A 144,179-nucleotide genomic window follows, 5' to 3' on the forward strand; every position below is an offset into this window, starting at 1 on the left:
CTTTGTGACAATTGTAATAGCCCATATTTGAATTCATATTCAAGTTTACAAAATTATATTTTTATGTAATTTACTCATTACTCTCATTTACTCTTCCCAAATTGGACATGGAAAAGAATTTTACAGGTGAGGATACGGAAGCTTGAAATGTCACGTAACTTGCACGGGATCAAAGCATGTTTAAGTAATAGCAGAAATGGCTCCCCAGTTCTAACTGTGATCTCTTTGTCTAGAATGCTCTCTCTCTTTTGTTTACTCGACAAATTCCTACATGTCTATCTTTGACCTAGCTTAAAAGTTGTGATATTAAAATTCAAACACGTAACTGATGACAATTGCTGTAAATCTAAGTAAGCAAAGAAAATAGATAAGAAGAAATATGGTTGGTGGGGAGACAGGAGGCCTCTTCCTGCACACCTTAGAGAGGGGAAGGGACTAAAATTATCTGACAGATGGGAGGGGAAATGCCAAAATGCACTACAGATGGGGAAAAGTATTTAGAGATCTTATCTTAAAATTCAGAGAGAAGCCAAAATAAGAACTTTTAACTGGAACTTGAATAGAGACTCTAAGGAAGGTGTTTGCTGACTTGCTAGACCCTATAGTATCAGAGGTAACAATGAGAGATTGATCACTGCCATTTGGACAGGAGGAGCCAAAGGTAAGTGTGTGCCTGAGGGAATGTCTAGGTAAGGGGCTGCTGAGGAGAGAGAGTGTGTCCATTCAGGGTCCTCCTGAGAAAACCGCTCTGTTGATCTCAGCTGCCAGGAGAACTATGATGCTTTATAGTGGGGAAAATTAGATTTTCCAGTCCCATCAATTTTGCCTGGTACATATGGGTCAACCAAGGCAAGAGTCAAAAGGAGAGAGAAAGAGCACTTTCAGGGGTGACGGTGGGGTGAAGAGGAGGTGGGGTGACTGAGGAGGAGGATGAAAGCTGACCTGGGATGGAGAGAAGTTGCAGGAGAGATTAGCAGGTTGTTGAGCCAGGTGCAAAGGAAAGAGTCATGGGGCACAGACACGGAAAGGCAGGCAGGAAATGAAGTATAACCTGGGATTCTGGGGCTCTGAAAGCTGCGGTGGGCTTCCCGACAATGCAGCCCTCCCCTCTGTTTTCTCAAGAAAGAAACAAAGGTTCACAGAAATACTGGGACCTGCCAGAGCCCTGGCTGGTGGAAGTCTGCTGGGACTGAAATGCAGGTGTCCTCACTTCCAGGACTGAGACAGAGCTGGAAGGGACGGGAACAAGCACTGATGGAGACTAGACTGTGCCAGGCTCTATACCCAGGGCACTATATGAGCAATGCTCACCGCAGTCCTGTGAGGGACACAGACTTTTCTCCATGATGATGCAACCCAGGATCAAAGAGATGAAGTCCTTACTCAATGTGCAGAGGTGGGAAGCTGAAGATCTGGGATGAAATCCAGGCTGGCCCCCAAATCAACCCCAAAACCATCAATGTGAACACTGGGGCCTGCTGCCTGTCCTTCCATGAGGAAGCAATTAGCTGCCTTTGGTCAATTGACCAATTCCTTTGGTCAATTCCAGTGACCAAAGGGTATGTCAAAGCCAAATCAAGACAAAGTTACATATAATAGCTATTCCCTTTTCACATCCCCCTTCCCCTTTTGGAATATATATAATATACTTTTATATATAAATATAAAAGTGTATATAATATACTTTAATCTGAAAGGAAAGAACACAATAAACAAATAACATCAGAATTTTAAGACAAGGAAAACTGGAAACACCTAGAGACAAAAACTTTTACAAAATTCCATAGTGTTTCCAAAATAAATAGAAGGAATTACTCCTGAATTTCATAAGATTTTCATCATGAATTTCATTTCACATGAATTTCATTAGTTAAGATTTTGATCAAGAAACCAACTTGATTAATTGATTATTTTGTTAATAAGGATAAGAGAAAGGAATTAGACACTGAAAATCTTCAACTCTAAAGTATAAAAAATATATTGCAAGTAGACTGGCAGCTTTATTCACCCTCTGGATGATGTATAATGCCTTATCGTGTGTAATTAGAAAGTCCGTGGCCAACTGCTTGTATATCCATCCATCCTAAAAGAAACAGTGATGCCTGTTAAAGAGGGAAGATCAATGCCACAGCGTCTCCTAGAAACAGGTCTAAAGGAGACTGTCGGGGAAATTAAATAAAGAGTTTTGTTTAGACTTCAGAGACAAAGCAGAGCAGGCCTCTGACCTTGCTTCTGACATTCCTGGACACTGCCCTGACTGTGGCTGTGGGTGCCAGCCACACCTGCTGTGAGTGAGGAAAGTGAAAGTGAAGTCGTCCAGTCATGGCCGACTCTTTGTGACCCCATGGACTGTAGTCTACCACGCTCCTCCATCCATGGGATTTTCCAGGCAAGAGTACTGGAGTGGGTTGCCATATCCTTCTCCAGGGGATCTTCCTGACCCAGGGATCGAACCCAGGTCTCCCACATTGTAGGCAGATGCTTTACCATCTGAGCCACCAGGGAAGTCAGAGAAACACAAGAGAGATAGGGAGGGAGCTTGGAATTTGTTGAGTCCCGGGAGGAGATCTGGCCAACCACTCCCTGATTTAGCAACATTCCAAGATTTGTAGAACTAAGCAAACAGCATTTAAAAAATTAACATAACATCAGAGCTGTAGTTCTGCTCACAGATTGATGATGATAGCAATTTGCATTCTGGGATTACAAACCAGAACCCCAGACTGCAATCTTTGAGGTCTCACCCACGGAGCCAACATGCTGCCTGGGACCTTTTCCCAACTGGGACTCCAGATGTTCTGTGACATGGAACTTCCCAGTGATGTTTGAGTCTGGATGTTGGTCAAAACCCAATTTGGTGATGTATCCTCTGCTCTTTCTATTTCTCTTTTCTTTTAATGTTAGTATATTGAAAGTAAGCTAGATAATTCTCCAATAAATATTTGTATTATTTATTTGTGTATAATGAGTGGTTTATTTTGTTAACAAATCCTTTGAACCTGAAACGAAAATGAGGCACTGGACAAGACAAAACAGAGGCACTGGACAAAACAAAAGGAAGGGATTTTCTTTTTTTGATTTTTAGTTTGTTTAAGCAAAGAAAGCAAATGAGATGGCATGGAAGTTGAGTGACTAGAGTTGTGTTCTAACATTGCTCCTAACTGTAACTGTTGGCTCAAGAATGACTAAGTTCAAATCAGAGATGAAAATGAACTTTGCAGGCTTCTGAAAAGATTAAAATCACAAGAGGTGTACAATCCAGGCCACTGCAGGTGTTGACAACAGATTACCCTGATAAGAAGGAGTTCTGGTTTCTTCCAGGGTGCACAATGGCGTTTGAACAGTGGGGAATAAAGAGGCATGAACTGATTCTCAGACTGTACAGACAGGTCTCGCTCACTGACATCTAGGCTTTCAAGGGCATCCCCTGTAAGAATTTCTCACCTGCCCAAATCATCCCATTCTCCCCCTTGAAGTTTCGTTTTTAGAATCTCATCATTTCTTCAGTGTGGCAGTTCTAGGAGGAGAACATATATTGATACTTCAGAAGGTAATTATAAATGGATGCTAAATTATTAGACATCAGATGCTGTTTTGCATCCACTGAGGACATCACATAATATATCCTTTGAATTTGTCAACGTGGTAAATTATATTGATTGATTTTCAGGCAACCTCTCATACCTGGCATAAATACAACTTGGTCACAATGCTTTTCTCTTTTTATGTATTTTTGGAATTAGTTTGCTAATGTTTTTTTAGTGGAGAGTTTATGTTCATAAATGAGATTGGCCTGATATTTTAGTTTCTCATAATGTCCTTGCCAAGTTTTGATATCAAGGTTACACACATATACTATTTTTCTGTTTCTGCCATAACAAATCACCACAAATCTAGTGGCTTAGACAGCACATATCTCTTATCCTTCTATTCTGAGGTCAAAAACCTGACACAGATCTCACTGGGCTAAAGTAAAATCAAGGAGTCAGGGCTCCACTCCTTTTTGAAGGAAGAGTCTGGTTCCTACTCATTCAGGCTGCTTGCAGAATGTAATTCCTTTAGATCGTAGATTCCTGTTTTCTTTCTGGCTGTACACACACTGTGTCATTCCCAGCTTCTAGAGGCTTCTGTATATTTGCCTGAAAACCCTTATCCTACGTTTTCAAAGCCAGAGCCCTGTTTTGTCATACCTCTCTGATCCTTCTTCCTGATCACATCTTGCCCTGTCCAGGAGAAACAGAGCCTCTGTTTCAGCCAAGAAAGCTTCCTCACTTTTAAAGTCACTTAGAATAATCTAAAGTCATTTAGGATAGTCAAGATTTAGGATAATCTTTCTCCAGGACCATAACCTAATCACATCTGCAAAGTCCCTTTTGTCATGCATGTGACATATTCCCAAATACTAAGGATTAGATCATGGACATCCTTGGGGAGCCATCATCCTGCCCACTACAACCAGTAAACCAGAGAGTTTATTCTCTTCTCCTAGTCTCTGAAACTGCTAACATTAAACTGAAAGTTTTTGCTTCCTTCAATGTTTGCTAAAACTTTCAGCAAAGCCACAGGAGTCTAGAATTTCCTTATGATACTGTATTTTTATGATTAGTAATATTATTCATGGTAAGATAGGCTCTTCTATAGTAATAAGTACATCCAAAGCATCAGTAGTGTGGGGGACCAAAGACTTGTTTTTCCCTCATTTCACACTTAAATACCAGTTGGGCAGATCTTTTTGATGGCTACCCTCCAAGCTGCCACTTGGTGATGCAGGCTTCTTTCAAAAAGTGAAAAAAACAAAATATGCATCAATAGTAGAATGGATATTTTGGTATATTCATACTTGGGAATAATATATAGCAATGAAAATGAATAAATTAGAATATTCAGCAGCTTGATGAATCTTACAAACAATGTTATATGCAATAAGCAAGAAATAAAGAAGTCATGTAGAATTACTCCAATTATATTAAGGTCAAAATCATTTAAGAATACTCTATTTTTTAGAAATGCATAAATAAGAGGTAAAAGTTAAGCAAAAAAAAATTATATAAAGTAAAGACACTGGTTATCTTCAAGTTAAAAAAAAAAAACTTTGGAGGTTCCAAATCTTTTTGGCACCACGAGAACTGTGAAAATTCTTTGTGAAAGACAATTTTTATACAGACCCAGGGGAGGGGGGTTGATCTCAGAATAATTCAAGTGTATTACATTTGTTGTGAACTTTATTTCTATTATTATTACATCAGCTTCACCTCAGATCATCAGGCATTAGATCCCAGAGGTTGGGGACCCCTGCTCTAAAGTATCCCAAAGTCATACAAGACATAAAGTGTTAGTTGCTCAGTTGTGTCTGACTCTTTGTGACCCCATAGACTGTAGCCCTCGGTCCATGGAATTCTCCAGGAAAGAATACATTCCTTTCTGCAGGGGATCTTCCCAACCCAGGGATCAAACCCAGATCTCCCACATTGCAGGCAGATTCTTTACCATCTAAGCCACCAGGGAAGCCATCAGAGTACTTTAAATTCTATTAATAAAGCCCTCTGTCATGGAAACTTGGAAGCTAAGATACTATCTTAAATTGTGATAAACAATCAGAAGCTTCTCCTTACCTTAATAATAGAGTGCATCTTAAAGATATCAATAGATATCAAACACAAGGATATGAGAAAATATCTATTAAATTATTTTAAACAGCAGTGCATGCCAGAAAGGGGTTTTTCACACAGAAAAGAGTTTTGAAATGGGAAGAGGCAAAGAGAAAATGCTTTCTCTCAGCCCTCACCTGTCAGGGTAAGAAGTTATATTTCTGTTTCAGCCCCTACTCTGGTCAAACATGTTCATTCTCATCACTTTTATTTCCTAATTCCTTGTGTGTATGTGCACACATGTGTGAACTGATGCATACCTGCACATATGTGACTTACTCTAGGGAGTGTCTTTCACAATGAATACAGTATGAATTGTTCCCCTGAGAAATCATGCCTGTGTGTGTGTGTGTTCATGTAAATTGCCTTGTGTACTATAGCCATTTATAGGTTTTCCATTATAGGACTCGAGTTTCAGTACACATCCTTTAATAATTACACTCAAAATAACCACAGTTTAAAACCACCAAACAACAGACTGAAAATGGGGCAGTCACATTTTACAGTCAATGGAGCCAAATTTGGGCGTCTGTTACTGGTTGGCTGTGCTCATACACAGATTTAGATTGTGTTCTCTTCAGTTCTCTTAAAGTCTTCAGTTTTCAAACTGCTTTCCTGGGAACCCCAGTAATCTCTTAAGATATAATTATATGTTTTATGAACAAAAAACAAAAGTGTCTTTGCTTCAAAGTTGTTGGGAGAAAAGGATTAAGCAAATGATGTTAAACTGTTCCTTTGACCATTTGTAGTCTCAAATGCATCATACATCTCCAAGTAAGGACACAGGAGCAGCGTTTGCAGATTGATTTTTGGTTTAGGTTTGGAAATGCTACTCTGGACTAGCGATTCTCAAATAATATTGACAGTAACACATATCAACAGAGCCAAAAATAATAAAGAAAAAATACCTTGATGGCTTACTCTACTTCAGTCAGTTCAGTTCATTTCAGTTCAGTCACTCAATTGTGCCTGACTCTTTGTGACCCCATGGACTGCAGCACACGAGGCTTTCCTCTCCTTCACCAACTCCTGGAGCTTGCTCAGATTCATGTGCATCAAGTCAGCTATGCCATTCAACCATCTCATCCTCTGTCGTCCCCTTCTCTCCTGCCTTACTATACTTATCCATTCCCAATTGACATTGAAAAGAAAAAATATCAGTGGAATTGTATGCTGATGTGAGAGTTGGACTGTGAAGAAAGCTGAGCACCGAAGAATTGATGCTTTTGAAATGTGGTGTTGGAGAAGACTCTTGAGAGTCCCTTGGACTGCAAGGAGATCCAACCAGTCCATTATGAAGGAGATCAGCCCTGGGATTTCTTTGGGAGGAATGATGCTAAAGCTGAAACTCCAGTACTTTGGCCACCTCATGCGAAGAGTTGACTCATTGGAAAAGACTCTGATGCTGGGAGGGATTGGGGGCAGGAGGAGAAGGGGACAACAGAGGATGAGATGGCTGGATGGCATCACTGACTCGAAGGACGTGAGTTTGAGTGAACTCCGGGAGTTGGTGATGGACAGGGAGGCCTGGCGTGCTGCGATTCATGGGGTTGCAAAGAGTTGGACACGACTGAGCAACTGAACTGAACTTATACATTGAAAGCACAATAATATTTTGATTCATTTTATAGTCTATCAGCAGACTTTCATAGCCTATGACAGACATACTTGAGGAACATGGCCCTGGAGCGTATAGCTCTTTTGTGAATATTTAACTGGCTAGAATTTAATGGAATTGATTGCAAAGATATAAACTTAGTCTTAAGTGTTGATTATGTCAACCTAAATGCAATAAATTATTTCCAGAAACATGGTGGGGGGAAAGATATTTTCTGTCTTTAATAACTGTAGTTTACTGCACTAACTCTTGACTTATAAGAATAGGGTTTCCCAGGTGGCGTTAGTGGTAAAGAACCTGCTTGCTAATGTAGTAAACATAAGAGACACGGGTTCAATCCCTGGGTAGGGAAGATTCCCTGGAGAAGGAAATGGCAACCCACTCCAGTATTCTTGCCTAGAGAATCCCACGGACAGAGGAGTCAGACAGGCTATAGTCCATGGAGTTGCAGAGTGACTTTCAAGAATAGTATTCCATAATCATCTACAAAGTAAAAAATGTCAACTATTTTGCAAGTATGCCACATGACCCCCAAAGTTCCATCCCATTAAAGAATTAAATTTCTCATAAGCTACTTAATGAAGTATGATGGGACTTTTTTTTTTTACCCCATGGTTGAGTTAGTTGCCTTCAGGATAACTGAACTCAATAACCCTATAGAGTGTCAAAGTGGGGGAAGAATTTCTACTTGTTAAATAGTTCCCTTCTAAGGAACATGGCACAAACAACCAGGGGGCATCTAGAAGGAGGGCTACTGAAACCACATGTTAGTCATCTATAACAACAGCCAGAAAACCACATTTGTATTACAAGACTAGTGAGAAAAGACTTGCAATATAGCAGATGTGGGCTCCAGAAATGTTTTCATGATTGTGTGCAATCCTTGTTCCTAATCTTCTTAGATTCATCTGGGCTGTTCTAGAAGAGGAACAGAGGCATTAGTCTCACGAAAGGCTAAATAGGGCCACAACTTACTTATTAACAGCCCCAAGCAGATGTGTCTCTGAACTACTGAAATCTTTTCTCTACAATTGATTTAAGCCAATTTCTCTTTTCTTCCATCCTCTCCCTCCAAACACACACTCTGCATATTTGTTCTCTGAGAATCACCTGTTCAGTACATACTTACTGCATAGCCATTTGGTCTCCAGACAGGAACAAGCTGCTCCTATTGAAGTATGTTTTAACTTCAGAAATATATATATGAATTGCTGGGCAATTTGCTTAGCCTAAGAGCAAACAGGCTTGCAATAATTAACTGGAGATGGTCCTTTTAATTTTTCATAGGTTTATTCTTGGAATAGTAGGAACTCTCTTACTATTAATTTTTGGAGATAATGCTTTCTATTAGTAAATGCATCACTGATGTTTATTATGAAAACCCCTGTGAAGTATGTGACCTTACTGTGTCTGTCAAAACAAAATATAGAGATATTCTAACTAAGAATACAAAATTGAAGTTAAACCTGCTTCCTGATATCTGAATTTGTTTATTCTTCCTAGAAAGAAGAGGGAACAAGTGACAAGGAAATCATATTTTTCATAGTTGAAAATGTTTTGTTTAGTGGATTCATTAATTCCTCAAATATATATTGAAGATTCTCTATGTGCCAGACACAATGCTAGGTTGAGGGGAATAACCAAAAACACCTCCAAACTTCCTCACTGTTTTTCCTATTTCATACTACCTTTAGCTTAATGCTTATTAAGTGAAGGTCATGAGTCTTCCTAGTCCTCATCAGTGTAGTATCTAACATGAAGTCTTGTAATAAAAACAATGATGAAGACAATTGCTGACACTCACTAGGCATTTACTTGAATGTGCTGTATTTACATAATTCACTCATTTAAGTGGGTGCCTTTGCAATCTACATTTCTCAGATAAAACACAGAGATACACATGTATCAGGGTATTGGAATCTGGTGATCTGATACCGAAGAACACACTCTTGATTCTGTTTCACAAATCAATTAATGATAAACTAGGGAGAACAAATTTGAACTTTCTTTTGAAAGACAAAAGAAGCTCACTGAGCTGTCATAGAGAGGACAGATATCACTAGAAGAGGAAATGACACATACTAAGGAAGAAACTTGCATTACAATCATGCAAGACAATAGTCACCACCACCTGTAGCTATTGAGTATATGAAATGTGGCCACTATAAATTGACACATGCTGTTAAAGCACTTAATGACTTTCAAAGACTAGTATGAAAACAAATGAAAAAATAATTCATTAGAACAAGGGAACTACAAACTAGCAGAAAGAAATTAATAAGATGGAATTAGTAAATCCTCAACTATCACTAATTACTCTAAATATAAATGGATTTAAATTTTCCAATCAAAATGCACAGGATAGCTGAGTGGATTAAAAAACAGGACCCAAGTCTATGCTCACTACAAGAGTGTCACTTTAGCTCTAAGGACATACATAGGCTCAAAGTGAAGTGATATAAAAATACATCTCATGCAAGTGGAAATCAAGAGGACAGGAGTAGCTACACTTATATAAGACAAAATGCACTTTAAATCCAAAACTGTAACAAGAGACAAAGAAAGTCATTATACAGTAATAAAGAGGTAATTTACCAAGAAGACATAGTAATCATAAATATACACTCACTCAACATTGAACCACTTAAATATATTAAGTAATACTAATAGATCTAAAGAGAAAAATAAATAACAATACAATAATTATAGGAAACTAAAATACCTCCCTTCCAACAATGGATAAAACATCCAGACAGAAAATCAGTGAGAAAACTTTGGATTTGGACTATACTTTAAATCAAATGGATCTAACAGACATATACATGGAAAACAGCAGAGTATACATTCTTCTCAAGAGCAAATAGAACATTCGGGAACAAGTGCATATGATCTTTTGGATAGATCATATGATAGGATGCAAAACAAATCTTAGCAAATTTAAGAAGATTGAAGTTAGACCGATTATCTTTTCTGACCAATTGGTGTAAAAATAGAAATCAATAAGAGGAGGGAAACTGGAAAACACACAAGTGTGTAGAATTTAAACAGCACATTTCTTAACAAATGGGCCAAAGAAGATAAAAGAAATAAAAAATATTTTGAAATAAATGAAAATTGAAACAATACAATAAAACTTATAGGATGCAGCAAAAGCATCATAACTTACATTTTGAGGAACTAGAAAAAGAAAAGCAAATTAAATCCAAAGTTAGAAAAGGAAGGAAATAACAAAGAGCAGAGAAGAAGTAAATAGATAGAGACTAGGAAGATAAAAAATCAATGAAACTAAGAGCTAGTTTTATGAAAAGACAAGCAAAATTGGCAAACCATTTGCTAGACTAACTGAAAAAAAGAGAAGAATTAAATAAATAAAATGAAAGCTGAGACATTATAATTGATGCCACAAAGATACAAAGGATCATAAGAGACTGCTATGTACAAGTATATGGCAACAAATTTGGTAATCTAGAGAGAATGGATATATTCTTAAGAACATACAATGTATCAAACTGAATCATAAATAAACAGAAAATCTCAACAGACCAATAGTGAATAAGGAGACTGATTCAGTGATCAAAAACTTTCCAACAAAGAAAAAATCAGGGCCAGATAACCTCCTGATAAATTCTACCAAGCCTTTAAAAAAGATTAATATCAATCTTTCCCAAGCTATTACAAAAATCGAAGAGGAGGAAATACATCCAAACTAATTTTACAAGGCTAGAATAACCCTGATTTCAAAGCCAAGTAAGAATATTATAAGAAAAGTAAATTACAAGCCAGTATTCCTGATGAACATATACAAAAATCCTTTACAAATTATTAGCAAACTGAAATCAGTGATACATTAAAATGATCTCACACCATGATCAAGTAGGATTTATTCCTGGGTTGCAAGGATGGCACAACATACACAAATTAATACATTTGATACACCACATAAACAACAAGAAGGATAATAGTATCTCAATAGATGCAGAAAAACACTTTGACAAATTCAACATCCTTTCACGATAAAAGCTCTCAACAAATTGGGTATAGATGAAAATTACCTCAGCATAATAAAGGCCATGTATGACAAGCTCACAGCTAGTATCCTACTCAATTAGGAAAAAATTTCAGCTTTTTTTCCCCCTAAGACCAGGAACAAGACAAACATATACTCTCTACTCTGACCATTTTTATTCAACATGATACCAATAATCCTAGCCAGAGCAGTTGGACAAGAAAAAAATAAATAAATGGGTCTAAATAAGAAAGAAAAAATAAAATTGTCTTTGTAAGTGACATGATAAATAACCCAGTTTTGTTTTTTTTTTTTAATGAGCAAAGGAACTGAATAGACATTTTTCCAAAGAAGACATACAAATGACCAACAGGTAGATGAAAAGGTGCTCAATATCACTATCACCAAGGAAATGCAAATCAAAACCACAATGAAATATTACTTCACAATTGTGAGGATGTCTACTCTCAGAAAGATAGGAGAAAAGAAATGTTGAGCTTGTGGAGACAGGGAAACCCTTGTATAATTTACATAGAAATGTAAATTGGTACAGTTACCTTAGAAAATAGTACTGAAGGCAAGGGCTTAGGTGAAGGGAGTTGATTTAGGAAGGTGAACAAATAAATGTGAGACTGTTCAATAAGGGAAATGTCACTGCAGGAAGGTGGGCTCAATCTCCCCAGCAACACTGAGGGGAACCTAGTAAGATGCTCATAGAATTGTCCCAGCAGAGAGCAAGGAAGTGGAATATCCAAGACTCTTATCCTCATTGGAAGCTTGCCCCAGGGGCATCAGCTCCATCAAGACTAGACCTTGCCTGTGCAGCGGAGCATGCTGCCTGGTGCCAGAAGAAAGCCCTCATCCTTCCTGGGAACAAAGACTAGATGCCTAAGATGGGAAGTTGGACACAGGAAGCTCACCTGCAGGTAAATGTAGGCTGACCAGGGCCATCTGAGTCTGAGCATCAGTTCTACTACCCATCATCACCCTTATTTGACCAGAGTTAAAAAACAGAAGCACAGAGTACTAAACTTCCTCAAGATCCAGTAGTTAAAAAGTGGCCGAGTGTTACAGGATTTTAGAGTTTTTTACAGCTTAGGAGTCCTACTCAGCATCTGAGCCTCAACATCCACATTCTTAAGTAGGATGCTATTTTGCCTTTCAGATAAGGATGATCAAAGATGCTAAAGAAATGTCCATTACACAGTTAATGCAATTCATACATGATATATTTTTGTTTGAAACCAGACTTGACTGACCTAAAATCCTGCACTCTTTGCAATGTAACATACTATCTCTCAAGTTCTAAAAAATAACTATCAATTTGGTAACTCCCCTTGCCCAGAGTAGCTTTCTCTGAAAACCCATGAGTTCCAGTGAAATTCCCTTTAATAATGGACTATAGCCCACATTTAACTCTGTAGTGCATGCCCTCTCACTGTGCTTTTTATGATCTGGGAACTCTAATATCTGAAACACAACACCATCTACTTACAGTAAACACACAACCCTTCTTTATTATTGACAATCTCTGCTATTGACTTTCTCTTTGAGTGGTCACCTTAATAAACAAGCAATTACTGGGAAATGAATGGATCAACAATGTGTTTCTTTGTGGGGCTAATAAATCTTTGGATCCACTTTATCAACTTCTTCTTCTACTTTATTTTTCCCATTGGCCTGAGTCCACACAACCATGCAAGGGAAATAATGAATTTATTGATCAATTAGAGAATCAGAGGCCCTGATTTAACATTCTACATTAAACAGGAACTAATTGCCCTAGATCCAGATGCTTTTAAAAACATATCTCAGCAATCAATAGGTCAGTGACTATGTTTTAGCTAGAAGAGCAGCAGCTGGGTCAGAGGACCCAAGATGCTTTACAAACTGTATCCAAAAGTCATGGAAGCTCTGGGTTCCTCCTGCCTTGTCATGGGGATGTTTGTTTCCTTCATAAACATTTTCTGAGATAATCACTCCCCCAGTCAACATCTCTTACGGATCCCTGAATACCTGGGGCAGAGAAGCATAAGAAGGCTTATAGAATCAGTAAGAAAGAAACAGAAGAGCAAAGAGACATCCAGGGCTTTTTGCACTTGAGCAAAGACTGAAAACAAAAAAACGTGCACCAAGATTGGGGGATTTTCTCCACCCAAGTGAAAGCAGCAATTGATAAAAGATGATGTTTTCATGGAACATGATAAAACAAGAATGCTTAGGAGAGCCTCCAACGCACACACACAATGGCCTATAGCCTCCACCGGCCCCATTTCTCTCCCTTCATCATCTGACCCTGAAGTCACCCTGCTCTAATGTCATCCTCCTCATTTTCTAAAGAAGTTAATGTGGGTTCACCCTGCCTGAAGATCCATCGGGTATACCTACCAAAGATAAGGAGTCTACATAGGCAGAAGGTCTCAGGTTTCAGCCCACTCCCAGTGTTCTACATAAACCCCATACAAACTGAGGGTTTAGTCTATTCATTACCAAGACTTCCAGTATCTCCCCAGACAGTGTACCCAACTCCCTGCTTGCCCCTAATCTCTGTAGATGTGATGAAAAGGAAAATAGGCAGCTTATTTCAAACTCAAAGAAAAGGATGGCAGCATCTTGCCCTGCTAAACTGCCTAGGAAAGAAGAAGAGATGGGATTTCCCTACAAGGAGTCATATTTGTGGTTCAAAGGAGGCTGAGTGGGAGTGGCTAAATGCTTTAGTGACTAAATGAGTTGGTGACTAAATGCTCTCATCTTTTAAAACCCAAATGCTTATTTCCATGCAGGTGTTCTGGGGGGAAAGCCTGAATAAGCAATTGAAATAAAGTGTGATCTGTAAGCAGATTTACCATTGTAAACAGAACCTTGTAAACAGAACCTTCAATATCTCTCATAAAACACATCCCATGAAAGCATTTTCCCTAAGGAAAAACAAGAAGAGTGGGACTGAATGACATCTCTTGTTCTGAAGCCTCTTTGTCCTATGATTTATTTGAAGAGGTCTAGAGAGCCACTTTTTGCTACAAAGGGAGACAATATCTCAGCTCCTCAGAGAAACAACTTGTTTTCGTTAGTATCAGAAAGTCTCCCCTTCCCAAAGTCTTCTTTAAACACCATAGCCAGCCTAGCCCAGCATCTGGGCTGGTGGCTTTTACAGTTTTGCACAGGGTGCTTTCTATCTGGAGACACTACAGAAGAAAATTCATTTGCACCACGGGAGCAGGTCTCAACCAGACACAATACATCCAATACTATCATTTATTGGCAAGAGCTACCAGAATAGTCCTATACATGTTACCCTAATTAACCATCCCAACAATCTTCTAGTATCAACTTGATATGATAGATGATAAAGCTAAGGTGAAGAGAGATTAAACAAAGTTCTTGGAGTTACACAGGCAGGAAGTGGGAAGTAAAATGTCTAGCCCAAGTGGGAGTAACTCCAAACTCCATGACTAGGACCATTCAGTTGCTCTGCTTCCAGCACTAAGGGTCCCAAACAGAAAGCCCAAATGAAGATGTAGTATAAGGACACTGATTTCAGCACCCAACACGGCCACCACATCCAGAAGACCATCTCTAGGAGACAGTCCCTGCCATGAGACTGTCAAGTGAAAAGTCTGTTTCTTCCTTATTTGAAGATGTGCTTAGATTCACCACACACGTTTTCCTCAGAAGTCTCATCTGGAAATGGGTCTGGCTGCACACACTGTTGACACATTTTCTTTCTAGCTCCTTGTTCTGAGGCTGACTTTCAGCACTTCCTGGCAGGTTGAAGGCTCTGGCTCTTCCCTTCCAGGGTCAGAGGTCTGTATTGCTAATGATGAGCGTTAGCTCATATGCCTCCTCAGCCTTCTTCAAAACATATTCATTTAATAAACACCCTCCTAATGAAAATTCTGTTTGTTTCATGAAGCATATCAATGACTCCACTGGAAAATGTCCTCTTTTTAACATGAATCTAAGAGCTGGGAGACAAGGCGCATCCTTTCCGAGGCTTACCAAAATAAAAAAGGGGGCTTCCCTCATAGCTAAGTTGGTAAAGAATCCACCTGCCATGCAGGAGACCCTGGTTCGATCCCTGGGTCAGAAAGATCCGCTGGAGAAGGGATAGGCTACCCACTTCAGTATTCTTGGGCTTCCCTTGTGGCTCAGCTGGTAAAGAATCTGCCTGCAATGTGGGAGACCTGGGTTCCATCCCTGGGCTGGGAAGATGCCCTGGAAAAGGGAAAAGCTACCCACTCCAGTATTCTGGCCTGGAGAATTCTATGGACTATACAGTCCATGGGGTCACAAAGAGTCAGACACGACTGAGTGACTTTCACTTCACTGACTAAGTCAGTGGGGGGTTAATTCAAGAATATCTTTGGATTTCAAGCCCACAGATTGGAAAACGAAAAGGTAGAAAAGTAACAGCAAGTATTTATTGAGGTCTGACATTGTTCATCGTGAGACTACAAAAGTCTAAAACTTTATAATCTAGTTGCAAAATCAAGATGGGCAAAGTTTACATATTAATAAACAATACAAAATGATATCTAATTAAGAATGGTGTACTGTTGACTGTAAATGCATTTAGTAAGACCAATGAGAACAGAAAAATGCAAAAATTTCAAAGGATAGAAATTTAATTCATCGGCACATTGTCAAGAAAAAAATCAAGAAATAACTTCTGTATACACATATCACAACCCTAAGAAGGAGGCATTATCATCCCCATTCTTGACAGAATATACACAAAACATCAAGTATGAAAACACTAGAATGCAAATACTACTCATACAAAGGGCATACCTGTAAATATTGCTTTAAACCTCTCCTTGACTTACTTAATTTTCTTTCAAGTTGAAAATAAAGAGATAGTAGTAGGAATTACAACTGAACTATTTTTGACAATAATAAAAGTGACAAAAATCATGATTGCAAAAAGTTAGTTATGTGGATAATATTTCACTGTATGAACATGAACATTTATTTCCAGACCCAGACTCAACACTCTTTTAAAGGAACCTGATCTGAATGCAGCACATGGCTGACTCAGACTTATTCACTAAGCAGGAAAAATTATAGAGAGAAAAATTACACATTTCATTTAAACTTCATATAAGTAGGAACCTGAATGCTTCAGAAGCCTGGGGTATTATTTTTCAATTAAGCTGAATAATAAATATAAAGACCTAGGGCAATTTGTAAAGGGAAACGTGATCTTTGAGTTGAAAGGACCTTTTAGGTAAAGTAACCAGCTTTACAAAGGGAGAAATAGAAATGGACAAACAAATCTGAAGGTACTACTGGATCATTCAACTGATGACTAACCCTGGAGGCTGAAGGATTCTTATTTTCCCTTTTGGATGAAGACTGGAGCTCCTCTAGGTGAAGTACAAAGATTAAAAACTTGTGTGTGTGTATGTGCTAACGCAAATTGCAAGTTAAAAAATATAGCATTTGTTAGCTCTTTTGCCCTCAATTCTAATCCTCAATTTAACCTAAATTACTTATTCCCAGCTACCCAAGTTGCTAGGTGGATAAAGAATCCACTGCAATACAGGAAACACAGGAAAACATCAGGTAGATCCCTGGGTTGGAAAGATCCCCTGGAGGAGGGCATGTCAAACCCCTACAGTATTCTTACCTGGAAAATCCCATGTACAGAGGAACCTGACGGGCTACAATCCACACAGATGCAAAGAGTCAGACACAACTGAAGCAACTGAGCACGCACACACTTATTCCATATTTTCTGCACTCTTTCTCAACTCATCAGGGGAGCTGCAGTCAAACATGACTTAGGCTTTGGGCATCTGAAGACTCCACTGGGTTGGATTTCTGAGATGCCACAGCACATGGTGGCAGGGGTGACAGGGAGCTCAGCAGGGATGTCCCCTGGAATATCTACATGTGTCTTCCTGTATATGGAAATCACAAGGCAGTCGGACTTTCTACATGTACTTTCCACTGAACAAGGCAACCAGGTAGAAGTCACACAGCCTAAATCTGGGTGTCAGGTAGCATCATGTCTACCACGTTTTGTTGGTTTCAGTAAAGTCATATGGCCAGGCAAGCAAGATTCAAGGGAGAGGAAATAGATGCCACTTTTTGGTAAGTCATAGGCAAGACCACATTGTAGAAGAGAGTAAAAGATGGAAGATATCATTGTGACCATCTTTGGAACATACAATCTGCCCCCTGAAGGTCACATGGGCAGAGTTATAAAGGTAAGTGGCTCTATACTTTATGAAATCACTGCCAAGGCAGGAATTCTGTTGTGTAGAATCTAAAGCTCCTTAGGCACATCTGGTACACCTCCTTTAGGAGATTCTCTGACCTCCCTGGGAGCACTGCTAGGGAAAAAAACCACCCCTGGAAACACAGACCATTAATGCCCTTCTCCTTGGGATATATTTCTCCCTTCTCTCAAGAGAACTCAGCATAGCCTGTATTATGAGTTGAGATTTTTAAAAAACAAAAATCAGCAAAAAGGTTTCTTCATGAAACTTCTCTCCCTTCTCTGTAACCCCCTGAGACATGGGAACACTAAGTTCTGGCTTCTTGAGGTTGAGAAGAAGGGTTGGGAAGAATCAAAGAGAGTATAGTCAAGGACAAGCTCCTCAGAGGGGAAGGAGATGAGAAAAGCAAGATGGTGCCTGTCATGGAAAGTGGTCCTATGGGGCAGCCCCAATTGGTTCAAATTGTATTCCAGATCAAGGAAAAGTTCAAGGAATATTGTACATTTTTCTGAAAGATATAAAGTACCACAATATACTTTATCCCTCAGATGAAAAAGTACAAAGCCGAAGGAGATGGAGCCTCTCCACTCTTGCCCAGAGCACTGTGGCTTCCACTCTTGCCCAGAGCACTGTGGCTTCCACACTTAATGTCCCAGAGACCTCAGCCTCACCTGGATATTTAGAGGGCTCCCTGGATGAGGGAGCGGCAGTGGCCCAGCTCAGTGGGGAGGTGCTACTGGTGTGAGTGAGTAGAGGCCAGGAATGCTGCTAAACATCCTACAGTGCTCGCCTGGATCAGCCCACAACAACAAAGAAAATGTTGACCCAAAATGTAAACAGCCACAAGGTTGGAAACCTACCATAAATCCATTCAGAAACATTTTTAGAAATTTCTCCCAAGTGTCAGAGGTAACTGTATGCAAGGGAAATCTCTTCATAGTTTTCTAGAAAGGACATGGGAGACCATAAGACAAGCTCTTAGTTAGATTCCCAGCCTTCCTGGGACTCAGCTGTGTGTTATGACTCTTGAAACTTTGAAAAATTATTTCTTAATTCAACTCTAGCCAAGCCATCATCTCTTTTCTTTCCCCCTTTCCAATTTTTTATGACACTAATTTCCTCACCACCCTCCTTTCTGAAATCCAGTTGTCAGGTGTTGGTTGCTGTTTGTCTAAGCTATTTGCTACCTGGTGAACACATGATGCCAAATTCAGTTGGGTATTTCTAAAACAGAGAGGATCTTTTATTTTTTGTCTGGCTATTGATTGTGAAAAATTATAAACATCTTTTACTATTGTGATTATGTAACTATTACTCACTTAATATCATTGTATCATGATTGATTAACAGAAAAATTATAGAACTCTGTATCACCAAAACTAAGATCTAATAGAAGAACCTATAATCATTTTTTAAAATTCAGATGCATATCAGAATTATCTTGAAATTTTTTGAAAAATACAAATGATCAGGTATTGTTTCTAATCTCCAGAGCTCCAGATATGTTTCTAATGAGAAGTCACGTTTAAAAACAACTGGACTATATGATGATCTTTTCCTTTTATCTTGTTTGTTTCACTTTTTCTATTTCATATTTGGTGCTCCCATTTCATTTAGTTTATGTTCTCCAGTTTCTCCATCTCTTTATTTTTTTGATGTTCTCTCTCAAGTCTTTATCAAGTATAGTAGAAAAGCTTTTGTATACATATATATAATATGCATATATATTTTGGAAAACTTATGAATTTTTGTCTAAATAAAAAATTTATGACATTTTGAGTCCACTTGTTTGACTTAATATGAATAGAATGCTAGATTTCTAATTAAAAACTAGATATGAAACAAGCAACAAAGGTTTACTGTAGCACGTAGGGAACCATAGTCAATATCTTGTAATAACCTATGATGGAAAATAATTTCAAAATTAATATATGGGTATTTGTATACTTGAATCACCTTGCTGGGCATCTGAAACATTGTAAGTCAACTATACTTCAGTAAAATTTATATATTAAAAAAAAAAAAGAGAGGAGCTGAACTACTATAGGTAACTGTTATCATCTAATTTCCCCTCCTTCAACAGTACTTCCTGCCTTGACCAGGGAGCCCATTCCTGTCTTGTTGCTCCTCCACAGGTCTTGGGCCCACCTCCTCCTCCATCTCAGCTTGTTTCATATGATACACTTCTGAAACAGTCTTGCTTTCATTTAATACCAGACAACTTTAACACAAGGCAGATTAGTCCAAGTGTGACAACACAGTAACACTCAAAAGATAATGTGAGAATTGGTGGGAAGAGATGAATGCCAACTAGTGCACCCTTAGCCTACTAGAGAATAAAAAAAAAAACAACTGTGTTGGAGAACTGCAATAACTATTTAATACTATCACAATTTGTTTTAGTATATTATCCTTCCAAATAGTCCCCTAATGGCCTGAAAATTTTGAAACACTTCCAAAGCATTAAGAGTTTTCTGTATTCAGTCACTGGGCAGTCTGGACTTCAGGCCTCAGTTTGGCCAGAAGCCAGAGAGTACCAACTGAGAGCGACTTAAATTTGCAAACTCTGTATTAACCCAAACAGCTTAGCCTCAGAGGTCAAGATGTGGGTTCTGTCAACACCATAAATTTGGATCTCTTGTGCACACTTAGCAAAAGTACTGCACGTATATGGGAAATTTTTCATATGTCCCTTCTTGTCACACATTTTTTGGTTTCTTGTGTTTTTCTAGATCCATTTTCAGTTTAACAAGGTGATGCCATCACCTTCTCTCAGCAAGATAGGTGTTGAGAATTATAAATGGCTCCCACTTGTAAAGAAGTGATGTAGCAAACACCCTGTCTGTATAATGTCAGAACAGTGGAGCAATCTTTCTAAATATTAATCTGTGTTTCAACCTCATTCTGTGCCCACCAAACTCTTTTAATTTTATCCTGAGGAATTCTTTCCTCCCTGTAACTGAACAGATGTGAATCATCCATTGGGAAAACACAAACAACGATCAGAATTAATATGAGAGACAGAAAGAGTCCAGGATTCATTTTTTACTCATAAGGACTATAGAAAATTCATAGATGATAAAGGAGATAAGGGGAGTGGGCAGGGCATCAAAAACAGGGAAGATAAAATGAAGAAACTTGAATTCTTAGGGAAATAATCTTCTGGAGCATAGCAGGGAGCCAAGTGGAAGTGTACTCAGTCCTGAATGGACCCTCTTACACCTGTGCATGCAGGGCCCCCAGTCTGTCCCTGGTGAGGGTCCACATGGAAGTGAAGACTGTCTGGGCCTTTAGAAACCCTGTCCAGGTTTTCACCTTCCAGAGTAGAGATCACAGGGGTGATGGCAACTTGAAGGGGAGATTTGCTATAAGGAAGTAATTTGAAGACTGACCTGAGACCAAGAGGAAGCACACATTCTTTTTTTTAGTATTATACTCCATTTATAGTTCTTATAAAATGCTGGCTATATTTTCAGTTGTGAAGTATATTCTTGTAACTTATTTTATACATAAGAGTTTGTACCTCTTACTCTCCCATTCTTGTATTGCCCCTCCCCCTTCCTTCCCCCTAATGGTAAACACTAGTTTGTTCTCTATATCTACAAGTCTGTTTCTTTTATATTAGATTAACGAGTTTGCTATATTTTTTAGATTCCACAGATAAGTGATATCATACAGTATTTGTATTCCTCTGTCTGACTTATTTAATTAAAAATAGCCTCAAGGACATCCATTTTCCTGCAAATGGCAAATTTTCATTTTTCGTGGCTGAGTTCAGTTCAGTCACTCAATCATGTCCAGCTCTTTGCAACCCCATGGACTGCAGCAGGCCAGGCTTCCCTGTCCATCACCAACTCCCGGAGCTTGCTCAAACTCATGTCTATTGAGTAGGTGATCCAACCATCTCATCCTCTGTCATTCCCTTCTCCTCCCACCTTCAGTCTTTCCCAGCATCAAGGTCTTTTCCAATGAGTCAGTTCTTCACATCAGGTAGTCAAAGTATTGAAGTTTCAGCTTCAGCATCAGTTCTTCCAGTGAATGTTCAGGACTGATTTCCTTTAGGATTGACTGGTTGGATCTCCTTGCAGTCCAAGAGACTCTCAAGAGTCTTCTCCAATACCACAGTTCAAAAGCATCAATTCTTCTGTGCTCAGCTTTCTTTATAGTCTAACTCTTGCATCCATACATGACTACTGGAAAAACCATAGCTTTGACTAGATGGACCTTTGTTGGCAAAGTAATGTCTCTGCTTTTTAATATGCTGTCTAAGTTGGTCATAGCTTTTCTTCCAAGGAGCAAGCGTCTTTTAATTTCATGGCTGAGTAGTATTTCATTATTTATATTTTCATTATTTATATACCTATATATATATTCCAATCTTCTTTATCCATTCATCTGCCAATGGATGCTTAGGTTGCTTCTATATCTTGGCAAATGTAAATAATGCTACTATTGAACTGGGGTGCGTGTATCTTTTCAAATCAGTATTTTTGTTTATTTTTCAGATATATACCTAGGAGTGCAGGAGGAGAAGGGGATGACAGAGGATAAGATGGTTGGGTGGCATCACTGACTTGATGGACAACTTTTATGAATTTGAGCAAACCCTGGAAGCCTAGCATGCTGTAGTCCATGGGATCGCAAAGAGTTGGACACCACTGAGCAACTGAACTGAACTGAAATTACTGAGTCATATGGTAGTCCTAGTTTTAGGTTTTTAAGAAACCTTTATACTGTTTCCCACAGTTTCTGCATCAATTTACTTTCCCACCAACAAGATAGTAGTGTTTACTTTTCCTCCTATCCCCACCAACATATGTTATTTCTGTTCTTTTTGATGGTAGTCACTCTGACCAGTGTGAAGTGATATCTCACTGTGATTTTGATTTGCATTTCCATGATGATTAGCAACTGTGAACATGTTTTCATGTGCCTGATGGCCATCTGTATTTCCTCTTTGGAAAAATGTCTATTTAGGTTTTTGGCCCATTTTTTAAATCAGATTGTCTGTTAGGTTTTTTTTTGTTTTTTGTTTTTTTTGATGTTGAGTTGTATGAGTTATTTATGTATGTTTGATATTAAGCCCTTATCTATCATCTCATTTGAAAATATTTTCTTACATTGAGTGGGTTGTCTTTTCATTTTGTCAGCAGTTTCCTTTGATGTGCAAAAGCTTTTAAGTTTAATTAGGTCCCATTTGTTTATTTTTATTTTTATTGCCTTTACTGAGGCTTCCCTGGTGGCTCAATTGGTAAAGAATCTGCCTGCAATGTAGGAGACCTGGGTTTGATCCCTGGGTTGGGAAGATCTCCTGGAGAAGGAAATGGCAACCCACTCCAGTATTTTTGCCTGGAGAAGCCCATGGACAGAGGAGTCTGGCAGGCTATGGTCCATGGGGTTGCAAAGAGTCAGACACAATTGAGCAGATAGCAGTTTCACTTTCACTTTTGCTTTAGGAGAGGGATCCCAAAAATATTGCTACAATTAACATTAAAGAGTATTCTACCTATGTTTTCCTCTAGTAGTTTTATGATTTTCAGTCTCAACATTTAGGTCCTTAATCAATTTTGAGTTAAATTTTTTGTATGGTGTTAGAGAATGTTTTAGAACATTTCTTTTCTTTTACTTGTAGTTGTCCGGTTTTCCTAGCACCACTTATTGAAAAGACTGTTTTTTCTTCATTGTATATTCTTGTCTCCTTTGTTGTAGATTAACTGAACATAAATGCACAGGTTTATTTCTCAGCTTTCTATTCTGTTCTGTTGATCTATGTGTCTTTTTTTGTGTGCCAATACCATACTGTTTTCATTACTGTAGATTTGTTTTATAGTCTGAATTCAGGGAGTGTGATTCCTTCAGCTCTGTTCTTTCTCCAAATTGTTTCAGTCATTTGAGGTCTTTTGTGTTTCTGCACAAATTTTAAAATTACTTGTTCTAGTTCCATTGATATTTTGATAAGAAATGTACTGAATCTGCAGATTGCTTTGGTAGTATGGTCCATTTTAACAATATCAATTCTTCCAATCCAAGAACATGATGTATCTTTTCATCTATTTGTGTTGATCTTCATTTCTTTCATTAGTGTCTCATAGTTTTCCAAGTATAGGTCTTTTATCTCCTTAGATATATTCTTTTTGATGAGATGGTAAGTGGAATTGTTTCTTTAATTTCTCTTTCTGGTAGCTCATTGTTAGCGTGTAGAAATGCAACAGATTTTTGTATATTAATTTTGTATCCTGCAACTTCACTGAATTTGCTGATGAGCTAGTAGTTTTCTGGAGCTGTCTTTAGAATTTTCTATGTATAGTTTCATGCCATCTGCAAACAACTTGGATTCCTTTTATTTCTTTTTCTTTTCTGATTGCTGTGACTAGGAGTTCCAATACTATGTTGAATAAAAGTAGCAAAAAGTGGGCATTCTTGTCTTGTTCCTGATCTCGGAGGAAATGTTTCCAGTTTTTCATCATTGAGTATGTTAGCTGTGGGTTTGTCATATATGACGTTTATTATGTTGAGGTATGCTCCCTTGGTCCCCCCTTTCTGGAGAATTTTTATCAGAAATGGATGTCAGATTTTGTTAAAAACTTTTCTACATCTATTGAGATGATCATATGGTTTTTATTCTTCAGTTTGTTAATGTGGAGCATCACACTGATTGATTTGCTGATATTCACATTAAGAAACTCACAAAAGGTTACATATTTAACGTTGGCTGTTCAGGGGAAAGTGATAGCTTATTATTAACTTTTTTTTTTTAATGATTTTCTCCTCTCTTTTCCCTCCTTTTTCTCCTGTCCTCTTCTTTTTTCTCTTCTCTTCCCTTCACCTTCTCTTAACATGGTGCAAGAAAGGAGAGGAAGGAGACTTCTGTGGCTTTCTTCTGAGTTGTTCACTTGACAATCAGTTGTTTCTGTCCTTCATCATGCTACCTCCAACCCCATGGCTGGTCAGTTCCCAGGATGCCTCAGCACAGACAACAATGAAGGGTTGGATGAGAGGCAAGACACACCCACCTTCACTGTTCTGGCCCTCTTTTCTGCACCACTATCTTACAGAAGGCATTACTGAAGAATCAAAATAACAAGGGAATTACAGAACAAGGGAGGAAATTATCTGTATCCTGAGAAGTGAAAGTGAAAGTCACTCAGTTGTACCTGACTCTGCGACCCTGTGGATTATACAGTCCATGGAATTCTCCAGGCCAGAATACTGGAGTGGGTAGCTTTTCCCTTCTCCAGAGGTAGCCTTTCCCTTCTCCAGAGGATCTTCCCAACCCAGGGATCAAACCCAGGTCTCCCTCATTGCAGGCAGATTCTTTACAGGCTGAGCCACAAGGGAAGCCCAAGAATACTGGAGTGTGTAGCATACCCCTTCTCCAGCAGATCTTCCAGACCCAGGAATCAAACCCAGGGTCAAACCAACTGAGCTATCAGGGAAGCCTAATTAAGGCTTTTCTATTGGTCCTATCCACAAAGAGCCTCCGTGGATATTCTAGCTTCCTAACTTTGCTATTATGTACCTTTTAACAAAAGTACCTTCTTCTAATCTTCATGTGAATTTCCATCAACATTATAAAAAGAACCTCACCCACTACCCAAAGCAACTACTTTTTCCAGTGTCCTCACAGTGCTTCATTTTGTCAATGCTCACATATTTATCAATATATTAGCATAAGCTAGGAGAATTCCTACTTCTACTTCTGTTTTATTGACTATGCCAAAGCCTTTGACTGTGTGAATCACAACAAACTGTGGAAAATTCTTCAAGACATGGGAATACCAGACCACCTTACCTGTCTCCTGGGAAATTTGTATGCAGGTCAAGAAGCAACAGTTAGAACTGGCTATGGAACAATAAACTGGTTCCAAATCAGGAAAGGAGTACATCAAGGCTGTATATTGTCACCTTGCTTATTTAACTTATATACAGAGTACATCACGTGAAATGCTAGGCTGGATGAAGCACAAGTTGGAATCAAGATTGCCGGGAGAAATATCAGTAACCTCAGATATGCAGATGACACCAACCTTGTGGCAGAAGGTGATGAGGAACTAAAGAGCTTCTTGATGAAAGTGAAAGAGGAGAGTGAAAAAGTTGGCTTAAAAACATTGGCTGGCATCATTGACTCAATGGACATGAGTTTGAGTAGGCTCCGGGAGTTGGTGATGGACAGGGAAGCCTGGCACGCTGTAGTCCATGGAGTTGCAAAGAGTCAGACACAACTGAATGACTGAACCAAACTGAACTGAGGGGGATTCCAGCAGAATAGAGATCAAATGTATATTCAGTATTTGGTAAGTAGACTTACCCGAAGCCCCATGTTCTTCAAAGTCTTTCCACCAGTGTGAACTGCAGCCTTGCTTCTCTGTTCTTCTGATTGCCCAAGAAGTAATTGTTAAGTCAGTCAAACAGATGAAAACACACACATGCACACACACACATATATCTATTCCCAAAAGCAAATATTAGTTTTTAGTGACAATCAAAGATTAAACCTACCAGAAAGAACAAAACATTGTTCTACTGTGCCATGATTTGTAATGTCGGTTCTGTCACTACAGAGTTTCCTCTTCGTTTTACTATTCCTAAGACTTTGATTTGCTTTGGACCCTCTCTGCATCACACATACACAGTACACATTTTCAGACATGCCAGTGCTAAAAACAGCTTATCACTGAGAGAGACATTTCACAATTGTCTTTTCCTTAGCTGACCAAAGATGCTGCTAAAATTTTGAAATTCCTTTTTGGAGGAACATAATCACATTCTTAGGCAAGAGCCATCTTCCAGTCTGGGGAAGAAGACAGGAGCAGAAGTCACGTTTGTTCTTTCACTTACATTATCAATATCTTAGCCCATTGTAGCATTTCCTCATCCTTGCTACTGAAAGTATAAGACAAGATAAAAGGAAATTTTCTCTTCTGTATTGAAGAAACCTCTTTTAGTTGCTGGAGTTCTCCCCAACCATCTGAATTCAAAGGATTTGGGGGAGAAAATCAACCAGCTCCAGGAGAAAAATGTTTGAGATTTGAAGCCTACTAGTCTCAGCTTTGTCCTCTTTTCTCACAAAATCAAATTGGGAGACTGGTCCCTTCTTCCCATCACTAGATGGGAAAAGATGGGCCAGACGTCCCCTCCTATCCCACTTACAACTCTTCATGACACTGTATATCTCCTCAAGACTCATATAACTCTTTTTTCAAGGGTTTCCTATGCAAGAAAAGGTAACAGTAGCCACAGAACCTAGTGATGCCCAAAATTACAGAGAAAGTTATGTTGAAAAGAAACTTTCTTCTAGGGACAATATGAAACATTGGGAACAAAGCTAGTGGAGGTGATGGAATTCCAGTTGAGCTATTCCAAATCCTAAAAGATGATGCTGTGAAAGTGCTGCACTCAATATGCCAGCAAATTTGGAAAACTCAGCAGTGGCCACAGGACTGGAAAAGGTCGATTTTCATTCCAATCCCAAAGAAAGGCAATGCCAAAAAATGCTCAAACTACTGCACAATTGCACTCATCTCATATGCTAGTAAAGTAATGCTCAAAAGTTTCCAAGCCAGGCTTCAGCAATACGTGAACTGTGAACTTCCTGATATTCAAGCTGGTTTTAGAAAAGGCAGATGAACCAGATATCAAATTGCCAACATCCGCTGGATCATGGAAAAAGCAAGAGAGTTCCAGAAGAACATCTATTTCTGCTTTATTGACTATGCCAAAGCCTTTGACTGTGTGGATCACAATAAACTGTGGAAAATTCTGAAAGAGATGGGAATACCAGACCACCTGATCTGCCTCTTGAGAAATCTGTATGCGGGTCAGGAAGCAACAGTTAGAACTGGACATGGAACAACAGACTGGTTCCAAAGAGGAAAAGGAGTACATCAAGGCTGTATATTGTCACCCTGCTTATTTAACTTATATGCAGAATACATCATGAGAAACACTGGACTGGAAGAAGCACAAGCTAGAATCAAGATTGCTGGGAGAAATATCAATAACCTCAGATATGCAGATGACACCACCCTTATAGCAGAAAGTGAAGAGGAACTAAAAAGTCTCCTGATGAAAGTGAAAGTGGAGAGTGAAAAAGTTGGCTTAAAGCTCAACATTCAGAAAACGAAGATCATGGTATCCGGTCCCATCACTTCATGGCAAATAGATGGGGAAACAGTGGAAACAGTGTCAGACTTTATTTTGGGGGGCTCCAAAATCACTGCAGATGGTGACTGCAGCCATGAAATTAAAAGACGCTTACTCCTTGGAAGGAAAGTTATGACCAACCTAGATAGCATATTCAAAAACAGAGACATTACTTTGCCAACAAAGGTTCATCTAGTCAAGGCTATGGTTTTTCCAGTGGTCATGTATGGATGTGAGAGTTGGACTGTGAAGAAGGCTGAGCGCCAAAGAATTGATGCTTTGGAACTGTGGTGTTGGAGAAGACTCTTGAGAGTCCCTTGGACTGCAAGGAGATCCAACCAGTCCATTCTGAAGGAGATCAGCCCTGGGATTTCTTTGGAAGGAATGATGCTAAAGCTGAAACTCCAGTACTTTGGCCACCTCATGCGAAGAGTTGACTCATTGGAAAAGACTCTGATGCTGGGAGGGATTGGGGGCAGGAGGAGAAGGGGACGACAGAGGATGAGATGGCTGGATGGCATCACCGACTCAATGGATATGAGTTTGAGTGAACTCTGGGAGATGGTGATGGACAGGGAGGCCTGGCGTGCTGCGATTCATCAGGTCGCAAAAAGTCGGACATGACTGAGTGACTGAACTGAACTAAACTGAAATCAAAGAGATTTGGAGTTAAATCCCAATTACACAGGATATAACCTTAGATTAGGCTCATTTTATAATGTTTGAAAACAGGAATAATAATACATATCTCAAAAGGTGGGTCATAAGTGACTTTGCATCTGTAAAGAATTCCAATCTGTGCGCATAGCAGTCGAACAGACATCAACCCACTTCGTAACACTTAGTTGCAAGAAATGTCATAGTTGTAAGAAATGTCACTGATTTGTCAAAATCAATAAATCAGATCACCTCTCATCAGGGGTTGAGAAATTCAATCTCAGGTTCTATTAGAAACAGCATTTGGACTGAGTTAAATCATCTATTGCCATAATAGAAAACTAATATATAATGTCTAAAATAATGAAAGTTAGCTTACAGTGCCACATCTATAAAATAGTGTACTATATGGAAACACTGGTATAAATTGCAGAATAAATAGAAGACAAGTGCTTCCATTAGGGGAAAAAAATGACATGATGGTAATCGAGTAAGTCAGGGAACTGTTTTTATTGTTATAAATTATGTGTATAAATCTGAACACCCACGTATTAGTTTGCCTATGTACAGAGGTTTCTTTATGTCTATTTTCTCAACTCAGAGTAAAAAAATCCTAATAGTTTGAAAGCCCCTAAATGTTTCTTTGTTCAAAACATTTTGCAGTTAGGCAAATATACAGAAACAAATAATGCCATGACAAAAACATTGTCCATGATTTCACTATACTAAAATATTTTCTTAAGTGTTGCCTGAACAATATTCATACTCTTTGCTAAAGTCTATCATTAACCCAGTCTGGGTCATTAGACCAGTTGCTTCATCTCTGTGAGCCGTGTGTGTGTGTGTGTGTGTGTGTGTGTGCACACTTAGTGGCTCAGTCATATACAATTCTTTGTGACCCCATGGGCTGTAGTCCATCAGGTTGCTCTGTCCATGGAATTTTCCAGGCCAGAATATTGGAGTGGATTGCCATTGCCTCCTCCAGGGGATCTTCCTGACCCAGGGATTGAACCCAAAACATCTCTTGCATCTCCTGCATTGGCAGTCTTGACCACTGTGCCACCTGGGAAGCCCATGAGCCTGAGTATCCTTATCTATAAAGCTAAATAGTTTTCAAAGTTTCCTTCCAAAATCTGACAGTATTTCCATTTTTGTCACTGGCTATCAAAATGGAGATTTAATGACTTCTGAAGAGCTGTTCAGATTAAAAGGGCTGAGAGCTGAGAAGAGTCAGCTCAGAATAGAGTTTGTGTTTGCATCCCTTTTGCAATAGCTGTTCTTCTTGTATGCAGTTCCATGACCTTCTGTTCTCATCTTCTAGATTCCTATAATACAAAACAGACCCTATTTCAGGACCTGTTGAAGTCCTCTCCTGCGTCCTTCCCAAAGCTCAAGAAAAGAAAGAAACAACACGTACCCTGTGGGACCTGCAGAAGCTCATAGGACATAAATGGAGCTCCTAAGAGAGAAACAAGTGGTGGACATAAAGATAACACTTGAGATTGGATGTTTTCAGATTTTTTGAGAAAAACTAAGAACCACATTTAAGGCTGAACTTCATACTCGTATTTCTTTATTGAGATCATATTCAGTTCAGTTCAGTTCAGTCGCTCAGTCATGTTTGACTCTTTGTGACCCCATGGACTGCAGCAGCCTACCAGGCTCCTCTGTCCATGGGGATTCTCCAGGCAAGAAAACTGCAGTGGGCTCCAGGTGATCTTCCCAACCCTGGATCGAACCCAGGTCTCCCGCATTGCAGGTGGATTCTTTACCATCTGAGCCACCAGGGAAGCCCAAGAATACTGGAGAGGATAGCCTATCCCTTCTTCAGGGGATATTCCCAACCCAGGAATCGAACTGGGGTCTCCTCCTCTCCTCTGCAGGTGGATTCTTTACCAACTGAGCTACCAGGGAAGTCCAATATAGGTCCGTGGCTATGATTAAGTGCCTGAATTTTAATTAATGTGTATGGATTAAAAGCACAAATGTATGGGTCAAGGAGGGGGAGCAAATGAACATTTCATTATTTTCAAATTGTATCATAGTGATTAAAGCCAGAAAAGGAAAGTGAAATTCTCTTCTCCCTCTGTGTTCCACCCCTCTGTCTCTACCTGTGTGTTGGGCACTCCCCCTCCCCATTTTCTTGAACATCAGTTTTATTATCTGTAAAATGAGAAATTTCCATTTAGGCAGTGACTCTTAGATCCTCATGTATTCCTTTCATAATTTCACCAAACTGATAGATAAATCTTCTCAATCACATGGAACTGGACAACAATTTCCCCTCTCACATTCTCAATTTCCCCTCTCACATTCTCAATTTCCCCTCTCACATTGCCAGAATCATTCATGGGAACTTCTCTTACAGAGCTCAGGGCTTTTTTGCTATGATTCAAGCACCTCATGAAGGAAAATGCTAACATTCAGATAAGATTTTACCACCTGGAAAGATGACAAGTTGAACAAAAGAAAAGTCAGCCAGTATAATTTTGTGAGAAAGACCACTATCTCTGCCAATTCAATACTGAAATATTCAACTTTTGCTTGAAGTTGAAAGTTATGACCAACCTAGATAGCATATTCAAAAGCAGAGACATTACTTTGCCAAGAAAGGTCTGTCTAGTCAAGGCTATGGTTTTTCCTGTGGTCATGTATGGATGTGAGAGTTGGACTGTGAAGAAGGCTGAGCGCCGAAGAATTGCTGCTTTTGAACTGTGGTGTTGGAGAAGACTCTTGAGAGTCCCTTGGACTGCAAGGAGATCCAACCAGTCCATTCTGAAGGAGATCAGCCCTGGGATTTCTTTGGAGGGGATGATGCTGAAGCTGAAACTCCAGTACTTTGGACACTTCATGCAAAGAGTAGACTCCTTGGAAAAGACTCTGATGCTGGGAGGGACTGGGGGCAGGAGGAGAAGGGGACAACAGAGGATGAGATGGCTGGATGGCATCACTGACTCGATGGACATGAGTCTGAGTGAACTCCGGGAGTTGGTGATGGACAGGGAGGCCTGGCGTGCTGCGACTCGTGGGGTCGCAAAGAGTCAGACACTACTGAGGGACTGAACTGAACTGAACTGAATAATCTCTATGCACCCTTATCATGTGTAAGAATTTCTGTGGGAGAAGCTCACTTAAACCCAGTGCATATTCTTCCGCGGCTTTGTTCAGCAACTGTTTCAGGCTCTCAGGAAGTATAGGAGAGCCCTGAGTTCTGTCCCCCATCTCATTATTGTATGTTCCTCACCTGTGTTTTTCAAAAGTACACGTAGGAGGCAAAATCTCAGGCCCAAAATGCAGGGGTAGAAGAAATACTATTTGTTATATTTTTCTCTATGTGTTAATCATTCAGTCATATCCAACTCTTTGTGATTCCTTGGTCTGTCCGTGGAAATCTCCAGGCAAAAATATTGGAGTAGGTTGCCATTCTCTAAGTTTAATTTCTACTCTGAGTTCCCACGGGGCTGTATGATGGAAGTGTAATCAAATTCATTTCACAGTTAGTTCTGACCCTACCCCTGTGGATGCAGATACAGCCTGAAAGGATGTGAGAATGATGGAACATGTTGCATGGCTGGACCAGATGTGGTCTATCTGCACTGGCATATGTTGAGCTGAGATATTGCAGCCACTCTGTCTCTCACTTCCAGCTTCTGGTCCACCCCAGGTCTGAATGCCCCTCAGCTGAATCCTGGGGCCTTTGAATTCCACAACTGGTTTGTGTCTGCTCCCACTCTTTCCAGGGAGTCTGAACTACCTGCCTCTGGCCCTTCTTATCTAGATGTGCCAGACAGCCATTTCTACTCTGTAACTCTCTCAGTTTAAGAAAACGTATCCACAGCTTGAAAATAAGACAAAAATGTGGTTGGGAGTTCTTTAATTGTGGTGTATCATCGAACAAACTTTAAGGGATTATCTGAGGTTCTATGGCAACATTTCTCAACTGTTTTTTTTTTTTTTTTCCCCTCATTTCCCCCCAAGGAGAAAACTCTAATTATATTCTGATTTAATTTTAGTTAATTAACTTGAGCTACATAATTTAATTAATAATCAATTGGTTTCATTAATTGCTCTGATTTACCCCTAAGAAAAAGGAAATAAATTACATCTTGCTTAACTTTAAAAGTCATTGCTACCTGACTTTTTGGAGGTCATTCACAGATTTTTGAAGAGACTCCAGGTAGGATACTTGACAGAGGGATGAATCTTGGGAGACTCAGAGCTGTCCCCATCTCATGCAGTAAGTCAGCATGTCAGTTCCTCTGGTAACTCTTTTTCTAACCTATGTTAGCCGAACACTGGAGGCAATGGAGAAGGCAATGGCAAGCCACTCCAGTACTCTTGCCTAGAAAATCCCATGGATGGAGGAGCCTGGTAGGCTGCAGACCATGGGGTCGCAAAGAGTCGGACACGACAGAGCGACTTCACTTTCACTTTTCACTTTCACACAATGGAGAAGGCAATGGCAACCCACTCCAGTGTTCTTGCCTGGAGAATCCCAGGGACGGGGGAGCCTGGTGGGCTGCCGTCTATGGGGTCGCACAGAGTCGAACACGACTGAAGCGACTTAGCAGCAGTAGCAGCAGGAGGCAGAGAATACACTACACTTTTTCTCTCAATTTTTGCTCAGTTGCCTCTTTGAGTTTATTCACCAGAAATGGGTGAACAACGGAAAGGATTGTTTGTCAAACATTTCTACTCTTTTCTTTATCAACCAGAAAACAAACTTTAGGGAGCCATTTGTGACTCTTCAAAACTTATCTTTGTTAAGAATCACATCATTTCCTCTATTCTATGCCTTTTCTCTTTCTACCACCTCCCTAAAATAGCTTCAGCTCAACTTCAACCTTTTCCACAGAAATTACCCTCATAAAAATATCTGGGATTACTTACACCCCAATGAGGCTCCAATTCAACGTGTTACCTTCTCCAACATTTTTAAGTCCTGACTCTAACTATGGAAGCTTTTACAACCAGCGTAGAGTACTCCAAGCCTCAGTGATTGGGTGAGGATATTAAGGTGGGAGATGGTGGACCAAAGAGAGCTGATTCTATGGCTCCACAATAATATGGTCAACAGAAGTAATGGGGCAATGAAGCTGACAAGTGATCTCAGATCCCCCAAGAGATGTGCTAATTTTGCCAAGTTACTTTGCTTTGCCAGCACTTTCAAGTCTCATTCACAGTTCTAACAGAAATACAAATTCTGTCAATTGCTCTGGTATTATGAAGGAAAAGCATTACAAATATAAAGGGGGTGGTAGGCTCTTTTGGTGTGTGTGTATTAATGAGTTCTTACATTGCTCTTAATATGTGTGACTGTCTCTCTCCCTCTGCCATGAGCAGGGAAATGCTACAGATCCTCATAAACATACAAATGAAGTATCAAAATTAAATGGGTTTATAAAAAGATAATTTTATTTTTATTTTTTTATTTAATTTTATTTTATTTTTTAACTTTACAATGTTGTATTGGTTTTGCCATATATCAAAATGAATCCACCCCAGGTATACATGTGTTCCCCATCCTGAACCCTCCTCCAACCTCCCTCCCCATACCATCCCTCTGGGTCGTCCCAGTGCACCAGCCCCAAGCATCAAGTATCATGCATCAAACCTGGACTGGCGACTCATTTCATATATGATATTATACATGTTTCAATGCCATTCTCCCAAATCATCCCACCCTCTCCCTCTCCCACAGAGTCCAAAAGACTGTTTTTTTACATCAGTGTCTCTTTTGCTGTCTCATATACAGGGTTATTGTTACCATCTTTCTAAATTCCATATATATGTGTTAGTATACTGTATTGGTGTTTTTCTTTCTGGCTTACTTCACTCTGTATAATAAGCTTCAGTTTCATCCACCTCATTAGAACTGACTCAAATGCATTCTTTTTAATGGCTGAGTAATACTCCATTGTGTATATGTACCACAGCTTTCTTAGCCATTCATCTGATGATGGATATCTAGGTTGTTTCTATGTCCTGGCTGCAAAAACAGTGCTGCAATGAACATTGGGTTGCACATGTCTCTTTCAATTCTGGTTTCCTCAGTGTGTATGCCCAACAGTGGGATTGCTGGATCATAAGGCAATTCTACTCCCAGTTTTTTAAGGAATCTCCACACTGTTCTCCATAGTGGCTGTACTAGTTTGCATTCCCACCAACAGTGTAAGAGGGTTCCCTTTTCTCCACACCCTCTCCAGCATTTGTTGCTTGTAGACTTTTGGATCGCAGCCATTCTGACTGGCGTGAAATGGTACCTCATAATGGTTTTGATTTGCATTTCTCTGATAATGAGTGATGTTGAGCATCTTTTCATGTGTTTGTTAGCCATCTGTATGTCTTCTTTGGAGAAATGTCTATTTAGATCTTTGGCCCATTTTTTGATTGGGTCATTTATTTTTCTGGAATTGAGCTGTAGGAGTTGCTTGTATATTTTTGAGATTGGTTGTTTGTCAGTTGCTTCATTTGCTATTATTTTCTCCCATTCTGAAGGCTGCCTTTTCACCTTGCTTAGAGTTTCCTTTGTTGTGCAGAAGCTTTTAAGTTTAATTAGGTCCCATTTGTTTATTTTTGCTTTTATTTCCAATATTCTGGGAGGTGGGTCATAGAGGATCCTGCTGTGATGTATGTCGGACAGTGTTTTGCCTATGTTCTCCTCTAGGAGTTTTATAGTTTCTGGTCTTACGTTTAGATCTTTAATCCATTTTGAGTTTATTTTTGTGTATGATGTTAGAAAGTGTTCTAGTTTCATTCTTTTGCAAGTGGTTGACCAGTTTTCCCAGCACCACTTGTTAAAGAGATTGTCTTTAATCCATTGTATATTCCTGCCTCCTTTGTCAAAGATAAGGTGTCCATATGTGCATGGATTTATCTCTGGGCTTTCTATTTTGTTCCATTGATCTATATTTCTGTCTTTGCGCCAGTACCATACTGTCTTGATGACTGTGGCTTTGTAGTAGACCCTGAAGTCAAGCAGGTTGATTCCTCCAGTTCCATTTTTCTTTCTCAAGATCACTTTGGCTATTTGAGGTTTTTTGTATTTCCATACAAATTATGAAATTATTTGTTCTAGCTCTGTGAAGAATACCATTGGTAGCTTGATAAGGATTGCATTGAATCTATAAATTGCTTTGGGTAGTATACTCATTTTCACTATATTGATTCTTCCAATCCATGAACATGGTATATTTCTCCATCTATTAGTGTCCTCTTTGATTTCTTTCACCAGTGTTTTATAGTTTTCTATATATAGGTCTTTAGTTTCTTTAGGTAGATATATTCCTAAGTATTTTATTCTTTTTGTTGCAATGGTGAATGGAATTGTTTCCTTAATTTCTCTGTCTGTTTTCTCATTATTAGTGTATAGGAATGCAATGGATTTCTGTGTGTTGATTTTATATCCTGCAACTTTACTATAATCATTGATTAGTTCTAGTAATTTTCTGGTGGAGTCTTTAGGGTTTTCTATATAGAGGATCATGTCATCTGCAAACAGTGAGAGTTTTACTTCTTCTTTTCCAATTTGGATTCCTTTTATTTCTTTTTCTGCTCTGATTGCTGTGGCCAAAACTTCCAAAACTATGTTGAATAGTAATGGTGAAAGTGGGCACCCTTGTCTTGTTTCTGACTTTAGAGGAAATGCTTTCAATTTTTCACCATTGAGGATAATGTTTGCTGTGGGTTTGTCATACATAGCTTTTATTATGTTGAGGTATTTTCCTTCTATTCCTGCTTTCTGGACAGTTTTTATCATAAATGGATGTTGAATTTTGTCAAAGGATTTCTCTGCATCTATTGAGATAATCATATGGTTTTTATTTTTTAATTTGTTAATGTGGTGTATTACATTGATTGATTTGTGAATATTGAAGAATCCTTGCATTCCTGGGATAAAGCCCACTTGGTCATGGTGTATGATCTTTTTAATGTGTTGTTGGATTCTGATTGCTAAAATTTTGTTAAGGATTTTTACATCTATGTTCATCAGTGATATTGGCCTGTAGTTTTCTTTTTTTTTTTTTTTTTTGTGGCATCTTTGTCAGGTTTTGGTATTAGGGTGATGGTGGCCTCATAGAATGAGTTTGGAAGCTTACCTTCCTCTGCAATTTTCTGGAAGAGTTTGAGTAGGATAGGTTGTTAGCTCTTCTCTAAATTTTTGGTAGAATTCAGCTGTGAAGCCATCTGGACCTGGGCTTTTGTTTGCTGGAAGATTTCTGATTACAGTTTCAATTTCCATGCTTGTGATGGGTCTGTTAAGATTTTCTATTCCTTCCTGGTCCAGTTTTGGAAAGTTGTACTTTTCTAAGAATTTGTCCATTTCTTCCACGTTGTCCATATTATTGGCATATAATTGCTGATAGTAGTCTCTTATGATCCTTTGTATTTCTGTGTTGTCTGTTGTGATCTCTCCATTTTCATTTCTAATTTTATTGATTTGATTTTTCTCCCTTTGCTTCTTGATGAGTCTGGCTAAGAATTCAGCACCACCAAACCAGCTCTCCAACAAATACTAAAGGATATTCTCTAGACAGGAAACACAAAAAGGGTGTGTAAATTCAAACCCAAAACAATAAAGTAAATGGCAACAGGATCATACTTATCAATAATTACGTTAAATGTAAATGGGTTGAATGCCCCAACCAAAAGACAAAGACTGGCTGAATGGATACAAAAACAAGACCCCTACATATGTTGTCTATAAGAGACCCACCTCAAAACAGGGGACACATACAGACTGAAAGTGAAGGGCTGGAAAAAGATTTTCCATGCAAACAGGGACCAAAAGAAAGCAGGAGTAGCAATACTCATATCAGATAAAATAGACTTTAAAACAAAGGCTGTGAAGAGAGACAAAGAAGGTCACTACATAATGATCAAAGGATCAATCCAAGAAGAAGATATAACAATTATAAATATATGTGCACCCAACATAGGAGCACCACAATATGTAAGACAAATGCTAATAAGTATGAAAGGAGAAATTAACAATAACACAATAATAGTGGGAGACTTTAATACCCCACTCACACCTACGGATAGATCAACTAAACAGAAAATTAACAAGGAAACACAAACTTTAAATGATACAATAGACCAGTTAGACCTAATTGATATCTATAGGACATTTCATCCCAAAACAATGAATTTCACCTTTTTCTCAAGCGCACATGGAACCTTCTCCAGGATAGATCACATCCTGGGCCATAAATCTAGCCTTGGTAAATTCAAAAAAATAGAAATCATTCCAAGCATCTTTTCTGACCACAATGCAGTAAGATTAGATCTCAATTACAGGAGAAAAACTATGAAAAATTCCAACATATGGAGGCTGAACAACACGCTGCTGAATAACCAACAAATCACAGAAGAAATCAAAAAAGAAATCAAAATTTGCATAGAAATGAATGAAAATGAAAACACAACAACCCAAAACCTATGGGACACTGTAAAAGCAGTCCTAAGGGGAAAGTTCATAGCAATACAGGCATACCTCAAGAAACAAGAAAAAAGTCAAATAAATAACCTAACTCTACACCTAAAGCAAGAAAAGAAAGAAAAGGAAGAGATGAAGAACCCCAGGATTAGTAGAAGGAAAGAAATCTTAAAAATTAGGGCAGAAATAAATGCAAAAGAAACAAAAGAGATCATAGCAAAAATCAACAAAGCCAAAAGCTGGTTCTTTGAAAGGATAAATAAAATTGATAATTTTATTTTTAAAATAAAAAGAAAGTGATTCCTGGATCCAACCATGACAGAATTATAGGTATCAGACTTACCCTCTCAGGGTAACAACATGGAGAAATTGCTTTGGACTCTAAATGTCAAAGCTTCAAAGATGTGAAATGCATGAGGTAAATTCCTCATTCTCTGTAGCTTTTGATTTGGAAACAGTTTCCAAATTATAGCACAAAGACAAGACCAAATAAAGAACAGAAGTCTCACCAGGCATAGGAAACAAAATTTCACAATTGCTTAGGTAGCTGGGATTTGTAGAGGCAAAGTACCAGAGAAGAGGGATTTAACAAGAGAAGGGACTCCCCAACATCTGTAAGATTCTCCTTGAGTCTTTGACTGAATATTAAACTGCAGAAGTTCAGGCCAGTCTTCATGTATCCTGGTAGAAAATAGCTATGGAGGGAAGAGGTGCCTGGAGCTAACAGTGATTCTATATTAGACAGGTCTTAGATGTGGAACTCTGGCCAGGTAGAATGGATAAACCTCACAAACCACCATGAATGGTGGTTGAGATCTGAGAATAGCAATTCTTTAGAAGGAAAACTACATTAACCTTAGATTAAGGACAACACTAGACCTATCCTAACAAAGGCTAAGACAAAACTGGACAAGGTCTAACTGATGTGCAAATAAATTAACTGCAAGGCAGGTAAAAGTTCAATAGTCTTTAGAGGAGAAAAATAAAATCAAAGCTCTCAGCAATGTGACATCTACAATGATCAGCATACAATAAAAATTATAACACATTAATAGAAATATATGTGAGCTATAATCAAAAATAATTAATAAAATGGACCTAGAGATGATACTAGGAAATTTGGAAAACTCATCAGTGGCCACAGGACTGGAAAAAGTCAGTTTCCATTCCACTCCCAAAGAAAGGCAATGCCAAAGACTGCTCAGACTACCACACAATTGCACTCATCTCACACACTAGTAAAGTAATGCTCAAAATTCTCCAAGCCAGGCTTCAGCAATACGTGAACCGTGAGCTTCCAGATGTTCAAGCTGGATTTAGAAAAGACAGAGGAACCAGAGATCAAATTGCCAACATCCACTGGATCATTTAAAAAGCAAGACATCTTGCTTTGTTTTTAAAAGCAAAAACATCTACTTCTGCTTTATTGACTATGCCAAGGCCTTTGACTGTGTGGATATAACAAACTGTGGAAAATTCTTCAAGAGATGGAAATACCAGACCACCTGACATGTCTCCTAAGAAACCTGTATGCAGATCAGAAAGCAGCAGTTAGAACTAAACATGGAACAATAGACTGGTTCCAAATTGGGAAAGGAATGAGTCAAGGCTGTATATTGTCACCCTGCTTATTTAACTTATATGCAGAGTACAACATGAGAAACACCAGACTGGATGAAGCACAAGTTGGAATCAAGATTGCTAGGAGAAATATCAATAACCTCAGATATGCAGATGACACCACCCTTATGGCAGAAAGTGAAGAAGAACTAAAGAGCCTCTTGATGAAAGTGAAAAAAGAGAGTGAAAAAGTTGGCTTAAAGTTCAACATTCAGAAAATGAAGATCATGGCATCTGGTCCCATCACTTCATGGCAAATAGATGGGGAAACAATGGAAACAGTGGCAGACTACTTTTCTGGGCTCCAAACTCACTGCAGATGGTGACTGCAGCCATGAAATTAAAAGACCCTTACTCCTTCGAAGAAAAGTTATCACCAACCTAGACAGCATATTAAAAAGCAGAGACATTACTTTGCCGACAAAGGTCCATCTAGTCAAAGCTATGGTTTCTCCAGTAGTCATGTATGGATGTGAGAGTTAGACTATAAAAAAAGCTGAGCACCAGAAGAATTGATGCTTTTGAACCGTGGTGTTGGAGAAGATTCTTGAGAGTCCCTTGGACTGCAAGGAGATCAAACAAGTCCATCCTAAAGGAAACCAGTCCTGAATATTCATTGGAAGGACTGATGCTGAAGCTGAAACCCCAAAACTTCGGCCACCTGATGCAAAGAGCTGACTCATTGGAAAAGACCCTGATGCTGGGAGCGATTGAAGGCAAGAGGAGAAGGGGACAATGGAGGATGAGATGGTTGGATGGTATCACTGACTCAATGGACATGGTTTTGGGTAAACTCCGGGAGCTGGTGATGGACAGGGAAGCCTAGCGTGCTACAATCCATGGGGTCGCAATCAGTCAGACACGACTGAGCACCTGAACTGAACTGAGAGATGATATGGGGCTTCCCCAGTGTTTCAGTGGTAAAGAATCCACCTGCAATGCAGGAATTGTAGGAGATGCAGTTTAGACCCCCTGGGTCAGAAAGATCCCCTGGAGCAGGGCATGGCAACCCACTTCAGTATGCATGCAGAGATGTTAAAGTTATCATAAAAAGACTTAATAACAGTTATTAGAAATATGTTCATTGATTCAAAGGAAAAGATGGACCTAATGATCAAAGAGATGAAGAAAGCTCAGCAGAGAAAAAGAAACCATAAAATAATTTCAGGTAAAATCAAGAACTGCAAAATACAGTAGCTGAAATGAAAATTTTACTGGGTAAACTTAACAAAAGAGCATATACTGCAAAAGAAGATATCAGTGAATATTAGTACAAGCCAGAAGACAATGACAAGAAATCTTTAAAATACTAGAAGGAAAAGGAGAGACTGTTGACCTAGAATTCTGTATCAACTGAAAATATCCTCTAAAAATAATAGGAAAAAAAGAATGACAAAAACAATTGCCAAGAGAATTTTCCCCTGCAGAAAGAAATATAACAGAAAGATTTTTTTGCTGAAGGGAAATGATATCAGATAGAAACAGAAACCAAAATGAAGGGTTATAGCATGTCAGGAAGCATGTATATGCAAGTAAATAGAAAGTATTGTTCTCATTTTTTAATATAATTTACTATTCAAAGTGGATAAAAATGTACCGTAGGGTTTATAAAATGCAGAGGTAAAATGAAAGACAACAATAGCACTAAAAATGGGACAAATCAATTAAAACATGCCATAGTAAGTTTTTTATATTATACTTAAAGAAATATCATGCTAATTCAAGGTAGACTATGGTGATATAAGGATGTATATTGTAATCCCCATGGCAATCACTAAAATAGCTAAGAATCAGCAAGTAAGTTAAGATAGAATGTTGTTTTAAATACTTCATTAATTAAAGAATATAGAAATGATGAAAAGAGGAACAGAAAACAAAAAAGGCAATGGTGATCTTAAATTCAAACATAATAACTATTTCAACTGTGAGTGGACTACAACTACAATTAAAAGGTAAAGATCATCAAACTAGACAAGTAAAGATATACCCATTTGAACACAAGAGTTGCAAAGAAAAGCAAGGAGAGATAAGAAAGCCTTCCTTAGCGATCAGTGAAAAGAAATAGAGGAAAACAATGGAATGGGAAAGACGAGAGATCTCTTCAAGAAAATTAGAGATACCAAGGGAGTATTTCATACAAAGATAAACACAATAAAGGGCAGAAATGGTATGGACCTAATAGAAGCAAAAGATTTTAACCAAGAGATGGCAAGAATGCACAGAAGAACTGTACAAGAAAGATATTCATGACCAAGATAATCTCAATGGTGTGATAACTTACCTAGAGCCAGACAACCTGGAATGTGAAGTCAAGTGGGCCTTAGGAAGCCTCACTACAAACAGAGCTAGTGGAGGTGATGGGATTCCAGTTGAGCTATTTCAAATCCTAAAAGTTGATGCTGTGAAAGTGCTGCACTCAATATGCCAGCAAATTTGGAAAACTCAGCAGTGGCCACAGGACTGGAAAAGGTCAGTTTTCATTCCAATCCCAAAGAAAGGCAATGTCAAAGAATGTTCAAACTACTGCACAATTGTACTCATCTCACAGGCTAGTAAAGTAATGCTCAAAATTCTCCAAGCCAGGCTTCAGCAATACGTGAACTGTGAACTTCCTGACGTTCAAGCTGGATTTAGAAAAGATGGAGGTACCAGAGATCAAATTGCCAAGATATGCTGGATCATCAAAAAAGCAAGAGAGCTCCAGAAAACCATCTATTTCTGCTTTATTGACTATGCCAAAGCCTTTGACTATGTGGCTCACAATAAACTGTGGAAAATTCTGAAAGAGATGGGAATACCAGACCACTTGACCTTCCTCTTGTGCTGTATGTAGGTCAGGAAGCAACAGTTAGAACTGGACATGGAGCAACAGACTGGTTCCAAATAGGAAAAGGAGTACATCAAGGATGTATATTGTCACCCTACTGATTTAATTTATATGCAGAGTACATCATGAGAAACAGTGGGCTGGATGAAGCACAAGCTGAAATCAAGATTGCTAGGAGAAATATCAATAACCTCAGATATGCAGATGACACCACCCTTATGGCAGAAAGTGAAGAGGAACTAAAGAGCCTCCTGATGAAAGTGAAAGAGGAGAGTAAAAAAGTTGGCTTAAAGTTCAACATTCAGAAAACTAAGATTATAGCATCTGGTCCCATCACTTTATGGCAAATAGATGGGGAAACAGTGGAAACAGTGACAGACTTTATTTTTAGGCTCCAAACTCACTGCAGATGGTGATTGCAGCCATGAAATTAAAAGACGCTTACTCCTTGGAAGGAAAGTTGTGACCAACCTAGATGGCATATTAAAAGGGGAGACATTACTTTGCCAACAAAGGTGCATCTAGTCAAGGCTATGGTTTCTCCAGTAGTCATGTATGGATGTGAGAGTTGGACCATAAAGAAAGCTGAGTGCAGAAGAATTGGTGCTTTTTAACTGTGGTGTTGGAGAAGACTCTTGAGAGTCCCTTGGACTGCAAGGAGATCCAACCAGTCCATCCTAAAGGAGATCAGTCTTGGGTGTTCATTGGAAGAACTGATGTTGAAGCTGAAACTCCAATACTTTGGCCATGTGATGCGAAGGGCTGATTCATTGGAAAAGACCCTGATGCTGGGAAAGACTGAGGGCAGAAAGAGAAAGGGACGAAAGAGGGTGAGATGGTTGGACGGCATCACTGACTTCAATGGACATGAGTTTGGGTAAACTCCAGGAGTTGCTGATGGACAGGGAGGCCTGGCATGCTGTGGTTCATGGGGTCACGAAGAGTCAGACACAACTGAGCAACTGAACTGAACTGAACTGAAGAAGTATACATTAATATGTTATTTTCAAGAAATGGACTTCAAGCATAGACACATGTTAAAAAAAAAAAATAAAAGACTGGAAAATTATACCGTGCAAATAACTAATTAGAAGAATGCTAGTGGGGCTACACAAGAAGTAGAATTCATAATAAGAAGTAATATCAGCAATAAGGGCTTCCCAGATGACGCTAGTGGTAAAGAACCCACCTGCCAATGCAGGAGATATAAGAGATGTGGGTTCGATCCCTGGGTTGGGAAGATCTCCTGGAGGAGAGCATAGCAATACATGCCAGTATTCTTGCCTGGAGAATTTCATGGACAGAAGAGCCTGTTGGCTACAGTCCATGGGGTCACAAAGAGTTGGACATAACTGAAGTGACTTAGCACATAGCAGAGTAAAGATAGGCATTTCATAATGATGCAGTAATAATTTATTAAGAAAAAATAAGAGCCCTAAATGTGTTTTCATCTAATACAAAGCTTCAATATGCTCAGTGCAAAAAACTGACAGAGCTAATCTAGAAAGAGACAAATTCTAATTAAAAATGGAGATTTTAACTTTTCTATTCCAGTACTTGATTAAAACAAATGTATTTTAAAATGCTTTCCAATAAGAGCCCAGCAGAACGGCTCCCTCAAAGAAAGGTGGCAAGAGGAAGGGCTGGTTCGCCATCAGCGAAGTGGTGACCAGAGAATACACTATCACCATTCACAACCACATCTATGGAATGAGTTTCAACAAGTGTTCCCCTCAGGCACTCAAAGAAATCTGGAAATTTGCCATGAAGGAGATGGGAGCTCCAGATGTACACACTGACACCAGACTTAATAAAGCTATCTGGGCCAAGGGAATAAGGAATGTCCCATCTCATGTTGGTGTGTGATTGTCCATAAAATGTAATGAAGATGAAGATTCACCAAACAAGCTCTATATGTTGATTGCCTACGTACCTGTCATCACTTTAAAAAAACTACAGGCAGTGAATATGGATGAGAATCAACTGTTATTGTCAAATAAGGTTGTAGAATCACAAAAATTAATAAATAAAGACTTGAATAAGATTATTAGCCAATTTAACTTTACTGATATTTATAGAATACTACACATACCAATTGTGGAATTCACATATTTTCCAAGCATATGTGGAATATTTATGAAATAGATCAGCTGCTGGGCCATGAAAGATCTCAGTCCACTTCAAAGAACTGGATTCATACAAAGCATGCTGTTGCTGCTTAATCACTTCAGACGAGTCCAACCCTCTGCGACCCCATGGACCATGGCCCGTCAGGCTCCTCTGTCCATGGGATTCTCCAGGCAAGAATACTGGAGCAGGTTGCCGTTTCCTTCTCCAATGATAAAGTAAGAAGTGAGTGAAGTGGAGTCGCTCAGCCATGTCCAGCTCTTTGCGACCCCATGGACTGTAGCCTACCAGGCTCCTCCATCCATGGGATTTTCCAGGCAAGAGGACTGGAGTGGGTTGCCATTTCCTTCTCTGCATACAAAGCATATTCTCTAAAAACAATAAAAGTATGATCTTTGATACAAGAAGTCAATAGCAAAAAGATATCCTTAAACATTTGGAAGCTAAGCAACAAAGTTCTAAATAACTCATGAATCAAAAAAGAAATCCCCAAGGAAATTAGAAAATATTTTGAACTGAATGACAATGGAAGCAAAATACAACAAGATTTATAGGAATGCAGCTAAAGCAATGCTTAAAAGGAAATACCTAGAAAGGACAAAAGATTTAAAAGCAATGATCTGAGCTTTCATCTTAAGGAGCTAGTAAAAGAAGAGGAAATTAAAGTAAAAGGAACAAAACAATAAAATAAAAGCAAAGTAGAAATCAATTAAGTAGAAAATAGACACAGAAGTGAGAAGAGGTCTCTTGAAAAGATTAATGAAACACAAACCTCTATCTGCCGCTGCTGCTGCTAAGTCACTTCAGTCATGTCCAACTCTGTGCAACCCCATAGACGGCAGCCCACCAGGCTCCCCCGTCCCTGGGATTCTCCAGGCAAGAACACTGGAATGGGTTGCCATTTCCTTCTCCAATGCATGAAAGTGAAAAGTGAAAGTGAAGTCGCTCAGTTGTGTCTGACTCTTAGCAACCCCATGGATTGCAGCCTACCAGGCTCCTCCATCCATGGGATTCTCCAGGCAAGAGTACTGGAGTGGGTTGCCAGTGCCTTCTCCGAATTTCTATCTAGATGTATCAATAAAAAAGAAAGAAAACACGAATTACCAAATTTCACTTGTGAAAGAAAGAGAGGACATCATTCCAGATTCCACATACATTTTAAAAAACAATAAAAACAATTAGGAACAACTTTATGCCAATAAATTTGACAAGCTAGTTAAATGAACAAACTCCTTGAAAGACACAATTTACTAAAATTAAATAACAAATTAGAAATCAAAGATACAATATCACTTACACTAGGACAAAGAAATGAAATAGACATAAATCTAGCAAAATGTTTTAAGATTCTATGTTCAGATAGTTATAGAACAATGAGAAAAGAAATTTTAAAAGCTATAAATAAATGGAAAGATATCCTATGTTCATGGATTAGAAGCCTACATTGTTAAAATTCAATTTTTTCCAAATTAACTATAATTCAACATAATTCCAATCAAATCTATGTAAGTTATTTTGTAAATACTGAGAAACTGGTTCTAAAGTTTGTATGGAAAGGCCAAAGGCCTGGAATAAACAACATAATACTGAAAAAGAAAAAAAAAAGACTGGAGGACTGATACTACCTGATATCGAGTCTTACTATAAAGGTACAGCAATCAAGATAGCATTCTATTGTCAAAATAATAGACACATAGATCAATACAACAAGATGAAGAGTCTGGAAATAGACTGACATAAATACAATCAGCTGACCTTTGACAAAGCAAAAACAATTCTTTGGAAATCAGATAATCTTCTTAACAAATGGTGCTAGAAAAATTAGATGTCCATGTGCTAAAACTGTGAACTTAGACTTTATACATTTCTCACAAAAAAATTACTCAAGGTAGATCATAGATCTAACTGTAAAATGCAAAACAATAAAAATTCTAGAAGATGGGAAAATATGTATGACTTTTTAAATATACAACATCAAAACCACAACCCAAAAAAGAAAAAAAGTGATAAATAAATTTTATTAAAATTCAAAACTCCATGCGTGACACTATTGAGATAATGAAAGAACAAACCACAGATTGTGAAAAATTATTTGCAAACACATGTCTTATAAGAACACATAATAATCATAGAACTCATAAATCTCAACAATAAGAGAACAAAAAATACAATTCAAAATGGGCAAAAGATCTGAACAGACACCTCACCAAAGAAGATATACACATGGTAAATAAAGCATGTGAAAAATTGTTCAACATCATTTGTAATTAGGAATTGAAACTTAAAACAACTATAGGATACAACTACACATCCATTAAAGAGTTTAATTTTTTATTAACAAAAGTATAATATGAATTGCTGGAAAGGATGCAGAGCAATAGAAACTCACCTTCATTGCTGGCAGGAATTCAAAATAGCTACTTTACAAAACAGCTTGGCAGTTTCTTTCAAAGATAAACATAATCCAATTATAAATTCCAACAATCACAAGGAGATAAATTATATTTTATCTCATTGTTTATATAATTTATCTCATTGATTTGAAAACTTGAAGTCACATAAAAACCAGCATGTGATTGCTTGTAGCAGATTTATTCATACTTTACAAAAATTGGGAACAACCAAGATGCCTAAACAAGTTGTTATGTCCATACAATGGACTACTATTTAGCAATAAAAAGGAATAAGTTATCAAGCTATGCAAAGACATAGATGAATTTTAAATACATTTTGCTAAGTAAAAGGAAATAGTCTGAAAAGACTACCTAGTATATGATTCAATTTCTAGAACATTCTGGAAAAGACAAAACTACAGAGAGAGTAAATAGATAAGTGGTTGCAGGTTTCCTGGAGGGGAGGGGGCAAAAGATGATTGAATACATAAAATACAAGAAAATGTTTAGGCTGGTGAAACTATTCCACATGATACTGCAATGATAGATACATGACTCTGAATTTGTAAAAATCCATAGAGTTTTATATAAAGAGGGAGTCTGGGGCTTCCCCAGTGGCTCAGTGGTGAAGAGTCTGCCTGCCTGTGCAAGAGACATGACAGGAAGGATCCCACACGCCGGGGAGCAACTAAGCCCTCAACTATTGATCCTGTGCTCTAGAGCCTGGGAGCTGCAGCTACTGAGCCCACGTGTTGCAACTACGGAAGCCTAAGCAACCTAGAGCCTGTGCTCCACAACAAGACAAGCCACTGCAATGAGAAGCCCCTGGACCACAACTGGAGAGAGCTCCCCACACAACCCAACGAACACAATGAAGACCCAGCACAACCCAAAAATAAATAAATAAAATTATTTTTTTATATAACAGTAAGCCTTAATGTATGAATACATATATATATATAATCAGGTTGTCAGAGGATACCAGGATGGAATACTGAATGTGACAAAATGATCTGTGATAAAAATGTATGAAACAATCTCACCAAAGGGAATGGGGAGAAAATGCTGACCTAAGTCACTTTAGAAATGCGTAGTGTCTTTTTTTTAAAATAATATTTATTTAAAATATTTAGAGTAACATGATAGAACTTATCCAGCTTTATTTTTTTTTAATTTTTATTATTATTATTATTTTTTTTAATTTACAATATTGTATTGGTTTTGCCATACATCAACAGAAAAGCATAGTGTCTTTAAGACTGAAGGCAAAAAAGAACTGTACATCAGCACTGTGCTCTAGTAGATAAAGTTGTTTCCCATGGAGGTATGGGTTAACAATCCCAAAAGTACTACATGTGTGTACTGGATTGAGCAATGTAAGTAATTGACTGGAAGATGGTGGCAGCCAGATTTCTCTCCCTGTTAGAATGGGAAGCTTTACACAAACAAGAGAAGAAGAACAGATTGATCCATGTGGCAGTCAGTTAAGGTTGATGACACCATTAGGAACTCATGTTTAGTTTAGAATAGAGACATATGCCTACATTAGAAATATTGCAGATATATACATGAGCATATATACACACATACATTGCCATACTCTGCCAGCTGAGAGGTCCTAGAATCAACAATATCAAGCACTTAGGAGCAGTGAGCACCCTTCCTGTCCCCCGACTTCCACCACTTTATCTATTCACTTAATCCTTCAAGACACACAATAAAGTGCCCACCCCTTTGATCTCTAAGTATCCTGTGTACCCCCATTTTCTCCCTTCCTATGTTCTGAGATGATCTGCTAACAGTTTTATTTCTTTCACCTACTCGACATGAAGTTGCTCAGTTTTGCATCATCTCTGTACATGGTTGCTAACATTGTATTCATGGTAGGAGAGGCTGTGTTCAATTCCTAATTCCTATTATCTTTCAAAATTCTCAGTCTCAATCTGAGCGGTTAACCACGTTTCTCTCCTATAAACCACATGGACTTGCTTTTCTTCTTATGAAATAAGAACAAAATCAAAAGAAACAATGCCAACAAAAATCAAAAGAAATAATACCAACAAAAATCAAAAGAAACAGTGCCAACAAAACTGCCACTTAAATGAAGAGATATATTGTCTTTAATGATAAAATTACTCCTTCCAACAAGAATACTATGCATCATCAAAGCTGGGTCCCAGTATCTGGTAGCTTTGGCAGGTTCAAAGCCAATTCAAGCTCCTGATGCTTATTGCTTTTTCTGTACTATCTTTGAAAGCCCAGGACTGATCCAGCAGTGTTAGTGTTAGTCGACTCTTTACGACTCCATGGACTGTAGCCTGCCAGGCTCCTCCATCCATGGGATTTTTCAGGCAAGAACACTGGAGTGGATTGCTATTTCCTTCTCCGGGGGATTTTCCCAACCCAGGGATCAAAACCAAGTCTCCCACATTGCAGGCAGACTCTTTACTGTCTGAGGCACCACGGACCAGAAGAGCACAACCAAGAGGGAATCTCAAGATGTTGTGCTGAGATGGGGAGGGGAGCAAACTCACCCTTGATCTTGACTGCAACCATTCCTTTGAATTACGTTTTTGTAGTTTTAGAAGAACTGGAAGGTTGCCATTCCAAAGACACCTGGGCTCTTATTTATTAATCTGCATGAACCTGTGATAAACTGTTCTTTCAATTCTTAGAAATCAAGAGGGGAGTAAAAGTTAAAAGTTAACTTCCACTATCCCAAAACATAGAAAAATCTAGAAGAATAATACTTCTCTGCTCTTGTTCTTCTATTAAAATAGCACCCCTATATCTCTTGGAGAAGGACACAGCAACCCACTCCAGTATTCTTGCCTAGAGGATCCTGTGGACAGAGGAGCCTAGTGGGCTGCCATCTATGGGGTGGCACAGAGCTGGACACAACTGAAGCGACTTAGCAGCAGCAGCAGCCTATATATCTGAGTTAAGAATAACAGCCACATTCCTGCCTACAGTTGGCAGACTAACATCCTAAGCAATTAGAAGGATAAGTGTGAAGTGCATAGAGCATTTGAAATCACCTTCAGAGACAACGATGAACACAGAGGGAACTTGATCTAAATAGCTGATTAATGAAAAAATGAATTAACTTTTTTTGACTAATAGTTTAACAAGGAGAAGCCTGGCCAGACAAGGGTTAAGAATGCATTTTAGGTCAGAATGAGAAAAAACACTGGAGAAGAAAAAACATATTAATTGACTTAAGAGAGATAGTAAGTAGATGAAGTGAATTTTTGTAGGAAAAATATACACAGACTCTCTGAAACTAGAACAGCACATCAGGAGGCAGTATTTCTTCCAAAAGAGTTGTAAGACCTTTAGAGTAGGAAGGTGGCCCTGAAATTCAGAATGATTTAGCCACAGGGTAAAGCTACTACATCAAACCATGCTTTGATATAGTGAACTGAAATTCTAATAGCATTTGACATATTATGATCCAAAAGTGTTCTAAAAGAACAAAAAAATCCCTTCTTTTATGGATCAAATGTTATCACTCTTAGCTACACCTTAGAATCCCATTAAGTCTTTTGAAGCACAAGCTGGAATCAAGATTGCTGGGAGAAATATCAATAACCTCAGATATGCAGATGACACCACCCTTACGGCAGAAAGCGAATAAGAACTAAAGAGCCTCTAGATGAAAGTGAAAGAAAAGAGTGGAAAAGTTGGCTTAAAACTCAATATTCAGAAAACTAAGATCATGACATCCGGTCCCATCACTTCCTGGCAAATAGATGGGGAAACAATGGAAATAGTGGCAGACTTTATTTTGGGGGGATCCAAAACTACTGCAGATGGTGACTGGGGCCATGAAATCAAAAGATGCTTGCTCCTTGGAGGGAAAGTTATGACCAACCGAGATAGCATATTAAAAAGCAGAGACATTACTTTGCCAACAAAGGTCCATCTAGTCAAAGCTATGGTTTTTCCAGTAATCATGTATGGATGTGAAAGTTGGACTATAAAGAAAGCTGAGCTCTGAAGAACTGATGCTTTTGAACTGTGGTGTTGGAGAAGACTCTTGAGCATCCCTTGGACGGCAAGGAGATCTAACCAGTCCATCCTAGAGGAGATCAGTCCTGGGTGTTCATTGGAAGGACTGATGCTCAATCTGAATCTCCAATACTTTGGCCACCAGATGCAAAGAACTGACTCATTTGAAAAGACCCTGATGCTGGGAGGGATTGGGGACAGGAGGAGAAGGGGATGACAGAGGATGAGATGGTCAGATGGCATCACCAACACAATGGACATGAGTTTGAGTAAGCTCCAGAAGTTGGTGATGGACAGGGAAGCCTGCTGTGTTGCAGTCCGTAGGGTCACAAAGAGTCGGACTTGGCTAAGCAACTGAACTGAACTGAACACAAACTCTACCCATGCTACTTGTATTTAAGTGTTCTGGATTGTTGCCCAGCCAACAGTAATTTTTATAAGTGTCCCCAAGTAATTCTTATTTGCAGTCAGGGTAGAGAAGTGCTAATCTATAAATTGCAGATGTAAAGAATGATACATCTTCCCCAGGAGCACAGCACCAGTGAGACAAACCACAGCCAGATCTTTCCCTGACTCAATTTATTTTCAATCTTTTACAGTTTATAGTTTCATGTTCCCAATGCAAGTACACAGGCATTTGGTGGCTGGGCTGTCATTTGCACTCTAGCCTGGGACCCCACAAACATTAGGGATGGCCCAAACCTCAGTCACATGCTAGAGCTAACTGTGTACCTCCTTGAACCTCAGAAGGTTCATTTGCAGTCAAAACCACTTTCAGAAGAACAAAGGGAGACATCTTGGGGTGAATCTAGAGGTAGAATGCCAGGCAATTCAACTCAGGTCTGGACCTTCTGCAACCTCATCCAAGACCTTTACTAAGACTCTTTTCTCTGGGCTTCCTGGAAAGACAAACTCCAGCCGCTTTCAGAGAGAGAAGCTGAGATTAATGAAGAGGAAGAATGTTAGTCAATCCAGGTGCAACAGACAGTCCGGGCCACCCCACGTACCCTGACTGGGGCTCAGAATCCCTAAGGAGTCCTGTTCATCCCTATTGACCGGGTTAGTATGTGCCATTTTTCTGGGCCTTAATTTTCTTGTGTGTGAAAGGAGACAGTCCCATCACCTTCCCAAGGCACTCAAGGATGGACAAGTGTTCCGGGGTCCATTTTTGCAGCCTAACTAAGAACCTTTCTGTGTAGGGGTAAAAAATGAGTGGGAGAGTGGTTCTGACCCTGTGTGCACAGAGGTCATGTGGCCATGGAATCCATGAGTCCTGAACATGCCAAGTGATCATTTTGGTCCTCACTGGAGCATTAAGGCTACACAGCTGATGTGCTGTAATAGGGAAGAACAACTCTGACTCCATATTGGATCTGTTTATTTTACTTTGAGCATCATATTTTATTGCTTCTGCTACAAGTTAAGAATGTTGCCTATAGCCTGAAATATACAGGATATCCCATTATCAAGGCTCTGACCTGTAAAGGTATAACACTTTTCCATTCATATGGAGATTAAAAGTTGCAAAACAAAGAGTGTTTGTTTTGTTGGAGGTCTACAGGACACCATGAGCTAACCAACATGGAAAATTGCAAGAACAAATGATTCCAACACCAAGGAATTTGTCACAACCAGCCACATCCCTTCCTCCCTTTCTAGTATAAAAGAAACCTGACTTTAAACTTAGGTAAGGTGGTTCTTTGCGACACTAGTCCATCATCTTCTCAGTCTGCTGGCTTTCCAATTAAAGTCACTGTTGTTTGCCCCAGCAACTTATCTGTCAATTTATTGGCCTGTCATGTGGCGAGGAGTATGAACTTGAACTTGATAACAGTGGGAGGCCCACAGAAAGACTGAATTTGAGAGAAAGACTTCCCTTTTTTGTGACCCCAGTACTCTCTCATCTTGCTGTTCTCTCTCACCCTCAACAGTCCTAATTGCCCTCACCCACATTTTTAGGTCTGTATTCAGTACAAGGGTGCCATCCATATCCTTTCCTTATCCACTGATGGTTCTACTCTGGAGACAATACAGAATATGAGAGGAAATGGGCTGGCAAGGCTCTGGGAAGTGAGACATAAACCTTCCCCCACCTGCAAGTGCTCCCTCCTCCACAGCTTCTCAACACCCCACCCAACAGAGCTTGAATTTTCACATAATTTATATTGGATTGTCATCAAATTAGAATGTGTTTTAAAACCCTGGCTACTTATACATGTTTATTTCACTTCAATTTTTTTTCAAAGTAAATTTCCTCTTTCTGAAAATATTCATAGACTTTGAAAAAATTCAGATTTAAATAACCTCTCTTGAGCATCTTTAAATTTCTTTTAAGTTCAAGTTTCAGAATAAAAAAGAAAACCATGTGATGGCAACTAAAGCCACTGAGGAAAACAAAACAGATAACTCATTCAAATGTAAACAGAAGGTAATTTAAACCATATTTCACAGATAATAGATACCATAAATCCTTATCTGACCCACTCACAAATAATTTTCCAGATAACAAACAGCTGACTTTTATCGATAAAATCCCCGTCTCCATTTTATTCTTATAGTTTACATAGATTGAACAAGGGTAACTGCCTGATAATGCTGTGGAATTTTCCTTAATTTCTGTGCACTTTCATTTCTAGTCCTGACACTGAAAGAAACCAGGGAAGGCTCTTTGACTCTGGAGCGGATTAACAGACCACTTTCTCTCTATTTTTCTTCCATTACATTTCCCTTTACCCTATCTTGGTCAATAAATAGGAAGTCACCTTCAGAATATCTTACTTGAGGTTCCATAGCTTAGTTGCAGTTTATACCATTAACTAGCCTGCCTTCACAAACAATTCATATCTGAGGTCCAGTTTATATCCAGAAAATGCTGGAGCAGGACACAGCCATTTTAATGAGCAAAATAGATCTCACCACAGGCTATTCACCCATGTTGATTTATAGCAGTAATGATAATGACTGAAATGTTCAAATTTCCTAAGGCTGCTTATACATAAACCAAGCCCTCTCTCTTGCTAGCTCTCTCTGTGCATGTGTGTATAATTTACTTGCCGCCTTTTGCCACAGATTGGCTTAAGACAAAAATTTACCAATTGACACAACACTTCTTGTGGAAAGATCCCACATTCAGCAAACTTAATTAGGATATCAAGACCAAGACTGAACGCTAAGCCAGTTAAGCCATAGTCATTGAGTTCTGGAATCCGGGAAATCTCTCTTGGGAATTTAAGCACTTCAGTTTCAGGAGAAGAGTTTGAAGGCAAAATGGGCTGTATATTTCCATTTAGTCACTCTGCGGTGAGCTTGATCACTTTAATGTGGCCCACTAAGGGTCACTCAGAGTGAGTAATGAGATGTGCTCAAACAACATAAGCTTAAATATACATCCGACCACAACGTTTCCTCGGATCTCAGGGTCAGTTTTCTCCCCTTTGTGGCCATATTGGCTTTTGAGTTATGGTTATAAAGTGTCTATTTTAAACAGTAAATAAGTGATAATGCTGAACAGCTGCAGGGCACAGCCTAGAAAAATGATTGACGGCACAGCTGTCAGCTCTGCTTTCTATCACTGCACTGCTCTGAAATCCACTGTGCCTGCTTAAATGGGGCACATTAGCAGTTTTACGGTGACTAATAGGATCGCCACACAGTAATTCAGAACCCGTGGCACATCTCTGCAGGGGAGAGATCAGATTTCAACAGACAAAAGTCATTAGGAAGGCAGTGATAGCCTGGGCATTCCTTTACATAGCGAAGTTCTCCTATCTGAAATTTTAAAATGCATAGCTAAATAAAAACTCCACTTTAGCCCCTTTCAAACCTTAGTCCCCCGGTCTACTAATAAGCAAGCATATCTGATGTTCTCCAAGGAAATATCAGAATGAATATGATGTATCTTTACACTATTGAAAAGCACAGAAAAAGAGTCCCCTTGAATCAGATTAATTTTTTGTTTGGGAAAGTCACCAAAATGGAATCTTTTAATTATATTAATGCAATGTAAGTTTCACTCAGAAGTTTGAGACACGTCTGTAACTGGACTTTTTTGGCTTGTGATGGAAACTTGAGACTCTTAATAAGCAAATGAGGTATTGTAGTGTCTCTTTCTTCATCCTTGGGATATGATGAAAAAGGGATAGAAATATTTGCTTAAGAGTCATGGACTCTTAAAACTAAATTTACCTGGTTTCAGTGCATCCATTACTGAAACATCCCCTGTCCCAGACTCACTGGTAATAATCTACCAATGTCCTAATCTAATTAGAGCAACTTATTTTGGGTATTTTCTGGCTTTTGGGATAGAGTTGTGGTTAGCAAACTGTGCTTAGGGGATGGCTATCAATTTTTAAGTTTGCTCAGTTGTCTCCGACTCTTTGCGACCACATGGACTGTAGCCTACCAGGCTTCTCCGTCCATGGGATTCTCCAGGCAAGACTTATCTGGAGTGGGTTACCATTTCCTTCTCCAGGGGATCTTCCCAACCCAGGGATCGAACCTGGGTCTCCTGCACTGGAGGCAGATGCTTTAACCTATGAGCCACCAGGGAAGCCCAAGGCAAAATACCCATTCGTTTGTTGTTGTTGTTGTTCACTCAGTCATGTCCTGCTCTTTGCAACCCCATGGACTGCAGCATGCCAGTCCTCCCTGTCCTCCACCATCTCCAAGAGTTTGCTCAAACTCATGTCCATTAAGTTAGTGATGCCATCCAACCATTCACTTACATACCATTTATGGTGGCTTTTGTACTACAATATCTGAGTTGATCGGCTGCCATAAAAATCACATGGCACCACATGGCTGAAGTATTTGCTATCTGGTTCTTTAAGAAAAAATTTGTTGTGTTCGGTGAGAAAAAGAAAATTGCACTGTGTTAATAGCTACATAACTATAGTTAAAAGATGCACTGATTGATTGTATTAGAAGATCCCATCCAGAACAGAAGCTGTAATCATCTATTCTTTCTTTCTTTTTTTTCAACATCTGCAAATCAGTGTGACACACCACATCAATAAATTGATGAGTAAAAACCATATTATCATCTCAATAGATGCAGAAAAAGCCTTTGACAAAATTCAACACCTATTCATACAAAAAAAAAAAAAAAAAAACCTCTCCAGAAAATGGGCATAGAGGGAACGTAGCTCAACATAATAAAACCCATATACAACAAACCTACAGCTAACATCATACTCAATGGTGAAAAGCTGAAAGCATTTCCTCTAAGATCAAGAATGTAAGTGGTGAGAGGACATCCACTCTCACCACTTATATTCAACATAGTTTTGGAAGTCTTAGCCACAGCAATCCTAGAAGAAAAAGAAATAAAATGAATCCAAATTGGAAAAGAAGTAAAACTGTCACTGTTTGCAGATGACATGTTGCTGCTGCTAAGTCACTTCAGTCATGTCCGACTCTGTGCAACCCCAGAGATGGCAGCCCACCAGGCTCCCCCGTCCCTGGGATTCTCCAGGCAAGAACACTGGAGTGGGTTGCCATTTCCTTCTCCAATGCATGAAAGTGGAAAGTGAAAGTGAAGTCGCTCAGTCGTGTCTGACTCTTATTGACCCCATGGACTGCGGCCTACTAGGCTCCTCCATCCATGGGATTTTCCAGGCAAGAGTACTGGAGTGGGGTGCCATTGCCTTCAAACCCTAAAGTTACAAGCATCTATTCTTAATCAAACAAACCATCTTAGCAGAAGCCAAATTAGTTAGTCTGGGTGTGTAACAGGATTACCATCCTTGTATGTTTCAGGTTTTTAATGATGCCTTTAACGCTGATTTCCCCTAGTGGTAGTGTATTGGTTTACTATTTAGACAGAGAGAGGGAGTTCTAAGAATTTCCATCCCGCTCTTTTAATCAAAAGGGCCACTGCTCTAGGATGAAAGGCCATTATAGGGATTCTGCCAACAGACGTGTGTATTACAGATAAAACCGGGGACATAACCATACAGTGTGTTCAAGGTCTCAAGGACTCTACAATGGGGAAGTACTCAGACAGAAGCTCTCCTTAATTTTCAACCCCCTGAAGCCCTATGCTGACCATGGTTTTATGGGTCTCCAGGAATAAGCATTGGCTTTGTCCAGTGTCCAATAACCCCAAAAATGGGTATTTTCATTTCCACAGTCCATTTGCACTGATACATATCCGCCAGTGCCTTTAGTGAAGTCTAGGAGGAAGCGTGACACTGCCCACTCTAGTGGGTCCTTCCTCCAGGGCAGCTGACCTCTCTTTACTAAGCATCGTCTCTGTGCACAGACTCTCAAGTCTGAAAACTGGACAAGGAGATTACAGTCATCATTTTGTTTTGTTTTGTTTTTTAATTTTCTGTACCTTCTGATGTTTCAAGAGCTTAAAAAATCTTGCTGACCTGGAAAGACTGCCCTTTCCAGATATTGTTAGTTGTTAGAAATAGCAAAGGTCTCAACCTAGAGTAGTCTTTCAGATGCAAAAAAATAAATCCCTCTGTGTCTATATCTCTTCCTAACCCTTTAAATCTCACAAAGACAACCAACATTTCTCCTACCTTAAGTTACCTTGACCAATCCATGGCTGTTTACCAGACAACTAGAGACCACCCCTGCAACCCAGGGCCTGATTGACATTATTCAGACTGGTTAAGTCTAAACTGTTTATGCTGCCTGCCTTGTTCTTCTCTCAGAAACCCCAGTAAAGGCCATGGTCTGGGCTTTCCTCTCACTCTAGTTTCTGCCTCCTGATCAATATCCTATAATAAGCCATAGTGGAAAAACCATAAACGTGTGTGTGTCTGTGTGTAACTGTATCATCAGAAACTAACACATTGTAAATCAACTATACTTCAGTTTAAAAAATTAAAACAGAAAACTGCCTCATGCTTCTCCCATGGCTGTGTGTGGCATACCCTTCTCTCAGGAAATGTAAATGATGAAGATCTCTCAAGGCCCCTGGCTTCTCTGTGCCATCATTCAGCTTTATAAGACCCAGGAAGAGAACAGGATTATGCCTCTGTTCCAGTAGGTCAAATCAAGCCATTTTCAACAGGTTACTGTTTTATCGGTTCTATAAATCAAATTCTATTTTAATGGACTGCTGATTCACTTCTACCCTACAGCCCCAAGATCAATTAGCTATCATCAAAAATTCCTGGGGATTTCTGGTTCCGAGACCATGTCTATTGTCTAATGTGGTACCTTCAGACCACTTTTTGGTTTCCACATTTAAAGCAGAGGACACGTTTACACATCATCTTGTTCTAAATCCTCAACCTATAAGGAATAGACTTATGGGGGAGGGGGGTTCAGGATGGGGAGTAAGTATTTTATTAAAGATTTATTTTTTTAAAAAAAAGAACAGACACTAAAGTACTTAAATTGTTGGTGCTTTTTCTACCAATATATTTATCAACAGGACATAGCTAGCAGATTTTGCAGATTGTACATGATAAGTCCACTCCAACATCCTCACCTTCCAAGAGTTGGGATTTCTTCTTCTACATAATACCAGGGAATTTCGGCACCTCAACTTCATTTAACTTGGCCACCACTTAATCCAGAGTACAGATGCTAAAACAAGCCACCAGTTAAAACCAATTCCTACCACCTGAGCTAGCACATTAAATCCAGAATACTTTCCCAGAGAGCGCATATTAATAAATTTAATGTTATATTCTTTCTCCCTTTATATAGCTACCTACAATGGCAGCCCACTCCAGTACTCTTGCCTGGAAAATCCCATGGATGGAGGAGCCTGGTAGGCTGCAGTCCATAGGGTTGCTAAGAGTCAGACACGACTGAGTGACTTCACTTTCACTTTTTCACTTTCATGCATTGGAGAAGGAAATGGCAACCCACTCCAGTGTTCTTGCCTGGAGAATCCCAGGGACGGGGGAGCCTGGCGGGCTTCCGTCTATGGGGTCACACAGAGTCGGACACAACTGAAGTGACTTAGCAGCAGCAGCAGCAGCAGAACTGCACTTCTACATTTTCAGACTTCAGAAGATCTGTAACTTGGCAAAGTTTTTCAGTGTTTTCTCCAGATATCATATGATTTACAACTGTTTTGCAACTATGTGTCATTAGCTGCAAGAGTCCAGGCCTCAATACTCATTTGGGTTTTCACAGTCTTCAACCCCAACCAGAGCATACAAAACATTCCAGACTCCTCCATTTCCTTGAAAGTCAGTTGCTTGCAACCATTCCTGTTACCAGTTTAGGTATCATTCAGGGTTCTCATGGGAAAGCAACAGTATCAACCTTGAATGATATAGGTAGAAATGAAAATTATTAAAAGATATTGCACTTCTCGTAGGATTTTTAGGAAGGCTGACAAACAACCTTTAGGGATATATGATCAGAAACATGCCTGACATCATGTTGTAGAACTGCTGATGGGGATGCCTCAGCCATGGTGACTAAATCAGAGGCTAAATCGTGCCCCACACAGACCTCCAGCATGGATCCTTGATGCCACCCTGAGCACCACCACTTCTGCTGCTCCACTGCTTCTTCCTGAAATCATTACTCCCCTCAAGGAGAACCCTCACAACCTTTGCAAGTTCAACAGATGCCTCAAATTTGTAGATCCCCATGACTTAGTTAGAAGAAAGTCTGAAAAACTTAAAAGTAGATTTCGTAAAAAGAAGTGAGATCTACCTCTCCCACAGGCTTACAAAGTGAAGGAATCCCCCAAAACTTGCTACAGCTTTCACCTGTAACACAGAACAAATATAATTCCTCTTTACAAATCATCACTTCCAATATAAGAAAACAGCTTAAATTTCCTTTCCTCTTCACCAAGCTTTTTACCTTTTTCACACTGTTCATGGGGTTCTCAAGGCAAAAATAATGAAGTTATTTGCCATTCCCTTCTTGATGAGAAGAAGTGACGCACTGGAAAAGGTCCTGATCCTGGGAAAGATTGACGGCAGGAGGGAAAGATTGACAGCAGGAGGAAAAGGGGACAATGGAGGATGAGATGGTTGGATGGCATCACCGCCCTGATGGACATGAGTTTGCGCAAACTCCGGGAGTTGGTCATGGACAGGGAAGCCTGGCATGCTGCAGTCCATGGGGTCGCAAAGACTAGGACACGACTGAGCGACTGAACCAAACTGAACTCACCAGTCTTAATACCTCTGCCTCCCTTTAACCCTTTAGGTGACAAGATTCCAAACTTCAGCCTTTGCTGGTCATCCTCTGTGGAATCCCACCAGATTGTCAGTACCTCATAAATTGTTTAATACTAAAAACTATTTTTAATATAGTCATCTCCATTTTTCATGGGACTTTGGTCAATGCTGAATTCTTACTGCACTAAAAGCACTGGAATATTTGTGGTATTTTTTTTTATTGAAGTATAGTTAATTTACAATGTTGTGATAGTTTCGAGTGTACACCAATGTGATTCAGTTATATATATATATATTTTCAGATTATTTTCCATTATGTTTTATTATAAGACATTGAGTACAGTTCCCAGTGCATACGGTAGATCCTTGTTATCTATTTTATATATATTATGTATATATGTTAATCCCCAGATAATAATTTATCTCCCCCCACTTAGTGAAAGTTAGGCCTTCACTATCCCCTTTGGTAACCAGAAGTTTTTTCTATGTCTGTGAGCCTATTTCTATTTTGCAAATAAGTTCATTTGTACCATTTTTTTAGATTCAGCATATAAGTGAAAATATAAGTGTAAATATCATATGATATTTATCTACCTCTGTCTGATTTACTTCACTTAGTATAATCATTTCTAGGTCCATTCATGTTGCTATGAATGGCATTATTTCATTTGTTTTTGTGGCTAAGTAGTATTCCATTGCATATATTTATCTATATGTTTATCTATTAATCTATCGATGGACATTTAAGTTACTTCCATGTTTTGTCTATTGTAAATAGTGCCGCTATGAACACTGGGGTGCATGTATCTTTTCAAATTAGCATTTTCTCCAGATACATGGTCAAGAATGGGATGTGTTATGTTTTAAGATGAAATAAGGGACTCACTCCTGGACACACCTTGGCCTCTCCAGGGGATTTTTGCTTAGTTGTTTGTTTGGTGTCTTACCATAAGCTTCTGGAATGGTGACTTTTTGAGGAAGTCAAGTCCCATATTTCTTTTCCTAAGGTAATCTCATAGCTTGAGAGCTCAGTAAGGAGCCTCATGGGAAACATTTGTAATAGCTTCTTGGTCAACATCTGCAACACGCTAGGCATTTAACACACCAAATGGAGTAAATACAGAAAGAAAAAAAAAAACTATAATTTTGTAAATGGAAAGCACTAAGAGAAGAAGTCATTAGTTTGTTTTCGTTTCATGATGGTGGGTTTTGTTATTTGGGTTTTTTTTTAGTTCTCCATTTGCAAAGTTAAGAGGCAAATTTAGAGAAACATGATGAAATTTTAATGTCTGTTAATTTGCTAAAGTGAGAGAAGAAATATGAGTAGCAATTGGAAGAGAAGATAAGCTTTATTATAATAAAGTTTTTATACTTTATAATTGACTTCACTGAATCTATACTTAGAAAAGATTTAACTCCTCTAGAAGACAAATATATCAGAAACGAGCAAATCTCTTCAAGGAATCAGAAGTTAATTACCAACATAAATAGGACATTGAAATTCTTTCTCTGATGTTTACCTTTTTAGCTTCCAGGTAAAGAGACATTTGTGCTTCATTTATGAACATTGATTTTGCTCAAAAACTTATGTACAGTGACTAAAAGTCAGCCTCTAAAATTTCTGAATTAAACATGCAAAACTTTACTTTGGCTTATGAAATATATAGCAAACACATAGTATTTATCATGGGCTGAATACCACACACACACACACTTTTTAATCTGAGGCAATTTAATTTAATCTGCGGCATGGAGAAGTAAAGTAACTTGCCCAAAGTTTCAGATCTAGTGACAAGTGAAGCTGGAATCTGAACCCCAGCTGGCTGACTCAAGTCCATGCTTTTACCCATTATGCTCATGCAGCAAAACAAATCAGTATATTTCAGTCAGTTATAAAGAAGAAATAGTATACTGATCAAAGAGAAAACTGACTTGAAGCACGTCTTAAAAAATAATAAGGCAAGGATTTTTACAATGCTGTGTGAATTGTGTATGGCAATTTCCTTTGCCACACCAAATATCAAGGAGAGCAAAGTAAAGTTGCATGTTATGAAGAGTACAGGCTCTCTTGGGGCTTAGAACTTACCTTTACAGTTTTCAGGTTGCCAGTTAATGACTTCAGGTTTTTCAGACTTGAGACATATGTCACTCCAGAGCACCTCACTTGGCCATAAAAACTAATGATAGTTCATGTTGAAAGTTAAAGAACAATTTATCAATCCATAGGACAAATTTAAGATGACATTCAGAGATAAAGCCACATAGATATGCCCTGATTTGTCCCAACAGCCAGACCAAAAGGATACCATATTGCCGTCACAAAACATATTTTATTTTCCTACCTATACTGCAATCTACAACCTGGCTCCGGTGTGATAACCCAGAAAGCAACATGCTCTGATTGTCATCATATATGCCAAAGGGACCCAGGGAAAAAGCAGTAGGAGTCAAATTCAATCTGAAAAAAGATGGAAGAAATAAAGAGTGGGCTTCTGAAGGTTATTTATGGGCTTCTTTTGCCCATAAGGATTATTTTATAATAAGACACAGAGCTTGAAGTTTAAGCCAACTAAATATCTTGCATTACCACTTTTGTTGGATTTCAGAAGAGGGACCAGAGAGATACTGATTCCGCTGCAGGCATTTTGGTGTGTATCACTAGCTTGTTCACATGCTAATACAGCAAACTCAGTGCCACACCTCTGCTCCTGCTATCTCACCTTATTGTTTTACTAACATCACACTGCTCATCTCCACTGTGTCCCCAACTTCCCTTTTGTATAATGTGAGAAACTAAAAGAATCTTCTTCAACAGGCTTATGATTTTATAAGCAATTAGTTGATACTTGATCCCTACCATTTCTTTCTCTACCGTATTTTGTTTTAGCTTCAGACCCGATCCTGAGCACACAGCACACACATGGGCATAAGATTTATTTTAAGTAAGTTTGATAGCTCTTTTCTGGATATCCCTGTGCCAGGACCTGATCAATTTATATATAATAAAGCCTTTAGATTTTTACAAATTGTTTCATACTTCTCGTTGATGCTATTGAATTAACACATTGACTCAACACACTGACTCTATCAATACACCTTTCAGTAAACGCCAGAACAGCTGACAATCTTAAACATATTAATCTAGAATGCTTTCCCATTAAAGTATTAGAAGTGGTTGGCATTATGTGATAATCTAATTAAAAACAAGCTATGTTTCTGTAGATGTTGTAGTTAGACTGAAAAGGAAAAAAAATGTAAGTCCTTGTCTAAAATCTTCAATTACATTTTTGGCACTAGAAGAGAAACTTAATTACCTTTTGCCTTCAAGAAGTTTAATTTTTGTCAGCCCCTGGTGAGTTCCGAAGTGCTTAGGGGAAGAAACTGATACAGAACAATAAAGGAAGAAATCTTTCTTGAAAATTCTCAGTAGAATTGACTGACTATAAAACAAGGGGTTCGGAAGCTTCAAGGAGAGGAAATGTCAGCTTGGAAGCAAATGATTCACCTTGCCAATTTAAAAAGACTTTAACCATTTGCCTGCTATGCCAGATACTGTGCAGATACCTGTGGATGGTGAGCAAAAAGAAATCACCAGTCACTCTTTCCTTTGAAAGTTAGTGTCACCTCATTGAGGCCTGGAGAGAAGAAATGTCAGAGCTTTTAGGATACTTTTCCAGACCTTTCTCTCTACCACTTTGGCTTGGGGGCCAGTGGATAAGCTTAATATGCAGGCAACATCTCTGACCCCCAGGAGACAATGCTCTGTTCCAGGGGGACGTCTACTCATCAATAACAAGAGCACAAGATATCTTTAAAGGTTGCCTTGAGTATTAAATAGACAAGGTCTGTAAAATGCTCATCCATTAGTTCTGGTTTCTGGTTCTGCATGTAGGGAAAATGGAAGTCACCCCTCCATACCAACAAGTGAAAAGCTAGACAGACTGAAAAAATCAGCAACTCCTCTTAGATCTGTAAAGAAGTGAGGTTACAAGGCAACCTGCTACCCCCAAAATTGAAGGGACCACCAGGTGAATACAGAGAATCACAATTCTTTGTAGCAATAACTCAAGAGATGAAATATCTTTGGGACCAGCGCCAAGTAAGAAAATTAGAATTGTAAATGATGAATTGCTCAAGCTTCAGTGAGGACAAGTTGCAGGTAAAAAAATTTAGTGTTACCTGTTGAAGCTCCAGAAGGTTTCCATGTAAATATCAAAGAAATATTCTCTTGTGCTTCTGGCAGGAGAGACGAAATCATTTCAAACATACCAGAGCACTCTATTCTCCTTAGCAATGAGAAACTATTTAACTAAAACTTAACCTGGTGAGATTTTTTATCAGAGCCTAACTAACCTGGTGGAGGAGGGGGAAGAAAACCTTAAATCCTGCGAATTCTACTCAGTCTATCTAATGGTGAGAAAATACTGAGAAGCACTTATGTAGTTCACAATTTAGAGGCACATGCTCACTAAAGATCTGAGACCTACTCCCATTGTTACCACACACACAAATCCCCTGCACACCTTACTACTAACGTCCTTTTTACAGAACTTCCTTTTACCCAGTACATTATCTCCAGGTATCAAGGGAAAAATTGCAAGGCATAAAGACAAAAACATACAGTTTGAAGAGACAGAACAAACATTGGAACTGGACATGCCAGGGATATTGGAATTATCAGACCAGGAATTTCAAACAATTACTGTGAATATGCTAAGGACTCTAGTAGGTAAAGTAGACAATATGCAAGAAAACACAGACAATGCAGCCAGAGAGATGGAGATCCTAAGAGAGAACCCACAAGAAATAGGAACAAGAAATATGCTCTTGATGGACACAGCTGAGGAAAGAATCTCTGAACTTTAAGATGTCAATAAATCCTCCAAAACTGAAAACAGAACAAAACTCAAAAAGAAAAAACAGGCTATCTAAGAACTGTGGGAGGACCGCAAATGGTGCAAAATACGTGTAATGGAAATACCAGAAGGACATGAGAGAAGAAAACAGAAGAAATATTTGAAGCAATAATGACTGAGAATTTCCTTAAATTAAAGTCAGACACAAAACCACAGATCCAGGAAGCTCGGAGAACACCATGTAGGATAAATACCAAGAAAAGAACTAAACTAGGTATCACACATTCACATCACAGAAAATCAAAGATTAAGAAAAAAATTCTGAAAGAAATCAGAGGGGAAAAGGCAACTCATCTATGGAGGAACAAGGATAGGAATTATACCTGGCTTCTCAGAAACCATACAAGCAAGAAGAGAGTCGAATATTTAAAGTGTTGAGAGTAAAACAACCCACCAACCTAGAATTCAGTGCCCTCTGAAATAATCTTTCCTTCCAAGGTGAGAAGAAATAAAGACCTTCTTGGGCAAACAAAACTTCAGAGAATTTGTAGCCAGTAAACCTTCCTTGCAAGAAATGTCAAAAGAAGTTCTTTAAAGAGAAAGGAATTAATATAGGTCAGAAACTCGGGTCCACATAAAGAAGAAACAAACATTAAAGAAGGAACAAGTGAAGGTAAAGCACCAGCTCTTCATTTGTTATCCTTAATTGATCTAACTGGTAAAAATTTGTGCAAAATACTAATGGAAACAGTGTATTCAATTATGTATGCTTACATATACATAACACTAAGGGTATAACCATTATTGAAAGTGAACTTGAATTAGTTGTAAATATATGTTGCAAGGAGCTTCCAAGGTGGCCTCAGTGGTAAAGAACCCACCTGCCAATGCAGATTAAGAAACAAGGGTTCAATCCCTGGGTCAGGAAGATCCCCTGAAGGCTGGCATGGCAACCCACTCCAGTATTCTTGCATAGAGAATCCCCATGGACAGAGAAGCCTGGCCAGCTGCAATCCATAGGATCTCAAAGAGTTGGACAAGACTGAAGCAAATTAGTACACACACACATTTATTGCAAACTCCAGGGAATGCTAAAAACTTTTTTTAAAAGTAAGCTTAACTGATATGCTTACAAAGGAGAGAAAATGGAGTCACATAAAATCTCAGTTAAAGCCACCAAAGGTGGGGGGCAGTGGGGTGGCGGGGGGCGGTGGGTGAGGGGAGAGACTAGAAGGAACAAAGAACAAGGGCACAAATAGAAAACAATAATATATATTAGATATAATCCAATTATATCAATAACTTCTCTGAATGTCAATGATCTAAATGCACTGGTCTAAAGACAGAGGTTGTCAAAGTGGTTCAAAAAACAAGATCCAACTGTATGTTGTTTACAAAGAAACTCATTTAAATAGAAAACATCATAAATTACAAGCTCACAGAGGGAGAAAGATATGCTTTGCAAACACCAATATCAGATTGATTATATTCTTTGCAGCCAAAGATGGAGAAGTTCTACACAGTCAGCAGAAACAAGACCGGGAGATGACTGGCTCAGATCATGAACTCCTTATTGCCAAATTCAGACTTAAATTGAACAAAGTAGGGAAAACCACTAGACCATTCAGGTATGACCTAAATCAAATCCCTTATGATTATACAGTGGAAGTCAGAAACAGATTTAAGGACTACATCAGATAGATAGACTGCCTGATGAGCTATGGAATGAGGTTCGTGACATTGTACAGGAGACAGGGATCAAGACCATCCCCATGGAAAAGAAATGCAAAAAAGCAAAATGGCTGTCTGGGGAGGCCTTACAAATAGCTGTGAAAAGAAGAGAAGTGAAAAGCAAAGGAGAAAAGGAAAGATATAAACATCTGAATGCAAAGTTCCAACGAATAGCAAGGAGAGATAAGAAAGCCTTCCTCAACAATCAATGCAAAGAAATAGAGGAAAACAACAGAATAGGAAAGACTAGAGATCTCGTCAAGAAAATTAGAGATACCAAGGGAACATTTCATGCAAAGATGGGCTCGATAAAGGAGGGCAAGGGTATGGACCTAACAGAAGCAGAAGATATTAAGAAGAGGTGGCAAGAATACACAGTAAAACTACAAAAAGAGCTTCACGACCCAGATAATCATGATGGTGTGATCACTCACCTAGAGCCAGAGCCAGACATCCTGGAATGTGAAGTCAAGTGGGCCTTAGGAAACATCTCTACGAACAAAGCGAGTGGAGGTGATGGAATTCCAGTTGAGCTATTCCAAATACTGAAAGATGATGCTGTGAAAGTGCTGCACTCAATATGCCAGCAAATTTGGAAAACTCAGCAGTGGCCACAGGACTGGAAAAGGTCAGTTTTCATTCCGATCCCAAAAAAAGGCATTGCAAAGAATACTCAAACTACAGCACAATTGCACTCATCTCACACACTGGCAAAGTAATGCCCAAAATTCTCCAAGCCAGGCTTCAGCAGTACATAAACCATAAACTTCCAGATGTTCAAGCTGGATTTAGAAAAGGCAGAGGAACCAGAGACAAATTGCCAGCATCCGCTGGATCATGGAAAAAGCAAGAAAGTTCCAGAAAAACATCGATTACCGCTTTATTGACTATGCCAAAGGCTTTGACTGTGTGGATCACAATAAACTGTGGAAAATTCTGAAAGAGATGGGAATACCAGACCACCTGACCTGCCTCTTGAGAAACCTGTATGCGGGTCAAGAAGCAACAGTTAGAACTGGACATAGAACAACAGACTGGTTCCAAAGAGGAAAAGGAGTACGTCAAGGCTGTATATTGTCACCCTGCTTATTTAACTTATATGCAGAGTACATCATGAGAAATGCTGGACTGGAAGAAGCACAAGCTGGAATCAAGATTGCTGGGAGAAATATCAATAACCTCAGATATGCAGATGACACCACCCTTATGGCAGAAAGTAAAGAGGAAATAAAAAGCCTCTTGATGAAAGTGAAAGAGGAGGGTCAAGTTCAGTTCAGTTCAGTCACTCAGTCATGTCTGACTCTTTGTGACCCCATGAATCGCAGCACGCCAGGCCTCCCTGTCCATCACCAACTCCCAGAGTTCACTCAGACTCAGGTCCATCGAGTCAGTGATGCCATCCAGCCATCTCATCCTCTGTTATCCCCTTCTCCTCCTGCCCCCAATCCCTCCCAGCATCAGATCTTTTCCAATGAGTCAACTCTTCGCCCGAGGTGGCCAAAGTACTGGAGTTTCAGCTTTAGCATCATTCCTTCCAAAGAAATCCCAGGGCTGATCTCCTTCAGAATGGACTGGTTGCATCTCCTTGCAGTCCAAGGGACTCTCAAGAGTCTTCTCCAACACCACAGTTCAAAAGCATCAACTCTTTGGTGCTCAGCCTTCTTCACAGTCCAACTCTCACATCCATACATGACCACAGGAAAAACCATAGCCTGACTAGATGGACCTTTGTTGGTAAAGTAATGTCTCTGCTTTTGAATATGCTATCTAGGTTGGTCATAACTTTCCTTTCAAGGAGTAAGCGTCTTTTAATTTCATGGCTGCAGTCACCATCTGCAGTGATTTTGGAGCCCCCCAAAATAAAGTCTGACACTGTTCCCACTGTTTCCCCATCTATTTCCCATGAAGTGATGGGACCAGATGCCATGATCTTCGTTTTCTGAATGTTGAGCTTTAAGCCAACTTTTTCACTCACCACTTTCACTTTCATCAAGAGGCTTTTGAGTTGCTCTTCACTTTCTGCCATAAGGTTGGTGTCATCTGAATATCTGAGGTTATTGATATTTCTCCCAGCAATCTTGATTCCAGCTTGTGCTTCTTCCAGTCCAGCGTTTCTCATGATGTACTCTGCATATAAGTTAAATAAGTAGGGTGACAATATACAGCCTTGACGTACTCCTTTTCCTCTTTGGAACCAGTCTGTGGTTCCATGTCCAGTTCTAACTGTTGCTTCCTGACCTGCATACAGATTTCTCTAGAGGCTGCAACCGGTGCACCAAGCGCGGGAGGCTGCGACGGGCACACTAAGCGTGGCCGAGAGGAGCTACCCCACGTCCGAGGTCAGGGGCAGCGGCCAAGAGTGCCAGGGTGCGACGGCACAGGAATGGCCGAGAAGAGCTACCCAAGTCCGAGGTCAGGGGCGGCGGCGGAGAGGAGCTACCCCACGCCCGAGGCCAGGGGCGGCGGCCTGGAGGACCAACCCCACGTCCAAAGAGCGGTGGCTACACGGGCGCAGGAGAGCCTAGAGGAGCTACTCCACGTTGAAGGTCAGAAAGAGTGGTGGTGAGGAGATACCCCTCGTCCAAGGTAAGGAGCAGCGGCTGTGCTTTGCTGAAGCAGCCGTGAAGAGATATCCCACGCCCAAGGTAAGAGAAACCCAAGTTAGACAGTAGGTGTTGCAAAAGGGCATGAGAGGGCAGACACACTGAAACCATACTCACAGAAAACTAGTCAATCTAATCACACTAGGACCACAGCCTTGTCTAACTCAGTGAAACTAAGCCATGCCTGTGGGGCAACCCAAGATGGGCGGGTCATGGTGGAGAGATCTGATAGAATGTGGTCCACTGGAGAAGGGAATGGCAAACCACTTCAGTATTCTTGCCTTGAGAACCCCATGAACAGTATGAAAAGGCAAAATGGTAGGATACTGAAAGAGGAACTCCCCAGTCAGTAGGTGCCCAATATGCGACTGGAGATCAGTGGAGAAATAACTCCAGAAAGAATGAAGGGATGGAGCCAAAGCAAAAACAATACCCAGCTGTGGATGTGACTGGTGATAGAAGCAAGGTCTGATGCTATAAAGAGTAATATTGCATAGGAACCTGGAATGTCAGGTCCATGGATAAAGGCAAATTGGAAGTGGTCAAACAAGAGATGGCAAGAGTGAATGCCGACATTCTAGGAATCAGTGAACTGAAATGGACTGGAATGGGTGAATTTAACTCAGATGACCATTATATCTACTACTGCGGGCAGGAATCCCTCAGAAGACATGGAGTGGCCATCATGGTCAACAAAAGAGTCCGAAATGCAGTACTTGGATGCAATCTCAAAAACGACAGAATGATCTCTGTTTGTTTCCAAGGCAAACCATTCAATATCACAGTAATCCAAGTCTATGCCCCAACCAGTAACTCTGAAGAAGCTGAACAGTTCTATGAAGACCTACAAGACCTTTCAGAACTAACACCCAAAAAAGATGTCCTTTTCATTATAGGGGACTGTAATGCAAAAGTAGGAATTCAAGAAACACCTGGAGTAACAGGCAAATTTGGCCTTGGAATACAGAATGAAGCAGGGCAAAGACTAAAAGAGTTTTGCCAACAAAATGCACTGGTCATAGCAAACACCTTCTTCCAACAACACAAGATAAGACTCTACACATGGACATCACCAGATGGTCAACACCAAAGTCAGATTGATTATATTCTTTGCAGCCAAAGATGGAGAAGCTCTATACAGTCAACAAAAACAAGACCAGGAGCTGACTGTGGCTCAGATCATGAACTCCTTATTGCCAAATTCAGACTTAAATTGAAGAAAGTAGGGAAAACCACTAGACCATTCAGGTATGACCTAAATCAAATCCCTTATGATTATACAGTGGAAGTGAGAAAAAGATTTTAAGGGCAGATCTGATAGATAGAGTGCCTGATGAACTATGGAATGAGGTTTGTGACATTGTACAGGAGACAGGGATCAAGACCATCCCCATGGAAAAGAAATGCAAAAAAGCAAAATGGCTGTCTGGGGAAGCCTTACAAATAGCTGTGAAAAGAAGAGAAGTGGAAAGCAAAGGAGAAAAAGAAAGATATAAGCATCTGAATGCAGAGTTCCAAAGAATAGCAAGAAGCGATAAGACAGCCTTCCTCAGCGATCAATGCAAAGAAATAGAGGAAAACAACAGAATGGGAAAGACTAGGGATCTCGTCAAGAAAATTAGAGATACCAAGGGAACATTTCATGCAAAGATGAGCTCGATAAAGGACAGAAATGGTATGGACCTAACAGAAGCAGAAGATATTAAGAAGACGTGGCAAGAATATACAGAAAAACTACAAAAAGAGCTTCATGACCCAGATAATCATGATGGTGTGATCACTCGCCTAGAGCCAGAGAAAGACATCCTGGAATGTGAAGTCAAGTGGGCCTTAGAAAGCATCACTACAAACAAAGCTAGTGGAGGTGATGGAATTCCAGTTGAGCTATTCCAAATCCTGAAAGATGATGCTGTGAAAGTGCTGCACTCAATATGCCAGCAAATTTGGAAAACTCAGCAGTGGCCACAGGACTGGAAAAGGTCAGTTTTTATTCTAATCCCAAAGAAAGGCAATGCCAAAGAATGCTCAAACTACCACACAATTGCATTCATCTCACACGCTAGTAAAGTAATCCTCAAAATTCTCCAAGCCAGGCTTCAGCAATAAGTGAACTGTGAACTTCCTGATGTTCAAGCTGGTTTTAGAAAAGGCAGAGGAACCAGAGATCAAATTGCCAACATCCGCTAGATCATGGAAAAAGCAAGAGAGTTCCAGAAAAACATCTATTTCTGCTTTATTGACTATGCCAAGGCCTTTGACTGTGTGGATCACAGTAAACTGTGGAGAGTCAAAAAGTTGGCTTAAAGCTCAACATTCAGAAAAAGAAGATCATGGCATCTGGTCCCATCACTTCATGGGAAATAGATGGGGAAACAGTGGAAACGGTGTCAGACTTTATTTTTGGGGGGCTCCAAAATCACTGCAGATGGTGATTGCAGCCATGAAATCAAAAGACGCTTACTCCTTGAAAGGAAAGTTATGACCAACCTAGATAGCATGTTCAAAAGCAGAGACATTACTTTGCCAACAAAGGTCCGTCTAGTCAAGGCTATGGTTTTTCCAGTAGTCATGTATGGATGTGAAAGTTGGACTGTGAAGAAAGCTGAGCACCGAAGAATTGATGCTTTTGAACTCTGGTATTGGACAAGACTCTTGAGAGTCCCTTGGACTGCAAGGAGATCCAACCAGTCCATTCTAAAGGCGATCAGTTCTGGGTGTTCTTTGGAAAGACTGATGCTAAAGCTGAAACTCCAATACTTTGGCCACCTCATGCGAAGAGTTGACTCATTGGAAAAGACTCTCATGCTGGGAGGGATTGGGGGCAGGAGGAGAAGGGGACAACAGAGGATGAGATGGCTGGATGGCATCACCAACTCGATGGACGTGAGTTTGAGTGAACTCCGGGTGTTGGTGATGGACAGGGAGGCCTGGCGTGCTGTGATTCATGGGGTCACAAAGAGTAGGACACGACTGAGCAACTGAACTGAACTGAACTGACTGAACAGTAATCTAAAGAAGGCAGGAGAATAATTTCAGACAGATCAGACTTCAGAGCAAGGAAAGTTTTAAGGGATAAAGAAGGGCTTTAAGTATGATAAAGGGGTCAATTCTCTAAGAAGACATCACAATTCTTAAGGAGTATGTACCTAACAATAGGACATCAAAATATGAGAGGGAAAAACTGACAGAACTACAAGGTGAAACACTTGGGTCCACTCTCACAGTTGGAAATTTCAATATCCTGCTCAGAAAAAGACAGATCTAGCAGGCAGGAAATCTGTAAGGACACAGTCAACGCAGCACCTCCATCAGTGAATTGGGTATGATTGACATCCATAGACTACTTCTTCCAACAGCAGCAGAGTACACATTCTTTTCAAATTCGAAGGGAGCATTCACCAAGACAGCCCACACTCTGAGCCAAATGAGGCTTATCCCTAAGGGTGTAGATGTGGAAAGAAGTAGTTGTCATTATTGTTATCATATAGTTGTCATATGGTCGTCATTATTATTTTTAGGAAACGGTGTGAGAGAAAAACATTTAAACCCATAGTTCTGAGTAGAACTACATTCTTGAACATTGGAAGCAGATCAAGATCAAACACAAGTACAGTCTGTTTTGTACAAATACTTCACACACGGTCATTAAATAAGGGAACAATATCTATATAATGAGCTACTCTTGTCGGTTCATAGGTGAATTTTCCTAGGAAAAGGACACAGAACAGAAAGAACCTCCAGCATCAAAGGAAAGATCCTGAACGGTGCCTGCTGCACAAGCAGAGAGCCCTTTCAGCTCAGTTTTAAGAAACCTTAAGACATGTACCTGCAGCGAGGGCTCCCCTTCCATCACCCCCAGCCTCACAGCATCCCCTGCCAGTGGCAGGTGGGCTCAGGGGCTCACTTCCAAATGCGTTCTCTCAGTGCCCACAGACCAGGCATCTGCACCCTGCTGGTTTTGTGCATTTTAGTATCCATGAGGCCTTTTCCAGCTAAGGTAGCAATTCTTGTTTTCATAAGGCTTGAGGTTACAGAGTTGTACACAGGTTTTGAACTGCCTACTCCCAATCCTGATTTCTCCATAAATTCTCTTATGTTTAATACACAAAGTGCTTTTTTTTTTTTTACAAATGCATATATTGTTCTGTAACAGAAGGATCTACAGCTGATTTCCAGCAAAAGGATTTTCATTACATGAATAGCCCTATTTGCAAGAAAAGGCTGATGTATAATATCATATACGAAACGAGTCACCAGTCCAGGTTAGATGCACGATACTGGATGCTTGGGGCTGGTGCACTGGGACGACCCAGAGGGATGGTATGGGGAGGGAGGAGGGAGGAGGGTTCAGGATGGGGAACACGTGTATGCCTGTGGCGGATTCATTTCGATATATGGCAGAACAAATACAATATTGTAAAGTTTAAAAATAAAATAAACTTTAAAAATAAATAAATAAAAATAACACAGTGGAAAAAAAAAAAGAAGAAAAGGCTGAATGCCAAACATTTATTTCTAAACAGAACAGTTATCTGTAAATACTGTATATGAGGTTCCCACTAGGCTCAGAGCTCAGTGCTATTGCCATAGAGAATCAGGGCCTCTCGAGTCATCAGCTCTGCCCTCTGTGACCTTACAAAGTGCCAATGGGGGCTTGCAGGTACTTGTGCTGGGCAAGTGTAAGATGCAAGGCATTTTACATTCTGTGATAACTCAATCACACAAGTAATTAGTGCTCTGGACATGCAAAGGAAGAGAGATGGCTCTCTGGGCTAAGTGACTAGGGACATCTTTAGAATAAAAATGTTCTTTACCTGGATTATTCATTCACCCAGCCAAAATATTTATTGAGCACCTATTGTGCCCTAAGCTCTGTGCTAGGTGCTGGAAATCCTAGGAAGATCAAGTCAAATATCGGCCCCTGTGCTCATGGAGCTTATAAGGAAGACAAACCTTAAATAAAGAAATATAAGAATTATTTAATTTCTATTTTACTAAGGGTCAAAATAAAGAAAAAAACCTTGAAGTCAGAGGAAATTTTTATTAGAGGGGTGAGAAGAGAGGAGGTCATTCTTGGGGATTCTGTTAGATGGTTTTCCATGTACTTAACTGTCATAACCTCAGGCCTCTCAGTTTCATGGCAGCCAGGGAGCCCTCGGTTCCTTCCCAGATGGCCGCCGTGGCGCTGCAACATTTCGCACCAGTTCATCCTGAATGCTAGTCATAAACTCTTTGATGAAGGATCCTCCTCACCAAGGAGCATTGAAAATGCAGTCTTCCTTCTTCTCTTGCTCTCATACTTAGGAATCACTAGTCATCCAGACACCCTATCAATACATTTGCTCTTGCTACTCAGAGCTGCCTCCTCACGTCAGGAGGCAAAATGCTGCCTTGAACCTGGGCTCACACACTCAGCCCTTGAAAACTCTGGGTAAGTATCACACCCCTAGCTTTGTGTGGGAGAGTTGCTTAGGAAAGAGCCCTGGACATCTGAGTTAAAGGAATCCCAATATTTATTGGGGCAGAGGATGGGGGGGAGAGTGGGAGGGTATGGGATAGCTTGTTGATGTGCTAATTTGGTCTTGCCCTTCAGTGTCTTTTCCCTCACACTCAGCTCCATCTGCAATTCCATGCAGGTAGCTGGGCTTTTGTGCTTCCTGAATCTAGAGAAAGTTATTTTGCTAGGCAAAACAAACAAATGACAAAGCTTCTGGAAGCCAACGTCTCTTTCATTCTCTTATGAAAGTCTGAGTTTTTGAAGAGATTGGGGTTCGCAGTTCAGAGGGGATGGTAGCAGGTATTCCAAAAGAAATTGGGAGAGAACTTAAAGCTTCTGCAGGGAACAAGTGCAGCAGAGAAGAACTGAGATGGCCCTACGTTGGCTGGAGGGCTGCTGGGTTTCCATTCACAGCTGGCTCCCTCACTTCCTTTGAGAAGCAATGAAGTGGGAGGTAAATTCAAGCCTTAAGCAAGATTTTTCCTTTCCCCCAGCATAGCTCAGAATTCCAGAGCTCCTGGAAGCATCAGACCCACTATGTAGTCTTGGACTCTGATCCTCAGCTCCCTTTCTCAATAAGAACTCATACATGACCCTGGAAATAGATGGGGAAAGTATGCTAAGAATCTCACCTGACATTAAACTTGCACCAGCCCTGTGGAATGAGGCGGCGGGGGGAATGGGTTGGGGGGGAGGGTTGAAATCAGATGTGATTTGATTTCAAATAAGTAAAGTTTTATGACAAGCATTTCAGACATATCTGTCTTCACAGCCTAAGAGTCCTATCCACCATACTTAATCTCTTTTTCCACTCTTTACTTTGTACAACTAAATAATTAATTGCCTTGATAGCCTGTCACTATGTTGTTCTTTAATTGTTAAACATGTGTTAATAATTCAGAAATCTGCTGGTGACCTCCCAACACTTCCGTGATTCTCACAGGCCTCAAAGCTCTTTGAAAGTCCATCGTTCTTGAATCCAGAGTCAGTTAAAAGCTTTCTGGTTTGGTCCACTCTCCAGAAGGCATCTTGTTTGCCAGTAAGGTCCTAGGGTTAAATGGAAGACAGAGTTCAAGGATTTTGAAGCTCTGATTCAATTATAGTCAATGAGTGTAAGAGATTCAGATATGTCACTGTTGAGTACATTCACCGGCCCTGGGGAGTGCCTTTTTTTTTTTTTTTAAGCTAGAGAACTCTGTCACTGGAGAAACTTCACTCCTGGGATTTAGGGTTGCCAGACCCTATTAGTCAATTTAATCCCTATTTCAAGCAGCAATAGGTGAGAATGAATGGATAAAGTGGTTACATACAGCTTCCAGGAGATTAGCGCTCCATTTCGTTCACTGGTCATTTCTCCACTCCATGTTCTGTTCTTGGGGCAGCCGGATGTAGTGCTAGTTGAGCTCCAAAGAGGAGCTGCCCTTCCTCTTTGAAATCTCATCAGATTTCCAGGTACTGGGTGGTCAGGGGGGAAAGTTTATTACTTCAGTACAGATTTAGTAGAGATAGAAGTCCATCAGGCTATCAAGTCTCTGTCATATGCATAGATTATATGGTTTTAAAGATACAAAAGACCTAAAACATTGAAATAAAACACCTTACAAATAAGCTAGGGACAAGAATCTTGTCCAAGACCAATTAGAGTGGGTATGGAGAAAACTGGGACGTGGACCCAAGTCTCAGTCTGGTGTTGTATTTGTGTCACTGTCTCTTCAACTAGTCAAAAATAATTCTACTTTATTTCTAACCCTTCCCTGAATCTCAGAGATTTGCTTTTTTTTGCTTGCATCTAATTTTCTCTGTGGCGTTTTGGGAGCCCTCCAGGAACTGAGCATCAGCAGGAAGATTATTTTAAGCTGAAAAATCTTCGTATTCGGTAAGCTTTGAATATCATTAATTTCCATATGTTCTGAGGGTTATTAAATGTTTTTCATGTGTTTTTATCCCCCATATCATTTCCTTCTTGTGTTCTCTCCTGACGGGGACAATGTCGCCAACCCCAGTACAATGTTCTGTTGCTTGAGTGCACTACTGTTCTTAAATGATATTTAACATTTAACATCTGGGATCTATGTCTGCTGCATAAGTGGCTCTGAGCCAGACTCGATTCGCTGCTTTCATCAAACTATTTGTCAGCCTTTGAAGTTGGGAAATGCAGTATTATTCATTTGTGATGTCATTGCACTAGGCAGAACTTTAAAAGTTAAATCCTCTAAATATTCATGATGAACATTTTTGTCAAATACTAAGGATCACCAAAATTAGTTGTGGCACTGACTGCTGAAATGGGATTTCAATCAATCCAAAGCTTGGTTCTCATCTCCTATGCGATTCGAAACCAGCACTCGGTAACAGCAGATATCATAAGTGACCCCTCGGGTTGCAGAGTACCATGCTCTTAGCAGGATGCAAAAGATGTTAGGCAGGCCTGGAGTTTTCCCTGAAAATAATCAGAGAATTTTAGGAACAGACCTAAGCACTAAAGGTCCACCAATTCTTATTCCAAGGACCTTGAGGGTGAGCCAGGAGAGGCAATTTCAAGAATCTCTAATTGAAATTGCTACCTCCAAGAAATATCCCCACTCCTATTTTCATTGCAGGGTTATTCACAATAGCCAGGATATGGAAACAATTTTAGTGACCTTCAATAGAGGAATAAAGAAATTGTGGTGTGTATGTTCAAAAGAGTATCATTCAGCCATAAAAAGAAGGAAATCTTGCCACTGTGACTACATGAATGGACTTGAGGGTATTATGCTCAGTGAAATAAAGTCCAACAGAGAAAGACAAATACTGTATGATTTCATTTATATATGAAATATAAAGATGCCAAACTCATAGGAACAGATAGTAGAGTGGTGGTTGCCAAGGACTAGGGGGAGCTGGGAGGGAAATGGGAAGACAACAGTCAAAGGGTACAAACTTCCAGTTATAAGACAAATAGGTTCAGCAAGGTGACTCTAGTTAACAATACTTCTTATATACTTGAAAGTTTCTAACAGAGTAGATCTTACATGTTATCACAACCAAAAAAAAAAAATTATGTGGGGTGAAGGAGGTATTGTGGGCTTTGCGTGTGTGCTCAGTTGTGTCTGACTCTTTTGTGACCCCTTGGGCTGTAGCCTTCCAGGTTCCTCTGTCCATGGAATTTTTCAGGCAAGAATACTGGAGTGAGTTGCCATGCCCTAGGGGTTCTTCCCAAGCCAGGAATCAAACCCATGTCTCTTGCAACTCTTGCATTGGCAGGGGGTCCTTTATAACTATTCCACCAGGGAAGTCCAGATGGAGGTGCCAACTAACTTTATTGTCATAATCATTGCCCAACATATAAGTGTATCAAATCATCAAGTTCTATACCTTAAACTCACACAATGCTGTCAATTTTATATCAATAAAGAGAAAAAAATTAAAAGGAAAAAATATAGGAGAATTCCTTTGGGAAACATAAAAGAATTCTTAATGAAGGCTTTACTGTGTAACCAAGTAACTGTATAACCATGACAAGATACCCTTGCAAGGAAAGCGTGTCATAAGCTCTTTAGGAGCCTGGAATGTGAACTTCTTGGCATAAGACAAAGTGGACCATCCATCATTCTTCCTACCAAAAAGCTCATGTCCATGTTTCTGGCATGAGTAAGATACAGCTCAGATGAAGTATTAATAACCCTGAAAAACTAAAAAAGACCTCCCTTCTCCTATGGGAACCAATCAACTTTCTTCACTCTATGAGGGACAGACATATTAAAAAAAAATTCTACAACTTGAAAGATACCACCATTAAAAATGTTTGTTAGTCTCTGCCTGTATTCAAGGATCCATATAGTAAGTTTCAATTAAGAGTTAGTGATCTAGGGAGCAAACTCACCTCCTGGTGAATGAGTATGTATCCTTTTTAACATCAGATGATTAAAGTTTAGTCCTCACTTCATTTTACATTTTTGATTGCCTAAGAACTCATTACTAAAGTGAGTATTATAATAATAGTAGCTATTTTAGCCTGGGTTTATCATTTCGTATATAAGTTTTCATTCCTTATTATATGAGTCTAATTACTTTTCTTTCTTTTATTGTCACTCATCTCAAAGATGCTTTAGAAATAGGCAGGGTCTAAATAATAACTACATTAAAAAATTAATAAGGGCAATCTAAAAGACACATTAATCCCAACTTAATTCCAGACTCTGTTGTTTGCACAGGTCACAGTCAACTTCCACACACCTTGAAAGTTAAAGTGTTACTTGCTCACTCATGTCTGACTCTTGTAACTCCATGGACTGTATCCCGCCAGGCTCCTCTGTCCATAGGATTCTCCAGGCAAGAATACTGGAGTGGGTAGCCCTTCCCTTCTCCAGGGGAATCTTCCTGACCCAGGGATCAAACCTGCATTGCAGGCAGATTCTTTACCTTGTAAGCCACCAGGGAAACCTCAGCCTCTGAGATAAGTCAGCCTGACAGGGCTAGCCGGGTGGTTATTATGGGAATCCTGTCCAGCCAGTGAGAGCAGTGAGCAAGAAGAAAGGCAGAGAGACACAGATTTCCGCCCCAGCCCCAAGCCAAGGTGGCTGTGGAAGCAGAAAGGGAACAGCTAGGGTTGGACATGAGCCACCTCATCTGCATGGGAGATTTTTAGATTCACTGATCTCAAAAACATTTAGAGCTGAAATTGAAGGAGTCAGGGTGTATCACGCTGTCCACACATGGAATGTTGTCCAGCGGAGTAATGCTCACAGATGCAAACGGGAAAGACAAGATGTTTGCCTCCACCTCGACTATATTCCTATCACACACATGATGGTTTCTGCTTGGAACAATATGAAATTTTTAGAGCTCTGATTCCTTCCTTCCTTCCTACCTTCCCTCTTTCCTTCATTTCTTTTTTCCCTTCCTTCCTCACCTGCTCCTTCCCTGTTGTTCCTGGGACAAAGCCAAGTGTCTGTGGGGATCCTGCTGTGGGTGGTCTCTATGAGAGGCTGGCAGCTGTGCAGGATTCCAGGCAGGCTGGCTGGTTTCTTACCCCAACATCAGGCACAGTCTGTGCTCAGCAAGGGTGCGTGGAACTGAGTTGAGTCCTTTCCAAGAGACCATGGAGATTATAGAATCCAAAGAGCAACAAAATCTACAAAATATTCAGTGTACCCATTCGTTTGAAAACAGAAACCACGTCGAAGGGCGGGGGAGTCAAGAATAACTCCCTGTCTAGGCCATTCAGATGTGAGTGCTCCATAAATGGTCACTCAATAAAGATGAATTTTGATGAGAAAGGTGAAAATCAAACAAAGCATTAAATAAATACAGTCCACAAAAATTTCTTTTTCAAGCATATATCAAATGCAGTGATTCACTTGGATTCAGATGTGTATGTATTTCAGGTTGACTGATAAAAGGTGACTTAGGGAGACACAGAAAGTAATTGCATCCCTGACACTAAGCGTAAAATGCAATGACGGTCTTTATTAATCTGGGTAAGGCATTTATGTCTCTTGAAAGACAGTCATGGAATGGTTCTATCATTCTTTAAACAAGTTAGCTCTGGTCTCTCCCCCACCCCCAACTCTCTGTGCTCTTTACAGTCAGTGACACAGATGGTATTACTTTTTAGGAAGAGGACTGCCTCCAATATTAGTCTTCCAAGCTAAAATGTGATTTAAAACCTCTCAACCAGCACTTTATTCGTGGCAAGATGCATCGCCTATCCCTTGAGAAGTCATGAGTACAGTCTCCCTTTAAGGGCACTTAAAGTGGACTGAAATTGAATAATCTTTGCAATTTGCTATGGCTATTTCCCTCTGGTAGAGAATAAACCTAGAGCTGCAGAGAGCTCAGAGAATCACAGCAAGCCAAAGATTTGGGGTTTGGAGAAAAGCCCACCATCGTTTCCCACTCCCTATAACTACCCACCTTCAGGCCACAAATGAAAGAAAAGTATCTGTGCCCACAGATAATTTGAATGATTTCTCTGAATGTGACTCATTTAGATGAAACATATGGAAACTCACTTTGGCAAAAATGAACCAGGGAAGGTGGGGGTGGGGCGGGAGGAAAAAAAATAATCCATTTGACTAGATTACATCAAAAGCAAGGTTTTTTGGGGATGCCTCTTCAACATTACTTATATCCTCAATGGATTATTCCACATTTATAAAACAGCTTATGTTCCATATAGACCTTAGAAATTGTTATGCTTCTTCTCATTTGGATTCCAAGGAGACACAAGGAAATCTCTAGATGTAAAATGTGATTATGTTCTGGAATTTGCAATACTGAATTTTTTCACTGGGCTGACTGAAAGAAAGTGAAAGTGTTCTTTGCTCAGTCATGTTCGACTCTTTGTGAACCCATGGACTGTAGCCTGCCAGGTTCCTCTGTCCATGGGATCCTCCAGGCAAGAGTACTGGAGTGGGTAGTCATTCCCTTCTCCAGGGCATCTTTCGAACCCAGGGATCAAACCCGGGTTTCCTGCATTGCAGGCACATTACCACCTGAGTCACTACCATAATCAGATTATGCGGATCCACCCAATCTCCATTTCCTTGGTGTGCTGTAGGTTTACTCCATGTTACACAACTTGTGCTCTTAAGGACTTTATCCCTCGACTTACTGGTATTACTGGAAAAGTTGTATCAACATGTAAACTACTGATAAGAACTACCGGCCCAAATGTTGTGATATATATGAAGTCACTCTTATCTCAACATGACACCAACAAAATGCACATAAGAGAGAAGTTATACTCAGTGTCGTGCAGGATGCTGCATCAACAAAATTATATGTCTGTTCCATCCTTATTTTGAGGAGCATGCAATATCTGGTGGCCACAGATAAAGTTACAGATATAAGTTAGAATCATTCCACCAAAGAGCTTGAGTGCATGTTAAGGAAGGGGCTCTTCATCTTTAGAGGCAGGGTTTGCGGCCAATGCTGTGACTCCCCCTCTCATGTCCCTTAGATCCTACCATCTCTTTGTGCTTTGGATAACCTCCACCACCAATTATCTGCATCTCTGGACCTGAGAGCTTTTTCCAGAGCCATAGAAGATTGCCCTACAGACATGTGCAGGCCAGGAGTTCTGGAAAATTAGCACATCTCCAAAGCAACCCTCACCAATGACCAATGAGAGTTGGAGGATAAATACCTCAGCTTCCTCACCTCTAAATGGAATCATTCTGAGGCATGTGCTTTCTTCTATTTCCCAATTTCCCCAAGATTAAGCTCCAATTGCTCACCTTGGTAACTAGTGACCAATTCATCCTTGATTGACTGCCCTCCCATCCCCGTATCACTTTCCTCATCCTTGTCAATGTTCCATGCAACTCCTAAAGAAGCTCTTTGCATTTGAATCTTTGCCTCAGGTCAGCGTCAGAGGTAACCCAACTTAGGACAAGGTGAATCCACCCTCTAGGTTTGTCAGGAAATGCATGTGAGGAGCCACATCTGGACAGAAAAAAAAAAAAAAAAGGGAAAGTACTCATCTCTTCTATGACCGAACTTGAGAGGATTCGTGGTTGTGCTGGTGTGACAGACACTGCTGGTTACATACTCCTCAGCAATTATTCCTCCGTCCATAGTCAATACAAATCAATTTGGTTTGGCCACAACAAGCTCAGAGTAGCTAAACCCCTCCCTCAACCTCTGAGGATGAGCCAAGCTCTGTGCAAGTCAATGGGACTGTTCTATTACCATTTGCTGATAATCTTCAGGGAAGGGCAGTTGACTGAATACCAGTCCGTGAGACATAAGCAGGACTTTGCCGAGGAGATCTTTGTCCTGTAAATAAACAGAGAGCTGGAAAGAGGGAGACCTTCATTTTTGGTCTTCACCTTCCTTCCTATTTGGGGCACCTTTGAGGGATGCTTGGAGTTACTGTAGTCATCTTATCCCTGTGAGAGAAAAGTTGTTGTATTGCTAAACCAACCCCAAAACTTCCTACCTCCAGACTTCATTTATGTAAGATAAAAGTTAGCCAAGATTTCTGTTGCTGACACCCCATGTATCCTGATTGATGCAAATGCAGTTCTAGAAACCAAATCAACAAGGAAAGATGGCTTGCAAGGAAAAGGGCTCAAAGTGCCAGTGGAAATAGGAAATCCCATATCATACTTTTCCTATGTGTCATTTTCATAGTTCACTTTAAATGTTTAAAATGAAGAAGACTGATGTTACTATTCCATTTCTCTCTTGGGAGACTTCTCCCAGAACTGTCTCTATATGGTAACAAAATTTTTAACCCAGCTTGGGTCCTCAGGCCTGCTTCCACCTCTGCCTGAATTCTTTCCCCTGCAGGTTCCTCCCTCACTTCCTTCAGGCCTCTGCTCGACTGTCACCTCCTCAGTGACAATCCCCTATGAGATGACATTAGCTTTTATCTCATCATCTCTTCTCAAGGAGAAAATATATGGGGTAAAATGAGATTCATCCCATGAAGCAGGAAGGTTATTACTGTTATTATAATTGGTGCATTAAAGCTTATAATGTGGCCCAGAGTGACCAGGTTATTAAAAGCTAATGCTACAGATTCATGCACCATCAAAGAGACTGGCTGGGTTGATGCAAGATACACACACAGAATTATTGGGCCCTTATTTTAAAGTCCTTTTAGCCACCTACTTCCAATAATAGTAGTTAATATTAAGGAATCATCCTTTTGGTTGATCAAATTTCTTGCAGAGTTTTTCTGCTTTCCTTTTATTTTGAGGATACGAGGCACATATCTTAACTCCCATATTTTAAAATTGTCACCAAATCACATGTTTCCCCTTAGGAGGGGAAAGGAGAAGAATAGCTCTGGGCCAAAATATCTCCTCTTTCCTTGAAATCTCTATTTGGATGACACAAAGCACCCAAGCTTCATACCACATATGCAAGTCTTAAAAGTTATTCACACATCCCTCTCCTTGACCTTTCTCTACCTGTACAGGATAGAAAGCTACAATACTGCATTTCCAAGCCTCCATTTAGCTAAGGGAGGTCATAAAACTTAGATCAGGCCAATGTGATGTCAGAAGAGTTCCTGGAGAAGAGAATCCTTCCCAAGTGAAAGGGAAAATCTTTGCTAGGATACAGCCCTCCACCTCTTGGCCCTGCTGCCAAGTTTCTACTTGTAAAGCAGGTACAAAGGCAGGGTCACAGCAGCCATCCTGAACTATGAGGAGATAAGCAAAGGGGTAAAGGGCTACACGTCACAGTAGGTAGACAGGAAAGAACCTCACTATCCCTGAACTGTTGCGCTACTTTTTAAGTCCTAGAGTATATTACTGTAGATTCTGTTCTGCAAACCACACACACTCCTGACCATTCCAGTAGAAACTTTCTGTTCTTTGCAACTTTCACTAACATAAGACAGGGACTGAACTCATGAAACGCCATCTCACTTGGCCCCCTTTCCATTATCTTTTTCACAGTAAATAGTATTTACATCCTCCTGAACACATAGGCCAGAAACCTAGGAGCTATTCTTGACAATATTCCCCCTTTTATGTCCATATTCAAGTCATCATGGCCTAAATGTCCAACCACAATCATCATCTTAATTCCCAGTTCCAGATGCCACTGTCCTTCATCAGAGTGACTGTGACAGCCTCCTTGATTGTCTCCCTCTCAATATGAGATCCTCACATTGAAGGAAACGAACCAACAGGGAAGGTGTCTTGAGCTAGAGAGTCTCAGTTTGAAAAGGTCAAGTCTGTCCTCAAAGGAAGTTATTCTTTCTTAATGGTTCTCTCAGTCATTGGGTCACAAGGATTTATCTCTTCCCACCTTCACATCTAAATAATGTGACTCAACCAAAGGAAGCAAGGAGTGGAGAGAGACTATATTTTGTGAGAGTGAGAGAATAAATATGTGTTCCTGAGGTAGGGACGTCTTTTCAGCCTAGAATCTGGAAAAGGATCTTTGTCTAGTTACCCTATAAGGATGATTAGGATGGAATGGAGAAAAACAGGGTGAGTAACATGTAACATTTTTCCCCACCTTCACCCAAAGATGCTGAACTCCATTTTACTCTATCCCTTTCAAGAGCCCAACTTGGGGGTCAGAAACCACAGGTTTAAGCCTCCAATCTGCACTCTATGAACTTGGTGACATAGGTGGTCATTTTAGCCTCTCTGAATCACATATTTTACTTGGGAACTAGAACAAGGTACTCAACTGGTAAAGATTGAACCCATGCAGAAATGTGCCAAGAATCAATGAGGTTATGTATATGAACCCCATTTATGCATTGCAAAGCTCATATACACATTAGTTCATTTATTTGGACTTCTCATTCCCCAAACTCTATACTCTTTTCTTTCACGCCTAATGAAAGAAGATAATTCTCCCAAGGGCCACACCCTGAGTACCAGCCAGCTTTCCTGAAACTCCAGACTTTCTCTGTTGGCTTCCCCCTCTTTCACATGGCATTTCCTCAAGCCCCTCATGAAACTATCTTCCCTGGACCCAATTCAATTGTGTCCTGGGAAACAATTTACCCCCAGAAGTAAATTACAAGTTCTACTCACAGGCACTAACTGCTTATCATACAACTTTCAGGATCTTTCACACAAAACTAAGTGTGACAGGGAGAGACATACTGACCTTCTTTGAGCAGGAGGTCAGGGCATCTTGTGTTTATATCTGTGTTTGAGGTCACCAATCCCGGTAGAGGATGTGGCACCTGCAGTTGTGACATGCACCCTATGTGAGACAGCCCCCAGTATTCCTGGAACCAGCCCCAAATCCTCCCCATCAACAATGCAGTAACTCATGGTGGTGGTTTAGAAGTTAAGTCATGTCTGACTCTTGCTACTCCATGGACTGTAGCCCGCCAGGCTCCTCTGTCCATGGGGATTCTCCAGGCAGGAATACTGGAGTGGGTTGAACTTAAATAAAAGCTAACCTCATCACCTCTTTTCACAGGTGAGGAAATCTGAGACCCAAATGAGGCAATGCTGAGAGGTAAACCCAGTCTCATGTTTCTGACAGGTCCTCTCCCAGACCTGCTGGTTCACCCACTATGGTTGTTAAAGGTCATTCACAGAGAAGCACTCTTTTGCTTTCAACCTTCAGCCTCTGAAGATCCCCTCTGGAGCTATATTTAACATGCTATCTCCTTTCTGTCTGCTTATTCTACCATAACAAATTATCATAAACCGAGTGGCTTAAACAGTAGAAATTTATTTGCTCACAGTTATGGAAGCTAGATTTCTCTGTACCAACAGGGTTGATATCCAGTGAGAGTTCTCTACCTTGGTTGCAGTTGGTTGCCTTCTCCTATGGCCTTGCCTCTGTGTGTGCATGTGGGGAGAGAGAAATAGAGAGTGGAGGGGGAGAGATCTTCCCAATTTTTATAATACAAACAGTTCTATCAGGTAAGAACTCAACCTCACTTAACATTAGTTACCTGTTAAAAGCCATATCTCCAAATACAGTCACATTATATTAAGCATATGAATTAGTGCAGATGTGCATGCTAAGTCACTTCAGTCATGTTTGACTCTGTATGACCCTATGGATTGTAGCCCCCCAGGATCATCTATCCATGGGGATTCTGCAGGCAAGAATACTAGAGTACGTTGCCATGCCCTCCTCCAGGGGATCTTCCCAACTCAGGGACTGAACCCTCATCTTTTGTCTCCTGCATTGGTAGGTGGGTTCTTCACCACTAGCACCACCTGGGAAGCCCCATGAACTACTGGTGGGAACACAATTCAGTCTCTAGCACTTTCACAACCCACTACTCAAGAGTCTGATTTCATAACCCTTGAGCTCCAACTAGGCATTTGAAGAACAAATGGCACCCCACTCCAGTACTCTTGCCTGGAAAATCCCATGGATGGAGGAGCCTGGTGGGCTGCAGTCCATGGGGTTGTGAAGAGTCAGACACGACTGAGCGTCTTCACTTTCACTTTTCACTTTCATGCATTGGAGAAGGAAATGGCAACCCACTCCAATGTTCTTTCCTGGAGAATCCCAGGGACGGGGGAGCCTGGTGGGCTGCCATCAGTGGGGTCGCACAGAGTCGGACATGACTGAAGCGACTTAGCAGCAGCAGCAGCAGCAGCAAACTGTATTAATATCACTTATTGTTTTTAAATATAGCCAGAGCATGACAATGGTTACAATATTTATTCTTCTAGACCACACAAAGTATTCATTTCACTCAACATGAGCTAAGTCGCTTCAGTCATGTCCAACTCTTTGCAACCCTAAGGGCAGAGGAGCCTACCAGGCTCCTCTGTCCATGGAATTCTCCAGGCAAGAATACTGGAGTGAGTTGCCATGCCCTCCTCCAGGGAATCCTCCTGATCCAGGGGTCAAACCGGGTCTCCTGCATTGCAGGTGGATTCTTTACCACTAGCACCAGCTGGGAAGCCTTCACTCCGTATGCTGCTGCTGCTGCTAAGTCGCTTCAGTCGTGTCCAACTCTGTGTGACCCCATAGACTGCAGCCCACCAGGTTCCCCCATCCCTGGGATTCTCCAGGCAAGAACACTGGAGTGGGTTGCCATTGCCTTCTCCGCTCACTCAGTATATCCGCCCCTAATTTACTGTGTCTGAGTAGTGAGTCCTGAACGTCTGTTTTGCCTAAATAAGGAAAACAGACAATTCAGTGTATCACTCCCTAACTTTAATAACATCTGGAGACAATATGACAAGGTTGATGTACTATAACACTTGTTAAAGTGAAACTCAACCCACATTGCTTTCACAAACCACCAGGCAGCCAATTAAACATCCTACAGCCCATGAGCTCAGTGTCTGCTAACAGAAAGGCCAAGCAACCTCATTACTGGCAAGATTAATTTCATCACTTTTTTGTACTAAGTGCCTATGAGTCACTCCCAAAATTTAAAACACAAATACAAAATATTAATGAAAGTATTTCCCAAATGTGTGGAATTCCTCATGGCTCTCTCTGCCCACTCATTTCACCTCTCCTGGGTCACCTACCTACAAAACTCTACTGGCAACCTGCATTTTAGAAGACATGAGTTTAGGAACCTCAAAAACAAAAATAACAAGATGTGCCATCTTCTACATATTTGCAAATCTGGGATAGTGCATGCACTTTTGTACTGTAGGAAGAGTCCTCTGATCCAACAGCTGGCACTTGTTCTCGCATTTGAAGCTTTGCAAAAGAAAGAGAAGGAAAAGACAAAATTTAATTCTAACATAGAAAGCAATCTGTTTTACAGCTGGAGGCATTCAGAAATGCACAGCATGGAATGATGTTGTTTGTGCTGAGAGGTGTCTGGGGCGCTGAGGTCCTCCCAGCTGGGAGTGCCTTGGTACAGGTGCTGAAGCATGAAGTCCCCAGAGGGCCAGCTACTCCCTCCTCTTCACCATCCCCCAGGAGAGCTTTACTCACAAAACATGCACTCTGACCAATGACTGAAGTATATCAACTATTCTCATAGATCTTAAGGAAAACACATGATCCTAATTTTAGGTGTTTGAGAAGCAAAAAAAAAAAAAAAAGAATTTGAGTTTGCCAAGTAACATTATGGTGATGACCCTCTTACTTATATGTGAAACCCAAGGTCTATCCCGACTTTCAGGCAATGAAAAAGTGATGCTCACAGCAGGGCTCTGGGCCCAGGTGTGAGTAACAGTATTTACAGGAATAGACATACTCTACACAAGTCAGTCAGTTCAGTCACTCAGTCATGTCCGACTCTTTGCAATCCCATAGACTGCAGCACGCAAGGCCTCCCTGTCCATCACCAACTCCTGGAGTTTAATCAAACTCATGTCCATTGAGTCAGTGATGCCATCCAACCATCTCATCCTCTGTCATCCCCTTCTCCTCCCACTTTCAATCTTTCCCAGCATCAGGGTCTTTTCAAATGAGTCATTTACAACAGAAATATAACAGTGTTGGTTAGTAATTAATCATCCTAATAGGCTATATACACACTTAAGTTAGAACATAATATTCTGAAGTCGTTTCCTGAAATAAGACCTTTTACCTAAATACATTGCAAATGTAAAATGAAATGATAAAGGACTAGAAGGAAATGTAAACAAGTATTGTATTATCTAAGGAGGGAGGTAGTCTTTCTAAGTGTGATACCAATGACAGAAATCACAACTGTAATAGATTTGACTGCCTAAAAGCTCAAAGCAATCAAACAAATTAAAGGGGAAAAAAAGTAACAGCAACAAAGATTACTAACATAGAAAAGTACATCAACAAAATTCAAAGCCTAAAAAGAATAGAGAAAAAAATTTTGGCAACAAAGAAAACAGATAAAGAATGAGTAAACTTAATGTGGTGGTGGTTTAGTCTCTAAGTCGTATCCAACTCTTGTGACCCCATGGACTGTAGCCTGCTAGGCTTCTCTGTCCATCGGATTCTCAGGGCAAGAATACTGGAGTGGGTTGCCATTTCCTTCTCCAAGGGATCTTCCCAACCCTGGAATTGAACCTGGGTCTCCTGCACTGCAGGAAATTCTTTACTGACTGAGCTACAAGGGAGGCCCCAAACTTAATGTACACAAAGCAATTAAAAATCAAGAGGAACCCCTGTGTGATTCCCTCCTTCATGACTGTATCTCCATCCACTTTCTCTCCTATCAAGTACCAGTCAGTACCCCAAGGACAGTTTAGTTGAAATGAACATGAGTCCTTGAGTCCCCAGAACTGACCAAAACTTGTGATTTTAAAGTGGATGATAATGGAAGAAGGCTGAGCACTGAAGAATTGAAGGCTGAGCACCAAAGAATTGATGCTTTTGAATTGTGGTATTGGAGAAGACTCTTGACAGTTCCTTGGACTGCAAATAAATCAAACCAGTCAATCCTAAAGAAAACCAATCCTGAATATTCATTGGAAGGACTGATGCTGAAGCTGAAGCTCCAATACTTTGGCCAACTGATGCAAAGAGCCGACTCATTAGAAAAGACCCTAATGCTGGGAAAGATTGAGGACAGGAGGTGAAGGGTTCGACAGAGGATCAGATGGGTGGATAGCTTCACTGACTCAATGGACATTAGTTTCTGCAAACTATGGCAGATGGTGAAGGACAGGGAAGCCTGGCATGCTGCAGTCCATGGGGTCACAAAGAGTCAGACATGGCTGAGCAACTCAACAACAACAATAATGGAAGATGACCTACAGTTAGCTCTAAGAATAACTGATACAAAAGATAAATTGCACATTACCAAAACAGTGGCAATGAATTATGCAAACAGTCAAAGTTGGCAACTTTGAAAACATCTATATAGTCAACGGTTTCCCTTGGGAGCTTTGAAATAACACCACTTGTGGCTTAGAGTTAAGGGATGGTTCATGCATATTAGTAGACAGTACTTGGTTGGTGTGAAGGAAGATGAAGAATCAAAAGATGAAGAGGAGAAGGTGAAACTCCTAAGTATGTCTGGAAAGTTATCTGCTCCTGAAAGTGGCGGCAAACTTCCACCAAAAAAAAGGTCAAACTTGCTGTGAAGATGATGATGATAATGAATATAATGAGGAAGCTGAAGAAAAGGCTCCAGTAAAGGAATCCATATGAAATATGTGTGTGTGCTAAGTCACTTCAGTTCAGTTCAGTTCAGTCACTCAGTCGTGTCCAACTCTTTGCAACCCCATGGATCACAGGACACCAGGCTTCCCTGTCCATCACCAAATCCTGGAGTATACCCAAACTCATGTCCATCCAACGATCTCATCCTCTGTCATCCCCTTCGCCTCCTGCCCTCAATCTTCCCCAGCATCAGGATCTTTTCAAATGAGCCAGATCTTCGCATCAGGTGGCCAAAGTATTGGAGTTTCAGCTTCACCATCAGTTCTTCCAATGAACACCCAGGACTGATCTCCTTTAGGATGGACTTGCTGGATCTCCTTGCAGTCCAAGGGACTCTCAAGAGTCTTCTCCAACACCACAGTTCAAAAGCATCAATTCTTCAGTGCTCAGCTTTCTTTGGGGCTTCCATGGTGGCTCAGGTGGTAAAGCATCTGCCTGCAGTACAGGAGACCCAGGTTCGATCCCTGGGTTGGGAAGATCCCCTGGAAAAGGAAATGGCAACCCACTCCAGTACTCTTGCCTGGAAAATCCCATGGACTGAGGAGCATGGTAGGCTACAGTCCATAGGGTCGCAAAGAGTCAGACACGACTGAGTGACTTCACTTTCAGCTTTCTTTATAGTCCAACTCTCACATCCATACATGGCTACTAGAAAAACCATAGCCTTAACTAGACGGACCTTTGTTGGCAAAGTAATGTCTCTGCTTTTTAATATGCTGTCTAGGTTGGTCATAACTTTACTTCCAAAGAATATATGTATTTTAATTTCATGGCTGCAGTCACCATCTGCAGTGATTTTGGAGCCCCAAAAACTAAAGTCAGCCACTGTTTCCACTGTTTCCCCATCTATTTGCCATGAAGTGATGGGACCAGATGTCATAATCTTAGTTTTCTGAATGTTGAACTTTAAGCCAACTTTCTCACTCTCCTCTTTCACTTTCATCAAGAGGCTTTTTAGCTCCTCTTCAATTTCTGCCATAAGGGTGATGTCATCTGCATATCTGAGGTTACTGATATTTCTCCCGGCAATCTTGATTCAAGCTTGTGCTTCCTCAAGCCCAGCATTTCTCATGATGTACTCTGCTTAGAAGTTAAATAAGCAGGGTGACAATATACAACCTTGACGTACTCCTTTTCCTATTTGGAACCAGTCTGTGGTTCCATGTCCAGTTCTAACTGTTGCTTCCTGACCTGCATACAGGTTTCTCAAGAGGCAGGTCAGGTGATCTGGTGTTCCCATCTCTTTCAGAATTTTCCACAGTTTATCATGGTCCACACAGTCAAAGGCTTTGGCGTAGTCAATAAAGCAGAAATAGATGTTTTTCTGGAACTCTCTTGCTTTTTCCATGATCCAGCAGATGTTGGCAATTTATTCTCTGGTTCCTCTGCCTTTTCTAAAACCAGCTTGAATATCTGGATGTTCACAGTTCACGTATTGCTGAAACCTGGCTTGGAGAATTTTGAGCATTACTTTGCTAGTGTGTGAGATGAGTGCAATTGTGTGGTAGTTTGAGCATTCTTTGGCATTGCCTTTCTTTGGGATTGGAATGAAAACTGACCTTTTCCAGTCCTGTGGCCACTGTGAGTTTTCCAAATTTGCTGGCATATTGAGTGCAGCACTTTCATAGCATCATCTTTTAGGATTTGAAATAGCTCAACTGGAATTCCATCACCTCCACTAGCTTTGTTCGAAGTGATGCTTCCTAAGGCCCACTTGACTTCACTTCCCAGAATGTCTGGCTCTAACTGAGTGATCACACCATTGTGATTATCTGGGTCGTGAAGATCTTTTTTGCACAGTTCTCCTTTGTATTCTTGCCACCTCTTCTTAATATCTTCTGCTTCTGTTAAGTCCATACCATTTCTGTCCTTTATTGACAGTCATTTCAGTTGTGCCCAACTCTTTGCAACCCTATGGACTGCAGTCGGCAAGATTCCTCCACCCATGGGATTCTCCAGGCAAGAATACTGGAGTGGGTTGCCATTCTCTCTTCTAGGTGATCTTCATGACCCAGGGATTGAACCCAGGTCTAAAATGCATAAAAATCAAACCAGAATGACAAGACTCAAAACTATTGACACCAAGATGAAAAGGTCAAGAATCTCAAAAACATAGAAAAACTCCTAAAACACCAAAAGGAGCTGATTTTAGAGAACACATTAAGTAGAAGGCAAGCAAGTATAGAAAAAGGTGGTTCTCTTCCAAAAGTGGAACCCAAGTTCATCAATTATGTGAAGAACTGCATCTGGATGACTGACCAGAAGTATGTTCAAGATCTCTGGCAGTGAAAGAAATGTCTTTTAAGAAAATAGCTTAAACAGTTTGTTAAAATTTTCCATCTTATTTTTGTAACAGTTTATAATCTGACTATCTTTTTTTTTTTCAGTTGGGATATTGGCATCTCTATTTGTACTAATCTCTGTTTCGGGAAGGGATTGGTTTGTTTTATTTTATTTTCTAATTGAAATTTCAATTTAATTTAAAGTTTAAAAGAATTGATGAGAAAAAGATAAGTCCCCCAATAGAAAAAATTATAGTCAAAGAACATGCTCAGATAATTTACAAACACAGAACCCAAATATTGGGGTTTTTTTTAAGTATAATGTCCTTAGTAATCAAAGAAATGAAAAGTGTAAATATACATATATTTTTTCATTTACTAAATTGACAATTTAAAAATAAATAATGGAACCATTTGGGAAAGAATGTGGAGAAACTTATAAACTGGGTCTGGGAATGACAGCTTATCCATTTATTTCCAGGTTTATAATTTTGCAGTAGGAATCAAAAGTCCCAAAATTTACAATTCATTTGACACTAGAATTCCAAACTCAATCTAAGGAAAAAATTGTGGATAATTACAAAAAATGAAGCTATAACACCCATGACCATGTTGTTTACAAGAGGGAAATAATATTGGGTATATCAATATAATATATTGTATTATATTTATACAATATAAGTGTATTCTATAAATACACTCATACAATAGAATATGAGGCAGTGATTTAAAATTATGTCAGAAAGACATTTACCACTATTAAATTTTGATAGGTTCATAAAAAATATAAACCTTTATTTATAAACATATAATATATGTATAAATATATAAATGATAATACCCATATAAAAGAGTAAAAGCATATAACTAAAATGCTAGCAGTGATGAAATCACAAATGATATTTATTTTGTTCTTTTTTGCTGTTTTACTTCTTTTTGCTTTTTCATAGTTTCTACATTGTCTTCAAATAGCATATAACTTTTATAACAAAAAATAAAGGTTTTGTTTTTTTTAAAGAAGAATTTTATAAGCAAAAGGGAAAAGCCAGTAATCCAACAAGCTTATGTGTTTCCCACCAAAGTAAATGGCTTTCATTTACGGCTTCCAAAGAGCATGCTGCCTCTCTTTCTACCCCCTGATCTGCATCCAACTCTGTTATAATTTCCTTCACATCATGAAAAAAATTACCCAAAACCCCAAGCTCACTCATTCAATTAACTCCCTACCTCTTCCTTACTCAGTATTCAATTAACATTGAATCACTTTAAGTCTTGCTATTTTAAAACCTGCTCTAGCTAATCTATTTTTTTTTTTTTAACAATCAGCTCTGGTTTTTACTTCTGAGCCTTCAAACATCTCTGAGAACAAGTGGATCTTTGAAAACAAGTCACTCGGTTGTTCTGGGCCTGTTCTCTGGAGTTCGATAGGTATATAAGACAAAATGAAATAACTTGGACGCTTCCAACTCAGAGCAGCCGTGCACCAAGGAAAGCAAAAAAAGCAGGCCTTGGCCATGAAAAAATGCAGGCCTAGGGCATGAACATACCTGACATGGGTCAGGGTAAGGATCTTTTTTTAAATGAATTACCCCACACAGTTTTGTAGGAAGCACACTGCAGTCTCATGCTGTATGGGTCTCTGGCCCTTGTTTGCAGTCAGCTCCCTGTGTGACTTTGGACAAGCAGTTTAATTGCTCTGTGTATTCTTTACATCATTCTTAAAACTATGGTATTATTTCTAAGATGACATCTAAATTGATGGGCCTTCCTGCCCCTTTTAACCCGAATTGTGTTACTCTAAGGGCTTCCCTGATAGCTCAGATGGTAAAGAATCCACCTGCAATGCGGGAGACCTGGGTTCGATCCCTGGATTGGGAAGATCCCCTGGAGAAGGGATAGACTACCCACTCCAGTATTCTTGCCTGGAGAACCCGATGGACGGAGGAGCCTGACAGGCTACTGACCATGAAGTTGCAAAGAGTTGGACACAGCTGAGCGACTACGCACAGCACAGTGTAACTCTAACAAATTCATCAAGTCTATATAATCAGCCAAGCCCCCTTAAAGTATTAATAGCTCACAGGCCAGTATCACTACAGATACATTTCTCTTTGTTTCTGTGTGTACTGAAGCTATTTAGCCTATTCACAACTATTACATATTCATTATGTCCTATAATAATAGATTCCTTTGATCCTTTTCCTCTGTTCTCCCATCCTTCATTTTTCTCCCTGTTCCATCCATCTTCTTGCTTTGATTCTGGATATAGTGAGTCACTTACTTACCTTTACAGACTAGGGAAGGGCCCTTTATATTTTTTAACCTGAGGGAAGTTAGTCATTGGAAATGCTTTGATTTATTGCAACTTATCACATATATTGTTATTTCAAAGTAAAAAGAGAGCCAATCAGAAAGCAGAAGAGCAAAAATGAAAAGAGTTATCAGCTAGATGGCCCAAGCATGGGACTAATGTCTTGCAAAGTTCACAAACACAGCACTGTTCTCAAACAAAAGTAAGACTCTTCTGACTCTCTGATCCAAGAAAAGAGATCAATACTAACTACATTCTGGAAAGGGTGTGGACCACTCATCACTGGTGGAAGTGTGCAATGGCACAGCCACTCTGGGAAAGAGTGAAGCCGTTTCTCACAAAACTAATTCTGCATTTACCACATGGCCTGACAAATACACTCTTGGGCACTTGTGCCAGAAACTGATATTCACACAAAAACCTGTACACAGATGGTCAGCTTTATACACAATGTCCCCAAATAGGAACCAACTGAAATGTCCTTCAGTGGGTGAATGGCTAGAGGTTGTGAGGCATCTAAACCATGAAATACTACTCTGCAATAAGAAGAAACAATTTTTTAATATTTGTTTACTTTTATTTATGTATTCATTAATTGGCTTGCCAGGTCTTAGCTGCAGATGGGATCTTCGATCTCTTTGCAGCATGCAAGATCTTTAGTTGCAACATGTGAACTCTTAGTTGTAGCATGTGGGATCTAGTTCCCTGACTAGGGATCAAACCCGGGTCCTCTACACTGGGACCTGGAATCATAGTCACTGAACCACCAGGGAAGTCCCAGGAACAAACTATTGACAACTTAACAACACATGAGAACTTGGTTGGATCTGAAGGGAGATACACTGAGAAAATTTCTCAAAGGCTATACCTATATGATTCCTTTTCCAAAAAAAATTTTTTATTGAAACTATAGTTGATTTATAATGCTGTGGTAGTTTCAGGTGTCCAGCAAAGTGATTCACATTCTTTTCCATTCTAGGTCATCTGTATGATTCCTTTTACACATCATTCTCAAAATGATGCGATTATAGAGTTGAACAGCAGATTAAGGGTTGCCAGCACTGATTAGTGGGGCGGGGGAAGAGAAGGAGGAGGTTGTGGCTATTAAGTGATCCTTGGAATGGAACTATCTTGTACCTTCAGTGTGGTAGCAGCCACACACATCTGCCCAGCTGATAAAATTACAAAGAACTAGCTATACACAGATGAGTGCATGTAAAACTGCTAAAAATCCAAATAAGGTCACTGGATTGTGTCAATATCATCAATATCAGTTTCCTGGATTTGATATTGTACTATAATTATGCAAGATGCAAGAGAGGGAAATCAATGCTAACAGCACATATATGGACAATAAAGAGCCACCATCAACTTAGAGTATTGGATTTTTCCTGTAAAGCCTTTTTATCGAATGGAAATGCAAATCTCCCCTATAGTCCACATTCCCTGAAATTTTAAATTATTCCTAACTTTAGGTGTTCTATTTTGTGGTGGTTGTCATGGTGATGTTTAAAGAAAGGGAGAACTATAAAGTGCTATACAAAGATCCTATGTTCTCCAAGTCACTGGAATAGTATTTCCTTACTGTAGCATATGCCATTGGTTCCCCATCTCCAGGCTTAGCCGACCCCAGTGGTCACCTGCAGGCAAAACACCCGAAAGCTGATTCCTCAGGAGCAACCCTCAAGCAAGAAAGGGCAGGAGTTGGTGGTTCTGCATCATCTTCCTCCCTGGGGGGTGGGAGGAACCTGCAGTGAAATCCTGTATTATTCCTCAAAGCATCCCCAGCAGGATTGAACCTCAGCTGCCCACAGCACTAATCTGCCCATGGTCACACGTTTTATTGGCTCTTCTTTCCTTCCTATGTCTCTCTCCCCTCTCCTTCATTCCATCTCCCAAATAAACATCTTGGACCCAGCTCCTTGTCACAGGGTCTACTTTTGGAAGGACTCAAATTCAGATGCTCACATGAAGGATACCTAGATGCAAATTACAAGGTCTGTTCTCTAATTTTACCCTCTCTGATCAATACCAAACCCCAAAAGAAACTGCCACACACTTCATGGAGATGTAACACAATTTGTCCAAGACTGATAACAGCATTTCTGGTAAATAGTTTTGGGCATTTTTTAATCTCCTATCCTAGTTGTTGTTGTTTAGTTGCTAAATCACGCCCAACTCTTTTGTAAACCCATGGACTGTAACCAGCCAGGCTCCTCTGTCCATGGGATTTTCCAGGCAAGAATACCAGAGTCGGTTGCCATTTCCTTGGGGATCTTCCTGACCCAGAGATCAAACCTGCATCTCCTACATTGGCAGGCAGATTCTTTACCACTGAGCCCCCAGGGAAGCCCTCCATCTTAGTTTCCTGGTAACAAATACAGACATTTGTCCACTAGGGTGTTTGTTTACCAGCTAACTATAAAGCCTTTTTTATACAGGTTACATTTGCTGAAGCAAATCTGCATTCAGTGTGTATGTCTTTAGAAAATGGCAATACTTGTATTCTAGATTCTAGAAGCTTAGCCCGTTTCTGCAAACCCAGTGGTCTCATCAAAAGAGTCAAAGTGTTGGCTAGTTTCAAGAAGCCCCCCTTAGTGACTCAGGAAAGTCAACTTATATCACACTATGATCTGAAAATGAAGAAAGTGAACGGATACTTTGGGATCCTATGTGTGTGTGCTAAGTCACTTCAGTCACGTCTGACTCTTTACAGCCCTATGGACTGTAGCCCACCAGGTTCCTCTGCCCATGGGATCTCCAGGCAAGAATGCTGGAGTGGGTTGCCATGTCTTCTAGGGGACCTTCCAGACCCAAAGATTGAACCAGAGTCTCTTATGTCTCTTGCATTGGCAGATAGGTTCTTTACCACTAGGGCCACCGGGGATGCCCTTGGGATCCTGTATCTCATGCTAAATATAACCCACCTAGACTATAGCCAGCTTGAGTCCTATAAATTAGTATCTTGAAACACTCTTCTCTGAAACGTGGCTGGTATCAAGACTGCCCTCCACTGGCATCATTTTCAGTGATTTTTCTGTAAATATGTTTATGTCTGGGTATATCTAAGTTAAGTAGGCAAATACCTTAATATACTTCTAAAGTCTTGGAATAAGATAGCTGAAAAAAATAAATAAATCAGGAGTCTGAATATTTAAAGCCCAGTTCTGTGTGTACCTGGGGAGCTGTGGTAGGGGCTGCAATTCTGACCATGTCCCTTGGATTTCCTGTGTATGTTTACTTACCAGCAAAATGGAGAATTTGAATTAGATGAGAATGAAAAACCAGTTTTGCTCAATCTTGACAAGTCTTTTATTCTAGACAGTGTTTTTGTTTCCGAGAAATGGGATCTGCTGACAGTATTATTAGCTATGCACTGATTCATTCACTGAGCATCCTCTATGTAGCAAGACTGTGGATGGGACACTAAAATATTCCCATACATCAACAGATATGCCTGCCCCAGCATCTTAGCTTCATTTGCCCCAGATCCAATGTCCCAGGAGCCAGTGTCCTACAGGTCAAGTTTAGGTCATGTGGTTGTCCTCAGCCTCTCCAAAAAGACAGAAAAAATCTGGCTTCTGTTGACTTCCATGGAGGTGAGCTAAGGGAGCAGCTGTCACCAGGAACTGGGGACCACTAAGATAACACACAGTAGTGAGTTGCCCCAGTAAGAAACCAGGATATTTTTTCTTTCTTTCTTTCTTTTTGAAGTATAGTTAATTTAAAATGCTTGTTCTGGTATACAGCAAATTGATTCAGTTATACATATATATGCTTATTCTTTTTCACATTCTTTTCCATTTTGGTTTATTACAAGATACTGAATATAGTTCCCTGTGTTATACAGTACAACCTGTTTTTTATACATGTTATATGTGGTACTGTGTATCTGATAATCCCAAACTTATAATTTATCCCTCCCCCTTCCCCATTGCCCTTTGGTAGCTATAAATTTGTCTTCTCTGTCCTGAGTCTGTTTCTGTCTCATAAACAAGTTCATTTCTGTCAAATTTTAGATTCCACACATAAATGTTATCATGTGGTATTTGTCTTTCTCTGTTTGACTTACTTCATTTCATATGATAATCTCTAGTTAATCTAGATAATCTCTAGTTAATCTAGATAATCTCTAGCTGGACTCTCTAGCTGCAAATGGTATTAATTCATTCTTTTTTATGGCTGAATAGTATTCCATTGTGTATACACACAACATCTTCTATATCTATTCATCTATCAATGGACAAATACGTTTTTTCCATATCTTGACCATTGTAAATAGTGCTGCAATGAACATTGGGGAGCATGTATCTTTTTGACTTAGTTTTCTCTGAGGATATGCCCAAGATTGAGATTGTAGGATCATACTGTATTTCTATTTTTAGTTTTTAAAGGACCCTCCATGCTGGTCTCCATACTGGCTGCACCAAATTACCTTCCCACCAACAGTATAGGAGGGTTCCCTTTTCTCCACATGCTCTCAGGCATTCATTAGGAAATCAGGATATTAAAGGAAGAGGGAGATTTGGATGTTAGTCACCCAAGAGATGGCACATTTCCTCCACAGCTGCCTCCCTGAGTTCTCCAACACAGTTCAAATATATGACTGCATATGTGCATTTGGAAGCAAGAGGGGAACCATAACCTTCATCCTGTGTACTAATGCTTCTGGCTTAAGCAGAAAGAAGTTGAGTCCAGGGGGTCTCTCACACTAGTGGATGGATTACTCTCAACATCATTTTTCATAATGTTCTCACAAGAGACAGAGCCATGAAGAAGTTATTCAAGAAACTGGAAGTACATGCTGGGGTCCGCTTTTTGGGTCTATCTGACAATGCAAAAGTAGGAAGTCAAGAAACACCTGGAGTAACAGGCAAATTTGGCCTTGGAATACGGAATGAAGCAGGGCAAAGACTAATAGAGTTTTGCCAAAAAAAAATGCACTGGTCATAACAAACACCCTCTTCCAACAACACAAGAGAAGACTCTATACATGGACATCACCAGATGGTCAACACTGAAATAGGATGGATTATATTATTTGCAGCCAAAGATGGAGAAGCTCTATACAGTCAGCAAAACAAGACCAGGAGCTGACTGTGGCTCAGATCATGAACTCCTTATTGCCAAATTCAGACTTAAATTGAAGAAAGTAGGGAAAACCACTAGACCATTCAGGTATGACCTAAATCAAATCCCTTATGATTATACAGTGGAAGTGAGAAATAGATTTAAGGGCCTAGATCTGATAGATAGAGTGCCTGATGAACTATGGAATGAGGTTCGTGACATTGTACAGGAGACATGGATCAAGACCATCCCCATGGAAAAGAAATGCAAAAAAGCAAAATGGCTGTCTGGGGAGGCCTTACAAATAGCTGTGAAAAGAAGAGAAGTGAAAAGCAATAGAGAAAAGGAAAGATATAAACATCTGAATGCAGAGTTCCAAAGAAAGGCAAGAAGAGATAAGAAAGCCTTCTTCAGCGATCAATGCAAAGAAATAGAGGAAAACAACAGAATGGGAAAGACTAGGGATCTCTTCAAGAAAATCAGAGATACCAAAGGAACATTTCATGCAAAGATGAGCTCGATAAAGGACAGAAGTGGTATGGACCTAACAGAAGCAGAAGATATTAATAAGAGATGGAAAGAATATACAGAAGAACTCTACAAAAAAGATCTTCACGACCCAGATAATCACGATGGTGTGATCACTGACCTAGAGCCAGACATCCTGGAATGTGAAGTCAAGTGGGCCTTAGAAAGCATCACTACGAACAAAGCTAGTGGAGGTGATGGAATTCCAGCTGAGCTATTCCAAATCCTGAAAGATGATGCTGTGAAAGTGCTGCACTCAATATGCCAGCAAATTTGGAAAACTCAGCAGTGGCCACAGGACTGGAAAAGGTCGATTTTCCTTCCAATCCCAAAGAAAGGCAATGCCAAAGAATGTTCAAACTACTGCACAATTGCACTCATCTCACATGCTAGTAAAATGATGCTCAAAATTCTCCAAGCCAGGCTTCAGCAACATGTGAACCATGAACTTCCAGATGTTCAAGCTGGTTTTTAGAAAAGGCAGAGGAACCAGAGATCAAATTGCCAACATCCGCTGAATCATGGAAAAAGCAAGAGAGTTCCAGAAAAACATCTATTTCTGCTTTATTGACTATGCCAAGGCCTTTGACTGTGTGGATCACAATAAACTGTGGAAAATTCTTCAAGAGATGGGAATACCAGACCACCTGACCTGCCTCTTGAGAAATCTGTATGCAGGTCAGGAAGCAGCAGTTAGAACTGGACATGGAACAACAGACTGGTTCCAAATAGGAAAAGGAGTTCGTCAAAGCTGTATATTGTCACCCTGCTTATTTAACTTCTATGCAGAGTACATCATGAGAAACGCTGGACTGGGAGAAACACAAGTTGGAATCAGGATTGCCGGGAGAAATATCAATAACCTCAGATATGCAGATGACACCACCCTTATGGCAGAAAGTGAAGAGGAACTAAAAGCCTCTTGATGAAAGTGAAAGTGGAGAGTGAAAAAGTTGGCTTAAAGCTCAACATTCAGAAAAAGAAGATCATGGCACCCGGTCCCATCACTTCATGGGAAATAGATGGGGAAACAGTGGAAACAGTGTCAGACTTTATTTTTCTGGGCTCCAAAATCACTACAGATGGTGACTGCAGCCATGAAATTAAAAGACGCTTACTCCTTGGAAGGAAAGTTATGACCAACCTAGATAGCATATTCAAAAGCAGAGACATTACTTTGCCAACAAAGGTTCATCTAGTCAAGGCTATGGTTTTTCCTATGGTCATGTATGGATGTGAAAGTTGGACTGTGAAGAAGGCTGAGCACCAAAGAGTTGATGCTTTTGAACTGTGGTGTTGGAGAAGACTCTTGAGAGTCCGTTGGAGTGCAAGGAGATCCAACCAGTCCATTCTGAAGGAGATCAGCCCTGGGATTTCTTTGGAGGGAATGACGCTAAAGCTGAAACTCCAGTACTTTGGCCACCTCATGCGAAGAGTTGACTCATTGGAAAAGACTCTGATGCTGGGAGGGATTGGGGGCAGGAGGAGAAGGGGACGCCAGAGGATGAGATGGTTGGATGGCATCACTGACTCGATGGATGTGAGTCTGAGTGAACTCTGGGAGTTGGTGATGGACAGGGAGGCCTGGCGTGCTGCGATTCATGGGGTCGCAAAGAGTCGGACATGACTGAGCGACTGATCTGATCTCATCTGATCTGACACTTAATATATTGTTACCACCACATCCTCAAAGATGCCAGCAGAAAGGATGTTTAAGATAATATTCAGGACAAGAGTACTATTCGGGGCCTGTGGACACATAGGGAGCTTCCCAATGTTGTATGGATGGATACCACTAGCCATGCTGGCTCAAGAGGGCAGAGAATTTAGCTCTCCTCTGATTGATGTCATCAGACTGCAAAGATCCTCATGCCTATTTAGCATTGGACTCCTCTGTTTCCACGACTGCTCTTTGTACCACCGCCTCTCTCACTAATGAAATGAAAAAGTGAAAGTGTTAGTCACTCAGTTGTGTCTGACTTTGTGACCCCATGGACTATAGCCCACCAGATTCTTCTGTCCATGGAATTCTCCAGGCAAGAATTCAGGAGTGAGTAGCCATTCCCCTCTCCAGGTAATGTTCCCAACCCAGGGATCAACCCTGGGTCTCCTGTACCGCAGGCAGATTCTTCACCATCTGAGCCCCCAGGGAAGCTATCAGTGTAATTGAAAGGACTCTAAAAAAGAAAGTTTAACATGTGCTCAGTCCTCAAGTGTTTAAAACTAAATTTAGTACAGAAATGCAAAGGACTTAGAATAGCCAAAGAAGTTTGAAAAGTATCTCAAATATATCAAATTGTACTTTCAAATATGCATAGCTCATCTTATTTCAATTATGTTTCAATAAAATGTTTGTTTGTGTTTTTTAATGAGGAAAATCACCATGTGGATATCATGAACATTCTGTACATAAGCCTGTGCAAAGGCTCAGCCATAAGCTCATTTATGACTGTGCCCCTCTGAACCTCACCCACCCAAGAGGGAAGCATTGTCCTGTATTTTGTGGTTATCATTCCCTTGATGTTTTTAAAAATACACTTACTATATATGTAGCTTACTTTTGTCTATGTTTGACCTTTGTATAAACAAAGTCATAGTCAATCTATTATTCTGTGACTTGCTTTTCTTGTTCTACACTTTGTTAGTAATACTCATGCATGTTGATATATATAGTAGTAGTCTATTCATTTCACTGCTGTATAATATTCCAGAGTGATTTTATTCATTCTATTCTTAATAGTCATTTGGATTGTTTCCAGGGTTTTACTGTTTCAAAAGACATTGCTGTGCGTATGTGCACAGTGATTTCTCCTGGGCACATACTTAATCATAGACTTCCCCAGACATAGCGTAGCATATACACATCTCCCCCTTTATTAAATAACATGAAATGATTTGCAGGTACTTGTATCAATTTACCCTCTCACAAGCAGCAATGAAAGAGGTTGCTTTACACCCTCAACAACACTTAATACGTTCAGACTTTCTTCAATTCAGTTCAGTCACTCAGTCATGTCCCACTCTTTGTGACCCCATGAACCACAGCATGCCAGGCCTTCCTGTCCATCACCAACTCCTGGAGTTTATCCAACTCATGTCCATTGAGTCAGTGATGCCATCCAACTATCTCATGCTCTGCCATCCCCTTCTCCTGCTGCCTTCAGTCTTTCCCAGCATCAGGGTCTTTTCAAATGAGTCAGCTCTTCGCATCAGGTGGCCAAAGTATTGGAGTTTCAGCTTCAACATCAGTCCTTCCAATGAACACCCAGGACTGATCTCCTTTAGGATGGATTTGTCGGATCTCCTTGAAATCCAAGGGACTCTCAAGAGTCTTCTCCAACACCACAGTTCAAAAGCATCAATTCTTCCAGTGCTCAGCTTTCTTTATAGTCCAACTCTCATATCCATATATGGCTACTGGAAAAACCATAGCCTTGACTAGATGGACCTTTGTTGGCAAAGTAACGTCTCTGCTTTTTAATATTCTGTCTAGGTTGATCATAACTTTCCTTCCAAGCAGTAAGCATCTTTTAATTTCACGGCTGCAGTCACCATCTGCAGTGATTTTGGAGCCCAGAAAAATAAAGTCTGACACTGTTTCCACTGTTTCCCCATCTATTTCCCATGAAGTGATGGGACCAGATGCCATGATCTTAGTTTTCTGAATATTGAACTTTAAGCCCACTTTTTCACTCTCCTCTTTCACTTTCATCAAGAGGCTCTTTAGTTCCTCTTCACTTTCTGCCACAAGGGTAGTGTCATCTGCACATCTGAGGTTATCGATATTTCTCCCAGCAATCTTGATTCCAGCTTGTGCCTCTTCCAGCCCAGCATTTCTCATGATGTACTCTGCATATAAGTTAAATAAGCAGGGTGACAATATACAGCCTTGACGTACTCCTTTTCCTATTTGGAACCAGTCTGTTGTTCCATGTCCAGTTCTAACTGTTGCTTTCTGACCTGCATACAGGTTTCTCGAGAGGCAGGTCAAGTGGTCTGGTACTCCCATCAGACTTTCTAAATGTTACCAATCTGAGGTGTATAAAATGGCACCACAAGCTAGTCTTTAATTTGCATTTCCTAAGAGTGCTTCTTGCCTGTCTGTCCTCCCTGCCAGATGTTCAGATCCTAAAATACAGGATGCACACATAATTGGTGGCCCCAGCATGTAGCAGGGTGTGTCTAGATGCACGACTACCTAACATTAGTGGAATGAATGCATGATGGCAGTCTGTGGGCTTCCTGATCCTCAGGGCTCAGAGGAAAACAAAATATGATGTCAGAATGTGGAAGAGAGCAGGGTAGCAAATGGTTTGTTGATCCCATCTCTTGCCAAGTTAGATCTCACAGACCCTGGTGGGAGAGAGTACAAGGGAACAGAAGCACAGAGCTGGGAGGAAGGAGTCCTGCCTCATTTTGCTTTCCTTGTCATTAAATCCTCTGTCATGTGCACGGACCTCACCTTAAGACATCAAATGGTGTTAAGAATGGAGGAGGGAATGATGCTACTTTGTTGCCTTTCTCTGATTCAGAGGGACTGGCACCCAGGACCAAGAATTGGGACTGGAGATTCCTCTGCCACCTCAACCAACCACATCTCAGGGTAATTTATTTGATGTCTACCTCCATTTCTCAGACAGAGACCAAAGGTGGGCCCCTCTAGAGAGTGAGTAGTGAGCAGGGCAAATGCTGAGTATTATTAACAAGTCCACTGAGAGCTTGAAATCAGCCACCAGTGACGCTGGTTTTGGTGCCAGGCAAAGCCCTTGCAAGCAGTCCCACTGGGCTGCTGCTGTTGCGATGGGCTACAACACCAGACTCCCACCACCTACCTGATTCCCCTTCTGCCTCCCCAGCCAATGGCAGTGCACTTCTAGCAGTTGCCTCTTTGCATGAATCTGCACCAAAATTAAACCCATCAACTGTCAACCCCGTTGCTGGGGCTGCTCCCATGTCAGCCCATGTCATGACAACCGATGATAGAAGTGCTGCTATTCAGGCTTCATGGGGAGCATCTCTTTCCTTTTTTAAATCTCTATAAAAAGAAGCTGAGCAGGGTGTCTGCTGCGCAGGGCAGTGAGGGATGCAAAGGCACACAGGCAGGCTCTATATCTGCTGGGGGTGGCACTTCCTCTAGAATTTAGGAAGCCAATCAGGCAGGGAACTGGGTTCTGAAAAGAACAGCCTTGGGAGGGAGGGAAAGAAAGGGAAGGGACCAACAGAAGTTGTCTTCTTCTCCCTGGGGTCCTCCTTTTCTTAAACATCACCCGGCACACTTCTTTGCAAACCCAGAATGATAGCTCTGGGGAAAATTCAGCCTTGCATTGCCAGGATTGTAGGGGAGTGCCCACCAACTGGAGGGTCTTTGTCCCAGGGCCACTTTAAAGCTTCTGGAAAAATTGAAGATTCTCTCCTCCACCCCTTCCAAGTGCACTGGCATTTACAGTGTGGAGAGAGGGGGTGGAGTACCGCTTAGAGCTTCTTACCCCAACACAAACACCCTCCCCTTTGACAGGCCTGTGATTCAGGATTGCTCAGGAACAGAGAACCTGGGGGAATAAACAGCATTAGCTGAGTCCCTGCTGCATCCCTGTCTTCTAGGAGCGTGCATGCACGTGTGCACGCACACACACACACACACACACACACACACACACACGCTGTCTGTACACTTATGATGACTAAATGGCCCAAAACACAGATTAAGCATGTTCACATTCAGCATCTGAACACAGAAGAGGAAGGAATCTTAGCATCCATCTTCCACTCAATTTAGGAATGAGCAAACTGAAGCCCAGAGAAGTGACTTTACCAAAATTTCAAAGCCTGATAGTGACAAATAAGGGAAGAGATCCCTGATTCCTTTGCTCCTGTCTTTGGGGGCTGAGTTTGATCAAACAAGAGAAGCTAATCAGGAATGCTTTCTCTAGAGAAACACAGAGAACACTGAAGCATTGCAGAGAATCACTTCCAAGGGAAAAAGGTTTATCTGAGATGCTTCTGGAAATGAGAAAAGATCGGAGAGAACTTTGAGAACGGACTTTTTTAGAATGTAAACACTGCAGGTTTACTTTATTGAAAATAAGGTTAGAGTGAATGTTGAGGGAATCTTTGCAATATGGATGCAAGGATGGATGAGACTTCAGTCTTCAATCATGCCAAGGACATCACAGAATGTCCTGTGCAGCTTGCTGCTGGGTGGCCAATCTTCTGGGAAGAGATCTTGTCTTGGGCAAACAGGTATTTTTCAACATCCAGGTTCTGAACGAGCTCTGGAGCTTTCTACAGACATAAGAAGAGACTGCAGAATAACAATGTGATATGAATGATAATAAAAATACTTGCTTTCACCTATTGGGCGCATATCATATGCCAGGCACTCTTCCTAGCTGCTGTTGCTGCTAAGTCACTTCAGTTGTGTCCGACTCTATGTGACCCCAGTACTGGAGTGGGTTGCCATTGCCTTCTCCAACTCTTCCTAGAACCTCATGTTAATGGTTGGATTCAGCCTTAACAGAAACACTGAGTAAATGCTAGTCTTCTCCTCTTCTTTGCACTTACAGATAAGCAATCTGAGAAAGTCCAACAGCCACCAAGTGTCAGAGCCAATATAAATGACTGTCTCAGATCATACTTTCAACCCTGTTGGTGTCCTAGATGGGGATCTGGAGACATGTACTCTAGATCTGCCTCTGCTACGGGCAAGTCAACTCCCTCGACTGTCATCCAGGAGGTGAATATTCTGGGTCTGGCTCCACCATAGATGTGTGACTCTGAGCAGGTGTGCAATGGGGGTTATCTCAGCAGGCCTGGGCTGCCCAAGCCCTGCACACTGTAAAGGTCTTCAGCCCTGAGCGTCTGAGAAATCATCTCTGAGTCATGGGAAATTCCTGCTTGGAGTGTCTTTGGGCCACACCAAAGAGTTTATGTTAACAATGTGACTTATAATGGGGTCTTTGCCACTTTTTGTCAGTTTGACCTGAGAAGTGGGCTGCAGACTGAATAACTAGAGTCATTCATGTCGGCATTGCCTGCTTTGAGGACTAATTCCCCAGAAGAAGCCCTGGATATCAGGCTCAGGTGAGCAACTCTGGTTAGCAAAATTTGCTACATGTTGTCACACTCCTGTAACCAGGCAAATTAAACCCTATCCATTGACCACACAAGGACACAGCAACTAAAAGCTCACAGGAGTCCTGGTTTTTCCTGGACTCCACCCTGAGTCTATTTTTTTTTTTCTTTTGCTGATTTAATAAACTGTGACTGTGAGTATAACAACTTTTCCATTTTTCTGAGTTCTGTGAGTCCTAGTGAATTGTAGAGCTAGAGGGTGAACTTAGTGACCTCTGACATGCCAGCTAACTTACCCCTCCGACCCTTTGCATCTCCATGTGTTACACGAGGGAGCTGACCTGCAGCCCTCCATGACTTCCAAGGGTTCTCCAACTCTGTCTTAAATTCTACTTCACAATTGTCTCTTTTTTCCTAGTCCCATATGTCCTATTTGCAGTTCTATCTGCACTAGGGGTTTCTCTCCAGCTGGTCCTTGCTATTCTTCTCAAACAAAAAAACTTTTGCTGGTAGAGAAAGTGGTATTGTCATGTCTTCAGAAATATGTTGCAAAGCCCCTCAGTATCCATTCATCCCCTCTCTCCATGGTAATGGAACCTATTTTACCTGGGTACCTGCAATAAAGTAAATTTCCCAGCTGGTATGGACTGAATGTTTGGGTCTTCCCAAAATTATTATGTTGCAACGTTACTCCTCCATGTGATGAAATTGGGAGGTATGATTACGATCTTAGGGATGTAATTAGGATTGGATGAGGCCATGACTCCAGTATTCTTGCCTGGAGAATCCCATGGACAGAGGAGCCTGGCATGCTACAGTCCATGGGGTTGCAAAGAGTTGGACATGACTGAGTGACTAAATAACATAATAATGAGGGTGAAGTCTTCATGAATGGAATTAGTGCCCTTGTAAGGGTTATGAGAGAGCTCCATGCTCCTTTCTGCTTTCCTCTGTGTAAGGGCACAACAAGAAGTTGGCCACCTGGAAAAGAGTTCTTACCAGAATCTGACTATGCTAGTACCCTGCCTCAGACTTCCAGCCTCCAGAACTATGAGAAATAGATTTCTGCTGTTTATAAGCCATCAGTCTATGGTGTTTTGTTATAGCAGCTTGATCTAAGATACCAGCCTTCCTGGCAAGTAGATGTGGCCACGTGACTAAGTGCTGACCTAGAGTATGTGAATAAAAGTGTAATTTATGACTCTTAGGAAATACCTTAAAAGCAGAGGGCACGCCATTTTCATCCCTCCCTCCTGCCGGTGCCTGGAATGCAGGCACAAATGGTGATGATGGAGTCTGAAAGGCTTCTTTGTCCATCAGGAGGAAGCCACATTCTAAGGGTGGCAGAACAAGGAAATGAAAAAAGTCTGGCTCCCTGGGGATTCCATAAAGACACCTCTCAGCCAGGAACTGTCTCCTCCAGAACTCTTTTTCATGAGAGGAAAATAGCATCCATCTTGTTTAAGCCATTATTATTTTGGATTTTCTGCCACATGGAACTGAGCCTTTCCTAACCAACACAGACTGCCTCTCCCACCTAATGAGAGGTTTAGCAGGGCTCCCCATCTGAGCCCATCTAGTGCCTGTGCAGGAAAGCCATGATGATTCATTTAAAAGCACTCCATTCAGAATATGATCTTCTCCAATTTCCTACAAATCGAATTACTAAGAGACCAATTGGATTTTTCAAGTCCCTCAAAATGTTCTTTTTAGATGTTCTTGGTATTAAATAGTAACAGAACTTAAATGGCATCAACAAAACACATAGACGTGATTCTGATGATAAGTTACATAAATCCGGGAGGCAAAGAACCTCAGCAGTGCAGACAGGTGCGGCAGAGATGGAAAACAACAAGCAGGAACTCGTAGATTCGTCTCTGGCCTCCACCATCTTGACCATCTATTCAGATTCTGGGGCACCTTTCCCATTCCTAGAGAGAGGGAAATCTAAACAGTTGAAGGTAGTAAAGGAGTAAGAACTGTGATATTCTCATTTCCTGAACCCTGCAGTCTCTAGACCTTCAGCTCCTTGAAAACAGAAGCTGAAGTTGCATCTTATTCATGGTCAAATACCTCATGCTGAGCACAGTGCCAGGCACGGAGCAAGATCAGTGACAAGGGGCCGGGCTTTGAGCGCCAGCTCCGCCAGCTTCGTAACCTGAGCTCCTATAAACATCCTCCTTTTTGTGACCATGTATTGAGCCCTTACCATGTGCCAAGCCTTGTGCCAGACACTTTATCATCAACTTCACTAAGCTTCTCAACAAGCTTATAAAGTAGGTATTGTTGTTCTCCCCGTGTTGCAAATGAAGCACATGAGCCACCAAAAAGTTAAATATCTTGCCCAGAGTTATTCAGCTCCAAAGAGCAGACCAAAGATTCAAACTCAGAAGTCTGACTCAAGAATCCAAGCACTTCACTCCACTCCACTGTAAGAGGAAACCATGACACAGATGATGGTGGTAATGTTATTAATATTATTAATATTACTATTGATTTGAAAGAAGGGAGGGAGATAACACTGGTGAGAAGCCTGTGTTTGTGCCTGGATCAGGACTATCATTTTGATAGTCCTGATTTTGATAGCTTGGTCATTTTATCTATTTTGTTTCATTTCATCTACACGGAGACTTAGGCCCAATGCACAAATGCAGCAACTGAGACTCGGCAAGCCCAGATAAATCCCCCAAGACATCACCACTGTAATAGTAGTATCTGGACTTCATTTCCAGTTTCCCTGACCTCCAGGCCCACATCACTTTCATTTCTCAGTGCCACCTCCCTGCCCACAACAGGTGGAATGGCCCCTGACCATCACCTCAACTCTTCCTGGAGAACTAACATTTTCAATGCCAACAGGAGGCAATCATCATTGATGAGGAAAGCTTTAATTTAAAAGTATTAATAATTATAATACTAATAAAAATCATTTACACCCCAACCCATTCCCCAAAACAGTATATCTAAGGCAATGTGAAAGGTTGCACAAAAGGTTAATAAGATAATAATTGTCCATGGAGAGGGAAGATGTGGCTAATTAGTCTTAACAAAATCAGCTGGGTCTTTGGCACAGAGATGGTCATGGGTCTGAGTTGGTGTTCAGACTCACAAGACACAAAGACTTTGACTTCAGACCACGTTCACTCAGCTGCTGAAAGTGAACTGGGAATGCAGCAGGTACAACCCTTCCAGCTCATCAGGAGAACAAGTAGCCACCGGAGGGCAGAGGTTCCTTTGCCCCCTCACCCACACGGAACATGCCTGGCCACCAAAAATGGGAGTCCAGTGTGTGGGATCATCTTGTCACAGCACACAGAGCACCTTGGCTTCCCATTGACATTTTATACCACCCTTATCCTGTAGGCTCAGCGCATGTTCACCAACTCACAGGGCTCCCCCTGCCCAGAGAAAGTCTCAGAGACACAGATTAGACACACAGCAGTTCTTATTCATCTTGTCTCTGTAGTTTCCACCCAACAACACTATGAGGAAGACTATCTCAGAGGTCACCCAGGACTGATGCCAACTCCGGACCCTCAGGTATCAAACTCAAAGATGAAAAATTCAGAGTTATATTGTATGAGCTCTACAGCAGTGAGAACTGAGATGAAAGTAATGACAAGGCCCAACTCACGTTGGCTTAAACACACAGAGGTTTATTTTTCACAAAGCATGGATGTGGTCTATGGATGAAGTCCATGGAGTCAGTCCAGGGATGCTGTCCTGAGCTGGTGCAGCGGCTAAAGAATGAATCCCAAGGGTATCAATTTCCATCCACGCTGTTGCCTATGGTTACCATGCTGTTGCCTATGGTTACCGTATCAGGAAGCAAAGGCTCTCCCCCACAATCCCAGAAGACACCCTCTCACACTTCACTCATGGCGTCACAGCCACCAGGGGATAGCTGCAAGGGAATCAGGGAAAGTGAGTGTTTGTAGCTGGGCACAGAGCTGCTCCAAACAAAATGGGGTTTGTTAGTAAGGAAGAAGGGAAGATTGGATAATAGGTAATTAGGCAGATAATCAGCAATTTCTCTCACATATGGCAACCTTGAAAAGAGTCCTCAAATCCATCAGGCCCCATATGATTTTAGGCAGCCTGCTCTGCACACAAGGGCCTCTTCCTGGAAGGAAAATCTCCCTCCCTCCTACCCAGGCCTCCTCCTCTTGCTCCCATGAGACTGCACTGAAAAACACAGGTCTCTTCCTCCACACACCCCTCATTCCCTGAGCTAGCTGTCAGCTGTTAGGGAAACCACCAAGGAATTTATATTCCAGACCTCGTTTTTAGAGCTTCAGTAAGGGCCTGATTTTACAACTGGAATTTAGAAAGAATGTTCAAGATCACAGCATTTCTCTGGCTGAGTTGGGGCCACCATGCCCTCAGGCAGGTCCCTGGGTTTGCTTCATTTTATTTTGCCAACAAAATGCTGGCCTTGAAGTCACGTTCCAAAGACAAAATGGCTAGCATGACCTAGATATTTCTTCAGGTATCTGGGCCCCATAAACGGAGTGTACGTTAACCTAGTCTAATGTAAGCCAGCTTTGTAGGTAGTGAGCTCCCTGATATGGGAAGCAGCCAACAGTTTGGCCCGCCACTTCTGAAAGGCAGCAGAATGTGCATGTATCAGAAAAAGTTTGGACGTTCCATCCAGCTCCAAAAGTCAACGCTTCAGCTCTTTGTGGTTTGCTTTAGTTTCCCTCTTAAAACAGCATCGGGCAAAAATTGTGGGGCTCCCAACTTAGGGAGAGATGAGTCACAGAGTTTAAAAATTGGGTTAAAGAAAGTTTGGTGGTAAATTCGTCTTGGGGTTGACTGGGATGAAATTCTAGATGGTTCTCCTGGGCATCAATTTAGAAGTTTTCTTTAAAATCTTGTGAGAAGAGATGCCTCACGGCAACTTTATAAGGGTTGTTGGTGTCTGGCGAATGTCTCTCAAGGATTTTCCAAACCAGCTCAGATTTCAGAAAGGACAGACTGAAGGGATAGGAAATTTTGTAACCACTGTTAACTATAAAACTAACAATATTAAACTAATTTTTCTTCTCCTTCAGGTGGGGCAATCTGAGATTGGAAAGAGAAGGCATTATTGAAGGTAAAAGAGGATATCCTTAGTATAAAGTTCTAAAAATCTTAATCCTAGGGTTTTAGAACCTACAAGTCCTGTGAGCAAGGTGCACGAGTCTCTATTGTGCTCTAAATCAAACCAAACCTGCTTCTACACAAGTGAGTCCTAAGATAAGGAATATTTGGAGAAGATAGATAAATGTAATTTTTTTGTCATTGGAAGAATATTTAGAAACTAATAACCCGTATGTGGTAGATTGATTACAAAAACAGGGTTCAATTATTCACCACTTTCTGTAGCCACACCCTTTAACTTGTGACCTTACAGCTCCATCTGTCAAGATAGAGTGTATTTCTCCAGGCTGGATCTGGGCCAGAATTTCTGACCAGTAGAATGTAGGAGGAATGACAATGTGTCAATTCTAATTCTAGGCCTCAAGAGAACTTGCTCATTTCTTATGTTTTTCAGAACCTTACTGCTGCCATGAAAACAAGGCCAGGCTACCCTTCTAGAGGATAAGAGAGCTCATAGACAAGCATCCACTTATCCCAGCAAAGCCAGCTTAGATCAGCCTACAGCCAGCCAGCCTCCAATCAAGTGAGAAAGACCAGCCAAGATCAGCCAAGTTGCCTGCCTGGCCCACAGCTAACCTCAGAGACATGAAGGAGTCTGTCAAGGAGCTGAAGAACCCATAGATTAGTGACCAACTGTTGGTTAGTCTCTAAGTCACGTCTGACTCTTTCAACTTCATAGACTGTAGCCCACCAGGCCCCTTCTGTCCATAGCATTTCCCAGGCAAGAATACTGGAATGGGTTGCCATTTCCTTCTCCAGGGAATCTTCTTGACTCAGGGATCGAACTCGTGTCTTCTGCGTTGGCAAATGGATTCTTTACCTCTGAGCCATCAAGGACGCCTTTGTGAGCAATAATAAATGTTAATTATTTTAATCCAAAGTTGGAAAACTTTGTCCAAAAAGGACCAGGTAGTAAATATTCTAGGTTTGACAAGCTATATATACAGTCTCTGTTGCATATTCTTTTTGTGTATTTTAAACACTTTAAAATATTTAAAATGATTCCCAGTTTGTGAGCCCTATGAAAACATGCCACGGGCTGTATTTGGCCCATGGGACAGTTTGCCAACCCTTGTTTTAAACCACTGAGCTTTGGGATGTGTTGCTACACAGTAATAGTTAACATGCCATGTGGGTTTTGTGTGCTTTTATTTCTTGTTCCCTTGCAGACAGAAACTAAACCATCAGGGTAATTGCCTCTGAGATGAAGACACTGGTTGATATTGGAAACAAAACGGCCATTGATCAACTTGGAATCTTAAAGCTGATATTCTTAGTTTCTTTAATAAAACAATAGCCTGAAAGTTGGTTTTTAAGATGAGGGAGATTTCTGAATTTCAGGGACTAATGGCTAAGATTATGGGGTTCCAGAGAAGAGTGCAAGATCAGATCCAAAAAGTTAGATAGGACCAACCTTGCATCAGTGGGATCAGTTGCTGGAGGGGAACAGAGAGGCCATTCTGCAGCAGAGACCAGCCAGGAGCCAGGGACAGAGTGAGTCTGCCCCTTCACCTACAACCATGAAGTCAGGTACCCTGGTCACCTATACCCACAGATAGCATGCTATGGAGAAGGGTAAAGGAAGGCAGGAAGAGGGGAAGAAAGGGAGGGAGGGAAGGAAGGAAGGGGAAAAAAGGAGAGAAAGGAAAAAGGAAAAGGAAGATTGAGCATTTATTTAGTCATGCTTACAGAGAATGAATAGGCCATTTTAAGTCATGTGACTGGACTGAGGTTATTGGATTGGACTAAATTTAGTTTTTCCTTATGACTCAGTGGGTTGGAAACTTAAATAATGATAGTCACTTGTAGGAAACAATATATGCCAAATTATGTCCCTGCAAACATAGGGGCTTTCCTGGTGGTTCAGATGGTAAAGAGTCTGCCTGCAGTGCAGGAGACCCAGGTTCAATTCCTGGGTCAGGAAGATTCCCCCAGAGAAGGGAATGGCAACCCATTCCAGTATTCTTGCCTTGAGAATTCTGTGAGAGGAGCCTGGTGGGCTACAGTCTATGGGGTCACAAAGAGTCAGAAATGACTGAGCAATTAACACTTTCACTTTCAAGCACAGATGGAAATCCTAACCCCCAGCACCTGTGAATGGGACCTTATTTGAAAACAGGGTCTTTGCAGATGTAATCAAATTAACATAAGGTCATTAGGATGAGCCCTAATCCAATATGGCTGTGTTATTGTGAGAAGAGGACATAGACATGCAAGAGAAGATGATCATATGATGGAGGGGCTAAGATTGAAGTTATGCAGTTGCAAACCATGGAACATGTAGGATTGCTAGCAGTTCAGAAGCTAAGAGAAAAGCATGGAGCCTGTGAGGAAAGCCCTGGGTGCCAAGCTCGGCCCTCCTGACCCCCAGATTTCAACTTCCAGCCTCCAGAATTCTGAGGGAATAAGTAAGCCTCTCTTGTTTAAACCACCCCATTTATGGTATTTTGTTACAACTGCCACACGAAACTATTTAATACAGAATCCATTTCTTTTTCAAGGAAAATAGTCACATCTCCTAATCAATACTGATAATGATTTCAACACTGTTTTTCTTAATCTCACTTCTGAAATTCAAAGTAGTCTTCAAGGGTCCCTCAAACTAAGGCAGAGATGGAAGCATTATTTTACACCACAGAGTGGACAAGATGAACATGGAGACCTAGGGCGATGGCATAGTCTCTGAAGACCTGTTTGGGTTTGGGTTTTGAAAGGGAAGGGCTGGGTTTTTTTAAAGTGTTTTCTGAGAATACTTCTTCAGGATCCTAACTGGTGTGCAATTAAGATCATCTAGACAGCCAAGACTCCTGAACCCTGTCCTCAGAGATCTTGACTCACTTTGTTTAGAGAAGGAAATCCAAGAATCTACATATTTAGCAAAGACCTTTTAGTGGTTCTCGAGAAGCAGATAGAAAAACCCTCCCCAGAAGCAGCCAGGGAAGACCCCAGCTTTCAAAGGTGGCAAGGAGGTCCCATGCTTCTCCTGTCCACTTGGGAAGCTGTCCCACTGTGAGGACTGGCTTTTGGGCATAAAGATGCTCCTCACCTGTGGCGTCTCTTGGGGAGGAAGAGAGGCAGGGCTGAAGCAGCCTCATCCCTGGTCCTCTCTCCTTTTCCAAATTAGGACCCAGGACTAGACTCTGGGGAAAAGGCGCCCCCTGGTGGCCATGCTTAGTTTTCCAGGTATTCATGTCAGGAGCTAACCATTCCCACATAAACAGATGACACTCTATCAATAACACAGGGCAATGGAGCAACTTATTGTGATCTTGACTCATATGGTAATAAATATGAAATAGGAACACAGAAATGGAACTTCCACAGGAAATGGTAATTGCATTTTATGGGTCTTAAATTTCATACCAGAAGAGAAAATCACTAATGGGCTCTGAAGAGCTAAAGCCAGGGTCTTATTTTTTTTTTTCAAAGCTCTTGCAGAAGAAAGCAAGACAAAAGTGTAGAACACAGGGTAGAGTTAGTATGAGGTCAGTGGGAGTCAAGACATTTGGAACAAAAAACCTCTGTGTAGTTTTAACAGGAAATTTTTTTGAGCAGTATAAATCAAAAGAAATTAAGATTTTTTAAATGCATTTAATTTTTCAAAGCAGCAAACAGCTATTACAAATGAATTGTATTTTCTCCTCCCTACCCCATTTCATGGGTTAAATTACAAAATAGAAAAATAATGAATCCCATAGTTCAGTCCTTGGGCTCAACCAATTTCTATTGTTTGCAAGCATCTGTGTATTCATGATAAGATAATTTCATAATCTGACTAAACACCTACTATATGTCAGGCCATTCATATGTGTTATCTCTGATCATCTGAAAACTTCTACAAGTTAGATACTACTAATTATACTTTTCAGATGAGTAACTGATGTTCAAAACAGTTAAATAAACTCACAGTATATAGTGAATGAGGCAGAATTAGACCGAGTCTAGAACTCAAGGACTTCTTCAGTTCTTGCTCACTTCTCTGAAGAACTTGACACGTCTTGAAACTTCGTTTTCCATACACAAAAAAAGTACTTATGGGAATGGGGAATTGATGTTAAATGTGCGTGAGTTATCTCACAGGGGTAGCAAAATGTTCTAAAACTGGGTTGTGGTAATAGTTGTACAATTCAGTAAACTTAATTAAAATTATTAACTTGCACACTTAAAATTGGTAAAGTTTATGATATGTAATCTATATCTCAATAAAGCAAATATAATGTGAAAGAAAAATTAATATACTGAAACCAAAAGTAGAATGATAATGTGTGTGTGTTAGTCGCTCAGTGGTGTCCGACTCTTTGCAACCCCACAGACTGTAGTCCACCAGGCTCCTCTGTCCATGGGATTCTTCAGGCAAGAATACTGGAGTTGGGAGAATGGCGTTAAAACATGTATAATATCATATAAGAAATGAATCGCCATTCCAGGTTCGATGCAGGATACAGGAAGCTTGGGGCTGGTGCACTGGGATGACCCAGAGGGATGGTATGGGGAGGGCGATGGAAGGGGGTTTCAGGATGGGGAACACGTGTACACCCATGGCAGATGCATGTTAATGTATGGCAAAACCAATACAATATTGTAAAGTAAAAAAAAAAGATAAAAGATTAAAAAAAAAGAAAAAGAATACTGGAGTGGCTTGCCATTCCCTTCTCCATTCCCTTCTCTCTTATAATAAGATATAAGAGTCTAAAAGAGGGACTTCTCTGATGGTCCAGTGGTAAGAATCCGCCTTGCAATGCAAGGGACATCAGTTCAATTTCTGGTGTCCCTTGGAAAAACCCACGTACCACGGAGCAAAAAAGCTTGTGCACCGCAACTGCTAAGCCTGTGTGCTTGAGCTCTCAAGCCGCAACTACTGAGCCCATGTGCAGCAACTACTGAAGCCTGCGCACCCTAGAGCCTGCACTTCACAACGAGAGGAATCACCACAGTGAACAGCCCACACAACTCAACTAGAGAGTAGCCCCCACTCGCCGCAACTAGAGAAAGCCAGCACACAGCAAGGGACTAATGCAGCCAAAAATGAAATAAGTAAAAAGGAGTCGAAGGGAGATACATCTGGATAAATTTGTTTTTCCATAAACTTGGAAATAAGATTAAGGGTAGCCCTGATGGAGAGAGAATTGCCCTCAGCAGAGCAGGCCCCGGGCTTTATGGTAAAGATAGATTTGCCTACTTCAGGCTTCCTCTGTGACTGAATTTCTCTATTCAGTGATAACCACTTTTCCAGTGGTTATCCAGTTATATGTGGCTCTTATTTTTACCCTCCTAACAAAACCTATTTGCAAAAATTTGTTTATACTAATGTGTAAATGACTAACTTGTACATAAAGGATCTCCTTTCTGAAGGACATACAGGTAATTTTAAAACTCCAAATATGCAATCATCCTTTCTGTACTGAAGAACACAACAGAACATTTCACTTGGATGTCCAAGTTACTTCAAAATCAACAAACAAAATTCAAACCCGTTATTATTGCATCTCCAACTGCCCCACTGGTCTGGAGTCTCCCCATTTTAACTTTCCTAACTGTACTTATTATCCATGTTTCTCTCTCTCCAGGTCTCAGCCATTCGTAATGTCCTCCATTTCCAAGTACTTCTGGGAAATTCCAGAGATTATGTCTTATCAGTTCTTAGAGCATCTGAACCTATCATATGACATCTGCCAATTTTTATCTTCTGCTGCTGCTCCAGCCCCTCCATCAGATACACAAGCAGTCCTCAACCTTTGTGGCAACAGGGACCAGTTTCATGGAAGACAATTTTTCCACCAACTGGGGGTAGGGGGATGGTTTGGGGATGATTCAAGCTCAGTAGTGTTTGCACTCCTATGAGGAATTATGCCGCTCCTGATCTAACAGGAGGCGGAGCTCAGGTGGGAATGCAAGTGAAGGGAAGTGGCTGGAAATAAAGATGGAGCTTTGCTCACTTGCCTGTCATTCACCTCCTGCTGTGTGGCCCAGTTCCTAATCAGTAGTGGTCCATGACCCAGGGATTGGGGATCCCAGAGATATACCTCATCTTTGCCATAAAAGCACCATTTTGTTATAGATCACCACTTCCACTGTGCCATTCCTTTACCAACTGGCACTCTGCTCTTGATGGATATTTATGTGTCCTCTGGACAAGGCTGCCCACCCAGGCATCTCTGTTGGCACATGGGGGACTCGGAAGACCAGAGCTGTGTGCTGTTCTGTGTTGAGGTAGGAGAGTTCTCTTTTCCTATCTCATGTGCTACCCTGTTAGGAAAGTCTCAGATCAGTCCTGCCTTCCTCCCCTCACCCTATGGAAGGAAATCCAGAATCAAATCCAAGGATATTGTCTGAACAAGATCTTCTACTATGAAGGACCACCAAATAACGTACTTGCACTTAAAAAAAGGAAATATTACCAAAGCACATATTTTTCATCTTGATGGACAAATCATCCAAGCTCCTTTGCTGTATCTCACCTAGAGTAAAGTCACATTGGAGCCTGCTTTTATAGCTGAACCTGTAGTGAACTGACCCATCTCAGCAAAACCTCCAATTACCTCCAGCTTGGGGACCAGAGAAACTAACCCCACATTGCTGTAGATAACCTGGGCATAGGACAGAATACTGCAAAGCTCCTTACCACAATAAAGCAGTGAAGATATTCACAAACATCAATTAACAGACAACTGTGTTTTAATTTGTTTAAATCTTCTTATTAGCCTGCTGGGAAGCTGCCCTTCTTGTTGATCTGAATGGATTTGGAGGTTTTGTCTTCTGTTCCTTCTCCCCTGATTTTAATCCTGGGCAACCCTCTGAGTATTACTTTTTCAGATTATTCTCTATCAGCACTTTAAAATATCAGCCTTGGTTTTTTTTTTTTTTTCCTCAGTCCAAAGAAGCAACGTAAATCTGTTGATTTCATTGACATCTCCTGGGGTTCTGAAGAGTCTAAAAATAATGAATGTGAGCCCTACATGATCCTCCTATCAAGTATTATGATCTCTTAGAAGCATTTCTTTATTTTCACTGTCTCATTGTACCTATTACCCAGTACGTATGCACACTTTCACTCTGGGATTTCCAATTCCCCTTCTCTTCACTCTATTAATTGCTCCTTTCTGTGTAGACAGGGTTTGCAATGTATTTCCCTAAACAACTTTCATGCTTTTGTTTCATTTACTATTTTCAGGAGGGAACCAGATGAGGTCTTTGGAATTGCCTACCGTGTCTTAGGAAATGAAAAGGAAGGGCAAGCCCAAGGTAGTGCTTTCCACCCATCAGGATACCAGATGAAATAGCTAAATCTGCTTCCCTGCCCTGGCACTCACAAGCTGACAACCCGAGACGCTGAGGCGGGCCCAAGCAGCACCAGACCACCACAGCCCCCGAGGAGAAGGCCTCAAGCAGGAAGATGCACCTGGCACTCTGTGAGTCGTGAAGAAGGGCATCCTGAAACAGTCCTGTCCTTGGCAGAGGTGAAAGTCTAGCTGGAGAAGTAAAACCCACAGACGGGAAACAGTGAGGGAAGAGGAAGTAACTGCTACACTCCTGGAGGCTGATTCTTAAAGAATTGAAGGCGGGTGGGAGGAGGCGTCTGGAGGAAGTGAGACTTGGGCTGATCTTTGAATGAGCGGGATTAAAACAGGCAGGGGGAACAGGAAAGCATTTGGGATAGTAGGTGAGCAATTAGAGAAATGATAGAAAGGAGGCTGGGGCCAGTGAGGCAAAAGCCAGCGCCTTCAAGGGTGGAAAACCAGGGGTCTCCTTGGACCAGAAACACTGAGGAGCCATAATCCTAGAGGAACAGGAGCCCTGATCCTAGAGGAACAAAGTGAGAGAGCACGGACTAGGACCCAGAGAGGGCAACTCTGAAGGGAACCCCCTGGCAGCACCTGTGGTCTTGAAGATGGAGGCAATCCCACCCCAAGAGATCCCACAGAAAGAGAGCCAGGGGAGGCCCAGCCTGACCAAGCGCCACCTGCTGCCACTCCCCAGTCTCATGCTGAGCACTGGCTAGGACCACAAGCTACCAGAGGACCTGCTGGTGGCTCTGAAGGTGAGCGGCAGACACCTGGATGGATGGGGGCAGAGAGCAAATCTGGAAGGGCGCAGAGAGGAGTCAGCAAACGAATCGCCTGGAGGCAGGGCCAGCAAGTCCTACAGCAGCTCAAGCTGGACCTGATGGGTGTTTAAGCTCAACGTAGAGGATGCTGCTTTCTGAACAGGTGAACTGCAATTGGCCCTCCAGTCCCCCATGTCTCTGCTCAGATATTGCATGAGACCCCCAGACCCCAAACACATTCTAACACATCAACCCTGTTTTATTTCCCTGGCAGCTCTCATTTGCAACAACGCTGTTCCCTTTGTTGATTTTTATCCTGTGCTCCCAAGAGAGTCAAGTTTCTCAAGAACCTCTCTTGTTCCTCACTGAGAACAATGCCTGAGTCCCCACTCGCTGAAACCTAGACAATGATCACTCTTGGACAGAACAAAACACACAAGCCCAAGATACAAATTGTGCTAAAAGCAAACTCATGTCTACGAAGGAGCTAGGGAGCAGGGCGGGAACTGAGAGGGAGAGTGGTAAAGACTTCTTCTCTGCTAAATGTCACAGTGTGACATGTTCTTCCCTGGTCATATCAGGTGGCCAAAAAGTATGAGAGGTGGGGCTCTCTGCCACCTCCAATGAACTGTCTCTGCACTTACTTCATGGAGCTGGTAAGGTTCTCCAATCTGACAACCCAGATACTACCTACATGATGTCTCTCTCTCTCTCTCTCTTTCTCTCTCATTTGCTAAAGCCCGGGAGGCAGCTCACAAAGCTCTGAGCTCCGAGGTTCTTTCCGGCTGCTGGGTCCCCAGCCATACATGGGTTTCTGCTGCACCCATTTCCTGGGGGAGGAAGGTCTGTTCTGACATCAAACAGTCCGTCAGCATCCCTATTCCAGAAACTGCTGGCATGATGAGTGGGCTGCACAGAGGTAGTGGGAGACGATTAGCTCATCTCTAATTATATGGGATTTACGATTAGGCAGCAAGTTTATTTTGGAACACTGCAATAACAAGAGGCACAGTACTGGAGGACGAGGGGGCGGAGTTCTAGCTTGGCCTTTAGAATATAATGGCTTGTCATTGCCATGGAAACCAGCTCCCTGGGAGATCGCAGGCACCTTGTTCTATAATTATAAGAGATCTGATAAGGGCTGGTGGGGGGTTGGGGGGATGGTGGTGTGTGTGTATTTTTTTCTTTATAAATCGTATTCAGTGGCTGAAAATAGAAGGACCTGGAGAACAAAGCCTGTTATTAACCACCATCTGCTAAGAGGTGGCTGCACTTCAGCTGCCTGGAGAGGCTGTTCCTGCAAGCTCTGCAGATGTGCCCAGAATGCCAGGAGTTGATCTGGAAGCACAGTGCCTGCAGAGGAGAGGGGTGTGTCCAGTCAAATCAGGTGGGAAAGGGATTTCAGGCTGAAATGACTGGTCCGGCTTGTTGGGATGGATGTACCCACTGTCTGAGGGGGAGCTGCCGGCATTCCCCACCCCAGGAGAACTGGCAGGATCTCCTCCCTCCCTCCTCCCACCTACCCCTCACTCCCAAATTTCACGGCCAAGTGCAATCACAGCCATCCCAGCCTTGGGACTTGGACTTCAGCACATTTCTTAAGCTTTCTGCACCTATGTTCTTTTGCAATTAAAAATTCAATTCTTAAGAGGATTAAACAAAAGAATTATGATAAAGGGAACATGTTTGGCAAACTGTAAAGTTTGTCACACACAACTGGACTCTCAGGAGAATGGAGTCTTACTTTGAGAGAAAATTGCCCTTCATTTAAAAATCAGACCCCCTCTCTTCCAGTTGAATGATTTTATCAATAATTCCACAGTAGAGATGAATCTGTTCACAGAGCAGCAATGGAGATGTCGACATAGAGAACAGACCTATGGACACAGGTTGGTTGGGGAGGAGAGGAAGAGGGTGAGATCAACGGAGGGAATACCATGGAAGCATATACACTAACATATGTAAATAGATAGCCAATGGGAATTTGCTGTGTGACTCAGGAAACTCACACTGGGGCTCTTAATAACCTGGTGTGGGGATGATTGGGAGGTGGGAGGGAGATTTAAGAGGAAGGGGACATATGTACACCTATGGTTAATTCATGTTGCTGTATGACAGAAATCAAACCCCCCCCAAAAAACTGTATAATTCCCACAACAAACCTGGGAGGTAGGTATTATTCACATTTTAAAAGCTAAATAAAGACATTATGGCTCAGAAAGAAAAAATAAATATTAAAGAGAATAGGATTGAGACTTCCTAGTGGTCCAGTGACTGGGACTCCATGCTCGCAAGGCAAGGGGCTTGGGTCCGATCCCTGCTCAGAGAACTAGATCCCATATGCTGCATGTCACAACTCAAAAAAAAAAAGATCCTGCACGACAGAACCAAAGATTCTGCATGCTGCAATGAAGATCAAATACCTCATGTGCTATTTGGCACAGCCTGGCACAGCCAATTACTAAATAAAAATATATAAATAATAAACAATAAAGAAAACAGGAATACCGTATAACAACACCTTCAATTTGTATGTTATTTTATAGCTTAGAAGTGTTTTCATCCTCTTTTATTGGGGTGTATGTTGCCTTAATGGAGAGAGCACTGTCTGCATTGATTCATTTATAAGGAAACCCAGGCAGTTTGGAAAGCTGTTTTTCTAAAGGGCCTTCCCTTTTTAAAAATGGGTCATGGTCATTAAAAATGAAGCCTAGCAGCTCTGAGTATGGCTGTGTATGTTAAGGGCACTGAGTCAATAAAATCTCCAGGAGCTTTTTTCTAAAGCTATTCAAACTCTAAAGAGTCTATCCAATTGCCTTCTAAAAGCAGGAAATGGGTGAGAACAGAGGACGATGCTTCGTTTTATTCATGACCCAGCCCACCACTGTCCTCAATTTGCATTCTTTAAAATCCAGAGAGTATTTAGGGAGAAATATCACTCTTGTGTTTCTCTCCTATTATCAATACATATAATTCCCATGGATCACTCATCACTTCTGGAAATAGGAGAAGAATGTTTACTGCTCAGTGTCTACCATCAGCTAAGATTATGTAATGTTTCAAGTAAGAGAATCCCGAATGAACAGTGGCTAAAGGGAGATAACAAAGCATTTATTTATCCCTCAAACAGAGCTCCAGAGGTAAAGAACACAGGGCTGGTTGGGGCGCTCTATGCGCTCTATTCATGGTGTTCTTAGGGATTCATTTCACCGCTTTGCCATCTCCCTGGCCTGGCCTCCTCCTCATGGTCCACTGGGGTGGCTAGGGCACTGGCCCTCATAACCACATTCCACAGTGTTGGATGGAGAGGGGACAGAGAACAGGGGGACAGAGCATACAAGTTGCCTGCCTTCTCAAGAAGGTTCTTAGGAGGCTCCATACAACAATTCTGCTCACATCACCAACAGTGGAGGCTGGACAATGAAGTCTTTTTGCTAGGCCACCGGGTTCCCAGCTTAAAGCCTGGGGTTCTAGAAGCAAGGGAGGTGCCTTTTAGGGAAAACCAGCATTCCCCATCTGTGATTTTTAGACTTTGATTCTGCTTCTACATCCCTTTTTGCCAGGTGACACCCTCAGAGTCATCCTCAATTACAGATTCAACTACATGGAGCCAGGAAGTTTCTGGATGGCCTGAGCTAACCAGGGCCCTTGTGGTAAGTTTGGTTAGTTATTCAACAAACACATCTCCTGCTCCTGGATGCACAGCCACACTGCAGAAGTGAAGGGATAGTTTAAACCTCACTCCTAACATCAGGAGCATACCTTTTCTATGGTCTCCTCTTCATTTCTCATGAGAAAACACCACAACCTCAAAGCCCATGGTTGACAACAGCCAGAAACCAGCCTAACCTGGTCTAAGCAAAAACAGGAACTTACTAGAAAGATCACAGATGACCTCATAGGTGTCTAAGACAGGAGACTGTGTCTGGACCTCCAGGGGATGAGGATCAGGCCCTCTCAAGCTGTGCAGGCTCCCACTCTCCCTGCCTGTGTATCTTTCTTGTCGATTGTCTGCTTTCTCTGTGGAGAGGATAACAAGCTTCCGACAGTTTCTGAGCATTTCATTTGGTAGCTGTAGCAGCCTAAGAGGAAGAGTGACCAGATATTCACCCTGGTTCAAAGTCAGGAAACACCAAGAAGAAATCCATTGGTCCACCTTAGTCCCATGCGGACACCAGGACAATCGGGCGTGTCCAGGTAGGCAAGGCCAGCTGAACCTTGGGGACAGGACAGGAGGAGGGCAGTTTCTACAAACAGGTGGCTAGAGGGACAGATTAAACCAGTAAGTATCCATGGCAACAGTCATTCCCCTATGATCAATTTCCACAAGAGGTCAAAGTTCTCTGGGAAACAGCCACAGAGTTGTTGTCACTGAGTGCTCCCTCACTTGGCTCTGGCCTCCAGGTTTCCAGATTACCTTCCTGTATGTCTTAAAGAAACAGGCTTTCTGCCCACAGCTCCAAAATGGCAGACATGTGAACCTTCCAGACCTGGCCCAGGGAAGGGCTCACCTCCAAGCTGGTGGGGCATCAACATCCAAGAAAGTATCAGGCTAGTTTATTTTGTCCCCCACCATAAATTTGACCGTGGAAAGAAGCCTCTTGAAAAGTGAGCCCAAATGCAATTACATCCACCCAGGAGGAAGTGGTGCTTGGGCACTCACACATCTCAGGATGAGTAAGTCCCTAACAGTATTCTGAAAACCCTCTGCATTTCCACCTCAATATTCAACAACTCAGAATCACCAGAGGCAGTTCAAATTAAACTCCCATGAAAAATTTTTTAAAACTTAAATGTATCCCTTGCCAAAGAAAGATTGACTCCATAGCTACTGTCTGGATATACATTAAATGTCCCTCCCCACCCTGAGGTCACACTGCTCAGGGTCATTTTTAGATAAGTTATCACCATCTCCTGTACACAAAGTATCTCATCTCCCGTTATTTTATCTTCAGCTTTTCTCAAGAGTGAGAAAAACAAAAAGACTAAACATACCAACTGGATCTCCAAAGCATTCATCATGAAGGACTCACAGCTGTCGCTAGAATACTCCTACTTGCCTCTCTGTGGCTGCCTTTAGATAAACCTCACTGCTATTCCTCAGAGCACAGAACAGCAGTCTCCCAATGGCCACCTGACTTCCTGTCAGAGCAGCAAGAGAAAAGCAGAGGTAACCAGCGAGGCACTTAGCTCTCTGTGCTCCAGGAACTGAGCGCTGTGCTGCATGCCTCACCCAGGCTGTGCAGCATGGTCTTCGGGAGCTAACCCAGGAGCCCTCCTCCACTTGGGAGCATCATGGCAGTTAGCATCTTGGACACAATACTGAACTGTAGACATTCAGGGTCCTAGCCACAGCTCCATGACTTTCTATGGAAACTAAAGTCATCTAATCTTGCTCATCCTTGCTGACCACCTAAATAGGATAATGCCTCCTTCAAGAAACACATATTGATGTATGAAATTCCTCTGAAACTGTAAGCTTTTAACTGCAGATAGTGTGATGAATTTTTTGGCATCATAAACACAGAGATTAAAGACATAGCTGTTGAAATGAAGAACTACATACAAGCAGGTCTATGCATAGAGACAATAACTTACAGGATTTTCCAGCTGCCAGTGTCAATAAAGGGCTTCCCTGGTGGCTCGGATGGTAAAGAATTTGCCTGCAATAAGGAGACCTGGGTTTGATCTCTCGATTGGGAAGATCCCCTGGAGGAGGGAATGACTACCCACTCCAGTATTCTTGCCATGGAGAATTCTTGCCATTCTTGTCCATGGAGAACTCTATGGACAGAGGAATCAGTAAAAACTAGAGATCAGTCATCAGAAATGGGGTCAGTGTCAGACCCGCATTTCCTATTTTCTGGATTCTCTTCCTGGAGAAGTTCCTTCACTGAGTTCTTGCAAGGACCTAACCATCTTCATTTATAAATTAAATGTGTACTTTTTTTGTTTTAAAAATGAAGACACGGTATTAATAAATTACATCAATGTTTCTTATTCCTAAAGTATAAATTCACAAAATAAAATCCATTTTATTTAAGTTTTTTTTAAAGCCTTTTTTATCTGTCCTATCTCTTGCCTTTGAAATCAACCTGACACATCTTTAAGCCAAGGACACACGACACCCAGGCCAGCTGCAAACACCCATCCAGCCCCAGAAAATACGCAGAACTTCTTTTTCTTTCACCTACTTTCCCTTCTCCGAATCTCATCTCTGCCTGTCAGTGATCTCCTGGCTCTTTAATTCCAACTTCAGTCTTGCCTCTGGGCTTGGAGACTTATTTGTTCAGAGTCTGAGTTCCTACCTTGTGCCCAGCACTGTTTGCTCACCCATCAAAAACCTGTGGCCGCCTGGGGCTCATGGTCCAGTTTACTCCTGATTCCTCGTGTTAGAATATTGGTTTCTTCTAACAGGTTCTGAATTGTCTGGACGAGGCACGGTTTAACACCTTGGGTCTCAAATGTTAATTCCGTAATCAAGAAAAGGAGAGATTGAACATAAGTGCTATGTGGAACTTTCTAGAAAGCAGATTCAATAAAACCCAATCATCTACAGCTGACACACAAACCCCTAAAGCAGGGGCATTTCAGTTCCCACAGCTTCCTTCCATGGACTCTCGATATAAAATGGTCAAGGTGACCTCAGTTCCTCTTGACATCCTCTTCTAGACTGAGACACTGGCCTGGATATGTCCATTATACACCATAGGGCTGTTCTCTCTGGAGCCATTTAGAAGGTTTGGGAAGAGAAAACAAAATACCTTCTTCAAAAACAGAAGTTCCAAGTAATTGAAACACCAAATTTACTTGGGTCAATTTCTAGCAATTTTGATACGTTATGTCTGTCCCTGAACAATACTTTGAGGTGAAAAAATAAGTATATAGCTTCATTTCTAGTACTAGTTTGAAAATTAGCCTCTAGGTGGTGGCTTTCATCAACTTGCTTTTCCAGGTACTTTAAAATGTTTTTAGTTTGGCCCAACATAGAGTTTTATAAGAAGAGCAAAACTTTCAAGGTAAGTTGGAAGCCAGCAAGTGATTCTAAATTTCAGCGTCCCAACAGCACATCAAATACTTGTGAAGCCAAACAGATGCAAAGGTGCTGTAAAACTGGCAACAAAGGAAATTAATAATCCAATGTTCTCTGTGCAAAATTTGTAGCAACCAAAGCATAGAAGAAGCCCTGAAACAGAAGAGCAGAGAAAGGAAGTAAAAAGAATTTATGTTACCCACCCCTTTTCCTTGCAAAACTCCACCTCAGAGACATTAGGCCTGTGCTTCCCAAGAAGCTGGTAGCCAGTCTCCTACTGCAGAGAAATTAGTCTCTGAAATGATCTCTGTCACATCCAGTAGCAGTCACTGGTGCTGCCTACCAAGCATTTCACTCTCTTTCCTAGGTCTATGATGGGATTGTGTGAGTCGTTCAGCCATGTCCAACTCCTTTGTGACCCCATGGACTTAGCCCACCAGGCTCCTCTGTCCATGGGATTTTCCAGGCAAGAATCCTGGAGTAGATTGCCCTTTCCTTCTCCAGGGGATCATCCCAATCCTGGGGATCAAACCCATGTCTCTTGCTTCTCTTGCACTGGCAGGCAGGTTCTTTCCCACTAGTGCCACCTGAGAAGCCCATACGATAGGACTGTACCTCTCCAATCCCTTGAGTTTAAAGGGATATGACTTTAAACTTTATGTTTATGAGTCCCTTTATGACTCATATGACTCACTCTGGCCTGAGAAAACTGCTGCATGTCACTTCTGGTCAGGAGCTTTAACACCCAGGACACAAGTAGCCACACTCCTTTTACTTTGGCTAATATGACCGGAAGCTCTCCAGATAATGGTTTCTCCAACAGTCTGAAGCCTACAATGAGTACTCAGGAACAGTGAGAACTGAACCTACTATGTTAAGGCTCTGAGAGTTGGGGGTTGTTTGTTACCAAGCATGACCTCACCCATGCTCATTGCTACTTATCTGTCCTAAATGAGGGTTGTCACATATTCCTCAAAAATACCAGACCTTCAGTAGATACAAGGATGAAACACAGGAACTTTGTTTTTTAAGAAATCAAAAGCATTTATATTTTATAATATTTACATTTTAAAAACTGTTCTTTTAACTATGATAACTATATAGAGCAGGAGCTGTCAGATTGTTCTGTACAGGACCAGATAGCAAATATCTTAGCCTCTGTGTGGGCCATATGGTCTTTGTCACAAGTACTCAACCCTGCCAATGGCTTACAAAAGTAGTCAGAGACAACATTTAAGTGAATTCCAATGGCTGTGTTTCAGTAAAACTTCACTCACAAAAATACATGGTTGGCCACATTTGGCCCATGGGCCATGGCTCTGCCAACTCCATAGAGAGCACTGAAGGCATAACAGAATTGACTTTATACTGGCTTTTCCCATCGTTCAGCTTCACTTGTTGACTTACACATTTTTAATTACACTGAGAAATCTTTCTACAACTGAATTCAAGACAGGAATCAAAGTAGGAGATAACCATTTGTAGAGCTTCTATTGATTAAATAACTGTGTGGCCCCACGGGGAAAGATATGGTATAGTTAAAGTTAAGAACTTTATCATAAAGGGAATTCAGGAAGAGGCCTTCTCTTCCTATATGAGAGTCATCAAAATTTTTTTATTAATTTCGTCAATGGTTGGATATTTCTTTCTAGAAATGTAGCATGCACTGAGCTAAGAAAATGCAATATAACAACTATCCAAAGGACACATTTCCTTGGCTACCTTGCATAAAGATTTAAAACTTCTTTTGAAAACGTTCAACAAATATAGTGGAAAACAATTGCTTATACAATGCAAATGTAATCCTTTTTTCAAGAAAAACACTTTATCAAGGAATCAAATTTTCTTGTAATGAAATAAAGGGCCAATTTATTTCTTATTTTGAGCAGTGACCATTCTGACTACAGATATAAGTGAACAGAATAAACGTGGTTCTGAAACTGCTGCCTAATGTAAGAGGGTGAATTATTGGCTCTGAGTTCTTTCTTTCCCTCTCATCCTTGTCAACCAACTCCACAGTGTACTTCTCCATCCCATTGATGGTAGGCCCAGGCATGTGACTTGTTTTGGCGACAGAATGTCAACAAAATGACAGTGTGCTGTTTCAGAGCAGGGACCTTTAATGATTTCCTATAAGTTTGCGCCCTGTCTTGTACTTCTGCCATCTTCCATGAGGAAAGCATGTGCTTTACAGCTGCTCTGTGATCTCAAAAATAAGAAACAGACTTGAACCCAACTCTGAGCCTAAAGTAGAACTGTTCCAACTAACCTACAGATCTGTGGGTGGAGAAATTAATGTTTGTTGTTGTGCACCACTGAGATTCTGGAGTCATTTTTATGCCCTATTATCACATCAATAGTTGACTAATACCGCTGTTACTGACCTTTTTATTACCTAATCAGAAACTGTTTTCACAATGACATATTAAAAATTGTAATTTGTAAATAAATGGTCATCAGTTTAGTAACAATGTTTCAACTCAAGAAACTGAGCCATCAAGTGTGATTAAAGCTAGGAATTTCATGTAAGTCATTTTCAAAAACCTCTGAACTTTTTCAATTTTTAAATAGTACAACAAGATAGTATTATGAAGTATTAACAAATGTGTCCTCAAGTATTCCCTGTGTTTCACTGAATTATTACCCATAGGACCTTTTCTTAGTCCACGGGCTAGGAAAGAGACATATTAACTTAGGAAAGAATGTTTCCAACAATGGATCGCAAGCTATTAATGATTCACAAAATCATATAAGTAGGTCTGGCTTCTTGGTGGCTCAGAGGGTAAAGCGTCTGCCTGCAATGCAGGACACCTGGGTTCAATTCCAGGGTCGGGAAGATCCCCTGGAGAAGGAAATGGTCAACCTACTCCAGTACTCTTGCCTGGAAAATCCCATGGTTGGAGAAGCCTGGTAGGCTACAGTCCATGGAGTCTCAAAGAGTCAGACACGACTGTGCGAGTTCACTTTCAACCAATATATTTTAAATGAAAATAGAATAGAAAACACCAGACTCATACATAAAAAGGTAAACATACATAAAGATACATAACATACTTAAAATGTATACATTGCTTTCCAAAGATATATGGAAAAAACTGAGGCTGAAATGTGATAGGTCAAAATGATTAAAAACTTTTGAGAGACACTACCTTAAAGGAAGTTTATTTTAATGGAAACAGCTGTGCTTAGTAGCTCAGTCTTGTCTGACTCTTGCAACCCCATAGACTGTAGTCTGCCAGGCTCCTCTGTCCATGGGATTCTCCAGGCAAGAATAATGGAGTGGGTTGCCATTTCCTTCTTAATGGAAACAGAGGGCTCAAATATTTGGCTCTAGTACAATACTGGACCCTTCCACCAATTGTAATTAGCACTTTACTTTCTACATCATTCTGAGGCCATAATTACATACAATATAAAATGGAAAAGACCACAGCAAATTATATGCTAAACAGTGAATTACCAAAGTCATTCCCATTAAAATTAGGCCCAAGATAGGAATGTACATTATGACCACTACTTCTCAATAATGTTTAGAAACATTTAGCTAATGCCCAAAAGCAAAATAAACAAAACATGAAAAAGAAGATAAACATCTTTCTTCCTTTTAGATGACATTATTGAATAAAACACAGAATTAATTTGATAAAGGAGATAATTACAAAATAAATATTATAAATTAACATCTTTTATGCAGATTAACAATAACCAATTAGAAATGTAAATGAAAAAATTCTACATTGTGATTGAAATTGCATATAGGGACAAGTATGTTTTTTAAAGGTATAGTACATAAGTGAAGAGGCAAGCCACAGAGTAGGAAAATATATTTGCAAAGCATATATCCAACAAAAAAACTACTATTCAGAATATAACAAAAAATTCTTTAAAATCATTGAGAAAAAGACAGATAATCCAAGTTTTTAAAGGCAAAAACTTTAAACCAGACACTCATGAAAGAGTCTACCCAAATGATCAATAAACACATGAAAGACACTAGGCATCATTAGTCCCAATGAGATATACCACATACTCATCATAATGGCTAGCATTTAACAACTGACAATGCTAAGTTGGCAAAAATGGAAACAAATGGAACTCTCACAGCGCTGGCAGCAGTGTCAGTTGGTACTGGTACTTTGGAAAAAGTCTGGGATTCTCTATTAGGGTGAATAAGCAAATGCACAATCCTGTTCATTGCATATACTCGATGAAAATGTGTACATAGGTGCGCCAATGTACATGTGTAAGCTTGCTTTTAGTATTATTCATAGCAGCCCAGACTAGAAACAACCCCCCCAAATGTCCATCAACAGTAGAATGGAGGGATAGAAATGTAAAATGCTGTAGCCACTGTGGAAAATGATATGGTAATTCCTCAAAAAATTAAACATAGAAGTATTTCAATTCTACTTGTGGATACTCAAAATCATAGAAAGCAGAGATCTGAGTGGATATTGGTACAGCCATGTTCAAATGAACAATATTCACAACAGTCAAAAATGGTAGCAAGCCAAGTGCCCAATAATAGATGAATGGATATCTATAAAATAGTTTTATTCAGCCTTAAAAGGAAGGTAAGTCTGATATATATCCCAACATATATGAACCTTGAAACCATGTTAATTGAAATAAGCCAGACACACAGGGACAAATATTTTATGATTCCACTTATCTGAGGTCTCTATAGTAGTCAAACTCACAGGGGTAAAAGTAGAATGGTAGTTGGCAGGCATTGGGAGAAAGGGGAACAGGAAATTATTGTTTAATGGGTATGGAGTTTCAGTTTGGATGATGAAAATTTCTGGAAATAGATGGTGGTGAATGGTTGTGCAACAGTTTAAACATACTTAATGCCACTGAACTAAACACTTCAAGATGGTTAAAATAGTAAATTTTATGTTATATATACTTTATCATAATAAAAATTTCAGGAGTAAAATGGATAAATTATGATATATTTTATATAATATAATAATGTTTAACAATGACAATGAAGAAACCGCTGCTGCTGCTGCTAAGTCGCTTCAGTCATGTCCGACTCTGTGCGACCCCAGAGACAGCAGCCCACCAGGCTCCCCTTTCTCTGGGATTCTCCAGCCAAGAACACTGGAATGGGTTGCCATTTCCTTCTCCAAGCAGAAGAAACTGCTGCTACACAATAACATAGCTTTAAAATTTTTGTTATCCACTAGCTTAAAAATGTACTTGTGCACGTTTGAATATGTATATAAAGTAAACAATGACAAAAATAAATGCAAAGGAACAATTTTACATCCTTAGGACTTTAGAAAATACATTTCTAGCAGTTTTAGAATGTCATTACATTCCAGGTTTAACCACAGAGCTTTCTGAAAGCTGAGGCCAAGAAAATTTCAAATGATCAAAGCAAATATTTACATAACTTTTCTTTTCATATTTTTCTAAAATTTAATAAAAAAGAAGCAAAAATATCGGACTATTTTTTTCATACTGGGCTGTGACCTCCCTTCCCTAAACTGCATTGTCAGTTGACTCCTGCAGCATTCTGAGGTTGTAGAAGACTATCTGACTAGGAGATGAAATAGACAAGGCAGAAAATGGTCACTTCTATGGTGTGAGATATGGAAGAGACAGGTGGGGAGTCAGGAATGGCCATTGGAAAAGTGTCCTGCAGAAACAGCAAATTTTTCTTTACTGTTTCTGATGCAGAAAGAATGATGGATTGTTTCAAGAAGAACCACATTTGCAGCCAGTTATTCAATAGTTATAGGAAGAGAAGATGCCTGCACAGTTAGCCAAGCGCGATGCATACGCACTCAGCCTCATCCCCTAAGATCTGAAAGGAGGATGCTGGCAGCATTCTGGCGGACAATGAGGGGAACTAAAGCCAACTCCTGCCACTAGCCAGGGAAGCCAAGCCCAACTAGCCCTTCACTGCTTCAATGGCAAAGAAACAGAAAAAAGCAACACGGAGCCTAGGAAGCAATGCAGCATGACTAGAGAAAAAGGAAATGGTACACTCAGGTTGGAGAGGAAGAGCATAATTTTTATAAGGGAAAAAATCATTTAGTTTTTTAGAAAGAATGAGAAACACTCAAATTAAGCTAAAGTTATTCCCAAACTCATAGCCTTATACTACTCTGCTATTTTTTATTAATTAATTTTTATTGGAAAATAGTTGCTTTACAATGTTGCATTAGTTTCCACCATACAGCAAAGTAAATCAACTCTACATGTACATATATCCTTTCTTTGGGGGGGATTTCCTTCCTGTTTAGGTCACCACAGAGCACAGAGTAGAGTTCCTTGAGCTATACAGTAGGTTTTCATTAATTATGCATAATATCAGTAGTGTATATACATCAATCCCAATCTCCCAATTCAATCCACCCTCCTTTCCTTGTTTTTGTTTTTAAATGTATCTCCTTAAAAAATTATATACCTAAGTATTGGGTTAAATAGTGTTCCCCCAAAACTCACATCCACCCAGAACCTCAGAACTGGTCACTTTAGAAATATAATCTTGGCAGATGTAATTAGATATAATTAGTTAAATTAAGATGAAGTCTTAGAGAATTAGGGTAGGCCTTACAGGGTGGTGTACTTAAAGGAAGAAGAGATACATAGAAACCCACCCAGGGGAGAAGGCCATATAAAGATGGAAGCAGAGATAGGAGGTATGCACATACAAACCAGAGATTGCTGGGAGCCTCTAGAAGCTAAGAAGCAAGGAAGACTTTCCCACTAGAGCCTTCAGAAGAAGTCGAGCCTTTCTGACAGTTTGATTTAGTTGCTAGAAAGATGCCTACTTTGTAACGTTTGGTAATAATAGCCTTAGGAGGCTAATACAGTGAGATACACAAAAGAGTATACACATGTAAATTGACAGTTCAAAAGCAATAATAATAACATAAACATCCATTTACCCATAGTTTGACCTTGGAAAGAAAGTTACAAGTAATTTTGAAACCCCCTAGAGCCCTCCTCCTCACCCATATCTGTGACCTTTGTCTTTACTATCTGGATTTTGTATTAAGCATTTTTTCCACTTTCTTTGTAATTTCTTCATACAGACATATGAATAAATCCCCAAACAATATGCTATTTAGTATTGCTTGTTTTGAGCTTTTATGTAAATTGAGTCATATCTTATATATTCTTCCTTATGTGTTTTTTACACAGCATTTTGTTTTTAAAGTAATTCATGGTGATGTATAATATTGCATATACAATATATTTTTCATTTTACAACTAATTGCAATTAAATAGTTCCCAATATTTTTCCATTATAAACAATATTACCATAAACAGTCTTCATATGTCTTCTAATACACATATGCTTATTATGGGGCTATAACAATCTGAATTGGAATAGACTAGATTTAAACAGTTTCTATTCAATAGTAGAACTGATGAATTATAGGATATGTTTATGCTCAACTTTATGAAAATTATATTTTAAAAATAATAATGGAATTAAAAGGAACTTTTTAAATATCCAATCAGACAAAATGAGGCAGAAAAGATGAAATAAAAGACAGTTAATCCAAAAATCTGACAAAGGAGAAAAACACAGACAAATCTCACTTGGAAATATAGATGTGAAAAATATAAATAATTCAAACCTTAAAGTCCATAGTAATAATATACCATTGCCAAGTTGACTTTATGAATGCAAGCATGATGAAATATCAAAGAAAAAAGCATATAATTTATAAAATTAGTCAAAGCACAGAAGTATAAGATCACCTCAATCAGTATTGAAAAGATACTTGATAACATTTACAAGGGCTTCCTTGATAACTCAGTTGGTAAAGAATCTGTCTGCAATGCAGGAGACCCCAGTTTGATTCATGAGTTGGGAATATCCCCTGGAAAAGAGATAGGCGACCCGCTCCAGTATTCTTGGGCTTCCCTTGTGGCTCATCTGGTAAAGAATCTGCTTGTAATGCGGGAGACCTGGCTTTGATCCCTGGGTTGGGAAGATCCCCTGGTGAAGGGAAAGGCTACCCTCTCTAGGACTCTGGCCTAGAGAATCTATTTTTCTTAAAAAAAAAAAAAAAAAAAAAACTTTATGAATCAACACTAGAAAAATAGATTCTTAACATGATGAAAAATATCTATAGTAACTAAATTAGGAACAAGAATAGAATACTTGCTTTCACATCCATTATGCAAACCAGAATTTCCAATCTATGTATTAAGAAAGAGAAAGTGAGGTATAAATATTCTAAAAGACATAAATTAGAAAGGAGAAAACTTCCTATTTGGAGATGATATGATTTGCAGATAATTTTTCACCTAGGTAACGAAAGACTAATCTAGTATTGTAAAATTACCATTGAAAATTTTCAACAGAAAGGAGACATATACATATCCCTTGTCAGTGTGTCCAGCAAAGACATTTTATCCAATATCCCCCTTGTCATGCTCACTCTCAGATATAAATTATTATTATTGAACAGGGGATGGAATTTTCTAACATTCACATCATTATCTCTTTGCTTTTCTCTCTTCCTCTATATTTTTTCTTGTCAGATCAGACATTTGAATTCATGTTCATCAAATTCGTATTTAATCTAACACCATTATAAATAAAACCTTGATATCCAATTATACTCATATGTAGATTCTGCTTTTACTTCATGCCAAGCTTGATGCAAAATTCAAACCTGCTACAAATCCCACTTCCCAATAAATAATCCTTTAGCACCAAAGTGTTATTGGAGAAAAAAAAAGAAAACTAGAATTTGCCAGTATATTGAAAGTGGGAGAGCTCAAGGGATGGGGTATACGATAATGCTCTGTACTTCGCACTCAATTTTTCTGTGACCCCAAAACATTTCTAAAAATAAATTTTATTAATTAAGAAACTAAAATTTGCTAACCATGCAGCTAAATTGAAAAGCTAACAGTACATAGCACACATTATTTCCATCAGACAATTCTTTCTTAAATGGCTCTTGCCAACATACCCCTGTGGGCAGTCAGGACCCCAGCTCTTGGACACTGGATTAAGAGGCCCAATTCTGGCTTCTTCCACCTGAATCCAAGCCAATGACTGGAGGTCAATGGGACCAACTGGGTGCTCTCCAAAGCCCATATTTGAGAACTTTCCTTTTATTCCTCATCTACTCTTTGTCTTCTGTTAAAAGCTTATTTTCATTTTCATGAGACCTAAACATCAGCCACATGATAGCTTCTATCCCGCAGTATTATTCAGTCTTTTTGCAGTAAAACCAAGCCCTTCATACAAATAAAAGTTCATATCAACTGCTGAGATGCTAGAATACTCTTCACCTCATTTATAATTTTTCTAATTACCATTATTTAATTAATATCAGCATTAATTCATTGGAAATATTAAGGGAAATGTTTCCTTTCACACAACAACCAGGACAAAGTAACTATATGTAAAGTCAAAAGAAAATGTGCAGGATTTGTAAAAAGAATTACAAACCTTTACTGGGGTACCTAAAAGGTACAAAAAGTGGAGAAATATACTATAGTCCAGATTAGATAGAAGCTTTATATTGTAAATATGACAATTATCCCCAAATTAACACCTAATGGGCTGAAAGTATCATCAAATTCACAATTGGATTTTTAAATTTGAATTAATAAAAATAAATAGAATAATAAAGTACTTACATTATTGCACAGAAAAGAAGTCCTCAGAAGAATAGAACAAAATACAAAAATTATATAGGAGAATATCAATAGAATGAACTCATAAAAATATAGAATTTTTGCATGGCAAAATAAAAAAGGCTATGAAAAAAATTAAAAATTGAAAAGGTAAATGACATCCTAAAATAAATTTACAACATATAAATCAGACAAAAGATATATTGGAAGAGGTGTTTGTAACCAATAAAATAAGATCAATAAAATATGAAGTATTATTCAAGAAAGTATTTTTGAAGATTCAGGAATTATACATTCTCAGATGCCATCATGGGTGTCAATCTGAATAACTTTTTTTAATATACATAAAATCCATAAAATGAGCAAGGGCATTTGAGTTTTTGATCCTTCTTTCAGGACCAATGGTCTTTCAGGACCAATGTAGTCCAAGGAGATAGTTACACAAAAAGTATAATTATCTGACCGAAAGAATTTTGTCTTGACTTTTACGAACAGTGAAAAATTAGAGAAGACTTGAATTTCCATCATCTTCAGGATCAGTAAATAAAGTATGGCATTCCCACGCGATGGACCGTTGTGCAACCATGAAAAACGACGATACAGTTTCCAGCAAAGCAGCAACAGGACTAGCAGCAGCCCTCACCATCACAGGCACCACTGAGGGGCCCAAGAGCGAGAGCAATCCAGCCCAAGGGGCAGCAAAGAAAGCCAGAGAGATAAGCAAAATGATCCACCAAACTCTAGCTGCAAATGTGAAAACTAAGCTACAAAAAGACAACAGGAAAGAGCCAATCTTCAGAGTAAAAACCAAACACAGTGAAAGAGGAGCAAAAGAAAGAGGCTGAAATGGGTCAGGAAGACATGAAAGAAGATGTAACTGCAGAAAACAAGAGAGTCCAGCCTCTGAAGAAACAGAAGCAAAAGAAGCCACATCTGATGTGATGAACATCCTCTCCTGAATTTTTTCCATGGTCTCCATTCTACCCTTACTATTCAACTGTCTAGTAAAGGCATGTTTTTAGATACTCTGAAAATAATTAAGGATGTTTTTACGAATTTAGATGAGTGTAAATGTTTTTTCTTGCCTTTTTAAATACTTATTTATTTGGCTCCACCAGGTCTTAGTTGCAGCACATGGGATCTTCAGCTGTGACATGTGTACTCTTAGTTACAGCATGTGGGATTTAGTTCCCTGACCAGAGATCGAACATGCCCTCTGCACTGTGAGTGAGGAGTCTTAGCCACAGGACCACCAGGGAAGTCCCTAAATGCTTTCTCTTAAGAGGTAAAATCGGGTGCACTTGTTCTTGTTCTGCACAATCTGGAATTCAAAAAATATTGAATTAAGGAAGTCTTTGAATCTTGTGCTCCAACTTTCCATTCCATAGGCTGTAGATGAGGAGGGTTATATCTTTTAACATGAAGTGTAATTAAATGCAATTCACAATTATAATCATGCTCTTAGTACATCTCAAACATTTCATTACTGATCTTCTATACCCATGCTGTTCTTTGGCAGAATAATCTAAGGAAACTGCCCCTGATCTTGGCCCTCTTGGTCAGACTTGAGTGCCAGCTGTGACATCTTTGGTAGCAGTAACCCCAGTTTATCCTACAGCTTTGATTGGACTTTTTTTTAGCATGTTGTGTGCTATTAAATCATGAATTAATAGGATTTTAACCTAAAAATTTATCAATATTTTATCATATTAGTAGTTTATATCCCCTTCCAAAGGACAATTTTCCTCCAAATTTTAACTGAAGTGACTGGGTAACTTTTTAGAAAAGGACTGCAATCACTTTTTAAAGATTTGTTAGTACTTACATATCGGAGAAGGCAATGGCACCCCACTCCAGTACTCTTGCCTGGAAAATCCATGGACAGAGGAGCCTGGTAGGCTGCAGTCCATAGGGTCGCTAAGATTTGGACACGACTGAGCGACTTCACTTTCCCTTTTCACTTTCATGCATTGGAGAAGGAAATGGCAACCCACTCCAGTGTTCTTGCCTGGAGAACCCTAGGGATGGGGGAGCCTGGTGGGCTGCCGTCTCTGAGGTCGCACAGAGTCGGACACGACTGAAGCGACTCAGCAGCAGCAGCAGCAGCAGTACTTACATAAGAGCAGTGTGCTGCTTGTTTAGTCGCCAAGCTGTGTCTGACTATTTTGTGACCCCATGGACTGTAGTCCACCAGGCTCCTCTGTCTATGGGATTTCCCAAGCAAGAATCCTGGAGTGGGTTGCCATTTCCTTTTCCATTTATATAATCTGTGAAGAGATAAAACCATAAACCAATGAAATATCAGTTATAAAAATGTTGATGCTGCATATGTACTACATTCCATCGACTCTAAGGCCTACATTTTTCACACAGATTCTGCTGTCCTCCTAACTGCTTGGGTATGAATGAACTCTAGCAAGGCTTTTATTTATTTGTCATTTCAAATTTGACTTATACACTCTCTTGGTATTACATATGCTGAGTTTAATTATTATTTATTATAAAATGTCTTTCAAAAGATTTTACCATAACCAGCATTGAAACAAAATTATTCAATGTGTACAGAAAGACGTGGAAACATAAAAGCAGAGCGGAAATGTAATATTATTGAAGCAAATAATCTCATTGGAAGAATGACCTCAGTTTCATATTTTCTGGGAAGAAACAACCAGTGCTTGAAGGAACCCAAGAGAGAAGATACCCAAAGTGGCAAAAAACAGGAAAATGCAAAGAGATTACCTTCACACACCATATAATGCAGCTTAAAGGGTGGAGAAACTGGCAAACTTCAGCGTAGAAGATTTCAAAAGCATCAAGAAGCTGGTGATATCACACAGAGAAAGATAAATATTGCATTATCTCATTTATAAAGGAATCTAAAATAAACAAAAAACAGACTCATGGATTCAGAGAACAAATTGATGGTTGCCAGAGGCAAGGGATGGGGCTGGGAAAAACGGGTGAGGTGGGTGAAGGAGTCCAAAGGTACAGCTTCCAGTCATAAGACGCATAAGTCCTGGGATGTAATGTACAGCATGGTGACTGTAGCTTATAATACTGTGTTGTACTCTTTCAAGTTGCTGAGAGAGTAGATTTTAAAAGTTCTCATCACAAGAAAAAAACACATTATGTCTTGTGATGGAGGTTAGCTAGACTTATTGTGATGATCATTTTGCAATTTATAAATAGTGAATCATCATGTTTGCACACCCAAAACTAATATAGTGTTAAATGTCAGTTTTATATCAATTTTTTAAAAAAGAAACTGCTTATGACACAGGACTGTTCCACCAACAAATGTTGTGCTATGGTTTAGTTGGCAGCTGTTCTTGCTTGCTTTCTTTTTCTGTCTCCCTCTTCTTCCTTCTTTCTTCCTTTCCTTTCTCCCTCCTTCTCTCCCTCCCTCTCTGTCTTTTTCTCTCTCTTTCTTTCTTTCTCTGCAGTACCTAAAACAAAGGGATGCTAACAATCAATAATGTCTTGTAGTCAATGATATATATTGAATCGCTTCTTTGTTAACAAGAAAATGTATTCCTGACCCATTTTAAATGTTCCTTTCAGGAGCACATAAAGTAAAATTAGAATGATGCAGAGTTAGCATGGCACCTGGCTAAGGATAACATACAACCTGGTGAAGTGTTTTACATTTTTTCTTTTTCTTAATCTGAGTGTTTATTTGTGAATACTTATCCAGCTATAAACTTAATGTCTTGTGGATAGTTTTCTGAATGTGCCATGCTTTAATGTAAGTGTTCTTAAAATATCAGTATATAACAGAGTTTGCATAGTGTGGATCCCATGTTTGAAATGATGGTGGTCTACATGACTTCTCACATTGGTGCACGTATTTCTGTATGTCAGCCCAGAATCCATATGTCAACAAAAATTATGGAAAGACAGGTAACTTCTGCTTTCTTCTTCATGATTTTTTGTGTCTGTATATTTTTTACAGTGAGCATGTATTTCTTTCACCATGAGAAGAAAAAGACAGAAAGACCTACTCCAATTTTAAAAATACATATAGTTAAACAAAACCTGCATATTCTTTGAACAGCAAATCCACTTCACAGAATTTTTGTACAGAAATAACTAAGGATATGCACAGCAACTTAGCTGTGAGAATGCTCATCATATTTCATATCTTCTATTCAGTATTTTCATTTGAGTATTTAGTCAAAAAACTGATTTGAGATGTAGACAGATATTTATTTACAAGATTATTCATCATAAGTGAAGTGAAGTCACTTCAGTCGTGTCGGACTCTGTGTGACCCCAGAGACGGCAGCCCACCAGGCTCCCCCGTCCCTGGGATTCTCCAGGCAAGAACACTGGAGTGGGTTGCCATTTCCTTCTCCAACGCGTGAAAGTGAAAAGTGAAAGTGAAGTCACTCAGTCGTGTCCCGACTCTCCGAGACCCCATGGACTGCAGCCTTCCAGGCTCCTCCATCCATGGGATTTTCCAGGCAAGAGTACTGGAGTGGGGTGCCATTGCCTTCTCCGTTTTTCATCATAGTGGTTGCAAAATATCAAACACTTCCAGTAACATGGGGATAGTTAGATAAACTACTGTACATTCATATGAGGAGCATAGTCACGAACATGGATAAGGATTTTGAAAAAAAAAAAAACTGTGATGATATAGGAGATGCTTATTAACACTGCCACATGAAAAACTAATACAAAACTCTCAGTTCAATATAAACCAAATTTTATACAAGCACAAAATATGTATATGACATATATATGCAAATAAAAAGGAAGAAATATGTGTAAATGTTTATAGTGGTTATTCTTAACTCAGATAATAATTTTTAATTATCTTTTTTGTACCTTTCTGTATTTTCCAAATTCTCTAAAATGAGCATTATATGTTCTGTAAATTTCAGAATCTACTCCAGTATTCTTGCCTGGAAAATCCCGTGGACAGAGGAACCTAGCAGGCTACAGTCCATGGGGTCACAACAAGTCAGACACAACTGAGCAACTAACACAAATTTTAGAAAGTAATTTTTTTAAATCACTACAGTCATAAGTACTTTTCTAGAGAGCAAACAGCCACATCAAAACAAAATTTTTATTCTAGAAAGAAGCACAGAAAGTGCCTCAGGCCCTGCTTCTCAACTCCTGTACTCCCTTTATTGAAGGATGGTCTGTTACTTGGTGCCTATTAGGTTCATTTAAATGCAGGTTCCGTTATACCTGCTCCTCTAGTTACCTTGCCCAAAATTAAGCGGAAATACTAATGGAGGCAGGCAGAGGAATGTAGTTGTCAAGAGACACAAGAATTAATGTAAAAGTGAGGTGGAAGAGATAAAAATAATCGTAATAGTCATATAATAATGTGTGTTTGCCTTTTCATACTGTTAATGGGGTTCTCCAATAATTTAGCCACCTGATGCAAAGAGCCAGCTCATTGGAAAAGACTCTGATGCTGGGATGATTCAGGACAGGAGGAGAAGGGGATGACAGAGGATGAGACGGTTGGATAGCATCATTGACTCAATGGATATGACTTTGACAAACTCCAGGAGACAGTGAAGGACAGGGAAGCTGGGGTGCTGCAGTCCGGGGGGTTGCAAAGAGTCAGATACAACTTAGTGACTAAACAACAACCATGAAAATAATGTGTGTTTAGTGTCCAAGCTTTGAAACATATAGACTTAAGGGCAAAAGTGTATTAAAACAATCCATATCCAAATTCAGAATGTGATTCAAGACATTAAAACTTTTATATGCAACACTCTTCTATTAAAAACCTTTAAGTTATAAAATTTCATGGGAATGAACAAAGTTTAAAAAGTCAGACAGGGAGCTTTCAAATTCTTTTGGTAGCACAATACATATTTACTTTTATAGATTAATATTATATTATCATATTTATATGTGAAGAGAAACATACACAAAAAATATAATTTGTAAAGGACTGAATTTTGAAATCCTTGTTTTATACCCAAAATGGATCATCTTGTACATTTAGTTCAGAATTCAGCACATTAATGTCTGTGGTTTTACTTTTCATTCACATTTTAACTCTGAACTTCCCTTACTAAAAAAGAGATGAGAGAAAGCAGTAATGAAAAATGGTCCTGGCCAGTAGTGTATTTGTCACCTTATGATTTTCTTGACAATCTTACTAGAGAGCAGAAGGTGAAAGCGAAAGTCACTCAGTCATGTCCGACTCTTTGCAACCCCATGGACTATACAGTCCATGGAATTCTCCAGGCCAGAATACTGTGTGGGTAGCCTTTCCCTTCTCCAGGGGACCTTCCCAACCCAAGAGTCCAACCAGGGTCTCCTGCATTGCAGGCAGATTCTCTACCAACTGAGCCATCAGGACAGACCATATCACTAGTGTGCTACCACTGGATGATCAAGCTGGCCAACATTTTTTTTTTTTGGCTGAGCTGGGCCTTCCTTGCTGCGTGAGGACTTTCTCCGGTTGCCATGTGCAGACTCCTCACTGCAGTGGCTTCTGTTGCTGCAGAGCATGGGCTCAAGGTGGGCGAGCTTCAGTAATTGCAGCACACCAGCCCCGTAGCTGTGACACACAAGTTTAGTTGCCCTGTGGCATGTGGGATCTTCCCAGACCAGGGATCAAACCCATGTCCCCTGCATTAACAGGCAGATTCTTAACCACTGGACCACCAGGAAGTCCCAAGCTGGTGATATTTTGATACATAACAAACCATTCCTTTACCTGACAGACTCCTGATCTCTCAAGAGCAATGCAAAGCACAACGCATCATCTTCCTAATACCTGTTGTTGTTGTTGTTGTTTAGTCACTAAGTTGTGTTTAACCCTTTCGCGACCCTAAGGCCTCCAGGCCACCAGGCTTCTCTGTCCATGGGATTTCCCAGGCAAGAATATTGGAGTGGGCAGCCATTTCCTTCTCCAAAGGATCTCCCCCACTCAGGAATCAAACTCTTGTTTCCTGCATTGATGGGCGGATTCTTTACCACTGAGCCACCAGGGAAGCCCTACCCTACAACAATTTGGGGGGCCTTTACTTGTGTCTGCTCATGCCTTCTATAGTCACAAATTTTTCTCAATGTAAGC

The 144,179-nt window shown here is 40.4% G+C and overlaps 2 pseudogenes; both read left to right on the top strand.

Moving 5' to 3' along the window:
* Positions 1-17,409: 17,409 nt before the first annotated feature.
* On the top strand, positions 17,410-92,327 carry LOC113897479 (annotated as a pseudogene).
* A 48,345-nt stretch (positions 92,328-140,672) lies between these two features.
* Positions 140,673-140,773, top strand: LOC113897944 (annotated as a pseudogene).
* Positions 140,774-144,179: the final 3,406 nt, after the last annotated feature.

Source organism: Bos indicus x Bos taurus, chromosome 8, assembly GCF_003369695.1.
Source record: "Bos indicus x Bos taurus breed Angus x Brahman F1 hybrid chromosome 8, Bos_hybrid_MaternalHap_v2.0, whole genome shotgun sequence".
Taxonomy (NCBI): Eukaryota; Metazoa; Chordata; class Mammalia; order Artiodactyla; family Bovidae; genus Bos; species Bos indicus x Bos taurus.